The sequence below is a fragment of the Oncorhynchus mykiss genome, chromosome 8 (genome assembly GCF_057628025.1).
Source record: "Oncorhynchus mykiss isolate SJ-2025 chromosome 8, ASM5762802v1, whole genome shotgun sequence".
In the NCBI taxonomy this organism is placed as follows: Eukaryota; Metazoa; Chordata; class Actinopteri; order Salmoniformes; family Salmonidae; genus Oncorhynchus; species Oncorhynchus mykiss.
This window is the reverse complement of record NC_143029.1, coordinates 78,626,186-78,770,364: the sequence shown is the minus strand read 5'-3', so window position 1 is coordinate 78,770,364 and position 144,179 is coordinate 78,626,186. Positions and strand designations below refer to the sequence as shown.

General features: G+C 42.9%; 4 pseudogenes; 2 read left to right on the top strand and 2 right to left on the bottom strand.

The window, feature by feature from the left end:
- Positions 1-45,258: 45,258 nt before the first annotated feature.
- Positions 45,259-99,899, bottom strand: LOC149982140 (uncharacterized; annotated as a pseudogene).
- Positions 99,900-135,499: 35,600 nt separating this feature from the next.
- Positions 135,500-137,844, bottom strand: LOC149982139 (GTPase IMAP family member 9-like; annotated as a pseudogene).
- A 3,204-nt stretch (positions 137,845-141,048) lies between these two features.
- LOC149982138 (GTPase IMAP family member 3-like) lies at positions 141,049-142,320 on the top strand (annotated as a pseudogene).
- Positions 142,321-142,380: 60 nt separating this feature from the next.
- The window catches only part of LOC110530989 (uncharacterized), a 6,659-nt pseudogene continuing 4,860 nt past the window's right edge, over positions 142,381-144,179 (top strand).

The window sequence follows — 144,179 nt, the reverse complement described above, 5'->3', positions numbered from 1 at the left end:
ATTGATGTCACCTGTTAAATCTATCAATTCGTCACGAATTGAGGTTGTTCTGAGGGCAAAAGGGGTTTTGTACACTCTGTGTAGCTATCTGTTGCCTACTGGGTCAATTTCCCACCAAATAGTCAAATTAAATCAAATCAAATTTTATTTGTCACATACACATGGTTAGCAGATGTTAGTGCGTGTGTAGCGAAATGCTTGTGCTTCTAGTTCCGACAATGCAGTAATAACAAGTAATCTAACTAACAATTCCAAAACTACTGTCTTGTACACAGTGTAAGGGGATAAAGAATATGTACATAAGGATATATGAATGAGTGATGGTACAGAGCAGCATAGGCAAGATACAGTAGATGGTATCGAGCACAGTATGTACAAATGAGATGAGTATGTAAACAAAGTGGCATAGTATAGTATAAAGTGGCTAGTGATACATGTATTACATAAGGATACCGTCGATGATATAGAGTACAGTATATACGTATGCATATGAGATGAATAATGTAGGGTAAGTAACATTTATATAAGGTAGCATTGTTTAAAGTGGCTAGTGATATATTTACGTCATTTCCCATCAATTCCCATTATTAAAGTGGCTGGAGTTGAGTCAGTGTCAGTGTTAGTGGTGGCTGTTTAACAGTCTGATGGCCTTGAGATAGAAGCTGTTTTTCAGTCTCTCGGTCCCAGCTTTGATGCACCTGTACTGACCTCGCCTTCTGGATGATAGCGGGGTGAACAGGCAGTGGCTCGGGTGGTTGATGTCCTTGATGATCTTTATGGCCTTCCTGTGACATCGGGTGGTGTAGGTGTCCTGGAGGGCAGGTAGTTTGCCCCCGGTGATGCGTTGTGCAGACCTCACTACCCTCTGGAGAGCCTTACGGTTGAGGGCGGTGCAGTTGCCATACCAGGCGGTGATACAGCCCGCCAGGATGCTCTCGATTGTGCATCTGTAGAAGTTTGTGAGTGCTTTTGGTGACAAGCCGAATTTCTTCAGCCTCCTGAGGTTGAAGAGGCGCTGCTGCGCCTTCTTCACGATGCTGTCTGTGTGAGTGGACCAATTCAGTTTGTCTGTAATGTGTATGCCGAGGAACTTAAAACTTGCTACCCTCTCCACTACTGTTCCATCGATGTGGATAGGGGGGTGTTCCCTCTGCTGTTTCCTAGTCTGAAGCAACAGGACTTTTCTCGCAGGCTCTATTTCCCTATTTGGGAGCATTGTAAACTGTAGTTTGGGATTTTTGACCTGATTACATATACAGTGCCTTGCGAAAGTATTCGGCCCCCTTGAACTTTGCAACCTTTTGCCACATTTCAGGCTTCAAACATAAAGATATAAAACTGTATTTTTTTGTGAAGAATCAACAACAAGTGGGACACAATCATGAAGTGGAACGACATTTATTGGATATTTCAAACTTTTTTAACAAATCAAAAACTGAAAAATTGGGCGTGCAAAATTATTCAGCCCCCTTAAGTTAATACTTTGTAGCGCCACCTTTTGCTGCGATTACAGCTGTAAGTCGCTTGGGGTATGTCTCTATCAGTTTTGCACATCGAGAGACTGAATTTTTTTCCCATTCCTCCTTGCAAAACAGCTCGAGCTCAGTGAGGTTGGATGGAGAGCATTTGTGAACAGCAGTTTTCAGTTCTTTCAACAGATTCTCGATTGGATTCAGGTCTGGACTTTGACTTGGCCATTCTAACACCTGGATATTTTTATTTTTGAACCATTCCATTGTAGATTTTGCTTTATGTTTTGGATCATTGTCTTGTTGGAAGACAAATCTCCGTCCCAGTCTCAGGTCTTTTGCAGACTCCATCAGGTTCATCAGGTTCTTCCAGAATGGTCCTGTATTTGGCTCCATCCATCTTCCCATCAATTTTAACCATCTTCCCTGTCCCTGCTGAAGAAAAGCAGGCCCAAACCATGATGCTGCCACCACCATGTTTGACAGTGGGGATGGTGTGTTCAGCTGTGTTGCTTTTACGCCAAACATAACGTTTTGCATTGTTGCCAAAAAGTTCAATTTTGGTTTCATCTCACCAGAGCACCTTCTTCCACATGTTTGGTGTGTCTCCCAGGTGGCTTGTGGCAAACTTTAAACAACACTTTTTATGGATATCTTTAAGAAATAGCTTTCTTCTTGCCACTCTTCCATAAAGGCCAAATTTGTGCAATATACGACTGATTGTTGTCCTATGGACAGAGTTTCCCACCTCAGCTGTAGATCTCTGCAGTTCATCCAGAGTGATCATGGGCCTCTTGGCTGCATCTCTGATCAGTCTTCTCCTTGTATGAGCTGAAAGTCTTGGTAGATTTGCAGTGGTCTGATACTCCTTCCATTTCAATATTATCGCTTGCACAGTGCTCCTTGGGATGTTTAAAGCTTGGGAAATCTTTTTGTATCCAAATCCGTCTTTAAACTTCTTCACAACAGTATCTTGGACCTGCCTGGTGTGTTCCTTGTTCTTCATGATGCTCTCTGCGCTTTTAACAGACCTCTGAGACTATCACAGTGCAGGTGCATTCATACGGAGACTTGATTACACACAGGTGGATTGTATTTATCATCATTAGTCATTTAGGTCAACATTGGATCATTCAGAGATCCTCACTGAAATTCTGGAGAGAGTTTGCTGCACTGAAAGTAAAGGGGCTGAATAATTTTGCACGCCCAATTTTTCAGTTTTTGATTTGTTAAAAAAGTTTGAAATATCCAATAAATGTCGTTCCACTTCATGATTGTGTCCCACTTGTTGTTGATTCTTCACAAAAAAATACAGTTTTATATTTTTGGTTTGAAGCCTGAAATGTGGCAAAAGGTCGCAAAGTTCAAGGGGGCCAAATACTTTCGCAAGGCACTGTACATTGAACAACAGCAGCCTTTCGACATGTTTTGTTATTTCTGTTTAATAACAAAAAAAATGATAATGATGTTGGCTCTTTTACAATGGGGGGTAAATGAAAAGATAATCGTGTTTGAGGGAAATTCCTTCTTATGACATGAATACAGACTCAGGAGTACATGCCACCTTTCCATTCAAACAATGCAGTCAATTCACACTCGCTGAAATCAGTTGATGATACGACTTAGACAAGTTAAATGCAACAAGTACTGATATTGTATCATATAATAGCAATAATTACAGTTTTCCAAGAAAAAAAAAAAAAAACATTTATGGTCTGTTTACATATATATATGAGGCTATTTATTTAGAAAAAAAAAAAATATATATATATATATATATATATAAACGCAACATGTAAAGTCCCATTTTTCAAGAGCTGAAATAAAAGATCCCATAAATGTTCCATACGCACAAAAAGCTTATTTCTCTCATATGTTGTGCACAAATTTGGTTACATCCCTGTCAGTGAGTATTTCTCCTTTGCCAAGATATTCCATCCACCTGATAGGTGTAGCATATAAAGAAGCTGATTAAACAGCATAATCATTAAACAGGTGCACCTTGTGCTGGGGACAATAAAAAGGCACTCTAAGATGTGCAGTGCCACAGATGTCTCAACTTCTGAGGGAGTGTTCAATTGGCATGCTGACTGCAAGAATGTCCTCCAGAGCCGCCTCCAACGTCGTTTTAGTGAATTTGGCAAAATGTCCAACCAGCCTCACAACCGCAGACCACATGTAACCACGCCAGCCCAGGACCTCCACATCCAGCTTCTTCACCTGCAGGATCTTCTGAGATCAGCCACCCGGACAGCTGATGAAACTGTGGGTTTGCACAACCAAAGAATTTTTCCATAAACTGTAAAAAACTGTCTCAGGAAACCTGACGGCATTTCGGCATCATAACCGACTTCAGTTGGCAAACGCTCATCTTTGATAACCACTGGCACGCTGGAGAAGTGTGCTCTACACGGATGGGGACGTCGTGGGGACGAACGGATGGCGGCGTCGTGGGGACGAACGGTTTGCTCATGTCAACGTTGGGAACAGCGTGCCCCATGGTGGCGGTGGGGTTATGGTATGGGTAGGCATAAGCTAAGGACAATGAACACAATTGCATTTTATCGACGGCAATTTGAATGCACAGAGATACCGTGACAAGATCCTGAGGCCCATTATCGTGCCAATCATCCTCCACCATCACCTCATGTTTGCGGCCCCATGTCGCAAGGATCTGTACACAATTCCTGGATGCTGAACATTTCCCTGTTCTTCCATGGCCAGACATGTGGGACAACATTCCACATGCCACAATCAACAGCCTAATCAACTCTATGCAAAGGAGAAGTTTGGCGCTGCATGAGGCAAGTGGTGGACACACCAGATAGTGACTGGTCTTCTGATCCACGCCCCTACCTTTTTTAAAAGATATCTGTGACCAATAGATGCATATCTGTATTCCCAGTCATGTGAAATCCATAGATAAAGGCCTAATTAATTAATTTAAATTGGCTATCTTTATACGAACTGTAACTCAGTAAAATCTTAGAAATTGTTGCATGTTGAGTTTACATTTTTGTTCAGTGTATATTGATAATTAGAAATCAAATCAAATGGTATTAATCGCATGCGCCGAATACAACAGCTGTAGGCCTTACGGTGAAATGCTTATTTACAAGCCCCAAAACAACAATGCAGTTTTTAAAAATACGATAAGAATAAGAAATAAAGGTAACAAGTTATTAAAAAGCAGCAGTAAAATCACAATAGCGAGACTACATACAGGAGGGAACCGGAACAGAGTCAATGTGCAGGGGCACTGGTTAGTTGAGGTATTATGTACATGAAGGTAGAGTAATTTAAGTGACTATGCATAGATGATAACAACAGAGAGCAAAAGCGGTGTAAAAAGGGGGGAGGATGCAAATAGTCTGGGTAGCCATTTGATCAGGTGTTCAGGAGTTATGGCTTGGGGGTAGAAGCTGTTTAGAGTCTCTTGGACCTAGACTTGGCGCTTTGGTAACGCTTGCCGTGTGGTAGCAGAGAGAACAGTCTATGACTAGGGTGGCTGGAGTCCTTGACTATTTTTAGGGTCTTCCTCTGACACCGTCTGGTATATAGGTCCTGGATGGCAGGAAGCTTGGCACCAGTAATGTACTGGGCTGTTCACACTACCCTCTGTAGAGCCTTGTGGATGGAGCTGAGCAGTTGCCATACCAGGCAGTGATGCAACTAGTCAGGAAGCTCTCGATGGTGCAGCTGTAGAAACTTTTGAGGATCTGAGGACCCATGCCAAATCTTTTCAGTCTCCTGGGGGGGAATAGGTTTTGTCGTGCCCTCTTTACGACGGTCTTGGTGTGCTTGGACCATGTTAGTTTGTTTGTGATGTGGACACCAGGCTCTCAACCTGCTCCACTGCAGCCCCGTCGATGAGAGTGGGGGCATGCTCCGCCCTCTTTTTCCTGTTATCTTGATCACGTTGAGGGAGAGGTTGTTGTCCTTGCACCACACGGCCAGGTCTCTAACCTCCTCCCTATAGGCTGTCACGTCGTTGTCGGTGATCAGGCCTACCACTGTTGTGTCATCGGCACACTTAATGATGGTGTTGGAGTCGTGCCTGGCCGTGCATGAGGCCTGGCCGTGCATGAGTGAACATGGAGTACAGGAGGAGACTGAGCGCACCTGTGTTGAGGATCAGCGTGGCAGATGTGTTGTTACCTACCCTTACCACCTGGGGGTGGCTCGTCAGGAAGTCCAGGATCCAGTTGCAGAGGGAGGTGTTTAGTCCCAGGGTCCTTAGCTTATTTATGAGATTTGAGGGCACTATGGGGTTGAACGCTGAGCTGAATAGCATTCTCACATAATTGTTCCGTTTGTCCAGGGGGGAAAGGGCAGTGTGGAGCGCAATAGAGATTGCATCATGTGTGGATCTGTTGGGGCGGTAGGCAAATTGGAGTGGGTCTAAGGTTTCTGGGATAATGGTGTTTATGTGAGCCATGACCAGCCTTTCGAAGCACTTCATGGCTACAGATGTGAGTGCTACGAGTCGGTAGTTCTTTAGGCAGGTTTCCTTAGTATTATTGGGCACAGGCACTATGATTGTCTGCTTAAAACATGTTGGTACTACAGACTCAGACAGAGAGGTTGAAAATGTCAGTGAAGACACTTGCCAGTTGGTCAGGGCATGCTCGCAGTACACATCCTGGTACTCCTTGTGAATGTTGACCTGTTTAACCTGTCTAGGGTATGTGGGATGCTAGCGTCCCACCTGGCCAACATCCAGTGAGATTACAGACTACAGACAAACTGTACTGCGAGCAGACAAACTACTTGGGGTCCACACATGGGGTCCACACAAAACATAAAACACAATACAGAACATCATTAGACAAGAACAGCTCAAAGACAGAACTACGTACATATTTAAAAAGGTACACGTAGCCTACATATCAGTGCAAACACACAAACTATTTAGGTCAAATAAGGGAGAGACATTGTGCCGTGAGGTGTTGGTTTATCTGTTTTTTGAAACCAGGATTTCTGTCTATTTGAGCAATATGAGATGGAAGAAAGTTTCAATAATACTGTACGTTTTCTTGAATTTGTTCTGGATTTGGGGACTATGAAAAGACCCCTGGTGGCATGTCTGGTGGGATAAGTGTGTGTGTCAGAGCTGTGTGTAAGTTTACTGCGCAAACAATTTGGGATTTTTAACACATTAATGTTTCTTATAAAAATAAGTGATGCAGTCAGTCTCTCCTCAACCCTATAGCCAAGCAGAACCGGCATGCATAGTATTTACAGGGTTTCGCCTGCAATATCAGTTCTGTTATACTCAGAGACAATATTTATATCCAATACTACTAATAATATGCATATATTAGCAACTGAGAATGAGGAGCTGGCCATTTACAATGGGCACCTTTTCATCCAAGCTACTTACAGTGGGGCAAAAAAAGTATTTAGTCAGCCACCAATTGTGCAAGTTCTCCCACTTAAAAATATGAGAGAGGCCTGTAATTTTCATCATAGGTACACTTCAACGATGACAGACAAAATGAGAAAAAAAAATTCCAGAAAATCACGTTGTAGGATTTTTTATGAATTTATTTGCAAGTTATGGTGGAAAATAAGTATTTGGTCAATAACAAAAGTTTCTCAATACTTTGTTATATACCCTTTGTTGGCAATGACAGAGGTCAAACGTTTTCTGTAAGTCTTCACAAGGTTTTCACACACTGTTGCTGGTATTTTGGCCCATTCCTCCATGCAGATCTCCTCTAGAGCAGTGATGTTTTGGGGCTGTTGCTGGGCAACACGGACTTTCAACTCCCTCCAAAGATTTTCTATGGGGTTGAGATCTGGAGACTGGCTAGGCCACTCCAGGACCTTGAAATGCATCTTACGAAGCCACTCCTTCGTTGCCCGGGCGGTGTGTTTGGGATCATTGTCATGCTGAAAGACCCAGCAACGTTTAATCTTCAATGCCCTTGCTGATGGAAGGAGGTTTTCACTCAAAATCTCACGATACATGGCCCCATTCATTCTTTCCTTTACAGGATCAGTCGTCCTGGTCCCTTTGCAGAAAAACAGCCCCAAAGCATGATGTTTCCACCCCCATGCTTCACAGTAGGTATGGTGTTCTTTGGATGCAACTCAGCATTCTTTGTCCTCCAAACACGACGAGTTGAGTTTTTACCAAAAAGTTATATTTTGGTGTCCTCTGACCATATGACATTCTCCCAATCTTCTTCTGGATCATCCAAATGCTCTCTAGCAAACTTCAGATGGGCTTGGACATGTACTGGCTTAAGCAGGGGGACACGTCTGGCACTGCAGGATTTGAGTCCCTGGCGGCGTAGTATGTAACTGATGGTTGGCTTTGTTACTTTGGTCCCAGCTCTCTGCAGGTCATTCACTAGGTTCCCCCGTGTGGTTCTGGGATTTTTGCTCACCATTCTTGTGATCATTTTGACCCCACGGGGTGAGATCTTGCGTGGAGCCCCAGATCGAGGGAGATTATCAGTGTTCTTGTATGTCTTCCATTTCCTAATAATTGCTCCCACAGTTGATTTATTCAAACCAAGCTGCTTACCTATTGCAGATTCAGTCTTCCCAGCCTGGTGCAGGTCTACAATTTTGTTTCTGGTGTCCTTTGACAGCTCTTTGGTCTTGGCCATAGTGGAGTTTGGAGTGTGACTATTTGAGGTTGTGGACAGGTGTCTTTTATACTGATAACAAGTTCAAACAGGTGCCATGAATACAGGTAACGAGTGGAGGACAGAGGAGCCTCTTAAAGAAGAAGTTACAGGTCTGTGAGAGCCAGAAATCTTGCTTGTTTGTAGGTGACCAAATACTTATTTTCCACCATAATTTGCAAATAAATTCATTAAAAATCCTACAATGTGATTTTCTGGATTTTTTTTCCCTCATTTTGTCTGGTCATAGTTGAAGTGTACATATGATGACAATTACAGGCCTCTCTCATCTTTTTAAGTGGGAGAACTTGCACAATTGGTGGCTGACTAAATACTTTTTTGCCCCACTGTAATACTGCCCCTGCAGCCATATGAAGTTAAAGTCACAGTTAACTTAGTGTATGTAAACTTCTGACCCACTGGAGTTGTGATATATTGAATTGTAAGTGAAATAATCTGTCTGTAAACAATTTTTTGGAAATAGTACTGGTGTCATGCACAAAGTAGATGTCCTAACCAACTTGCCAAAAATATAGTTTGTTAACAATACATTTGTGGAATGGTTGAAAAATATGTTTTAATGACTGTTTATCAGCCCTCTGATTACAATTAAGAGCAAAATGTGCCGCTCTTTTCTGGGCCAGCCGCAGCTTAAAGAAAACCCTTTGATTTCTATTAGATAGATAGCTCTGAATCCACGATATGTCAGAGGTTGAAAAGCCATAGCGCTTATGTTTTTACAACAACAGGTAATGGTCAATAATGTCAAAGGCTGCACAGAAATCTAACAGTACAGCTCCCACAACCTTCTTATTATCACTTTCTTTCAACCAATCTTCAGTAATTTGTGTCAATGCAGGACATGTTGAGTGCCCTTCTCTATAAGCATGCTGAAAGTCTGTTGTTAGTTTGTTTACAGAGAAATAGCTTTGTATTTGGTCAAACATGTATTTTTCAGTTTGCTAAGAGCTGGCAGCAAGCTTGTAGGACTACTGTTAGAACCAGTAAAGGCCACTTTACCACTCTTGGGTAGCATAATTATTTTGGCTTCCCTCCTAGCCTGAGGACAAATACTTTCCTCTAGGGTCAGATTAAAAATATGACAGGAGTGGCTATTGAGTCAGCTACCATCTTCAGTAGCTTTCCATCTAAGTTGTCAATGCCGGGAGGTTTGTCATTATTGATCCACCTCTCCCACACTAAATTTACAAAATTCAAACTTGCACTGCTTTCCTTTAATTATTTGTTTTTTTACGCATGAATATAATTGCTCACTGTTTGTCGTGGGCATTTCCTGCCTAAGTTTGCCCACTTTGCCAACGAAATATTCATTAAAATAATTGCCAACATCAAATGGTTTTGTGATGAATGAGCCATCTGATTCAATGAAATATGGAGGTGAATGTGCCTTTCTGCCCATAATTTCATTTAACTTCTTGGTGACAAGTATTGAGTAGCTTGGATGAATAAGGTGCCCAGAGTAAACTGCCTGCTACTCTGTTCCACATGCTAATATATGCATACTATTAGTAGTATTGGATAGAAAACACTCTGAAGTTTCTAAAACTGTTTGAATGATGTCTATGAGTATAACAGAACTCATATGGCAGGCGAAAACCTGAGACAAATCCAACCAGGAAGTGGTTTGTAGTTTCATTTAAGTGATTGCCTATCCAGTATGCTGTGTCTATGGCCAGATTGCACTCCCAAGGATTCCAGCAGATGTCAACAGTCTTTAGAAAGTTGTTTGAGGCTTCTATTGTGGAAGGGTGTCGAATAAGAGCGGTTTCAACAAGTGGACTAGGCTGAGGCCAATCAGTTGTTTACTGCGCGGTCACGCGGGCGCGCCGTTCCCTCTTTTTCCTCTGTAATGAATACGCTATTGTCCGGTTGGAATATTATTGAAGATTTATCATAAAAAGACCCTAAGGATTGATTGTAAACATTGTTTGAAATGTTTCTACAAACTGTAATGGAACTTGACTTTTCATCTGGATTTTGTGCTCGCTCATTGTGCCTTTGGAATAGTGAACTAAACGCGCAAACAAAACGGAGGTATTTGGACTTAAATGTGGACGTAATCGAACAAAACAAACATTTCTTGTGGAAGTGGGAGTCCTGGGAGTGCATTCCGACGAAGATCGGCAAGGTAAGGGAAGATGTATAATGCTATTTATGACTTTCGTTGACTCCACAATTTGGCAGGTAACTGTATGGTTTGCTTTTGTGGCTGAAGGCTGTTCTCAGATGATTGAATATTGTGCTTTTGCCATAAAGCTTTTTTGAAATCTGACACCGCAGTTGCATTAAGAACAAGTTTAGCTTTAATTCTATGTAAAACATGTATTTTTCATCAAAGTTTATGATGAGTATTTCTGTTATTTGATGTGGCTCTCTGCAATTTCTCCGGATGTTTTGGAGGCATTTCTGAACATGGCGCCAATGGAAACTGAGGTTTTCGGATATAAATATGAACTTGATCGAACAAAACATACATGTATTGTGTAACATTGAGTCCTGGGAGTGTCATCAGATGAAGATCGTCAAAGGTTAGTGATTCATTTTATCTATATTTCTGCTTTTTGTGACACCTCTCTTTGGTTGGAAAATGGCTGAATGCTTTCTGTGACTAGTGTTCTATATGTTCTGCTTTCGCTGCAAAGCCTTTTTGAAATCGGACACTGTGGTTGGATTAACGAGAAGTGTATCTTTAAAATAGTGTAAAATACTTGTATGGTTGAGGAATTTTAATGATGAGATTTCTGTTGTTTTGAATTTGGTGCCCTGCAATTTCACTGGCCGTTGGCGAGGTGGGACGCTAGCGTCCCGAACGATCCCAGAGAGGTTAAGAAACTGACTGTTGGAACTGTTAAGGCTCCATGGATTGATCAGGAATTGAAAAACTGTACTGTTGAAAGAGATGGGGCAAAAGGAGTGGCTAATAAGTCTGGCTGCACATCTGGCTTACTTACTGCACATTAATTAAGAAATTATGTGACTAAACTCAACAAAAAGAAGAAGAAACTGTATTATGAAGCTAAAGTTTAAAAAAGTACTTTAATTAACTTGTTATGGCTGCAATCCAGATATCGGGATAATCAACAACTGCTGAATAGCATAGCGCTACATACAATAAATATTACTATAAATATTTATTCATGAAATCACAAGTGCAATATAGGAAAACACAGCTTAGCCTTTTGTTAATCCACCTGTCGTGTCAGATTTTGAAATTATGCTTTACAGCGAAAGCAATCCAAGCATTTGTGTAAGTTTATCGATCGCACGATAAAACATTAAGTACACTTAGCATCAGGTAGCTCAGTCACGAAAATCAGAAAAGCAATCAAATGAATTGTTTACCTTTGATGATCTTCGGATGTTTTCACTCACGAGACTCCCAGTTACACAACAAATGTTTATTTTGTTCCATAAAGATTATCTTTAGATCCAAAATACCTCCGTTTGTTTGTCGCGTTATGTTCAGAAATCCACAGGAAAGTGCAGTCATGACAACGCAGACAAATTCCAAATAGTTTCCATAATGTCCACAGAAACATGTCAAACCTTTTTTTATAATCAATCCTCAGGTTGTTTTTAAAATATATAATCGATAAAATATCAACCACAAATGTCTTTCACAGTAGGAGAAGGAAAAGCAATGCCTATCCAAACTCTGCTGCGCGAGCAAAACTCATGTGACCACTTGACGCGATGTTATCGTGCTGGCTCATTTTTCAAAATAAAAGCCTGAAACTATGTCCGAAGACTGTTGACACCTTGAGGAAGCGATAGGAAAAGGACTCTGGTTCATATCCCTTTAAATCCAGCAAAGGGAGGCTATGGAACATGGAGTTTTCAAAATAGAAGCCACTTCCTGTTTGGATTTTCCTCACCTGCAATATCAGTTCTGTTATACTCGCAGACAATATTTTGACAGTTTTGGAAACTTTAGAGTGTTTTCTATCCAATACTAATAATAATATGCATATATTAGCAACTGAGACTGATGAGCTGGCCGTTTACAATGGGCACCTTTTCTTCCAAGCTACTCAATTCTGCCCCTGCAGCCATAAAACGTTAAGGGATGGGTAGCATCAAGAAGTTAACAGGTGCATGTTTATCAATAATTAGAAGTGCAGCATCTGGATGCTCCTCATTAATCATATCAGACCAACAAATATTTTTTTACATCATCCACATAAGAGTCACAGCAAAATCTTTTGTATGATCTCTTATACACTATTTTAGGCCCCGTTGTTGTAACTTTGGCTTTCCTGAATATAGTCACTATATTGTGATCACTGCATCCAATGGGTATGGATATAGCTTTAGAACAAAGTTCTACAGCATTAGTAAAAATGTGATCGGTACATGTGGGTGATCTTGTTCCTGTAGTGTTTGTAACTTGCCGAGTTAAATATAGGTTACACTAAAAGCATACAATTTCTACACCCTCATTTTCTAATTCTAGTCTAATCAATACCCAAACGGTGATTCAGTGAATTATAAAAATCTCATTAATTTATCAAGACCAGTCCCCATGCTTGTCTCAGAGCAGCGCGAAATGGTGCTAAAATAGTTGTAGGCTATTGCTTCTATCTTCAATATGCTCTTTAACCTCGCTAGCGTCCCACCTGGCCAACATCCAGTGAGATTGCAGAGCGCCAAATTCAAATACAGAAATAATCATTATAAAAATTCAGAAAACCAAACATAATTGACATAGGTTTAAAGATGAACTTCTTGTGAATCTAACCACGGTGTCAGATTTTTAAAATGCTTTACGTCGAAAGCATACCTTACGATTATTTGAGAACATCGCCCATCAGACAAATCATTACAAACAGTAACCAGCCAGGTAGAAGAGTTACACAAGTCAGAAATAGAGATAAAATGAATGACTTACCTTTGATGATCTTCATATGGTTGCACTCAGAAGACATTCATTTATTCAATAAATGTTCATTTTCTTCAATAAAGTTTCTCTTTACATCCAAAAACCTCTGTTTTGATTGCATGTTTTCTTCAGTAATCCACAGGCTCAAACACAGTCAGAACAGTCAGACAAAAAAAATTCAAATTGTATCCGTAAAGTTCATAGAAACATGTCAAACAATGTTTATATTCAATCCCCAGGTTGTTTTTAGCCTACATAGTCGTTAATATTTCAACCGGACAATAACGTCGTCAACATAAAAGGTAAACAAGAAAGGCACTCTCTCGGTCACGCGCATGTAAAAGCTCTGTGACACGGCAGGGTCCATTCATTCAGACTGCTCTTACTCCTTAATTTTTCAGAATACAAGCCTGAAACAATTTCTAAAGACTGTTGACATCTAGTGGAAGGCATAGGAACTGCAATTTGTGTCCTAAGTCAATGGATACTGTAATGACATTGAATAGAAAACTACAAAACCCCCCCAAAAATTACTTTCTGAATGTATTTTTCTCAGGTTTTCGCCTGCCAAATCAGTTCTGTTACTCACAGACACTATTTTAATAGTTTTGGAACCTTTAGAGTGTTTTCTATCCAAATCTATCAGTCATATGCATATCATATCTTCTGGGCCCGAGTAGCAGGCAGTTTAATTTGGGCATGCTTTTCATCCAAAATTCCGAATGCTGCCCCCTACCCTAGAGAAGTTAAATAAATAAGACCTACACCACTTTTAACAGCACATTACTCAACACCAGTGAGACTCATGTCGCCTATGGTAGGTCAACAGTATATCGAAAAATATGACGTGACTCTCTGCCAAAATAGTTGTAGGCTATTGCTTTTAACTTCAATATGCTCTTTAAATCAATAAGACCTACACCACTTTTAACAGCACATTACTCAACACTAGTGAGACTCATGTCGGCTCCTGTAGGCCTACAGTATATCGAAAAACATAACATGACTCTTTGCCAATAAGTACATATGGAGGATATTTCTGTAATTCAGTGATATTTATCCCATAGTAATTTGTTATGGATCCATAACTAAATAAACATCAGCATTTTGAAAGAGTATTTTTATCATAATTTTATTATTGAAAACAGAAAGATGCCATTATTAGTTATATTGTTTTAGTTTGAACGTGCAGACTGACACAAAGAACAGAATAGCAGGAACGTTTCCCTAGTCAGCGCCATTATTAGTGCAATGCCCCTTAAATATTTTGTAGATTATTTTGTTTTCAAATAACGTAAAATGAGCGAGAAAAATGCCATTCTTGAACATTGGGTGAGACATTGTTATTAATTTGTAAATAAAGCCAGTTTGTTATTTAGAATTCTTTTTTTAATGTTTTTAGAGGGAGAAAAAACAAAAACCTTACATTCTCATTGTTCTCCCAGTCGAGGCCTGCACAGGTATTGAACCAGCATCTGTAGCAACACAGCTTGCACTGCTATGCAGTGTCTTAGACCGTTGCACCACTCAGGGGCTGTACAACATGACTGGTCAGGAGTGGCATACAGTACTACAGTAAGAGCATAATCCTAACAAAATAAAATAATAAAAACCTTAGTGTAACAACAGTTTTAGTAAATAATACTGAAGCCCTCCACAATTATCAGTTTCTATTTAGGTTTATGTTGCCCATTCATTGTCAGTTAGAGACACAGTAGGACCCAAAAGCATATTCAGTGCTCTAACTCCCCCTTGCGCTGGTCTGGAGCAATGAAGTAGTGACGCAGGGTACCATTGGTGGAGTGTTGCAGAGATGGTTGTTCTTCTGGAAGGTTCTCCCATCTCCACAGAGCAAATCTGGAGCTCTGTCAGAGTGACCATTGGGTTCTTGGTCACCTCCCTGACCAAGGCTCTTCTCCCCCGATTGCTCAATTTGGCCGGGCGGCCAGCTCTAGGAAGAGTCTTTGTGATTCCAAACTTCTTCCATTTAAGAATGATGGAGGCCACTGTGTTCTTGGGGACGTTCAACACTGCAGAAATGTTTTGGTACTCTTCCCCCAGATCTGTGCCGACACAATCCTGTCTCAGAGCTTTACAGACAATTCCTTCAACTTCATTGCTTGGTTTTTGCTCTGACATGTACTGTCAACTGTTTGACTTATATAGACAGTTTTGTGCCTTTCCAAATCATGTCCAATCAATTGGATTTACCTCAGGTGGACTCCAATCAAGTTGTAGAAACATCTCAATGATTATCAATGGAAACAGGTTGCACCTGAGCTCAATTTCGAATCTCATTGCAAAGGGTCTGAATACTTATGTAAATAAGGTGTTTCAGTTTTTTCGCTTTGTCATTATGGGGTATTTTGTGAAGATTGATGAGGAAAAAAAAGTTTTAAGAATGAGTCTGTAACGTAACAATATGTAGAAAATGTCAAAGGTTCTGAATACTTTCCAAATGCACTGTACATACAGGGCCTCATTGCCAAAATCCCAAAGTATCCCTTTAAATGAAAACCAAAATTCAGATTTTGGTTTTCATTCCTTTTTACAATATAGAAAATGTTGACTTTGCAGCTGGCCTATCTAAGGGGATATTGCTCAGTTCTGCCTCCAGGGCCATACAATAAAGGTCAACCTGCCTCCCTTCCTCCCTCTTTCCTCCAATCAGCGGTCTGAGTGTTTGTGTGTGTGTGTCTAGATTTATCACTGTGTGTATGAGCGAACCTCTTAGTCGGCTGTACTTTCGGGTAACTGATGCCTGCTCTTTATAGGGTTACGCGTGTGTCACATTAAAATCCTTCCCCAGGCTCGACAGGAAACACTATATTCACTTTGCTTATTGATTCATTTGCAGATCCATACACAGAGATTGTCTGCTACTGTTGTTTATGGCTGAATGTAATGAGTGTGCTGTTTCCTTTATGACTCTGTCAGACGCTAAGTGCTGCGGAGTGTGTGTGTGTGTGTGTGTGTGTGTGTTTGACTCCATCAGATGCGAGGTACTGCAGAGTCTATCATTCTCGGTTGTTGCACTTGCTCAGAACAACAACAACTTGTTTAAGATCCCTCACCATTTTCCTGCATCACATGTCAGTGTTACTACCACTGTAACTACTTCCTGTGAGGGTTTTTTAGAGGGTTTGTGTGTGTGTGTTCCACACTCCTGGCTCAGGTCTCTCCCCATCTCCCGGGAGATTACATTTTTAACATCTTGAAGAACTATCTGGCCTTAATGGCCATGTTCTCTAATAATCTCCCCCTGGCACAGCCAGAAGTAGAGTGGCCTTTCTAGGGAGTTTTTCATAAGCCCTGTTTCATAAGCACTTCTACATCTGCATTGCTTGCTGTTTGCGTTTTTAGGCTGGGTTTCTGTATAGCACTTTGTGACATCTGCAGATGTAAAAAGGGCTTTACAAATACATTTGATTTGATTTAGTGTGTCAGTGTAGTGTGTCAGTGTAGTGTGTATGTGTGTTCACTTAGATCATGTACATGTCTTGCTCTGCCAACACCTCCCAAGGTGCCTGTGAAGTTACAAAGGTCAGTGTGTGTGTGAGTGTTTGTTTGTGTGCTTGTTTTTGTGTGTGTTTTGTGTTTGCGTTTGCGTATGTGTGAGTGAGTGAGTGAGTGAGTGTGTGTGTGTGTGTGTCTGTGTGTGTGAGTGAGTGAATGCATGCTTATGCGGGAGAGAATGAGTGTGTGTGTGTGTGTGTGAGAATGAAAGACAGAGTATATGAGGGAAAGAAAGTGTGTGTGTCTGTGAGAATAAAAGACAGTATAGGTGAGGGAGAGAAAGTGTGTGTGTCTTGGAAGTGAGGGGTTGAAGGTGAATATGGCTCCACCCCTCATCTCCCGTTAGTCACTACAATCACTGTACTATAGTGGGTCTTCAAAAGAATGAGCACTTTGACCTTTTTCACATCTCAGAGATCAGGCATAGGAGGGGAGAGTATACTTTGCCAACACACGCACACACACACACACACACACACACACGAGGAAAAAGCAGCATGTCTAATGTGGAGGATATTAAAACTATTCATCTCCCAGAGGGAGACAGCAATAATAGTGTTGAGAGATAGTGTGATGAAATAATACACATTTACACACTTCTTTAGACTCACCTTATTCAGCATATGATGGCAAAGATATGAGACAGAGTCCCTCGCTCTACTTTATTTCCCTAGCTATTTCCTTTTGTTCTCTTGCCTCTTTTGCCTCCTTTTTCAATTTCTCGTTATATCCCTTTCTCCCTCTTTCTATCTCCCTCTTCTCCCCCTTTACTCCTCCCCTTCTTTCTACCTCTCTACCCATCTCTCTCTCTCTTCTCCCAGACCTTCCATATCCTCTCTGATCATAGAGAGGCAGGCTTTCATTCTGTAAGGATCCCAGAAACCATGGATAATTCATCATCTCCTCAGACAGAGTCAACTCCTTAATCACTTGTAATTGGATGTACATATGCCCCAGGATTATCATCTCATTATCATCTCATTATCGGTAATGGAGTATGTGCGCGTGTGTGCATGTGCCTGTGTGTGCGTGTGTGTGTGTGCGTGTGTGCGTGTGTGTGAGTGTCTCTCTCGGGTGAAGTACTGCCCTCTCAGCACTGTCCCGTCTCCCCCTGGGCCAGACCACATGCCTGCCTTCCTGCCTCCTGTCCAGCCCCAATCAATTACACACACCACACACACACAAACAAACACACGCACTTTAATTATTCAATCTCCTCAGCAGCCACGCTTCAGTGTGTGTGTGGGCCCTTCTTGGCATGTCTCTGGTCAGGTTGAAGTGTTTAGGAAGGTGAAGCAGTCAGGTTGAAGGGTTTAGGAAGGTGAAGCAGTCAGGTTGAAGTGTTTAGGAAGGTGAAGCAGTCAGGTTGAAGTGTTTAGGAAGGTGAAGCAGTCAGGTTGAAGGGTTTAGGAAGGTGAAGCAGTCAGGTTGAAGGGTTTAGGAAGGTGAAGCAGTCAGGTTGAAGGGTTTAGGAAGGTGAAGCAGTCAGGTTGAAGTGTTTAGGAAGGTGATGCAGTCAGGTTGAAGGGTTTAGGAAGGTGAAGCAGTCAGGTTGAAGTGTTTAGGAAGGTGAAGCAGATCGGAGATTGGCCCATCAATACCCATAACCATCAACCAGCAGCCTTGGTGTCTGCACTTTGCAGTGTATTTGTGAGCGAGTGGAAGGGAGTGTGTGTTGGGTGTTTCTTTGGCATGTGTCCTGTGTGTGTGTGTGTGTGTGTGTGTGTGTGTGTGTGTGTGTGCTGTGTGTGTGCTGTGTGAAGTGTGTGTGAGAGTTGGTTAGGATGTGTGTGTTGGAGGAGGAGTAACAGCTGTAGCATCTGGTGAATAACATCCTGGTTACCACACTGATTTCCTGCCTTGTCACGCAGTGATCTCGGTGCCCTCCCCTGTCCATCACACACTGCCAGCATGTGTGTGTTTGTGTGCTCGCGTGCATGTATACGTGTGTGTGTGTGTGTGTGTGTGTGTGTGTGTGTGTGTGTGTGTGTGTGTGTGTGTGTGTGTGTGTGTGTGTGTGTGTGTGTGTGGGGGGTCCATCATCTCAATCAGCCCAATCATGCTCTGTTTCAGAAAAATTGGCTAACCTACCAGCAGCTCATTGTCTCTGAGTGAAGTAGAGACTGATGAGAGAGATGGAAACCTCTCCGTCTCCTTCCATATTTTTCTCCAGGGGCGAGAGGGAGATTGAGAATGTAAGGGATCCATCCCACTGGTGGAAATTGGTGAGGGTGAATCTTAATGACGAAAGGAGGGTATTGGGTTGGAGTATTGATGACTGTGTATGATGCCAAACACAGTAAATATGCTGTTTAGCGGATGTGTGTATCTCTGTAAATGTGTGTATGTTTGTAGTAGGCAGGCACCTGGTGCTGAAAACCCCCGAGCATTCTCCTACTCTGTATCTCAATCTGGGATGCAGAACCCTGTTGGAGATGTGTAATCAGGGAGGAAGTGGCTTCTATAGGTCTTATATTAGACTTATTTTTAGTCACTCTGGTGTTGATTTGAGTATGCTTGATTCTGTGTTAGAGAGAGAGAGAGAGATGTGCTGCATCATTCTGATTGCAATTGGGCCATGCCAGTCTGGTCATGCATAAAACACATTTGACATCACAACTCTCTGTGTCATTAGCGCGTACCAGGGTGAGGTCATTAAAAAGTGAGAGTCAAACACAGGAAGCTCTCTGATTGGTTAATTAACCTTTAAAGGGTAATTGGCACTTTAAAAAATGAAAACAAAACTCTGAGGAAAGCGACACCCATTTTACTGGCTACAATTAACGAGAGACCAAGTTATTGGGAACGGCTCTTAAAATGAAAAGTGAAAAGAACTAGAAATAGTTAAATCATATAAAGATGTCCATGCTAAAAGGGATTGGGAGATTTATCCTGAAAGTTTATGATGATTTTACTGGCTGAAACACAAAATTCCTTCCTTTACAAAAACCATGAAAGTGTGACATTGACCAGCGACATTTTGAAATAAAAATTCCCCCCCGAACTATAACTATTGTCACATCAAAGAAAGCCGGGGTTAAACTTTGGCTCCCTCACCTCTGGTGGAATGGTATGAGACTGAAGAGCAGAGCGGATAGAGGGATGGTTCTGGTGTGGAAGGAGGAGGAGGAAAGAAAGGGAGAAGAGAAGGGAGCTGGAGAAAGAAGAAGAAAGTTGAAGAGAGGAGGATATGATAGAAGAATAATGAGAAAGTGGAGAGAGGAAGGACAGTAGAGATGGAGGGAGGAAGGGAAGGAGATATGGAGAGAGATAGGGAAGGAGAGGTGGAGAAAGGGAGGACAGGAGAGATAGAGAGGGAGGGAAGGAGAGGTGGAGAGAGGGAGGGAAGAAATGAGAGATGGAGAGAGATAGGGAAGGAGAATAGGAGAGAGGGAGGGAATGAGAGGTGGAGAGAGGGAGGACTGGAGAGAGGGAGGGAAGGAGATTTGGAGAGAGGGACGGAATGAGGTGGAGAGAAGGCGGGAAGGAGAGGTTTTGAGAGGGAGGGAAGGAGTAATTTTGAGAGGGAGGGAAAGAGAGATGGAGAGAGGGAGGGAATGAGAGGTGGAGAGAGGGAGGGCAGGAGAGGTGGAGAGAGGGAGGGCAGGAGAGATGGAGAGAGGGGGGGAAGGAGAGGTGGAGAGAGCGAGGGAAAGAGAGATGGGAGAGGGAGGACAGGAGAGGTGGAGAGAGGGAGGGAATGAGAGGTGGAGAGAGGGAGGGAAGGAGGGTTGGACAGAGGGAATGAGTGATGGAGAGAGGGAGGGCAGGAGAGGTGGAGAGAGGGAGGGAAGGAGTAGTGGAGAAAAGGAATGAGAGGTGGAGAGATGGAGAGAGGGGGTGAAGGATGGTGGAAAGAGGTTGGGAATGAGGTGGAGAGAGGTAGGGAATGAGGTGGAGAGAGGTAGGGAATGAGGTGGAGATCGGCAGGGAAGGAGAGGTGGAGAGAGGGAGGGAATGAGGTGGAGAGAGGTAAGAAAGCAGATGTGGAGAGAGGGATGGAAGGAGAGGTGGAGAGAGGGAGGGCAGGAGAGGTGGAGAGAGGGAATGAGAGGTGGAGAGAGGGAATGAGAGGTGGAGAGAGGGAATGAGAGGTGGAGAGAGGGAATGAGAGGTGGAGAGGGAATGAGAGGTGGAGAGAGGAAGGACAGGAGAGATAGAGAGAGGGAGGGAAGGAGGGTGGAAAGAGGGAGTGAATTAGGTGGAGAGAGAGAGTGAATGAGAGGTGAAGAGAGGGAGGGAAGGAGTAGTGGAGAAAATAAATGAGGTGGAGAGAGGGAATGAGAGGTGGAGAGAGGAAGGACAGGATAGATGGAGAGAAGGAGTGAAGGAGGGTGGAAAGAGGTAGGGAATGAGGTGGAGAGAGGGAATGGAGGTGGAGAGAGAGAGAGAGTGAATGAGAGGTGGAGAGAGGGAGGGAAGGAGAGGTGGAAAGAGGGAGGGAATGAGGTGGAGAGAGGGAAGGAAGGAGAGGTGGAGAAAGGGAGGACAGGAGAGGTGGAGAGAGGGAGAGAAGGAGGGTGGAAAGAGGGAGGGAATGAGGTGGAGAGAGGGAGGGAAGGAGAGGTGGAGAGAGGGAGGGAAGGAGAGGTGGAGAGAGAGAGAGTGAATGAGAGGTGGAGAGAGGGAGGGAATGAGATGGAGAGAGATAAGGAAGGAGAGGTGGATAGAGGGAAAGAAGGAGAGGTGGAGATAGGGAGGGAAGGAGAGGTGGATAGAGGGAGGGAATGAGGGGAGAGAGGGAAGGAAGGAGAGGTGGAGAGAGAGAGTGAATGAGAGGTGGAGAGAGGGAAGGAAGGAGAGGTGGAGAGAGGGAAGGAAGGAGAGGTGGAGATAGGGAGGGAAGGAGAGGTGGATAGAGGTAAGGAAGGATTGGTGGAGAGAGGGAGGGAAGGAGAGGTGGAGAGAGGGAGGGAAGGAGAGGTGGAGAGAGGGAGGGAAGGTTGATGGAGAGAGGGAGAACAGGAGAGGTGTGATTCTCCTGTCTTATCTGGTGTCCTATGTGAATGTAAGTGTGCTTCCTCTCATTCTCTCTCCCTAGGACTGTGCCCCAGGACTTCTCTCTCTCTCTGCCTCTGCCTCTGCCTCTGCCTCTGCCTCTGAATTATTGGCTTTGAAATCTGAAATTTACTTGTGATGTACTGACCTGTTGCACCCTCTTTTATTATTCAAACCTGCTGGTCAACTATGGACGTTTTAACATCTTGAAGAACATTCTGGCCTTAATGGCCATGTACTCTTATAATCTCCACCCAGCACAGCCAGAAGAGGACTGTCCACCTGTTAGAGCCTGGTTCCTCTCTCAGATTCTTCTTATGTTCCTGCCTTTCTAAGGAGTTTTTAGCCATTTCTAGCCATCACGCTTCTAAATCTGCATTGCTTTCTTTTGGGGGTTTTAAGCTGGGTTTCTGCTGATGTAAGGATTGTATAAGTACATTTGATAGATATAGGGATTACCAGAGATGTTGTCATCTGAGTTCGAGATGGATAACTAGAGGAGAGGTGTATAGGGGGAGATGGGGTGTGAGTCTAGTGTTTTGAAGTGTGATGGGTGAGAGGGTGAAACGAGAGTGAAGCGATAGAGAGGGATTGACAGGAGGGGTAAGAACTGTTTCCGGTAGAGGAGCAGTTTTGATCTCTATATCTCCACAGTACTCCATCTATATGAAGCCACTGCCCCATGTTCCCTAATTGTACCACAGGAGTGGCTCTCATAGCACACATCATCATCATCGGCCACCATGGTCATTTACCATCATTACTGAACATGGCTGCCTGTGGACATTAGACACACAACATTACACAAACTGCTGCTGGCACCAAATGGGCTAGAAAACTAGATACCATTCCTGCTCCATCACTCACACCAGGCTGGAGGAACCCCTGTAAGATAATGGAAAAACGGGAGAATCTAATTGAAAATGAAGAAATTCAGGGATTTTCTCATTTGCTTTGGGTCCTGGAGGGTGGGTTTAGGGTAACCTTGGGGTTGAGAGAGGTCTAGAAATCAGTATTAAATAAGAGTTGACACTAGGGCTGTTGTCATGACCGTATTACCTCCACATCGGCAGTCATGATTCATGACCTTTTTATCACTAAGCTTCCCCAAGATCTGTGGCTGCTGATGATCATTAGCAGCCTACCAAACGTGCTAACTGCCTGGTACTCATCACTCTATTGTCCCTCTAATCATTCTGACATCAATGCAAATATAATCATAATATACTCAAACTCTTCATTACAAGTTTTGATGGCCTTTATTAAAAATAGGAGGGCCCCATCAGCTTTCTATAGGCTAGGCCTACTATATTTATTTCTCAACTTTCCTAATATTAAGCACATTGCACATATTTGCTTCTCTTTACAACAGGACTATAGCCTTCCTGGATGGCAATAACCACTGGGAAAGTGTCATCCATTCGCTATTTAAGTGCATAGATGACATGTATTTCTTTCCCATGCCCATGTTCTGAGACAGGTGCATGATAACGGTCCATTTTAAATCAAAACTCATTTCAAACACATATTGTTTAGGTATATGTAAACAAAGGATTAAATCAAGAATAGTCTGATGTGTGACAATATTAGCCTATCACTTATGAATGATATATTATCACTTGTGAATGATGCCAAGATTGTGTGCAATAAGGCAAGAAACAGCACAGTCTTTTTTAGCAACTTTTCCAAATCATAGTCACACACCTCATGTAGCCTAACCCATCGGCCTACATATTTAGATAAGGTTTGTATCACAACTAAAGTGGCCAAATAACTGCTTAAAATTAAGTACATTTGTATTTGTATGTATTATGGATCCTCATTAGTTGCTGCCAAAGCAGCAGCTACTCTTCCTGGGGTCCAGCAAAATTCAGGCAGTTTATACCATTTAAAAAAATGACAAGACATTCACAGATTTCACAACACACTGTGTGCCCTCCACCACTACCACATACCTACAGTACTAAATCCATGTGTGTGTGTGTGTGTGTGTGTGTGTGTGTGTGTGTGTGTATATACAGTGCCTTGCGAAAGTATTCGACCCCCTTGAACTTTGCGACCTTTTGCCACATTTCAGGCTTCAAACAAAGATATAAAACTGTATTTTTTTGTGAAGAATCAACAACAAGTGGGACACAATCATGAAGTGGAACGACATTTATTGGATATTTCAAACTTTTTTAACAAGTCAAAATCTGAAAAATCGGGCGTGCAAAATTATTCAGCCCCCTTAAGTTAATACTTTGTAGCGCCACCTTTTGCTGTGATTACAGCTGAAAGTCGCTTGGGGTATGTCTCTATCAGTTTTGCACATCGAGAGACTGACATTTTTTCCCATTCCTCCTTGCAAAACAGCTCGAGCTCAGTGAGGTTGGATGGAGAGCATTTGTGAACAGCAGTTTTCAGTTCTTTCCACAGATTCTCGATTGGATTCAGGTCTGGACTTTGACTTGGCCATTCTAACACCTGGATATGTTTATTTTTGAACCATTCCATTGTAGATTTTGCTTTATGTTTTGGATCATTGTCTTGTTGGAAGACAAATCTCCGTCCCAGTCTCAGGTCTTTTGCAGACTCCATCAGGTTTTCTTCCAGAATGGTCCTGTATTTGGCTCCATCCATCTTCCCATCAATTTTAACCATCTTCCCTGTCCCTGCTGAAGAAAAGCAGGCCCAAACCATGATGCTGCCACCACCATGTTTGACAGTGGAGATGGTGTGTTCAGGGTGATGAGCTGTGTTGCTTTTACGCCAAACATAACGTTTTGCATTGTTGCCAAAAAGTTCAATTTTGGTTTCATCTGACCAGAGCACCTTCTTCCACATGTTTGGTGTGTCTCCCAGGTGGCTTGTGGCAAACTTTAAACGACACTTTTTATGGATATCTTTAAGAAATGGCTTTCTTCTTGCCACTCTTCCATAAAGGCCAGATTTGTGCAATGGACAGAGTCTCCCACCTCAGCTGTAGATCTCTGCAGTTCATCCAGAGTGATCATGGGCCTCTTGGCTGCATCTCTGATCAGTCTTCTCCTTGTATGAGCTGAAAGTTTAGCGGGACTGCCAGGTCTTGGTAGATTTGCAGTGGTCTGATACTCCTTCCATTTCAATATTATCGCTTGCACAGTGCTCCTTGGGATGTTTAAAGCTTGGGAAATCTTTTTGTATCCAAATCCGGCTTTAAACTTCTTCACAACAGTATCTCGGACCTGCCTGGTGTGTTCCTTGTTCTTCATGATGCTCTCTGCGCTTTTGACGGACCTCTGAGACTATCACAGTGCAGGTGCATTTATACGGAGACTTGATTACACACAGGTGGATTGTATTTATCATCATTAGTCATTTAGGTCAACATTGGATCATTCAGAGATCCTCACTGAACTTTTGGAGAGAGTTTGCTGCACTGAAAGTAAAGGGGCTGAATAATTTTGCACGCCCAATTTTTCAGTTTTTGATTTGTTAAAAAAGTTTGAAATATTCAATAAATGTCGTTCCACTTCATGATTGTGTCCCACTTGTTGTTGATTCTTCACAAAAAAATACAGTTTTATATCTTTATGTTTGAAGCCTGAAATGTGTCAAAAGGTCGCAAAGTTCAAGGGGGCCGAATACTTTCGCAAGGCACTGTATGTGTGTGTGTATATATGTGTGTGTGTGTTTTTTATTGTTCATACTATAAAACAATATAAAATAATGCCACAGAATTCTAAGCAAATCTTGTCTGCTAAATGAACTAGTGTAGCACACAGCCATACGACATAGCCAGATAAGGACCTAACATAAGGACAACTCAGAGGATGCTATTCTGTTCTTCTGAAATAGACTAAACATTTTTTACATCATGTTTCTTTAGACCTGATAATGGATTTATTGTGATGGTGTAGGCTATATTACATGGATTTATTAGACTTTTTAAAATGTAGATGTTACAAAGGTTTGCATCAGTGGATTGTATCTGTGGAAGCCAGGAGATGATACATGTGTTCATATTAATTAACTTTCAATTACTATGAGACTGGCAGTTATTTGCTTGACGATCACTGGCTGACAAAATGTTATGACCGACACAGCCCTACTTGACACCAACATTGTGTAGTTCGATAAACTCAGTTGATTGAAACATGGTGCTTGAAAATCCAGAGTTATGGGATTGATTCCCATAATGGAGCTTTCTCCATGAACAAGAAAGGGAGATATTTGGTATCACCTTCTTTGTAATACCTGTATATAATGCATTACACACAGGTAGCTCAAAGCAAGCTCATCTGTTAGAGACCTTGGTCTCAGCATGACTCCCTGTCAAAATAAAGGTTAAATAAAATAAAAAATGAAATGATACCGAAACATAACCCCAAACAACCTCCAAGCACTTGGCTGTTTATCTACCTCTGCCTTGCTGTGCTGCAATGTTGCTCAAATGCAGCATCTGTGAAACAGAGGAAATGGTGGAAAATCCCATTTGTGGCGTGACACACAGCGAGAGATCCAACATGAAGGCTATAATCTTCTCCCCTCCTGCGGTAAAACCACGCTACATCTGACAACATACTCTGGCTAAATTAATGTATTTATTTTTAAGTGTGCATCTGCCTTATACCTTTCCTCTCCACCCTGACGAACTCATTTCCATCCCATCCCTGTCCCATTCCGCCCCTTCCCTCTACTCTCCCTCTATGACTGACGGTGTGAGGAAAAATACTTTTTATCCTCCTTTTAAAAAAATCTGCAATTAATTTCACCTGAAACTTTTCCTGGACTACTGCATTGGGTGATAGTGTGCTAGCCGACAGCTGGAGAACAGTCGTAATCCACACAGATTAGAGAGAAAAAGGGGGCGAGAAAGAGAGATGAGGTGTGTGTTTGTTTGTTTGTTTGTTTGTTTGTTTGTTTGTGTTTTACTAATGATATTAATGATGATCTCACCAGTGGCGGCTGTTGACTTGAACAATTTAGGAGGATGGTAGACCCACGGTATTGGTGCGAAACGCACAGAGATGGCAAACTGTCTATTTTTTACTAAACTGACCTTTATAGTCAAATACTAAGGGGAATGGGAATGAGAGGGTTGCTCTACACAGACTCAGAGACAACAACTATGATTGGACAACAGAACTCACAGCGTTAGCCATTCTGGTAGGGAAAACAGCTAGCTACAGTACTTGCTACTGAAGATAGCAACACAAATTGAAATACATTGCACTCAACACAAGATAAACTTCTGAAACCAAAAAAAACAATATATAATCTTCCTTCTCCGTCTCCTTTAGTTTGAAGAAACTACATTATTTTGAAGTGAATAATATCCTAAAAATGCTCAACTATCCCTTTTCACTATCTCAATCTCAATCTTTCCATTTATGTCACCAACTCACCAAGCTTCTAAATTACACATGCGCAGTACTAGGTTCATTCTCTGATCCTTTGATTAGATGGATAACATGTCAGTTCAAACAAGCTTTGATTGGTTGGAGGACGTCCTCCGGATGTTGTCATAATTAACATGTAGTCTATGGAAGGAGGTCAGCAGCACAATCTTCCTACAGTAGGTTTATTATTGAAGTCAATGTAGCCAGAGGAGGACGGAAAATAGCTGTCTCTGGCTACTCCATGGTGCTACCCTGCAGAATGCTGTTGAGGTCACTGTAGACCTTCACTGCAAAAGAGTGTGTTTTAATCAGGTATTTGGTGACGTGGATATATTTAGTATAGTTTTATCTATAAACATTTTTTTGTTTGATTATTATGATTATTTTCAGAGTAGGATGGTCCTCCCCTTATTTCTCTGAGGAGCCTCCACTGGAAAATGATTTAGTAGTGCTTCACAAGCAGTTCATAAGGTAGGTCATCAAATAGAGTGATAAACACTGAAAGCCACAGCCACATCTAACTATTGCCTCCTCACCTGCAACATTTAACACCAGCTGAGTTAGTTGATTAAACACTTTGGATATATTCTCCCTTTGGTTTTGTTGTGTTTATTGGTCACTTCAAAATTCATCTAGTTTTGTTTTGCTGCTATTGTCTGGCCCCAAACAGGAGTCTCTCCAGGAGCATAAATTAGGGAGAATAATGAGCTTGTTGAGTGAGATCGTTAGCTTGATCAAGTGCGGCCATATGCTGCAGTAGAAAAGCAACACACCATGACAACGGCCCTGAATTAGAATTAAGAAACATTCATTTGGTATTTCGTCACAGTGGAATCGATCAGCTGCGCTCCCCTCTCTCCATATTTTTCTCTGTCCATGTATTTTTTCTCTCCCTCTCGCTTGTTCTGTCTCTTGCCTGAAATTCTTTGACTTTATTTCTCTCCTTACTTCACTCTGCATTCTCTCTACCTGTCTCGCTCTCCTGTGTTTCTTCTTCAACTTTCTTTTCTCTCTCTCTCTCTCTCTCTACTCTCGCTCTCTCTTTCTCCTTCTGTGTCCCTCTGTCTCCCTGCCCTTTTCCTCTTCCTCTTTCCTTGTCTTTCTCTCTGTCTCTTTCTCTCCTTCAATTTAATTTCAATTCAATTCAAGGGGCTTTATTGGCATGGGAAACATATGTGACCGACCGTCTTGATTCGGTCTTATGGAGCAAAATTTGAAATGACAAAAGTAGAGACTCAAAGCTAGAAAATTGTATATCATACACTACAGTTGAGGAACAATGGGAAAGTAATTCTGCTTGAAAGTTGAAAAACTTGTAACCTCACTTTTGAGAAAATGGCCTTTCAAAGTTTTGGTATACCTACTGGAGAGCCTTTTTTTGTCTACACCCATTCAGCATCGTTCACATCATCTTAAGCTTTAGACCCACCCATCTCTTTAAGAGTTGATCCGAGCGTTCTGTCCTAACAGCAATCAAGCACCCAAGCTAACTTGCTAAAGTTGGCTAGCTTGCAAGCTATTTCCAGACACAAATGAGAGAACAGCTCACTCTGACAATTTTACTCAACATAGCAGAGCTGGTTAGGCTGTTTAAATGTTATCCAGAGCGTTGGTAACTGCAACTGTGCTACTGGCAACAATTTACTCTTTTTATTAAAACGTTTACTGACACTGGCCATATTCAACAGGTGTTGAGCGTTCTTAAATTTCCAGGTTGTTCTGCACTCTGGCACACTCACACGAGAGTGTTCTGAAATCGGAGTAGATAGCCAGAGCGAATTTACCAGCTACATCTATCAACAGTTGCCGCAGTGACATCATTAACATTCTATTGAAATGGTTACTTGCATGGTGGAGTCTTTTGTTAAGACATGTAGCTAGCTAGCTAAACAATTAACCATAATCCCAACCCATGTTACTACTCTGCATGAATCTGCAGGTAGCTAACCAACCAGGTTCAATGTTAGCTAGCTAACATTAGGCTATAACTAGCAAAGCAAATGGCTCTGAGATACAAATAATATTACTACACATCATACATGTAACATTAGCTAGCGAGCCAGTCAGCTAGCTAACAGTACACTTTAACTTGAAATGAAAACAACTTTCTGACAAAAGTAGAGCGTGTAATATCTGAAAATGTAGCTAGCTAGACTATTTTACCCGTATACATGGATGGACACTTCTCCATCTCTGTTACAGATGCCATGGTTGCCCTTTGTTTGAAGACGTCATCCGGAGACAGGTGTTTTCTCCATCTCCTTAGCTTTAATGCTCTAAACTCGGTACGCCAGAAAGTAGAGAACAACACTTATGCCGTTCTACTATGCAATATATATTTTTTAAACCAATGTTAGACAGGATTATCTACACATACTGACCAGCTCAAATAGACAGAATCATGCTACATGGCAATCCGAACTCATCTCTCGGCATGTCCAGTCCACTCATTATCTCAGTCAATCATGGCTAGCGTGAAGGTTGCTAAACCAACTAGGCTCGTAATTTAACATTTTTATTGGTATTTACAGATGGCATAAACATTTGTAAATAAGTCACATGAACGTTCATATGTTCCAGAAGGAATTTCTGCCAAAAAACAATTTGTGCCAAAAAAACAAAAGTTTACGTTCAAAAGTCTCCTGTGAAGTAGTGACACGTGACATACACCTAGTTTCCTAAATCGAGTCACATATGTTTACAATGCCAAGGCTATGTATAAACAAAAGTGAAATAAACAATAAGTGAGAAATAAATGTTACACTCACAGAAGTTAAAAAATAGAGACATTTCAAATGTCATATTATGTCTAAATACAGTGTTGTAACGATGTGCAAATAGCTAAAGTACAAAAGGGAAAATACATAAATGTATACATGGGTTGTATTTACAATGGTGTTTGTTCTTCATTGGTTGCGCTTTTCTTGTTGCAATAGGTCACACATCTTGGTGCTGAGATTGCACACTGTGGTATTTCACCCATTTATTTATTTATCAGCCTCCAGTATTTATGCTGCAGTAGTTTATGTGTCGGGGGGCTAGGGTCAGTCTGTTATAGCTGGAATATTTCTCCAGTCTTTAAGTTCTCTCTCCCTCTCTCCCTCCCTCTCTCCCTCTCTCCCTCCCTCTCTCCCTCTCTCCCTCTCTCCCTCTCTCTCTCTCCCTCCCTCCCTCCCTCCCTCCCTCCCTCCCTAGGACCATGCCTCAGGACAACCTGGCCTGATGACTCCTTGCTGTCCCCAGTCCACCTGGCTGTGCTGCTGCTCCAGTTTCAACTGTTCTGCCTGCGGCTATGGAACCCTGACCTGTTCAACGGATGTGCTACCTGTCCCAGACCTGCTGTTTTCAACTCTCTAGAGACAGCAGGAGCGGTAGAGATACAATGAATGATCGGCTATGAAAAGCCAACTGACATTTACTCCTGAGATACTGACCTGTTGCACCCTCAACAACCACTGGTCATCTATGAACAAATGAACATCTTGCTCATGTTCTGTTATAATCTCCACCCGGCACAGCCAGAAGAGGACTTGCCACCCCTCATAGCTTGGTTCCTCTCTAGGTTTCTTCCTAGGTTCTGGCATTTCTAGGGAGTTTTTCCTAGCCACCGTGCTTCTACACCTGCATTGCTTGCTGTTTGGGATTTTAGGCTGGGTTTCTGTACCGCACTTTGAGATATCAGCTGATGTAAAAAGGGCTATATAAATACATTTGATTTGAATAGATATGGGAGTATGTCAAAATTGGATTTGTTTTCAAATACTTTGTGGGTCTGTGTAATCTGAGGGAAATATGTGTCTCGATATTGTCATATATTTTGCAGGAGGTAAGGAAGTGCAGCTCAGTTTCTACCTCATTTTGTGGGCACTGTGCACATAGCCTTTCTTCATTTGAGAGCCAGGTCTGCCTACGATGACCTTTCTCAATAGCATGGCTATGCACACTGAGTCTGAGCATAGTCAAAGCTTTCCTTAATTTTGGGTCAGTCACAGTGGTCACGTAATCTGCCAATGTGTATTCTATGTTTAGGGCCAAATAGCATTCTAGTTTGCTCCGATTTTTTGGTTAATTCTTTCCAATGTGTCAAGTAATTATCTTTTTGTTTTCTCATGATTTGGTTGGGTCTAATTGTGTTGCTGTCCTGGGGCTCTTGTATTTATGAACAGAGCCCCAGGACCAGTTGCTTAGGGGACTCTTCTCAAGGTTCATTTCTCTATAGGTGATGGCTTTGTTATGGAAGGTTTGGGACTCACTTCCTTTTAGGTGGTTGAACTATTTAAAACTTCTCTAGAATAGGGGGCAGCATTTGGAATTTTGGATGAAAAGCATGCCCAAATTCAACTGCCTGCTACTCATCCCCAGAAGATAAGATATGCATATTATTAGTAGGTGTGGATACAAAACACTCTGAAGTTTCTAAAACTGTTTGAATCATGTCTGTGAGTATAACAGAATTTATGTAACAGGCGAAACCCAGAGGACAAACCATTCAGATTTTTGTTTGTTTTTGATGTCACTGTTTGAGGTTATTCCTTTGTGTAATGAAGAAGTACGGCCATCTTGAACGAGGGTCACTTCATGTGTACTGTTTGATAGAGGCGCATGACCAGAAAGCTAGCGTCAGTTTGTTTTCTTCCTGTATTGAACACAGATCATCCCGTCTTCAATTTGATCAATTATTTACTTAAAAAAATACCTAAAGTTGTATTACAAAAGTAGTTTGAAATGTTTTGGCATAGTTTACAGGTAACTTTTGAGAGATTTTGTAGTCATGTTGAGCAAGTTGGAACCGGTGATTTTCTGGATCAAACGCGCCAAATAAATGGACATTTTGGATATCGAACAAAAGGACCATTTGTGATGTTTATGGGACATATTGGAGTGCCAACAGAAGAAGCTCGTCAAAGGTAAGGCATGATTTATATTTTTATGTCTGCGTTGTGTTGCGCCTGCAGGGTTGAAATATGTTTTCTCTCTTTTGTTTACGGAGGTGCTATCCTCAGATAATAGCATTGTTTGCTCTTCGCTGAAAAGCCTTTTTGAAATCTGACATGTTGGCTGGATTCACAACATGTTTAGTTTTAATTTGGTATCTTACCTGTGTGATTTCATGAAAGTTAGATTTTTATAGTAATTTATTTGAATTTGGCGCTCTGCATTTTCTCTGGCTTTTGGCCAAGTGGGACGCTATCGTCCCACATGCCTTGTCTCTTAAATCGTTCACAGCATTGTGGAAGTTACCTGTAGCGCTGATGTTTAGGCTGAGGTCTGTATTGTTTCTTGTGTGGTCTAGGGCATCGGTGTCTAGATGGAATTTGTATTTGTGGTCCTGGCAACTGGTAAACAATTTGGAACACCATTAGTTTTGTCTTACTGAGATCTACTGTCAGGGATCAGATCTGACATAATCAATGCAAAATATCTAGGTGCTGCTGTAGGCCCTCCTTGGTTGGGGACAGAAGCACCAGATCATCAGTGAACAGTAGACATTTGACTTCAGATTCTAGTAGGGTGAGGCCCGGTGCTGCAGACTGTTCTAGTGCCTTTGCCAAATCGCTGATATGATATTCTGTATTATGTGTTTCAGTATTATGTTTCATGTATTGTGTGAACCCCAGGAAGAGTAGCTACTGCTTTTGCAACAGGTATTGGGGATCCTAATAAAATTCCAAATACATATGTTGAAGTGGCCCTGTGGAAAGACATTTGTATTTTCTTTCTTTTACACTTTTTATTTGTGTTGATGTATTTTATAATATAGTATGTTTTTCCCCCAACACCATTCCATCATTTTGTATAGCAGGCCCTCATGCCAAATTGAGTCAAAACATTTTTTGAAGCCAGTAAAGCATGAGAAGACTTTGCCTTTGTATTGGTTTGTTTGTCAATTACGGTGTACATTTTTTTCATTTCATTTAATTTTTTTCATATCACTGCTTGAATAGGGTTCCATCAACACCACAGGCCTTTTTGGATTAAGGGGTTTGTAATTTTGTCCTGTAGTTCATTCAATGTAATTGTAGAATCCAGTGGGTTCTAGTAGTCTTTAATTACTGATTCTGAGATGTGTAATTGAGTAGAGCAAATTGGAGAGGTGGTTTATCTATACATCTCTGTTTTGGATAGATAATTCCCTTTGTTGTTGTTTGTTTGGTGTGTTCCAATTTTCCCAGAAGTGGTTAGATTATATGGATTCTTCAATTACATTGAGCTGATTTCTGACTTTCTGTTCCATTTGTTTCCTTAGTGTATTTCGGTTTTGTTTTAGTGATTCACCATAGTGAAGGTGTAGACTCAGGTTCTCGGTCTCTAAGCTCTTGGTTGGATAGGGTTCTCAATTTCTTTTAGTTTTTTTTTTATTCTTCATCAAACAATTTGTCATTGTTGTTAATTTTCTTATGTTGTCTGCTTGAAATTGTTTTATTTGATAGAGAAGCTGAAAGGTCAAATATACTGTTTCGGCTTTCTACTGCCAAGTTTACACCTTCACTATTACAGTGAAATGTTTTGTCCAGGAAGTTGTCTAAAAGGGATTTCATTTGTTGTTGCCTAATTATTTCTTGGTAGGTTTCTGCACGACTTTCCTTACATCTATAGCATTTCTTAAAATTGTGCAGTTCCTTTTGCATTGATGGCTCATGATTGAGTATTGCTCTGTTCAGGTCCAGTAGACTGTGATTTTGCTGTTATCTGATAGGGGTGTTAGTGGGCTGACTGAATGCTCTGAGAGACTTTGGGTTGAGGTCAGTGCCAAGGGATGAGCTGTAGGTGTACCTACCATAGGAGTCTCCTCGAAGCGTGCGATGTATAAACCCAGCATGCGACAGAGCTGCAGGAGTTATGAGACATTTTTGTTGGTTGTGTTTTCATAGTTGTGTCTAGGGGGGCATATTTGGGAGGGAATACTGTCACCTCCAGGTAGGTGTTTGTCCCCCTGTGTGCTGAGAGTGGCAGGTTATTGTACAGGTCTGGCATTTAGGTCGCCACAGACTAGTACATGTCCCTGTGCCTGGAAATGGTTGATCTCCCTTCTAGGATGGAGAAGCTGTCATCGTTAAAGTATGGGGATTCTATTGGGAGGATATAGGTAGCACACATGAGGACATTTTTCTCTGTTGAGATCATTTCCTTATTAATTTCTAGCCAGATGTAAAATGTCCCCGTTTTGACTAATTTAATGTAGTAGGTTAGGTCTGCTCTAGACCAAATTAGCATACCCCCTGAGTCTCTTCCCTGTTTCACACTTGGTAGTTTGGTGGATGGGACTACCAGCTCTCTGTAACCTAGAGGGAAGCCAGTTGGTCCATGTCCTTTAGACCATATTTCTTGTAGGATGACAATGTCTATATTTCCAATTTCTTTGATGAAGTCTGGGTTCCTGCTCTTTAGGCCAAAGGCAGATGACCTTGTAGCAGTATTTATTAGAGAGGGGTAAAGAAAGATTTTCTTCGGGCGCCAGGCAGGTATTAACCATGCCGAAAGGAAAAGAGTAGAATAGAGAGAGTACCACTACCAGACCCACACACATCAGCAGAAGAGACTGCCTAGAGGGTAGCCTGTTTCCCAGATAGCCAGTGGAGAGAAAAAAGAATACACACCATATAAAACCCACATCACAGCACAGGGGTAACCCAAACAAGAATACCTCATACAATAATACTAATACTAATAATGGCAGAGCAATTCAACAGCAACTTCATACAAGAACGAACCCAGTCATCAACATAGGATTTGCAATAATCTGTATTATTTTCTAGTGGATGAGTGCAGAGGTTATGAATGTGGGGGGGGTGTTCATCAACACAACAAAGGCCTTAAAAATGTCCACAGTCTTCTCGGCCACATGTCATTAGTACACCTCAATACAGTTCACATAACAATACACAACTTGCAAGCAACCTCCCTTTTAACTAAAATGTCCAAATACTTCTGGCAGGGCAATAATAGTCCAGCTCTAATGAACTTCAATGAGAAGTGCATTGGAAAAATAGAGAGTCTGTTGCAGGGTAAAGCACTGGAACGATAGAGGGAAGAGAAAAAGAGAAAGAGAACAAGAGAGATCTTAGCTGTGGTCTTCAGGCGTGCAGGTGTACTGTCTGACTGTCCGATGGTTTGTTGGTTTGTATGTTAAAGCTTCGCAACAATGTTGCTACTAATCCATGCGATCCATAACGGGCGTGGTCCCAAACGAAAACAACCACGACCTAGAGCAATTACACCGATGATTGAGTTAAACACTCTATAAACTACACACGCTGAAAACAAACAAAACTTCTGCAGCACAGCACACACAATCAAACTGTCGCGCCACCAAAGAGCTCCTCCCCAAAGAGCTGAATGAGCTCTCTTTATTTCCTCCTTCCTTACTGCTCATGCGCTCTTAAAGTGGCAGTGCACGGTGAAGGCTCCGTGCAGATTTTGCCACAACCTCTCTCGCTCTCTCTATCCCTATCTGTCCATCTGCCTCGCTCACGCTCACACTCCTCTCTCTCTCTCTTGCAGTGCATGCTGGGAGTTTTTTGGAGTTTGAGTGTTTGGTGTGGAGGGCTGTATTCTAACTAACTTTCTTGATTATTTTCTGGTGGAGGGTTAATGTAATATTTGTTTTAGCGGTATCCACAGTTTTTTCAAAGTTAGGGTGGAAGAGGACAGAGTGGTGTGGTGTGCGCGATGGCTTCTCAGCCTAGCGCGGAGGAGACGCTGTCTGTACGGCATGGATTCAGGTGTGTTCCTGAGAATGGAGTTAAGGTGGAGGAGGTTCTGCTCGCAGTCGGTGAACAGGTAGGAGCTGAATTTATACATTCTGCTTCTAGAATGAACAAAGCTGTGGTTTGGTTCATGAAAATGGCTAATTTGGTTGGTAGGCTAATTGCTAGCGGAATATTTGTAAGGGATGTGTTGGTGTCAATTTCACCTCTCTCTACCCCTTCGACAAGAGCGGTTGTTGCAAATTCGCCTTCTTTTATTACGGAGGACCAAATCAGGAAATAGTTGAGTCGTTTTGGTAAGTTTGCTAGCGGTTGGGGGGGGGGGGGGGGGGGTTCAAGCGGAAAAGGAAAAAGTATGTGGACAAAGGCACCATGGAAATTTTACCTGTTGCTGTGGATGATGCCCTGACCAGAGAGGAAGGGTAGGTGGTCAGGGTGGGAGATAGAGATGAGGAGGAAAGTGAGTCTGAGGAAGAGGATGAGGAGTTATTTTTTTCAGACTCCTCTTCAATGGGCCCGGAGATGACAGCCAGTCAAGCAGAGGGGTCTAAGTACACATTGAGAGAATTGACAAGGTTCCTGAATGAGACTAAGGGGGAAAAAGTTAATTAAAATGTATTTTTTTCTTCTTTTTTCTGATCCTATCAAGTTTGTAAGATCAGTACAACATGAAAAATGAGGGGCATGGTGTCCTCTCACCCAGGAAATGGTTTAGGTTGAGGAAGTGGGTCACAACAGTCACAACAGTGCGTAAAGGTTTACCTTCAGACACTGTTTAGATGTTTAATTTCTTACTGACACTGGGGCTTTTTGAGCTTTTCTATTGGTCTCTTTCTCTGCTGGCTTTTCTCCCACTTCTTATGGAGACTCGTCGGGTAGACTCGCTCAATATAAATGGCACCAGAGATGCAGGTAAGAGGAGTGTGTTGGGTGAATATGTAAAACATAAAAAGGTACAGGTGTTGTTTCTGCAGGAGACTCATAGTGATGTGGTGAATGAAGTTGATTGGGAGCTCTGGTGGAAAGGGGCAAGTGTGTTGATCCATGGGACAAATCTTAGTGTAGGGGAGACAGTCCTTTTTGCACTGGGGCTGTCTGTAAAACGTTTCTCCTCAAAGGAGGTGTTAAAGCCGAAATTAACAACATGGGTTTTGTCTTTATAAATGTGTATGCGCCTAATATAGGGAGAGAAAGAGGGGTTCTATTTGGGAGTCTTAGACAGGAACTCTCACAGGTAGCGCCTGAGGAGACGCTGGTGGTCGGATGGGACTGGAACTGTACAATGGATTTTACAAAAGACAGAAATGGGGAAGAGCCTCATTCAGTGTCAGTGGGAGTGGTAAGGGACATGAACTGATCTCAAAGGGATGGCTGGGTTGTGGAAGATAGGCTACTCCCACACCCATAGCCCAGGCTCCACACCCCCTTCTCGTATGGGCCTTAGCAGCTGCCAGGACCTCAGCATTGCAGAGTAAAAATCTGAGAGACCTGCTGTACTCAGCCTCTCCAGCTTCATGAGGAACAGCTGCCGGTCCAACCCTAATCCGCCAGCTCTCCTCAGCAGCGCACATGCTGGCTCCCTCCAGCCAACATCAGCATGGTACAGCAGTCCCTGCACCGCCTTTAGCCTGAAAGTAGCCATCCTGCTCTCCAGTTCCACCAGGCCCTGTCCTCCTTCATGAACGGTCATGTACAACACTGCTGCCTTCAGCCAGTGATGGCCCGACCAGAAGAAGTCCACCAGGCCCTGTCCTCCTTCGTGAACAGTCATGTACAACACTGCTGCCTTCAGCCAGTGATGGCCCGAGCAGAAGAAGTCCACCAGATTGTGTTGCAGGTCTGCGAGCAGACCGGCGGGGGGATTGAGGACAGCCAGTTTATGCCACAGGGAAGATGTCACCAGGTTGTTAATTATCAGCACCTTCCATCTATATGACACTTGGGACAGGAGCCACCTTCACCTGGCCAGTCTTGTCACCACTGCCTGTGACAGCCCCTCCCAGTTCTTCCTTACACACTTCTCCGAGCCCAGGTACACCCCCAACACTTTAATCCCTTCACAACCCCACTGCAAACGCCCTGGAAGCAGAGGAGAAGCCCTATCCCCCCATGCCCCACATAACAGAGCTTTGCTCTTGCCCCAGTTTACTTTAGCTGATGAAGCTCCCTCGTACACCTTCAGACTGGTCTCAGACTGGTCTCTAGTGCCTGCATATCCTAATAATCCCTGACCATCACATAAACATCATCTGTATATGCTGACACTGCTATGCCTGTCACCACATCCATTCCTGTCCAGCACACTCCCTGCAGTCTCCTGCGTAGCAGTCCTAAAAAAGGCTCAATGGCTAATGTGTGTAACTGCCCAGATAGAGGGCATCCTTGTCTAATGCCCCTTCTCACCCAGACTGACCTACTGAGCCCCCCTCCCACCTTGACCATACATGACGCCCCAGCATACAACAACTTCACACATGTCAAAAAACTCTTCCCAAACCCAAACACAGACATCACATTAAACAGATACGAGAAGGGGGTGTGGAGCCTGGGCTATGGGTGTGGGAGGAGCCTATCTTCCACAACCCAGCCATCCCTTTGAGATCGGTTCAGTCGGCCATCCTGCAGAGGTAACTGATGGCAGGGGGTTTACAAAGGCTGGTTGACCTGAGACTGCTGGGAGAGGAGGGGTGTCTTGGCACAACAAACAGGAATAATGTCTCTTAGGCTGCTGGAGAGATTCCTGGAGGAGGGCCAGGAGGCACTGTCTGAGCCGGTAAGAGGGATGTTTAAGCGGCCAAAGGGAAAGGGGCCCCCAATATTTCCACCACTGCAGGTGACGGCAGAGACTGGAGACTGGCAAGGGGGACTTGTTAGATTTTAACACTCCGAGGGGGGAGTTTGAGGATGTCAGAGGTAGAGCCCTCTACAACCTCTGCGTTAAGGTTAGGAACATTAGGAGCCTAACAGGAGTGAAGGCACATCAATGGCAGGGGTATGTGGGGAGGAGAGTATGGTGGGTTTTAGGTGGAGGGGGCTCTACAAACCCCCAGTACCAAAGAGGTCAGGGGACCTCCAGTGGAGGGTTCTTCATGGAGCCCTGGCCACTAACAGCTGGTTGGCACGGGTTGAACCGGGAATCGGGCAGGGGTGTCTTTTCTGTAAAATGAAAGAAACTGTGATTCATGTGTTTTCTGTGTGCACCATGTTAATGCCTTTAATGTCTCTGTTGGAATGTCTGTGTGAGAGGTTGGGCGTGGTTTTTACTGTTGGGATGTTCATAATGGGATTCAGGTATTCGAGTAAGGAGAAAGCCAAATGTGTTTTGTTGAATTTTCTGTTTTCTCAGGCAAAGTTAGCTATTTGGCTAACAAGGAGGAACAGGGTCAAAGGTGGGGGGATAACAGACTCTTTACTATTGTTTAATGGGATGGTCTCTGCGCACCTCAGGGTTGAGATTAAATTCTATAAAATGATAAAATGTGTAGAGATGTTTGAGGAGATCTGGTGTAGCTGGAGAAGATGTTTTGCATATACAGTTACAGGAGTGGGTATTGTGATGTTGGTTTGTATCATGTGGTAGATAGAAAGGTGAGTATGGTAAATGTATGCAGTACAGGACATATTTTTGTTTTTTATTTTTAAGGGTGGGTGAGGTGAGTTTAAAATGAAATTAGTTTGTGGAAGTAAAGAAAGACAAAGTCAGTCTCTCTCTCGATATATACAGTGGGGAGAAGAAGTATTTGATACACTGCCGATTTTGCAGGTTTTCCTACTTACAAAGCATGTAGAGGTCTGTAATTTTTTATCATAGGTACACTTCGACTGTGAGAGACGGAAATTCCAGAAAATCACATTGTATGATTTTTAAGTGATTAATCTGCATTTTATTGCATGACATAAGTATTTGATACATCAGAAAAGCAGAACTTAATATTTGGTACAGAAACCTTTGTTTGCAATTACAGAGATCCTACGTTTCCTGTAGTTCTTAACCAGGTTTGCACACACTGCAGCAAGGATTTTGGCCCACTCCTCCATACAGACCTTTTCCAGATCCTTCAGGTTTCGGGCTGTCGCTGGGCAATACGGACTTTCAACTCCCTCCAAAGATTTTCTATTGGGTTAAGGTCTGGAGACTGGCTAGGCCACTCCAGGACCTTGAGATGCTTCTTACGGAGCCACTCCTTAGTTGCCCTGGCTGTGTGTTTTCGGGTCGTTGTCATGCTGGAAGACCCAGCCACGACCCATCTTCAATGCTCTTACTGGCCAAGATCTCGCGATACATGGTCCCATCCATCCAGTCGTCCTGTCCCCTTTGCAGACAAGCATCCCCAAAGAATGATGTTTCCACCTCCATGCTTCACGGTTGGGATGGTGTTCTTGGGGTTGTACTCATCCTTCTTCTTCCTCCAAACACGGAGAGTGAAGTTTAGGCCAAAAAGCTCAAATTTTTGTCTCATCAGACCACATGACCTTCTCCCATTCCTCCTCTGGATCATCCTGGGCCTGGACATGTGCTGGCTTGAGCAGGGGGACCTTGCGTGCGCTGCAGGAATTTAATCCATGACGGCGTAGTGTGTTACTAATGGTTTTCTTTGAGACTGTGGTCCAGCTCTCTTCAGGTCATTGACCAGGTCCTGCCGTGTAGTTCTGGGCTGATCCCTCACCTTCCTCATGATCATTGATGCCCCACGAGGTGAGATCTTGCATGGAGCCCCAGACCGAGGGTGATTGACCGTCATCTTGAACTTCTTCCATTTTCTAGTAATTGCGCCAACAGTTGTTGCCTTCTCACCAAGCTGCTTGCCTATTGTCCTGTGGCCCATTCCAGCCTTGTGCAGGTCTACAATTTTATCCCTGATGTCCTTACATAGCTCTCTGGTCTCGGCCATTGTGGAGAGGTTGGAGTCTGTTTGATTGAGTGTGTGGACAGGTGTCTTTTATACAGGTAACGAGTGGAGAACAGGAGGGATTCTTAAAGAAAAACGAACAGGTCTGTGAGAGCCGGAATTCTTACTGGTTGGTAGGTGATCAAATTCTTATGTCTTGCAATAAAATGCAAATTAATTACTTAAAAATCATACAATGTGATTTTCTGGATATTTGTTTTAGATTCCGTCTCTCACAGTTGAAGTGTACCTATGATAAACATTACAGATCTCTACATGCTTTGTAAGTAGGAAAACCTACAAAATTGGCAGTGTATCAAATACTTGTTCTCCCCACTGTATCTCTCCGTCTCTCCCTTTCTCTCTCTTTCTCTCTCTCTCCCACTCTCTCTCTCTCTCTCTCGCTCTCTCTCTCGCTCGCTCCCTCTGTCTCTCTCTCTCTCTCTCTCTCTCTCTCTCACACGCCCTGAGCTGGAGAAATGAACCTTTCAGAGGAATAATACCATTACAAGCCTGGATAAACACCCCTCTGTGTTAGTGTGTCTGCGCGTCCTCTGAAATGAATAGCGCTCTGCCATTCCATGGGGAAAACAGCAATGCCACCTTTTGTTTTTCACCTTGTCAAAGCTTACCTTTTGTTTTATTAATGTAATGGTAATCACTGTTCCCCTCCTCTGTTGTTACCCTGCCCTGGAATGAATGAAGGCTCAGAAGACACCCACTGATGTGTGTGGCTCCAGGGACCCGTCCAGGGATCCGTGCGGCTCTGCCACTTTCCACCATGTAATTTGTAAATATAGTTGCAGGAAACTAGCCGCTATGGAGCCGGCGGAGACAATGTCTCAAAGAAAGGGCATGGAAACGGAGGAGAATCACTTTGGTAATGGCAGTGTGATTTGGGGTAATGGGCTGCAATCAATATTTTCAGAAAGTCAGACTGATGCACAGAACACCTTAGGCCTAACACAATGCAGAATTACAGTCTTACCAGCATTAGAAACTATAACTTAGATGTGTGTATGTGAGAGTAAGTGTGTGTATGTTCAAATCAAAATCAAATCAAATTTATTTATATAGCCCTTCGTACATTAGCTGATATCTCAAGGTGCTGTACAGAAACCAAATGTTGCATAGTTATGTATAAAGGTTGTGTAGAGGAGATGATTTCCTCACTTGCAGTACGGCTGTGTGTTAGGGAATGTCTTTCTTGTGTAGAGTGTTCCCCCACCTGCACAGGCTGTGTGTGTGTGTAAAGTCGTTCCTCTTTTGCTGTAGACCGCCAATAAAATATTAAGACGCAGCAGCAAGGATATGTGCACAGCCTACTGAACTGTGTGTGTGTGTGTGTGTGTGTGTGTGTGTGTGTGTGTGTGTGTGTGTGTGTGTGTGTGTGTGTGTGTGTGTGTGTGTGTGTGTGACAGGTCTATTAATGACAATCACTGTTTGCCACAAGTGAAGACCTTTCCCTTTTTTACTGTGACCCCTGCTGTCTTCTCTATCCTTCCTTCATCAGCTGTCCTCCCCTCTCCCCCTCTCCTCCTTTCCCCCCTCCTCCTCTTTTCTTCTCCTCCTCTCCCCTCTCCACCTCTCTTCTTCTCCTTGTGACACCTCTAATTCCTCGCCTCCCTCCTCCTCTCTCCTATCCTCCTCTCTCCTATCCTCCTCTCCACCTCTGCTCCTAGCTTCTCCTCTCCTACTTAACTCCTATCCTCCTCTCCTTCTCTCTCCCTCTCCTCCTCTACCCCTACCCCCGCTCCTACTCTCCTCTCCTCCCCTCCTCATCTCCCCCTCTCGTCCTCTCCTCCTTTCCCCACTCCCCCTCTCCTCCTCTCTTGGTGGCACCTCCCTGCCTCCCTCCCTCCCTCCCTCTTCCCTCTCTGTAGTAATCAGTGGTTATTGTGAAGCAGTGAAAGCAGAGATGACCTGTATGTTAATGTAAATGCAGAGGGACCAGGGGACACTGTTTAATGTGATGGTGTCAGATGCTGCACACAATGGAGACACATACACATGTACGCACCACACACACACTACACACACCCTTAGGGACAGGAGCAAACAGTATCTAATTAAGTATTTTCATGAGTTTGGTTGGACAGCTGAGAATTACATGTAACAGTGTTCTTGCCTGCTGTGTGTGTGTGTGTGTGTGTGTGTGTGTGTGTGTGTGTGTGTGTGTGTGTGTGTGTACCATTCTTGGAACACACGGGAAACTGTTGAGCGTGAAAAAACAATCAATGTTGCAGTTCTTGACACAATGTAATTTTACAGTGTAATTTTACAGTGAAAGAGGAAAGACAGAATGATGTCTTTCCATTGGATTTTTCAAATGACACCAGTGCAGTTTTTGCATGCTGACATTCTCATCTCTTCCTACATGCCTTCATAAATGTCTTCATATATTCCATCTTATGTAGCAACATTTGAAATTGTGTTTTTTACATTGAATAAAAGTAGAGACTTGAAAATTGTATATCATACACTACAGTTGAGGAACAATGGGAAAGTACATATGCTTTGAAAGTTGATAAACTTGTAACCTCACTTTTGAGAAAATGGCCTTGAATGTTCTGGTACACATACTGGAGAGCTCTTCTCTGTCTACACCCATTCAGCATCGTTCACACCCTCTAAAGCCTTAGCCCCACCCTTCTCTTTAAGGATTAACATGTGAGACCATGTACTAAACAACCAAAGATTTCAAAACTAAAGGCTGGTTTATACTACGGGTGTGTTCGTAAATTTAATCTGGAGTGCCAGAGTCTGCTCAGAGTGCTCTCTGGGCGTTCATAAACTCAGAGCATTGCCAGATTGTCCATTCGTCAATTCAGAGCACTCTGGCTGAGGAGTAGGGTTGATCCGAGGGTTTTGACCTAACAACAGCAGTCAAGCACCAAGCTAACTGGCTAACGTTGGCTAGCTTGCTATCTACTTCCAGACATCATCAACGGGTGTTTAGCGCGTGTAAATTTACTCTGCGCTCTGGCACACTGGCACACACACGAGAGTGCTCTGAAATCGGAGTAGATGGCCAGAGGGAATGTACCAGCTACATCTATTGACAGTTGTTGCAGTGACATCATGAACATTCTATTGAAATGGTTACTTGCATAGTGGAATTTAGGCCAGAATTTTCCACTGATATCAAAACTTGGTCCTCCAGAAACAGTTCTTCATGATATCTTTCAAAAAGCAGCATTAGAAAGGATTACATACACATACTGACCAGCTCATGTTATAGACAGAAGCGTTCTACATGGCAGACCAATCTAAACTCATCTCTTCGCATGTCCAGCCCATTCATTATCTAAGCCAATCAATGCTACTGGGAAGGTTGCTCACTTTTTCTGTGGCTAAACCAACTAGGCAATTGTATTTGTATTTACAGATGTCATACAGGTTTGCTATTAAGGCTTATGAAAGTTCACATGTTCCAGAAGGCATTTCTGCCAAAATATGCATTTTGTAAGAAGGCTTAGGAGAAGATACAGATGCAGACAGTTCGAAGTAACAAAAGTTCACTACAAAGACAGAGGGCAGGCAAACGACAGGACAAGGGCAGGCAGAGGTCAGTAATCCATAGCAGAGTCGGAAAGGTACAGAACGGCAGGCAGGCTCAGGGTCAGGGCAGGCAGAGGTCAGTAATCCAGGGTAGTGTCACAAGGTACAAAACGGCAGGCAGGCTCAGGGTAAGGGCAGGCAGAATGGTCAAACCGGGTAAACTAGAAAAAGGGGACTAGTAAAAAACAGGAGTATGGGAAAAACATTGGTAGGCTTGACGAGACAAGACGAACTGGCAACAGACAAACAGAGAACACAGGTAGAAATACACTGGGGATAATGGGGAAGATGGGAGACACCTGGATAGGGGGGTGGAGACAAGCACAAAGAGAGGTGAAACAGATCTGGGTGTGACAGTACCCCCCCCCCCCCCCCTTCTAGGGGCACCACCTGGTGTCCTACCTGGGCGCATGCCTGGTTGACCGGGTTGCCAGTGGTGGAACTCAGCGATGAGGCCTGGGTCCATAATGTCCCATAGCGGGGAACCAGCACCTCTCCTCCATGCCATAACCCTCCCAGTCAACCAGGTACTGGAATCTCCTGCCCCGCTGTCAAACTTGAGGAGCCTCACCGTGTACGCCGGTTGGCCGTCGATGAGACGGGGAAGAGGGGTGGCCCACACGAGTTGCTGGCTCCAGGTGGTGGGGTTGGCGGAGACAAGGCAGCAAAGAGTCATCTCCAGGTCTTGATTTGCTCGCTCCGAATGGCTGGTAGACTGAGGGTGGAACCCGGAGGACAGGCTGGCCAACGACCCAATGAGCGTGCAGAACGCCTTTCATAACTGGGACAAGAACTGAGGATCCCGGTCAGAGACCATGTCCACCCGGGAGTCCATGGATCCGGAAGACTTACTGCACCATGAGCTGGGCTTTCTCTTTGGCAGAGGGTAGCTTGGGGAGAGAAATTAAAAGGGCGGCTTTGGAAAACTACAAGGAACAAACATCAAGGTTATCTGGGCCCCCCTGAGGTTCGGCTGGGAACACTGCCCCTTCGCAGATCTGATTCCCTATTCCCCAGCTGAGTGCCGTTGCCAGGCACGAGGTGGGAAGGTTGGTCTTGGGGTCCGAGAGTGTAGCCGCAGCGTCATAGTGGCGTGACAGCAGTGCCCACCTAGCTTGCCTGGAATTGAGAAACTTGGCGGTGCTGAGATATTCCAGGTTATTGTGATCCGTCCACACATAATTAAAAGATTTTCCTCCCCCTCCAACCAGTTCCTCTACTCCTCCAACGCGATCTTCACCCCTAGAAGCTCACGATTCCCCGCATCGTAATTCCTCCCCATGGCGTTAAGACGATGGGAGGAGGCGGCGCAGGGATGTAACTTGAGGTCCAGGGCAGCCCCCACTCCGACATCCGAAGCGTTAGCCTCCAAAACAAACTGACGGTGCGGGTCAGGATGAACCAATACGGGAGCTGTGGTGAAGCAGTGCTTGAGGTCCCGGAACGCCCGGTCAGCATTTGGAGACCACGTGAATGGAACCTTGGGAGAGGTGGGTGCAGACAGGGGGGAAGCCAGGGTGCTGTAACCCCGGATAAAGCTGTGATAAAAGTTGGCAAATCCCAGGATACGTTGCAGCTGCAACAAGGAAAACAGATCAGGTTGTGACATTTTGATTTAAAAAAAGTTTACGTTCAAATGGCTCTCTTGCGAAGTAGTCACACGCGACATACACCTAGTTTCCTGAAACGAGTCACATATTTGTGATTAAACTGAGAACTGGCTAGCTCCGTACAAAATGTAACCTGTCCCATTAGTAAAACGATTTTAACGGGACCAATGGCATAGGCTCCTTAACACACACTCACACGTTCACACATATAAATGCCTTCACAAATACATCCAGGCATCACATGGGTGGGTGCTTACATTTGTCCTATTTCACACATGTACAAGTGTGCATTAATTAATACGAATGTGTGAAATCAACTGCGACCCTGAAGCAATTGGGGTTAAGTGCCTTGCTCAAGGCACATCAACAGATTTTTCATCTTGTCGGTTACTGGCCCAACGCTTTAACTGCTAGGCTAACATCCCACCTGCTTATGCATTCTCTGCCTTTATTTATAATGTACATGCATGTGCGTGTGTATCTGTGTGTGTGTACTGTTTGTGTGCATGTGTGTGTATGTGTGTGTACTTGTGTGTCTGTGTGTGGGTGTGTATGCATGTGTATGAGTGTGTGTGTGGGTAAATAGACAGATCCATAATGTTAGTCTGGAGCCCAGGATTCCCATGGTGCTCAGGGTCAAATCAGGGTGGCCAGCTTCCGGCGACAGCTTATGGAAAAATGTGTGTGTGTCTGTGTGTGTCACATCCCCCACATTATCTCATGATGAATGAATTCATGCAGGCATATAGATATCCCACTCATACATTGCCTACAGTAGGAAAGTCAGGGTGTGATCCTTTCATATGAAATAGAAATACCGTTGAACCTTTACGTTGCTTCTCTATTTCTCCAATAAGATTACACTTGACAAAACCCTCATGAGGAGTGTTTTTTCACTCAATTAATATTTCATTTTAATCAATGATTAACCTGCAGGCCACAGCTTCATCACTTAGATTTATCACCTGTGTGTACATGTCTGTGTGTATTTGTGTGGTGATGATTGTCCACATCGTCAGTCCTCCATGCATCACTCTGATATCAGACGAGCCAGGAGCCCAACAACACACTTACCTAAACCCCTGACTCAGTGAGAGTGAGAGAGAGACAGAGAGAGAGACACAGAGAGAGAGACACAGAGAGAGAGACACAGAGAGAGAGACAGAGAGAGAGAGACAGAGAGAGCTGAGCGAGAGACTGAGCGAGAGACTAAGCGAGAGACAGACAGAGAGAGAGAGACAGAGCGACTGAGAGAGAGACAGAGCAACAGAGAGAGACCGAGACACTGAGAGACCGAAACACTGAGAGTGAGACGAAGAGAGAGACTGAGAGGATGTTAGAGACTGAGAGAGAGAGAGATAGCGAGAAAGACAGAGAGACTGACTGAGAGACTGAGGGAGAAAGACAGAGACTGAGACTGCAGTGTTTTTAGTAATGGTGCCTATCTGTCCAAAAAGGGAAGCGGCGTCTCTTAAACACACTGTACCATGTTTATTAGCCTCATGATTTAGTCATAAAGCCCTCCAACACACCTTCCCCACACACACACGTTACATTCACGCTGTTCTCCATCCTCTCTAAAATTGGTTCTCTGATGGGTTTTGAAAAAGATTCGAGCCCTTAGCCCAGCATTTCCCAAACTTGGTCCTAGGGACCACAAGGGGTGCATGTTTCGGTTTTTGCCCTAGTACTACACAGCTGATAATCAAAGCTTGATGATTAGTTGATTATTTGAATCAACTGTGTAGTGCTAGGGCAAAAACCAAATGTTCACCCCTTGGGGTCCAGTGGACCATGTTTGGGAAATGCTGTCTTAGCCCAGTCCTTGGCAACTATCCAATGTGTGATAACTGTTTTTGTGTGTGTGAGTCTCTGACCACAGTGTTATTGTGAGGGTCTTTGCCTTTCAGTCAAGTTTAAGTGAGTTCCGGTCTGTTGATGTTACAGGTTTTTCCTCCCTCTCTTTATGTAGAGAGGAATGAAGGGAAGGTGAAAGAGAAAGAGTAACCCATCTTTTGTCACGCTCACCGGTTTCCTAGCACGGAAAACAGATTGAGAGCAGCTTGATTATTGAAATGGATTGCACCATCAAGGAAGCAGCGAGGACAGAACACACACGTGCACACACACGTTCACACACACATGTTCACACACATGTTCACACACACATGTTCACACACGCATACCACACACACATATACACATACCACACACATGTACACACACACGCACGCACACGCACACACACACGCGCACGCACACTGTTTATAGAAGGAAAGATAGGAAGAATCAATGTCAGGCAATTATCTTCCTTGCTCTAAGTGATTTGTTTATCTACTTATTCCTCTTTGTTTATTTGACTGTCAATTCAGATGGCTTTATATCGAATGTGTCTGCACCAAAAGGCACCGTAAAGGTTTGACTTGTATCTCTGCTTGATGAAGTGGGCTGTTTATCTGTTTATATTGTTAACACTTGTTGCATACTGATAAACAGCCCGATTAATCAACCCTGTCAGACTTGAGTTTAGAGTGAAACTGTCTGCTCCATAAGTTAACAATATAGTACAATGCCATATTATATCATACCCTCCTCTGTAACACCTCATACTCTATTTTATGTTCTGGAACTGCGTCTCTAACCTACCTTACTAGGTCACAGGTGTAGACCTTACCATGAAATGCTTACTGACAAGCCCATAACCAACAATGCAGTTTTAGGAAAATTAAGAAAATATTTACAAAATAAAATCAAAAATAAAATCAAAAGTAACACAAGAAAATAACAATACAGAGGCTTTATACAGGGGTACCAGTACCAAATCAATGTGCAGGGGTACAGGTTAGTCGAGGTCATTTGTACATGTAGGTAGGGGTCAATGTAAATAGTCTGGGGGGGCATTTGATTAATTGTTCAGCAATCTTATGGCTTGGGGTAGAAGCTGTTACGGAGCCTTTTTGACCTAGACTTGGCGTTCTGTTATAGCTTGTCGTGCGTTAGCAGAGAGAACAGTCCACAGTATGACCTCTGGGACTGGAGTCTTTGAAAAAAAATGTGGGCCTTCCTCTGACATCGCCTAGTGTATTGGTCCTGGCTACTAGGTTGAAGATGACAAAGGTTAAGACAAGAGGATTCTAATATCCCATAACTATTTGGATGAATGCGGAACAATTCTAAACAATGGGACAAGTGATGCTAGTTAGCAACCCCCATACTTACACCATCATATCACGTGTGCATGGAACAATAACTTACTACAGCTATGGGTAACGGAAATGATAACTTACTACTATAGTAAGCCCATGTGTATTGGTTGGGGAATGCAGTCAGGTCACCTGTGATACAAGTCAGTATTTGACATCCATCCATGTGTATTGGTTGGGGAATGCAGTCAGGTCACCTGTGATACAAGTCAGTATTTGACATCCATCCATGTGTATTGGTTGGGGAATGCAGTCGGGTCACCTGTGATACAAGTCAGTATTTGACATCCATCCATGCTATGAGGACAGCGGGAGGTGATGTGGAAACCGGCCACCAGTGGCAACAGTGAGCGCTGTTCAAGTAGGTTTTGGTTTTGCTAGGGCGTTGAGGACAGGGTTGGCGGATGGGTGTAAGGATCTGCTTCTGATTCCAAAGGTTGCAAGTTTGAATCCAGCAATAAATAGTTGTTTTTTCATGAGACTGCGAGAGCTAGTTGGGAGAATGATCGTTTTATACTATATTTTATACTATATTATATTATGTACTATATTATAGAGTGTTTGCAGAGTGTAAGTTATACAACTGATAACATTGTGTATGGGTTCTAGACTTGGAAAGAGAACTTACTGTATCATGGAAATATGGTATGATGTGGTATGACAAAATTATGTGTATCATCATCCTACTGTACTCCTGAGACTTTGTAAACGGGCCTTTACTCTGGTAAAGGTCTCTGACTCCAAGCCCCAAGCGTGGAGGAGGGTGTGTGTTCAAGTCCTGTGTGTCCTGATTGGGAGCCAGCCGCATTGGTAGTGCCATCTTCCCTGTCAGTCACAGGGGAACCAAGGGGAGTCAGGGCAGGCAGGAACTGCTCATTACAATATGTTTGTTACTCTGCCTGCCGACTGCTGAGCTCTTATTAAACACACAGACACACACACACAGAAACACAATGTTTGCCACGCAGCCTGTGAACTGCAGAGCTCTTATTAAAAATGTATCTGCAAGCTGTTTCGTGTTGCTGCTTCGCTGAGGAATTCATTACCTCTTCACCACATGCCACTGTGTCACACACACGCACACGCACACACACACACAAACACAAACACACACACACGCACACGCACACGCACACACACACAATCCTGCAAGCCAAGCCGACCTGTGGAATAAAACAACAGCTTTCCATTTAGAATGGTTCAGATCCAAACCAACTCGCAGTCTGTTTGTAGGGATGAGGAGGAGGAGAGGAAAGCGGAGTGAAGGAATGGTTGTCTCCCTCAGGTTTTCACTCTGTTTGGTCCCTACAAAAGCAGGGTGACTCTCTCTGTCACTCATCCACTGTATCTTTAACTTGTCCTTCTCTCTCTTTGTGGTTCATCCTTCTGGCTCTCACAGGCTCACATCAGAATTAGACGTTCATCCATCTGGCTCTCACAGGCTCACATCAGAATTAGACGTTCATCCATCTGGCTCTCACAGGCTCACATCAGAATTAGACGTTCATCCATCTGGCTCTCACAGGCTCACATCAGAATTAGACGTTCATCCATCTGGCTCTCACAGGGTCACATCAGAATTAGATGTTCATCCATCTGGCTCTCACAGGCTCACATCAGAATTAGACGTTCATCCATGTTTCTCAAACGTCAAATTCCGAAGTTGTTATAAAAGTCAACGCGTTGAAGCTTAAATTTAGGCATTAACAGATTGGAAAAATGGGGCCAGGGGATGGCTGCTGATTTACGGGCTCCCAACTAATTTTGCTATTGTGTTTTTTCACATTGTTTGTAACTTATTTTGTACATAGTGTTGATGCCACTGTCTCTAAAGACAGAAAAGAGCTTCTGGATATCAGAACAGCGATTACTCACTTCGAACTGGACAACATTTAATTTTTGAATGAGTCTGACACAAAGGATATAATGCTGCTCCCAGACAAGGCCCAAATCCCCGTCGATAGCATGAAGAAAAGAAGGAAATACAGGGTGCCATGTGAGAATTTGTCAGTGAGTGGGTAACCTGCCTCTATCATCCGTTCTATTTGCCAACGTGCAATCACTGGAGAATAAACTGGATGAGCTCTATTTGAGACTACTGTCATGACGTTGGCCTGTGGGTAAGGTTTATGACCCCCCATAAATACTTTTCTTCTACAGAAGGACTCTTGAAAAGCCTTTGTTAACTTCTTGCGACGAGCAAACCCGTATCCGGGAGCGTAATCATAGCTCAAATGCATTAGCATAACGCAACGGACATAAATACCCCTAGAAACTTTTCCTATTCATGAAAATCGCATATGAAATGAAATAAAATATTCAAACACAAGCTTAGCCTTTTGTTAACAACACTGTCATCTCAGCATTTCAAAATATGCGTTACAGCCAACACTAGACAAGCATTTGTGTAAGTTTATCATGCTGCTGGCAGCAGGCAATATTTTCACAAAAATAAGAAAAGCAACCAAATTAAATAATTTACCTTTGAAGAACATCAGATGCTTTCACTCAGGAGACTCCCAGTTAGATAGCAAATGTTCCTTTTTTCCAAAAATATTATTTTTGTAGGCGAAAAAGCTCCCGTTTCTTCACCATGCTTGGCTGAGAAATCGACCGAAAAGTTGATATGGTTTGGGAGGAATTTGACCGCAGAGTGAAGGAAAATCAGCCAACAAGTGCTCAGCATATGTGGGAACTCCTTGAAGACATTTGGAAAAGCACTGTCATCAAGGCAAAGGGTGGCTACTTTGAAGAATCTCAAATATAAAATGTATTTTGATTTGTTTAACACCTTTTTGGTTACTGCATGATTCCATGTGTTCTTTCATTGATTTGATGTCTTCACTATTATTCTACAATGTATAAAATAGTAGAAATAAAGAAAAACCCCTTGAATGAGTAGGTGTGTATGAGTATGTGTGTGTATATATATACATACACACATACTCATACACACCTACTCATCATACACCCTCACCTTTCCATTCTTTTAGATTTGTGTGTATTGTTACTGCACTGTTGAATCGAGGAACACCAGCATTTCGCTACACTAACAAAATATGTGTATGTGAGCAATACGATTTGATTTTAACTCCACAATAAAGTAATGTATTACCTCTGAATGGTTAAGGTAAGGGTTAAGGTTTGGGAGAGGCTGACAAAAAAATCTGAAAAATAAAACGTTATTGCTGGATTCAACCTTAGGAATCAAATGCTTACACCCATCCACTATCCTAGTCCAAAACACAGTAGCAAAACCAAAACCTACTTGAAAGTAACAGCATTCACTGTTGCCCTAGAGACCGGTCATCTCCTGGCGTCCTCAGACATGGCATGGACGTCAAATACTGGCTTGTATCATGGGTGACCTGCCTGGGTTCATCTGTGATGTTTATGATCAGGTAATGAAAAATGATAGGTCTTCAGCATCACTCAGCATTTACCCACCCCCCTCCACTCCCCATACACACACACCTACATACACATGCATACACACCTCATATGTCCATCAAACAGACTGGGTCCTCTTAAAAAATCCTATATAAAAAACACCACACCCACCCGCTTGCATAAAACACACACACATCAGCCAAGCAGAACCATTTGAATGAAACAATAAACAGCTCTGGTTTAAAGCTCATTACCCACTCCAGTGACCAGAGGCAATCCTCATTTTTTGTGTGTTTTTTTTGTTTTTACTGTATTTTTCTTCCCAATTTCGTGATATCCAATTGGTAGTTACAAACTTGTGCCATTGCTGCAACTCCCTTACGGACTCGAGAGAGGTGAAGGTCGAGAACCATGCTTCCTCCGAAATACGACCCGCCAAACCACACTGCTTCTTGACACACTGCTTGCTTAACCTGGAAGCCAGCCGCACCAATGTGTCGCAGTAAACACCAGTGCCCGGCTGCCACATGGAGTCGCTAGAGCGTAATTGGACAAGGACATCCCAGCAGGACAAACCCTTCTCTAACCAGGACGACGCTGGGCCAATTGTACGCCGCCTCATGGGTCTTCCGGTTCACGGCCAGCTGCAACAAAGCCCGGAATCGAACCCGGATCTGTAGTGACACCTCTAGCATTGAGAAGCAGTGCGCCACGCGGGAGGCCGAGGCTATTCTGACATTGAGCTGTGTGTGTGTCATATTACCTACACGTTTAGTATTCAGCTGCTTTTCTACTCCTCTGCTCCCATCTCACTTTTACAACAAGCTCTCACAGTTGCACGTCAGAATTAGATGTTCATCCATGTTCCTCAAACATCAAATTTCAAAGTTGTTCCAAATGTCAAATTTCAAAGTGTTTGATGTATCACTCTGTCCAGTACAGTGCTTTAACTCCTGCTCAAGTAAGGCAAGTCTAGTCAATAAGAAAAAAAATGATGGTGGCTGATAGAATATGCTTTATTTTGGCACTACTAGTCTCTTCCTATATGTTTTATACAGAAAGCTTTGTGTTGGTGTGTTTTCTCTCTCTCTGTGTGTGTATGTGAGTATGTGTTTACCGTACGTGTGTGTGTGAGGAAGACAGAGATTAGCAGGGGTAATGAGTGTGTGACAGTAAGACAGAGCGGCAGCATCTGTGGTTTGGGGACAGTGACTGATCGTCGATCTCTGTGTTGTAACTGTCTCCGTGGTGTGAAGGTCTCTGTGGTGTAGCGGTGTCTGTGGTGAACAGCCTCTGTGGTGTAACAGGACTGATGGCAGATAAATGACCAGGCTCATCCTGCAGTATATACATGTTGTTACACACACACACACACACACACACACACACACACACACACACACACACACACACACGTTTTTAGCCCAGTGAACTAACTTCTTGGTATTTACCAAGTGAGAAAACAAAGTTTGCAGGTCTTATAGGCCACACCAGTTTAATTCACCAAATCTCCCCAACATCTTGCAGAACAGCAGCTTGTTCTTGCTCAGTCGGGAACAACCTTCCTTACAGTACAACACCCTTTCACATCACGTGTCTGTTTTTAGCTCATTTAAGATTAGCGGCTCAATGAAAACTCGCTGGAATGGCTGTATTACTGTTTAGCATTGATCTTTGAATGGTACAGTGGTAGCAGCCTGTCTATGTGATTATCCACAAGCCAAAGGCTGTGGGAAAATATGCAAGGTTAGCGAGATCCTGCTCTGTTCTGTTTGGTGTTGAACTCTTGCGTAACATGAAAGGTAGATGTGCAACTGATTTACATATTCTGGCAGATTTGCATAGTCATAGGAAGCAGCATTTAAAATTGTACCGTATTTATTCAGACTTCTGTGTAATCATAATTCCTGCTCAGGGGCCAGGATGTTCTTTTTGCGGTTCAGCATCTACCAGGCCACTCTGGGATTCTGTACCATGCTCTTAACAATACAACACATTCCATGAAACTGACAAGATGGCTAAACCACAGATAAATACCCAGCAATTTGATAGTCAAGAGGTGCAGTACTTCAGGTCTCAGGAAGGTGACTTCACTGTGTGATGAGGACAGGCTGCCATCAGCAACATCTGGCCCTCTGTTCTGAAGCCTGTCTGTCCTGAGGCCTGTCTGTCCTGAAGCCTGTCTGTTCTGAAACCTGTCTGTCCTGAAGCCTGCCAGTCCTGAAGCCTGCCTGTCTGTCCCGAAGCCTGTCAGTCCCGAAGCCTGTCTGTTCTGAATCCTGTCTGTCCTGAAGACTGTTGTATGAGGCCCTGCGAGCCTCACACAGTATGAGTACAGCATGGCACACATGCTAATAACTGTTTGTGTGTGCGTACATATTTTTTTGTGGATATCTGTTCCCTCATGCGTGTGTGTGTGTGCGTGTTTGTGTGTCGCCAAGCCAAATTAGATTTGGTTATCCGAAACGAGGAGGGGAGGGGAAGAGACGCATGGAGGAATTTTTGCAGCGCAACTCATAAATAGTTTATCCACCCAGAGCAGATTCATCAAGTAGCGTAAGGGATAAATTATATTTCTCTCCTCGCTCCCCCCTTTTTCCTCTTCTCCAGAAGAGAGGGATTGAATAAAAGATGAGGGCATACTAATCCTCAGGCTTAGGAGGGGTTATACCTGCAACTCTGATGTAAGAGAGAGATGGGGCCTCTATTGAACATGCTGTCACTGATCCTATCACCTACAGAAGCTGGCAATGGAATGGACTCATATCTACACTAATGAAAAGGTATCTTCACCGTGAGGACCTAATGTTATTCACATCGTCACTTATCTGCTTACAATATCTGGGTGGCGGAAAGGTATGCATAAACATACACACACACACACACACACACACACACACACACACACACACACACACACACACACACACACACACACACACACACACACACACACACACACACACACACACACACACACACACACACACACACACACACACACACACACACACACACACACACACACACACACACACACACACACACACACACACACTTGTCAGCCTGCCCACTCAAACTCTGACTGTTGGCCCAATGGGAGATGATTATATGTGTCAGTTACTTTTGATCGTCCAATGAGGCGCCAGAGAATCCAAAATCCCCTCCACTCTCCATAATCCCATGATGGTGTCTCTTGAACACACAGAATGGCCCTTAGGCACTTTGGGCACCGGTTTGGTATTTTGTTGCTCGATTTCTGCACGGTGTTCAGTACAGTAGATATCTATCTATATATCATCTCTGTCACTGATGACGAACTGACCCAAAGCTCTATCACCATAGTGACGACTGTTTGGTCTGGGCCCCAATAGACAGACATTTAAGAGATTGCCTATTATGCTGTGCTTGAGAGAAAGGGAGAGAGCGTGTGGGTGTGCTCCCCTGTAAATTCTCATCAATCTCCACTTGTTGGCGTGTGTGTGTGTTCCTTGGGTGTAAACTCTCCCCATTCCATTTGTTTGCATAAATTATAGATCGGTGTTGCCATGGGATCAGAGAGGATAGCTTCTCAAGGGGTAAAAACCCTAATCGCACACCTGTGCCCATCCTCCTATCCTGTCTCCTCTCCTCTCATTTCTGTCCTCTCCCCTCCCCTCTCCTCTCTCCCTCAAGCCAACCCTGTAAAAAGTGCTATACCAACTGTTTGTTATCCATGGTTGGTGGTGTGCTTTTGGGCTGCTAACGGCATACAACCATATACTCTATCAATACAGTGGTTCCTCCTTTAAAAGTTGCGAGCTTGCACCGCGGGACTTAGAGGTACCCAGCGTCACGGCTTCATTGCTCCAGAGCACCGCAAGGGGGAGTTAGAACACCATTATGCATTTGGGTCCCGAGGTTTTTATATGACCAATCATATCGAGTGGTTCCAATGGCGAATTTGACACGAGTCACCTGTCCCTGGGTGAAGATCGCTGACAAAACATTACGGTGGAACCAAATGTAAGTATTTATAACGTCATAATGAGTCAATGTTGCAGGAATTAAATTCCTCTGTTTTAATACCCAATCAAAATTAAATACTCTGTCAATTCATAAGGATTTGTATGACCCTTATTTTATAAACATGGACAGAGCCCAGACTTAAAGTCAAACAGGAGATTTTATTCACAAGAGTACTGTTCCTTACACATTTTACCACAGGTTATAAACTGAAAATGACGTCAGCGTTTTCTAAATGTTCTGTCTCTTCTTGACACTGGTAGAAAGGCTCTATAGGTCTCAAGCCTTCCCACCTCGCCTAGAGCCAAGGTCAGCCGGTGTAGATAAGCATTCTAGCCAGTCTGGCGATATAGTTAATTCATTTCTACCAAGGAACAGACAGTCATTGTTCTAATTCTTGATTATATTTACACACATTATATTCAGTACTAGGGTTAAAAAGAAAATTCATACATATACAGTAACATAATAGTATTCTGATTAGTACATATACAGTAACATAATAGTATTCTGATTAGTATATATACAGTAACATAATAGTATTCTGATTAGTCAGTCCTGATTGAAATGTATACATAAGTCATTATTGATAAAAATTCCCTGTTAAGGATATGGCAGACATACGCCCCCTTTGGAGAGATTGGGTACCCCTAGTAAACTGGAAAAAAAATCTGTCAAAAATTGCTAATATATGCAAATAAAAATTATTATTGGATAGAAAACACTCTAAAGATTCTAAAACCGTTGGAATTATGTCTGTAAGTATAGCAGAACTCACAGGGCAGGCATTCTTCCAAACTAGTTTTTGTGGCCATGAAAGTTGGAGCAACTTTGACGCCATGGCCCCCACCCTTCCCAACGAGCTATGATTCTGGGGACACTTTCTATCTCTTCCGCTAGATGTCCTCTTTCATTAGAGCTTCACATCGTTCAAATCCCGCGAGAATTGACCCTATGGGAGTGAAATTAGTGCGTGCCACGAGAGAATAGGCTGTGCGTATGGGCACGAATTGGTCCCAGCCATTCCTTTGTTTCCAGCACTCAAGAGAAGGGCAGACGATGGCCGATTGAATTGAAGTTTGTTTTGCATGTCTAAAACATCATAAAGCTTGCTTCTGCACTTAGTTTGACCTGTTTAGTCGACATATAATGTGTAATTTTGAAGTTTTGATGCGCAACTTATCCGGACCAGAGGACGTTTTGGGTGCATTTCAGCTGATGTTATTAGCAGTAGCTAATACAAAGACGCAAGACTTGAAACCAAACGATGTATTGGGTAAGTATGAAGCCTTCCAGAACATTCTGAACGAAGACCATCGAAGGTAAGGGAATATTTATGCTTAAATCTGTGTTTCTGTTGACTCCAACATTACGTGGAAATGTAGCTTGGAACTGAGCGCTGTCTCAGCATATGGAATAGTGTGCGATTTCTGTAACGTTAAAAATAAATCTAACACAGCGGTTGCATAAAGAAGCAGTGTATCTTTCTAACTATATGTAGAACATGTATATTTAGTCAAAGTTTATGTCTATTTACGTTATCTTGCCGCGCTACATAGATTTCCTGCGGGCATTTTTGAGTAATTTCTGAAGGTGAACTCACTGTAAATGGACATTTATGGATATAAATGGCATATTATTGAAAAAAAAAAATATGTACTATGTAATGTCATATTACTGTCATCTGATGAAGATTTTCAAAAGGTTAGTGAGCGATTTATTTTTTAATCCTGCGTTTGTTGATTGCATGTTTTGGCTATTGAAATGAGCTGTGTCTGGTGGTGGTTTTACATATATATGTGCTATGTTTTCGCCGTAAAACATTTTAGAAATCTGACTTGCTGGCTAGATGAACAAGGTGTTTATCTTTCATTTGAGCTATTGGACTTGTTAATGTGTGGAGGTTAAATATTTTTAAGAATATTTTTGCATTCCATGCGCCACCGTTTCAGCTGAACGTGGGAGGGTTGATCCCCAATTGGGAACCAGTATCGTAGACAGGTTAACAGTCAAGCAAAAAATTTACAATTGAGAGGAATATGTTAGTTAATGTAGAGACAAACGTTTGTGCATACTTTTTTGTCATGATGTTAATTTATGAAAATCGCTTTTTAGCAAGTTCTGACTAGCTATCATTAGCCAGCTAGCTAGCGAGTGTTATGACAGGAGAATGAATTTGTAATTTGTGTTGTTTAATGAGAAAACCAGCAAACCAGACTGCCATCGTGTGAAACAGTGGATGTAAAGGTTCTAGCTAGCTAAAGCATTTACTGCAAATTGAATGTACAATTGTGTAAGCTTATCTTGCAAAGTAGCTGAAGTAACATAGCTAGCTAACTATATACTTGCTTATTGTGTAGTGGAGGATAAAAATAACTGTATGCCTATGGATGTGTAACTAGCTACAGTATGTAGCCGATCTGTGTATGGACCCTAAAACGTTTGTATGAATATTAGTTCAGAACCTATCTATGAACCTCAGCTATCACAGTTGTTATATTAACTACAAGTCTGAATGGCATTAATGAAGCCTATGGATAGAGTAGAATATAATAACTTTATTATGCCAAAGATGCAAGTCCTACATACACGTACTGTAGTTATTACCACGGATGATATTCCCACATTGTAGCCTCTACATTGAATATATTCACTGATCATGTACTCTTCCTTGGCAAATAAAGATGCGGTTCAGGTATGAATCTCAGAGACATTATTTTTCAGTCATCTCAAACTCCATTATTTGTCTGCATGTATGTATTACAATTATACACTTCAACAGTGTTTACCACTCCTGCTCCTGGGACATCCAATGATTAGACATTGTAACTCTGCAATAGACTAGAAACATGATTTGAGTAAAGGCTGATTTGTAATTCATTTACACAGAAAAAAATATATGCATTTCTAACTCCCTTCATCTGCATTAATCTGAGGACACAGGATAGCTGTAGTATTTCAATGAGAGACTTCATTTCAACCAGTGGAGAATTTGAAACCCTTTATTGAAAAAAGTTCATTATCCAGGTGTTATAAATACATAATACATGCATAATAATTATGATAATTGTAATATTATATTATAAACACAAGTTCCATCTGCTCTTCAATGCACATATGGTGTGCATTATAAAAGGAGGAAGAAAGACGAGGTGGGGAGAGAGGTGTAGAAGACAGAAAGGGAAAGATGTCAGACAGATGGATAGAGAGAGAACATGATTAAGCCTTGTTTTTTTATTCTAACACGGTCAGTCATCAAAATCATCAGGAGGTGAAATGCAAAACTGATCCTGGATCATTAACTCTGGGACAACTACATCTCCATCTGTATTTCAATGTAAAGCATCTCTTTAATAATACTTCCTATTGACCCAAGCTGGGCCCTCTGTGTCAGCCAGTTCAGATGCTGGAGGGGTTCACCAAAACAGCTGATATAACCTAGAGGATTTAGGGAGAAGGGGGAGAGGGATGAAGAAGAATAGATGCTGTTATTGTGTGTGTGTGGTCTCACCTGGTGTCCACACTAAGTGGCTACAGAGTACTTTATGCTGAAAAACAGACATGAGGACAAACAATAGAAGATAATGTCAATAGAAGATACTGTATGTGTCGCAGACACCTATCGTTGTGTCCCTGAAACATTTAAATATAGGGCTATGGGCTATGTGTCTCACCACTTAGTTATTGCAAGGCTAACCCCCAGGGAAATCATGACTTGTCAGTAACAGATAGCAACAGATAGTCCAGTGAAAATGGCTGTGTTTATGTGGTGTAAATCTGAAAATTAGCAGCTGACATCTTAAGGGTTTTTTAATCAATGCATGTGAGACAGGTTTCATGTACAACAAGACAGGCAGAGATGAAGAGAGAAAAAGCACACAGAACAGTTTATTTACCTCTGGACACTTTTGCCAGCAATAAAGCTTCCAAAGTTGGACGGAAGAACGCCCAGTGCTGCTTACCTGAGATGTCATCATCACACTTTGTGGGTGTCCGCTATGACTTCCTTTGTGTCGGAAAAAAGTTGCTTTCAGAACAATTACTTTTGATTGAAAATAAAAAAAACTTTTGTTCTCGACCAAAAATATACAAATTTACCTCCATAGCATATAGCAATTTTCCTGTGAATAACCACACCTTCATACAAACGTGCTACTGTATGCAAAATTCTTGACGCACAACCGAAGATGCTGCCATATCCTGCCAGCGAGCCCACAAGTGAGCCACTCAGGCGCAGAATAGTGATGCGTGGAAGAGGGAAAGGAACGAGATGGGAACAACAACAATTTGCTGCAAGTTGGGGAGGGTGGCGAATAGCTGAACAATAGACTACTAAAGAATTGTCACGTTTCTTCAAAATCGAACCCAGAAGCAGACCAGGACAAGGAGAGTAGGAAGAAGGTGAGTATTTATTTACAAGTGAATGGGTAGATATATCCAGGTGGCGTAGCGGGCAGCGGTGGTGAGTTGATGGGAGTAAATAGGTGGATCCAATGGGGAAGCGGAATCCTCCGACGACCAGGCGAGAATGGGGTAAATAATCCGGGTGAGTAACTGAAGACAGAACAAACGGAGGTAAGTTTAAGGCAAGCAATATGAAAAAAACAACAAAACAAATTCTATCCAACTTGAGGCTGATACTATGGCACAACATACTGTTCATGGCTAACGATCCGGCAGGGAATGGATGTCAGGTCCGGGCTTATGAAGAGGAGAGATGATGATCAGGACCAGGTGTGCAGATAGCTGATGGGATACAGGTGCGGGTAATCAGAAACCCCAACTGGCTACATTGCCCGGCAACCAGACAGGGTGCGTTCCAGGGTGCGTTCCAGGACGCCGGAAAAAACACTCCAGGACAGAACATAGAACAGACTCAGGAAACGGGATTCGTGACAGTACCCCCCCTCTGACGAACGCCACCGGGCGGACTACCCGGAGCGCCAGGGTGGAGGCGGTAAAAGTCACGAAGCAGGTCATCGTCAAGGATCTGACGCCGAGGAATCCAACTCCTCTCCTCAGGACCATATCCTTCCCAATCCACTAAATACTGGAACCCTCGACCCCGCCGTCTGGAGTCCATGATGCGGCGCACCGTGTAGACAGGACCACCTCCGATCATCCGAGGAGGAGGAGGATGAGGAGGAGGGGGTAACAGAGGACTGAGGTGAACCGGCTTGAGGCAGGAGACATGAAAGGTGGGGTGTACTCGAAGCGTTGCCGGCAATTTGAGTCGGACCACAACAGGGTTAATGATTCTCTCCACCACGAATGGACCAATGAACTTTGGTGACAGTTTCCTCGACTCAGTCCGTAGAGGAAGATCCCGTGTAGCCAACCACACCTTATCTCCGATGGTATAAGCGGGAGCAGGAATACGGCGACGATTCGCCTGGATCTGATACCGGTCAGAAACTCTAAGGAGGACCTTCCTGGCCCGATGCCAGGTCCGGTGGCAACAACGAATGTGGGCCTGGACAGAAGGGACCGAAAGATCCCTCTCCTGAGAAGGAAACAAGGGAGGTTGGTATCCGTACAGGCATTGGAAGGGGGACATCCCAGTGGCAGATGAAGGAAGGGTATTATGGGCATACTCGACCCAGGGTAATTGAGATGACCAAGAGGTGGGATCAGAGGAGACAAGACAACGCAGCGTGGACTCCATCTTCTGGTTGGCTCTCTCCGCCTGACCATTAGATTGGGGGTGAAATCCAGATGTGAGACTGACTGTAGCTCCAATGGCCAAACAGAAGGATTGCCAGACAGCAGAGGTAAACTGAGGACCACGGTCAGAAACAATGTCACAGGGCAACCCGTGGACCCTGAACACCTCCCTAACCAGGATCTCGGACGTCTCAGTGGCAGAAGGCAGCTTGGAGAGGGGAACAAAGTGGGCAAACTTGCTGAATCTATCCACAATGGTCAGAATAACCGTGTTACCAACAGAAGAGGGCAACCCGTGACAAAATCCAGGGCCAGATGCGACCAAGGTCGCCGGGGAATAGGTAGGGGGTGAAGAAGCCCAGAGCTGGCCCGATTGGTGCTCTTATTCTGCGCACAAACAGGACAAGCGGAAACAAACCTCCGGGTATCTTCTCCCATGGCAGGCCACCAAAATCGTCTGCGCAGTAACGCCATAGTCCGAGCAACACCAGGGTGACAAGCCATCTTGCTGGCGTGGGACCACTGAAGGACAGCAGAACGAACCGACTCAGGCACGATTATCGGGCCCGGGCTGTGTCCGAAGAGCCGCCATCACCTCCTCCTCAATCCTCCATGTAACGGCTCCCACGACAACGTTCTGGGGAAGAATCGTCTCAGTCTTGGCCCCACTCTCCTCCATCTTGGAGAACATCCGGGACAGGGCGTCCGCCTTCCCGTTCTTCGACCCAGGTCGGAACGTCAGGGAAAAATTGAAGCGTCCAAAAAACAAAGCCCACCGGGCCTGACGGGAGTTGAGACGTTTAGCCGATTGCACGTAAGCCAGATTCTTGTGGTCAGTCCAGACCACAAACGGTTGCTCCGCTCCCTCCAACCAGTGACGCCACTCCTCCAAGGCAAGCTTCACAGTGAGAAGCTCCCGGTTACCCACATCGTAGTTTCTTTCAGCTGGAGAAAGACGACAAGAGTAGAAGGCACAGGGATGGAGTTTACCGTCAGTGGAGCTACGCTGGGACAGGATGGCGCCCACCCCCACATCAGACGCATCCACCTCCACAACGAACTGACGGGAAGTGTCAGGTTGAGAGAGAATCGGGGCGTTGGTGAATCGGCTCTTCAAATCTAGAAATGCTCGGTCTGCCTCAGGAGACCAACAGAACTTTCTGGTGCAAGACGTCAGTACAGTTAAAGGGGCAGCCACCCGGCTGTAATCACGGATAAACCTCCGATAAAAATGTGCAAACCCCAGGAATCTCTGGAGCTGCAATCTCGTACCGGGCTGGACCCAATCCCGAACCGCCCGAACCTTCTCTTGGTCCATCTTGATCTCTCCCCTGGAGATGATGTACCCGAGGAAGGACGTCGTGTGGGCGTGAAAATCGCACTTCTCAGCCTTCACGAACAGACGGTTCTCCAATAACCGCTGCAGAACAGACTCAGGAAACAGGATTTGTGACAATAATAGTCTAATTGCAGAGCTAGGTTTGAAAAAAAAAACTATCACAGACCAGATTTTCCCTAACGACAAATGGGTAGCTTGCTACTCAATGTAATAAAGTAATGACTTTTCAAATAAGTTACCTTACACGTTATGTTTGCTGACAATTTGTTAGCTACGCTGTCCTTACGAACCACATAGCATATCATTACAGCAGTATGGACCGGTATGTTAACTAGCTACCCAACGTTAGTAGTTATACATTCAGCTTGCCAATATATTAACTATAGGCTATCTAACTACCCGACGTTTATTGACTTGATTATTCCTGTCATTCTTAGCTTAGCTAAATGGTATAGTCATTGTGCGTTCTCAATGGACATTCGGGTGCTTTCGTAAATTTGACCTGGCTATCTACACCGATTTCCGAGCACTTTCGTCTGAGTGTACCAGAGCTCATAATAATTCAATTACAAGCGCTCAACACCCGCTGAATATGGCCGGTGTCAGTAAAAGTCGGCAAAGAAGCGTCATTAAATTGTTTCCAGCAGCACAGTTACAGTCACCAACGCTCTGGTTAACACGAAAACTGCCCTACCAGCTCTGCTAGGGCAAGTAAAATGGTCAGAGTGGTCTCATTTGTGTCTGGAAGTAGCTAGCAAGCTAGTGAACATTATCTTGGGTGCTTGACTGCCGTTGTAAGGACATAATGCTCAAATCAACCTTACTCCTCGGCCCGAACGTCAAGTGTGAGCTCCAAGAGCAAAACGGTCTGATTTTATAAACTGACAATGCTCAGAATTTATGAGCATCACATGGTACAGTGCCATATTTTCTATTCCCTCCTAATGGTTTTTCAGTTTCATGGAATAAAAACACCATAATATTAAGAAAATTAATTGAGCAAGTACCAGTCAAAAGTTTGGACACACCTACTCATTCCGGAATTGTTCTTTATTTTTACTATTTTCAACATTGTAGAATAATAGTGATAACACCAGTCTCCTGCGTGCCCTGCATTCTGTAGTACAGGCATAGCCTGTACTCCCTGTACTCTATTTATATATTTATTATACCTGTTGATACAGGGCTCATATGTGAAACTATTCTAACTGAAAATGTTCTTTCACAGTGGCACTGACTCCGACTGGAAAGCCGTTCCTCTCACAGAAAGCCTTCAGAGAGCAGCTCATCAAGGAGCTTGCTGGCTACAGCACCACTGCACCAAGCCCCTTCTGCTCCTGCCACAAGTGTTCATCTGCCAAAATATATTTGTGCAGGCATGGATGTGCCTAAGGGCCAAAAGGGCACAGCATGGAGGCGTTGCTGTGTTGTTTGCAAGATGAAGTCTCCCATCACATGCTCAGTGACCCTCTTCTTTACATCAGAAAGAGACTGCTATAGCATCTGGCATCATCAGCAGAATATTGTCTAGAGTTTTGGCAAAGTTGGTGGGGTTATATGGCAAAGTGGGTGGGGGCCAGGGTCAGTATGTTATATCTGGAGTACTTTTCCTGTCTTATCCGGTGTCTTGTGTGAATTTAAGTCTGCTCTCTCTTTCTCTCCTTCTTTCTCTCGGAGGACCTGAGCCCTTGGACCATACTTCAGGACTACCTGGCATGATGACTCCTTGTTGTCCCCAGTCCACCCGGCCTTGCTGCTGTTCCAGTTTCAACTGTTCTGCCTGTGGCTATGGAACCCTAAACTGTTCATTTTTACTCTTGAGGTGCTGTCCTGTTGCATCCTCTACAACCACTGTGATCTCCACCCAGCACAGCCAGAAGAGGACTGGCCACCCCTCATAGCCTGGTTCCTCTCTAGGTTTCTTCCTAGGTTTTTGCCTTTCTATGGAGTTTTTCCTAGCCACCGTGCTTCTACACCTGCATTGCTTGCTGTTTGGGGTTTTAGGCTGGGGCTATATAGATAGATTTTATTTGATAGAGGACTGAGGGTCTTCCAAATATTGAAAGTGTGTAAATAGTTACCCATGTTATTTTGTAAATGTGTATATATATTTTTTTTTTCTACATATTTTTTTTATCAATAATGTTGTTGTTTTTTTCATTTATTATTAAAAAAAAAATGTCTACATTTATTTGTGGGGGTGTGTTAGAATACCATTTTGGTATTTTGTATATAGTTATTTGTTTCAAAAAGTATACCTTCACCAATTTGGCCACTTGGGTACATTTGGGCTACTTGTGTGGGACACCTGAGTGACTTCATGATAAATGTCATGTAGCACACTCATTTTGGAAGTTATCATTCTGAAACTTTGCACAAGTACTGTTGCCCTCTTATATTGTTCACTGAAATTGTCCCCATCATCCTATCTGAATGTTTGTTTTATCTTGTTCATTTGAAAGATGATGATACAAAAAGAAAAACATATGTTTTTTTTCATTGTTTTATATAAACCAGATCTATTGTGTTATATTCTCCTACATTCAATTCACATTTACACAAACTTCAGAGTAATTTCTTTCAAATGGTACCAATAATATGCATATCCTTGGTTCTGTGCCTGAGCTACAGGCTGTTAGATTTGGGTATGTCTTCAGGAGGAAATTGCACAAAGTAGGGGGGTAGCTCTAAGAGGTTTTAAATTGCAGATGTTGATTTAGTTATGGATCCTTAACGAATTACTATGGGAATAAATATCACTGATTTACAGAAATATTGGAACAAAGTTGTCTAATGAAGGCAAACAATTTAGAATCCTCCAATCCTGTAGCCTACTCACCTGGACTCACTCATCACTCACTCATCACCTGTTCATTTAATTGTTTTTGTCTTTAGTATCAGTTTACTGACGCTGTTCCTGTCTCGTTCTATGTACGTCTTTATTAAATGTTTTACTCCCAGGACTGCTTTGTTTCTCCAGCGTCATCTCACGTGACACTACTCCCAACAATCACATTGTACAGCGCTATATTTTCCTATCCATCCTAAAGGAAAAAATGGCTGACAATTTAATGACGTGCCACAGAATTCTGCGGCAGGACGCAGTGTGTGCTGCAGTATGATGCAAATTTTAAAGGAGGAACCACTGTATGTGGTGAGGCTCTGACATACGCCTGAAGTGGTGTGCTCTATCATAAACACCAGTGGTCCCATACATGCCTGCTAGCTGGGAATTGATAACAGAAAAATGAGTCTTGAAAGCGTATGCACTTTTAGAAAAAAGGGTTCCAAAAGGGGTTTTCGGCTGTCCCCATAGGATAACTGTTGATGGAATTTATAGGTTTAAATGAATGATTAGAATACTCCACCCTGAAACCATATAATTGTATGAAATTGATTAGAAACATAATTAATTAATGATGGGTGTAGTTTTAGTCAGTAAAACAATATATCTGTACAAATATGTCTCTACAGTATCTTAAAAACAGACTGTCTGAGCAAGATTATGTGCTGACCTTGGCTGGGGGCCACTGAGAGTCCTTCCCAGGGTCTCCCTATCTTGAGGGAGGACGGGGAGTGATTCTCACGGACTCCCCTAATCTTTGTCGGCTGGGTAGCAGGACAGTGTGTGCGTAGGATACCTAATGTTTGTGTGTGAAAGTATGTGCGTGTGTGCGTAGGATGCCTAATGTTTGTGTGTGAAAGTATGTGCGTGTGTGCGTAGGATACCTAATGTTTGTGTGTGAAAGTATGTGCGTAAGAGGCCAGTATAAAATGAATGGTTTTGTACAACAGACCAGCGCTCTCGTGAATAAACCTTTTTGACTATTTTAGCTGGGCCTCCGTCTGTTTCATTTCAATCAGTATCTTACAAATCCTGATTAGCAGACTGAGTAGTTTAATTGAATTGGTTTCTGAACATCGAGAACATAATTCTCATGACAATAACGCATTTTCAGTTCCAGGTAGTACCCTTTTTGGTTCCAACTGGAACCCTCTGAGTAAAATGTTCTACATGGAACTCAAAAGGTTTCTACCTGAAACCAAAAAGGGGTCTTCAAAGGGTACTCCTTGGGGACAGGAGGTGGAACCTTTTTAGGTTCTAGATAGCACCTTTTTTTCTAAGCTTGTAGACGCTCTGATCTCTGATCTCCGTTCACACCCCACAACTTCTCTCCTTTTCTCCCTCCAGGGATCCTTCTTCTCTTTAGTCTCTCAGGTGTTCACTTGTTCGTTCGCCGGTTCCTTTGTTTACTTCTTTCTCTTTGTAGATATCTCTCTCGGAGGAGGAGGGCAGGAGTGGGTTTTCATTACCCAGCAAGTCAATCTCCATCAGGGCGTCCTCTCTCTACACACACACACACACACACACACACACACACCCCTCAGTGGAAGCCTATGCTGAATCTTAATGCTAAGGGTTTGCAGTATAGGGAACAGATTGTCATGTACACCCACATCTCTGTGCCTGCAGCCAAGGCGATAGAAAGATGTGTGAATGCGAAAGGGTGAGGGAAAGGGTATGTATGTTTGTGTGGAAATGTCTTAGTGAACGAGTATTTGTATGTCCAATTTCCCTCTAGTGTTATGCTGCACTACCCTACCTAGTCATTATTAAATGGTCAAAGAAAATAGGACTTTCCACCAAGGAGAGTTTTCGTGAATTCATTCTGTCTATGAGCTAAGAAGGGCTGGAGTGAAGTGTTGTGCTCCCCCCCACACACACACATGCACACACACTCTCTCTGTAAGTGAAGTGTGTGTTTTTTTCGTATTGAATGCCTCTATACGGACAGGGCAATCTGCAGGCAGTCCCTAGTTTACCCCTGAGAGAGGCTTTGCTTTAGCATTTAGATTGGGCTGACCAGGGAGGAGTGGTTTGTGTGACTTTGTGTCGTGTGTGTGTGTGTGTGTGTGTGTGTGTGTGTGTGTGTGTGTGTGTGTTGATACATGTTTAATAGCTCTTGGTGGGGACTCTAGCCTTGGGCTTTGAGTTGTAGTTGAGACTTGGAAAAGGGCTGGGGTCACACATAGTGACACATGAATGCTTCAGAGAGAACCCCCCTCAGCTTTATACCTAAATACAGCCACAACCATGTTAGCTCACTACTCAAACCTCACGACACCACCATCTACCAATACACCTACTACAACACAGACAGAACATCTTAAATACTCCCCACAAGTTGTTCCCAGTAAAGCACTTCATATCAAGGTTGCTGGTTGAGTTTACCTTCTACTTGATGTGGATGAAAGCTATTTCTGACACAGAGCGCTTATTGTACCAAGGTCTCTCTCATCCTGCTGAGTGATTCATGCTGAGTGTCAGAGACACATAGTCAGTCACATTGTGTTAGAGTGGAGGATCTGAAAAGGTTAAATGTATGTGTACTCTAGGCCTGTCCCTATGACAACAGTGGAAAGGAAATGAAATAACTGATTCAACCCATTTTCATTCATTTGGTATTCATTTGATATTTACTTAAAGGAACACTTTTTTTGTCATCATCTTGTATCTTCACCTCTGAGTGCCATGTTCTATGTGGATTTTGCTGCTATGGATTTGTGTATTTACTTTGTAGTCTAATGTTTTATTCAGAAAGCCACACCGGTAGTAATGTTGCTCTATTTTATTCTATTCTATTATTTTCTACTGTATTCTATTCTATCGTGTGTTAGGGATGGTTGCTGTGTGATTGGTTAGTGTATGGGTGGGGTAACATTGGCTCTCCTCCCACCTCACTCTTACCCCAAGTTCAACTAGAGTTCACAATCTCTCTCTCTCTCTCTCTCTCTCTCTCTCTCTCTCTCTCTCTCTCTGTCTCTCTCTCTCTCTCTCTCTCTCTCTCTCTCTCTCTGTCTCTCTCTCTCTCTCTCTCTCTCTCTCTCTGTCTCTCTCTCTGTCTCTCTCTCTCTGTCTCTCTCTCTGTCTCTCTCTCTCTCTCTCTCTCTCTCTCTGTCTCTCTGTCTGTCTCTCTCTGTCTCTCTCTGTCTCTCTCTCTCTCTGTCTCTCTCTCTCTCTCTCTCTCTGTCTCTCTGTCTCTCTGTGTGCTTGTGTTCACCGGCTCCTGTCTCCCAAAGCTTGTCTGTGCTGTATGTCTGTATGTTTAATGTTACTTACGATTGTTTGTGTGTGTCTGTTCGCAGGGTGTGTGGTTGATGTCCAGCGGGTATATTCTTCTGGTGCCCATTCAGCCCCTGGTATAGAACCATTCCAGTCAACATGGTACAACTGCAACTGGAATATACACATTAACCTGGCACACTACATTGTATTGGATTGCATAGAATGTAAGCTGTATGTATGTGTCTGGTGTGGAGATGGAAATGCTATCTACCTGTCAGGCGTGTGCAGGCAGACATACAATATTAGAGGTGAGGCTAAAGCATTTAACACACTTTAATGTGTGTGTGTGTGTGTGTGTGTGTGTGTGTGTGTGTGTGTGTGTGTGTGTGTGTGTGTGTGTAAATAATTAAGTTTAGAGGTAAGGTGCTGGTCATGGCATCCCAGAGGACCGCAGGGCTAAGGCTGTCAGAGAGAGAGAGTCAGATATAGTGACACCCACGCGCACACGCACACACACTCACATAGAGAGAGAGTCTGTCTGGCTCGAGAAAGGCTGTTTGTCATTATTTATGTGATGCCACCATGCAGGCAACATCTCTAACTGTATTTGACAGTCTGTCCTAGCCCCGCCAACAAGCAGTAATACAACAAATGAGCTGCTGGATATCAATGTCTTCATCATCACAAACAAACATGCTGTCATTGATTTGGTCTCTTTTTTCTTGAGTGAGAGGCTGCCCTCTCTTCCCACGCTCTCTTTTTCTATATCTCTTTCTCTTTCTCCCTCTCTTTCTCTCTCCCTCTCTCCCCTTATTTATTTTCCTCTCTGTGTCTGTCACTGTCTTCTCCTACTCCTCCTCCCTCAACTCTACCTAATCCTCTTCTTTCCTCCCCCTCTTCTACCTCTTCTACCTCATCTCTCTCTCTCTCTCTCTCTCCGCTAGGAGGGCAACATCATGATGGTTGAACACAGCTGTCAAGACCTTGTCTCTGGGTGTCTCTCTAACCACCGTCACTGCTGGTGTGTGTGTGATTACTCTCCTGGTATAGCTCAAACCTTGTTTTAAGCCATCCCCAAACCATACCCCTAACCTTAATCACTCAGAAATAATACCTAAACTTAACCTTTTGAGTTGTTTCTGTTTAACGCTGTAACCATGAGGAATTAACCCAGTAACCACACAGAACTAGTGCGTCAATAATAGATGTTCATCCACACACACACACACACACACACACACACACACACACACACACACACACACACACACACACACACACACACACACACACACACACACACACACACACACACACACACACACACACACACACACACACACACACACACACACACACACACACAGAGATCTATATCAGGCTAAAGAAGACGCTGATGAAGAGGCAGAGACAAAAAAGTTCCACCCTGTACTCATTCATCCATTCATCCAGGCTGTGGAATCATGGGGGATGGAGAGGGGCATGGTGTGCACTGTGCAGCCAAGCAGGGTGGTTATTGTGATTCATCTTTCCTGCTGCTGGGACAAAGGGGATAAGACACACTGTCACATGAAACTGGACCTACAGGGTATGGACACCTACCATTTGTTAACCATTCTTTGAGAAATCACCTAGTCCAGTTAATAGTAGAGTAGAGTAGAGTAGAGTAGAGTAGAGTAGAGTAGAGTAGAGCAGAGCAGAGCAGAGCAGAGCAGAAGGTAGGCAGCTGCCTCTGTGCTGGTGATGGCCTTGAGATTGAGGCTGTTTTTCAATCTCTCTGTCCCAGCTTTGATGCGCCTGTACTGACCTCTCCTTCTGGATGGAAGCGGGGCGAGCAGGCAGTGGCTCGGGTGGTTATTGTACTTGATGATCTTTTTTGCCTTCCTGTGACATCAGGTGTTGTAGGTGTCCTGGAAGGCAGGCAGTTTGCCCCCGGTGATGCGTTGTGCAGACCTCACCACCCTCTGGAGAGCCTTGTGGTTGTGGGCGGTGAAATTGCATTACCAGGCGGTGATACAGCCGACAGGATGCTCTCAATTGTGCACCTGTAAAAGTTAGTGAGGGTTTTCGGTATCAAGCCAAATTTTTTCAGCCACCTGAGGTTGAGAGTCGCTGTTGCCCCTTCTTCACCACACTGTCGGAGTGAGTGGACCATTTCAGTTTGTCGGTGATATGTACACCGAGGAACTTAAAACTTTCCACCTTCTCCACTGCTGTCCCATCGATGTGGTTAGGGGAGTGCTCCCTTTGCTTCCTGATGTGAGAGGTTATTTTCCTGACACCACAATCCGGGGGCCCTCACCTCCTCCCTGTCTTGTCATTGTTTGTAATCAAGCCTACCACTGTTGTGTTGTCTGCAAACTTCATGATTGAGTTGGAGGCATGCATAGCCACGCAGTCATGGGTGAACAGGGAGTACAGGAGTGGGCTGAGAACGCACCCTTGTGGGGCCCCAGTGTTGAGGATCAGTGGAGTGGAGATGTTGTTTCCTACCTTCACCAACTGGGTCGGTCCGTCAGGAAGTCCAGGACCCAGTTGCACAGGGCTGGGTCAAGACTCAGGGTCTCAAGCTTAATGATGAGTTTGGAGGGTACTACAGTGTTAAATGCTGAGCTGTAGTCAATGAACAATATTCTTACATACAGTTGAAGTCACAAGCTAACATACACTTAGGTTGGAATCATTAAAACTCATTTTTTTAACCACTCCACAAATTTCTTGTTGACAAACTATAGTTTTGGCAAGTCAGTTAGGACATCTACTTTGTGCATGACACAAGTATTTTTTTCCAGCATTGTTTACAGACAGATTATTTCACATATAATTCACTATATCACAATTCCACTGGGTCAAAAGTTTACATACACTAAGTTGACTGTGCCTTTAAACAGCTTGGAAAATTCCAGAAAATGATGTCATGGCTTTAGAAGCTTCTGATTGACATAATTTGAGTCAATTGGAGGTGTACCTGTGGATGTATTTCAAGGCCTACCTTAAAACTCAGTGCTTCTTTGCTTGACATCATGGGAAAATCTAAATAATTTGGATTCATCCTTTCCAAAGTTCATCCTTTCCAAATGCCTGAAGGTACCACATTAATCTGTACCAACAATAGTACGCAAATATAAACACCATGGGACCACACAGCCACCATACCGCTCAGGAAAGAGACGCGTTTTGTCTCCTAGAGATGAACGTACTTTGGTGCGAAAAGTGCAAATTAATCCCAGAACAAGGACCTTGTGAAGATGCTGGAGAAAATAGGTACAAAAGTATCCATATCCACAGTAAAACGAGTCCTATATCGAAACCTGAAAGGCCGCTCAGCAGGAAGAAGCCACTGCTCCAAACCTGCCATAAAAAAGCCAGACTACGGTTTGCAACTGCACATGGGGACAAAGATCGTACTTTTTGGAGAAATGTCCTCTGGCCTGATGAAACAAAAATAGAACCGTTTGGCCATAATGACCACCATTATGTTTGGAGGAAAAAAGGGGAAACTTGCAAGCCGAAGAACACCATCCCAACCGTGAAGCACCGGGAGCATCATGTTGTGGAGGTGCTTTGCTACAGGAGGGATTGGTGCACTTCACAAAATAGATGGAATCATGAGGGAGGAAATTTATGTGGATATATTGAAGCAACATCTCAAGATGTCAGTCAGGAAGTTAAAGCGTGGTCGCAAATGGGTCTTCCAAATGGACAACGAACCCAAGCATACTTCCAAAGTTGTGGCAAAATGGTTTAACCTGTTGCGACGACCAAACCCGGATCCGGGATTCTATTTATAGACCTAAGCTCATTACCATAACGCAACGTTAACTATTCATGAAAATCGCAAATGAAATGAACTAAATATCTCTCAAGCTTAGCCTTTTGTTCACAACACTGTCATCTCAGATTTTCAAAATATGCTTTTCAACCATAGGAAAACAATCATTTGTGTAACAGTAGCTAGCTAGCGTAGCATTTAGCGTTAGCATTAGCGTTAGCATTTAGCAGGCAACTATCACATAAACAAGTAAAGCCTTCAAATAAAATAACTTACCTTTGAAGAACTTCTGATGTTTTCAATGAGGAGACTCTCAGTTAGATAGCAGATGCTCAGTTTTTCCAAAAATATTATTTGTGTATTAGAAATAGCTCCGTTTTGTACATCACATTTGGCTACCAAAAAACAAAACAAAAACAAAACAAAAAAAACGAAAATTCAGCCCTCAAAACGCGAACTTTTTTCCAAATTAACTCCATAATATCGACTGAAACATGGCAAACGTGGTTTAGAATCAATCCTCAAGGTGTTTTTCCACATATCTCTTCGATGATATATCCTTCGTGGAAGCCTGGTTTCTCCTTGCTCTCAAATGGAAAAATAATTGGCCCTGGCTTTGCACTCCAATTTCGACGCAGGGACACCAGGCGGACACTTGGAAAATGTAGTCTCTTATGGTCAATCTTCCAATGATATGCCTATAAATACGTCACAATGCTGCAAACACCTTGGGGAAACGACAGAAAGTGTAGGCTCATTCCTTGCGCAATCACAGCCATATAAGGAGACAATGGAAAACAGAGCTTCAGAGATTCTGCTCATTTCCTGGTTGACGTATCATCTTGGTTTCGCCTGTAGAATGAGTTCTGGGGCACTTACAGACAATATCTTTGCAGATTCTGAAACTTCAGAGTGTTTTCTTTCCAAAACGGTCAATAATATGCATAGTCGAGCATCTTTTCGTGACAAAATATTGCGCTTAAAACGGGAACGTTTTTTATCCAAAAATGAAATAGCGCCCCTAGAGATCCAAGAGGTTAAGGACAACAAAGTTAAGGACAACAAAGCTACACTTGTTGTGAATCCAGCCAACATGTCAGATTTCAAAAAAGGCTTTTCTGCGAAAGCAAACAATGCTTTTAACTGAGGATAGCACCTCTGTAAACAAAGAGCAGAAATAAAAATATAATTCATGCTTTACCTTTGACAAGATTCTTTTGTTGGCACTCCAATATGTCCCATAAACATCACAAAGGGTCCTTTTGTTCGATTAATTCCGTCGATATATATCCAAAATGTCCATTTATTTTGCGCATTTGATCCAGAAAAACACTGGTTCCAACCTGCGCAACGTGACTACAAAACATCTCAAAAGTTACCTGTAAACTTTGCCAAAACCTTTCAAACTACTTTTGTAATACAACTTTAGGTGTTTTTTAACGTAAATAATCAATAAAATTGAAGACGGGATGATCTATGTTCAATACAGGAGGAAAACAAACTGTAGCTATCTTTCTGGTCACACGCCTCTATCTAAAAGTACACTTCAAGTGACCCTCGTTCAAGATGGCCATACTTCTTCATTACACAAAGGAAAAACCTCAACCAATTTCTAAAGACTGTTGACATCCAGTGGAAGCGATAGAAACTGCAAGAAGGTACCTTAGAAATCTGGATTCCCAATGAAATTCCATTGAAAGAGAGTTACCTCAAAAACAAATTCTGAATTGTTTGTCCTCTGGGTTTTGCCTGCTAAATAAGTTATGTTATACTCACAGACATGATTCAAACAGTTTTAGAAACTTCTGATTGTTTTCTATTCATATCTACTAATAATATGCATATCTTATCTTCTGGGGATGAGTAGCAGACAGTTGAATTTGGGCTTGCATTTCATCCGGAAGTGAAAATACTGCCCCCTGTCACCAAGAAGTTAAGGTATTGGAGTGGCTATCACAAAGCCCTGACCTCAATCATATAGAACATTTGTGGGCGGTCCTGAAAAAGCGTGTGCAAGCAGGGAGGCCTACAAACCTGACTCAGTTACACCAGCTCTGTCAGGAGGAATGGGCCAAAATTCACCCAACTTATTCTGGGAATCTTGTGGAAGGCTACCCGAAACATTTGACCCAAGTTAAACAATTTAAAAGCAATGCTACCAAATACTAATTGAGTGTATGTAAACTTCTGACCCACTGGGAATGTGATGAAAGAAATAGAAGCTGAAATAAATCATTCTCTCTACTGTTATTCTGACGTTTCACATTCTTAAAATGAAGTGGTGATCCTAACTGACCTAAGGTAGGGATTTTTTAAATAGGATTAAATGTCAGGAATTGTGAAAAACTGAGTTTAAATGTATTTGGCTGAGGTGTATGTAAACGTCCAACTTCAACTGTAGGTATTCCTCTTGTCCAGATGGGTTAGGGCAGTGTGCGGTGTGATGGTGATTGCGTCGTCTGTGGACCTATTGGAGCGGTAAGCAAATTGAAGTGGGTCTAGGGTGACAGGTAGGGTGGAGGTGATATGGTCCATGACTAGTCTCTCAAAGCACTTCATGATGACCGAAGTGAGTGCGATAGTCATTTATTTCAGTTACCTTCACTTTCTTGGGAACAAGAACAATGGTGGCCCTCTTGGAGCATGTGGGGACAGCAGACTGGGATAGGGATTGATTGAATATGTCAGTACAAACACTAGCCAGCTGGTCTGTACATGCTCTGAGGACGCGGCTAGGGATGCCGTTTGGGCCGGCAGCCTTGCGAGGGTTAGCACGTTTAAATGTTTTACTCACGTCGGCCATGGAGAAGGAGAGCCAACAGTCTTTGGTAGCGGGTCGCGTCTGTGGCACTGTATTGCCTTCAAAGCGAGCAAAGAAGTTGTTTAATTTGTCTGGAAACAAGACGTCGATGTCCGTGACTGGGCTGGTTTTCTTTTTACAATCCGTGTTTGTCTGTAGACCCTTCAACATACATCTCGTGTTTGAGCCGTTGGATTGCGACTCCACTTTGTCTCTATATTGACACTTTGCTTGTTTGATTGCCTTACGGAGGGAATAACTACACTGTTTGTATTATGACATATTTCCAGTCACGATGGTACGTGCTTTAATTTTTGACCGAATGCTGCCATCAATCCACAGTTTCTGGTTAGGGAAGGGTTTAATAGTCACAATGGGTACAACATCTCCTATACTCTTCCTTATAAACTCGCTCACAGTGTTAGCGTATACATCAATGTCATTATCTGAGGCTGCCCATGTGCTTGTGCGTGTGCGTGCACTATATGTGTAATGAGAACCCCTGCCGGCATATCGCTGAAATATGAAACTGCTCTCAGCAGCACAATATTACAGCGATATTACAGCATTCAGATGTTAATTGAATCAGGGATACGAGTCTCTGTGTGCTCACTGAACTGTGTGTGTGTGTGTGAGAGAGAGAGAGAGAGAGAGGGGAGAGGGGGACGGGAGAAAGAGAAAGAATGAAGTGGGGGCGGTGTATTGTGTAGAAGGGTTGTGTGAATAGCTGGTTGAAGGTTGCTGTAACTTGGGCCAATGTACCACAGTAGCAATTACATTTGATGAGTGACAGAGGGTGGTAACCCCTTCTATAGTAATATCTGTAACCTGACAGAAACACTACAAAAAACAACCTGCAAGCTCCCAAGTATGGCTGTCTAAATGCTAATGATACCTAATAGTGCTGGTACTTTGTTAAAACACTGGAGAAAATACTGTTTGTTACAGGCGTTTCTCTCTCCATGTGTTTGTGTGTCTGCGTGTGTGTGTGTCTGAATCATTCTCCACGTGTGTGTGTGTGTGTGTGTGTGTGTGTGTGTGTGTGTGTGTGTGTACCATTCTTGGAACACACGGGAAACTGTTGAGCGTGAAAAACCCATCAATGTTGCAGTTCTTGACACAATGTACCAGGCACATACTACCAGGGCCTAAAATAAACTCCCGCCGCCTGCCAAATGAGGGTCGGTTTTGGCGTTGCCGGATAAGATGTCTATTTCACTAGCAGGTGGTTAGTGCTCCACAGTGCGAGCATTTCACTGGCATTTGTGAATAAAAATAGTCAAGTGTGATTATATTTATAGTGAAAGAAATGCCTCAATAAATGCCTCTGTGTGCATGTAAAGAGTGGAGCAAAATATTAATTTTAAGAAGCACTTGCTCACAGGCATAAAAGTTGGTATAATTTACTTGAAACTAAAGTCTACTGAAATTAGACTTTGTCCTTGTGTTTCCTGGCTATTTCCATTGTTTTGTTCACAAGCGAGGTTGTTTTCTATGTTTGAGTTTCTACTGCTAGGGAGAAAAGACAATGCTTCTACTAACTAGTCAGACTCAATCTCACAGCAGCAAACTTGACTGGAGTCACGTTACCACGGTAACTCCCTGCCTTTAAAGGGGCAGGTGAAATCTTTTGTCTCATCTGTGATATTTTGGTCACAAAATAAAAATAAAAAAATTAATTGAAATCAAAAGAGCCAGAGACAACTTGCTCTGTAGTTTAGTGAACAACTGCTTTATAGCAGGGCTGAGCATTATGCAAAGAAACAATGTCTTTAAATATGAATGTCACTCTATATACCCACACACAAAAGACCGGTTTCAATGTAGAGAAGTATTACATTTTATTTCATAAAACCTACTATTTGTCTGATTACAGTGCAATTCTGCAATTATTAATTCTGTAAGCTTTATGTACGGCAGGGTTACATTCAGCAGCTTACACAGTAGACTTTAAAACAACGTTATTTCATCATCTAATTAGTGTTCTTCTGTAATTATTAATTGTTTAAAGTCCTACTCCAGTCTAATTTTCACCTCATTTATCACCTGCTTAACAAAAGACACATCTTAATATGTCCAGGTATCCTCATGACATGACACAAGTAGGGGCTGGGGTGCGGATTTCCTATTTTGTTCTCTGTAGAGTGGTGAGTAGGAGTCGTTTACCATGTCTGGAAGCAAATTCACCAGTCATCGTTTTAAGCTTTGTTTTACTATTGACAGTTGTAGCTAATTTTGGGAAATGTATATTGCTCTCCTTAAATATGTAATCTATTTTATTAGTTTCAATCTCTGAATTGTTTCATCAAACTTTTCGCCGCCAGCTCCTGATATCAGGGCATCATTTTTTTTAATCTGTCTCCTGAATTAGCCTGGTGCGCATGTGCACTAGGCCTGAGATAGTGTCCCCTGGCTAAACTAGCTGGCTAGCTGAACTATGCTAGTTTTCGCCCTCTTTACAAACTTCATAAATACTGTACCCTCCTTCTCTAGTTATACAATAATGTAACTAAGACAGGAAGGAAATGTGAAAATAATGTATTGTTTTATTGAACAGTCATGTCTGTTGTAAGATGACATTGGTGAAGAATATTTATTGCTACTTAATGCGGATCTAAGATCAGTTTTGAGATCCACTAGCGTCATTGACGTAGGGTTAGATGGACATTTCTGACTGATCTTGGAACTGTGACAACGGGCAGTCTCTTCTTGCTTGGCTTGAAGGGATATGTACACAGATATGTATATGTACACAGATATGTACACAGTCTACGCTTAACCAACTGACTATCGAATTTGTTGATTAAATCAGACTTTATTAATATAATGAGCAATCCAGGAATGTCACAAGTTAATTGACACAGGAAACCTCAAGAAAACAGGAACAGATCGCAATGACGACAATGAATGGCTAAACTACTTATGGAAACTAAGAGTCTGCGGAGCTCCTCCTTACCACTCTATTGCTCCTGAATTTTTAGGGTTTTAAGCACAAACATTTGGGAATAATCACCAGCAGTAGAAATAAAATGATATGCCAACATTACTGGACTAACAAACTGGCTGACTAACCGTTTCAAGAACTTCAATTACCCTTGGCCTTGGGTGGCAGCAGCAGATAATTTCATTGTCTTTATCGTGTGCCAAACACAATTATTCAGTGAGTCTAAAATATTAACGTTAGCTGCTGGCTGAATGATTACATTAACCTAGCTAGCTAATGTTAGCTAGCTAGCTATATAGCTAGGCTACTAAAGATAATGTTTGTAGTTTTGTTAGCTGACGTTATAGATTAGATCATTATAGCTAGTTTTAGAGGATGACTAAACTGCTTTCATGAACTGCTTTTATTAAAACATACCTTGTTTTACATTAAAATGTGTGTTCACTCTCTCATGAGGCAGGCCACCAGGCAGGCAGGAGAGGGACATGAGCGAAAACAGAAGCCAAGTGCAGAGTCAAACAAGATGTGCTGGTGCAACCAAACTTAGTTGTTGACGGGAGTGGTTTATGAGGTTCTGTAGGCAATAGTTAGGAGACCACTGTGTCTGACAAGTGAATCCACCTGTCAAGCATGGGGGTTGCTGAGTGAAATCCCAGGGACAGGGTTGTATTCACTAGACAAAACAGAGGCAAACCAGATGAAATTGAGGGAAGAACTATGTCAACTTCTCCAATAAGAAATGCCTGCTTTCTTTTCCGTTGCAAAATGTTTTTATATGTTTTTCTAAGACGTGAGCTAATGACTATATCTGGTAAACCTGTTCAGTGCTGCTACTTTGAAAGATTGAAAAGTACTGGCGCAAATGGTGTCTCGCCACACGTTTTCCGGCGTCACTGAAAAACACACCCACTCACCCCTTCTCTACCTGACACTCTAATTGGCATGTACACAGCCTCACAGACTGGATTTAGTGTCACGCTGTCCCTAATTTAATTGAAATCCTGAAGGAAGGTGGGAGCAAATGAGGTGTGAGGGAGGAAGGGAGAAAAGACAGAGAAGAGGAAATAAAAATGAAACCAATCTTTCTTCAGTGTGCAGTAAAATGGCCCGGTGCAGTTGAATAATGCATGTAGGAGATGGATAGGTCTGCATGGTAAACCCTTAGTTAAGATGAGTTTGTATGCTGATGTACTGTTCTGCTGTGGAGAACACTAAAATACTTTATTTTCTCCCTCTGCCTTGCTGGTTTGGCCTCAACCTCTCTTTCATATTTCTCTCCCTCTCTCACTTGCCTCTTGACTCTCTCTTTCATATATACCCCTCTCTCTTTCTATATCTACCCCTCTCTCTCTTTCTACAGTATAGATACCCATCTCTCACTTTCTATATCTACCCCTCTCTCTCTTTCTACAGTATATATACCCCTCTCTCTCTCTTTCTACTTCTTTCTACCCTCCCTCTATCTTTCTCTATCCACCCTTCTCTCTCTACTTTTTTACATTATACATTTAGAAAATTAATAATAATTATATCACATTTACATACAGTACCAGTCAAAGGTTTGGACACACCTACTCACCTACTCAAGGGTTTTTCTTTATTTGTACTATTTTTACACTGTAGAATAATGGTGAAGCTATCAGAACTATGAAATAACACACATGGAATCATGTAGTAACCAAAAAAGTGTTAAACAAATTAAAACATGTCTTATATTTTAGATTCTGCAAAGAAGCCACCCTTTCCCTTCATGACAGCTTTGTACAGTCTTGGCATTCTCTCAACCAGCTTCACCTGGAAAGCTTTTCCAACGGTCTTGAAGGAGTTCCCACACATGTTGAGCACTTGTTGGCTGCTTTTCCTTCACTCTGCAGTCCAACTGATCCCAAACCATCTCAATTGGGTTGAGGTCAGGTGATTGTAGAGGACAGGTCATCTGATGCAACCCTCCGTCACTCTCTTTCTTGATCAAATAGCCCTTATACAGCTTGGAGGTGTGTTGGGTCAATGCCCTGTTAAAAGAATAGTCCCACTAAGCGTAAACCAGATGGGATGGTAACTATGCTGGTTAAGTGCGCCTTGAATTCTAAATGCATCACTGACAGTGATACCAGCAATGCACCCTCACACAATTACACCTCCTCCTCCATGTTTCACAGCGGGAACCACACATGCAGAGATCAAAGACACAGCGGTTGGAACCAAAAATATCAAATTTGGACTCATCAGCCTAAAGGACAGATTTCCAATGGTCTAATGTCAATTGCTCATGTTTCTTGGCCCAATCAAGTCTCTTCTTATTATTGGTGTTCTTTAGTGGTGGTTTCTTTGCAGCAATTCGAACATAAAGGCCTGATTCAAACAGTCTCCTCTAAACAGTTGATGTTGAGATTTGTTTATTTCTTGAACTCTGTGTAGCATTTATTTTGGGCTGCAAACTGAGTTGTAGTTAACTCTAATGAATTTATCCTCTGCAGCAGAGGTAACTCTGGGTCTTTCTTTCCTGTGGTGGTCCTCATGAGAGCCAGTTTCATCATAGTGCTTGATGGGTTTTGCAACTGCACTTGAATAAACTTTCAAAGTTATTGAAATGTTCCAGATTGACTGACAATCATGTCTTAAAGTAATGATGGACTGTCGTTTCGCATTAACCTCTAGGGTAGGGGCAGCATTCGTAATTTTCGATGAAAAGCATGCCCAAATTAAACGGCCTCCTACTCGGGCCCAGAAGATATGATCTGCATAAAACTGGTAGATTTGGATAGAAAACACTCTAAAGTTTCCACAACTGTTCAAATAGTGTCTGTGAGTATAACAACTGATTTAGCAGAGAAAAATCCATTCAGGAAGTAGGTTTTTTTGGGGGTTTTGTAGTTTTCTATTCAATGCCATTACAGTATCCATTGACTTAGGACTCCATTTGCAGTTCCTATGCCTTACATGTCACCAGTCTTTGTAAATAGTTTCAGGCTTGTATTCTTATAAATGAGGGAGTAAGACCAGTCTGAACGAGTGGACCCTAACGTGTCGCAGAGATTTTTCATGCGCAAGTGCATTTCTTGTTTACCTTTTATATTGACAACGTTATTGTCCGGTTGAAATATTATAGATCATTTAGGCTAAAAACCAACCTGAGGGTTGAATACATCGTTTGACATGTTTCTATGAACTTTACGGATACAATTTGGATTTTTTTGTCTGATTGTTTTGACTGCATTTGAGCCTGTGGATAACTGACGAAAACGCGCTAACAAAACTGAGGTTTTTGGATATAAAGAGACTTCATCGAACAAAAGGAACATTTATTGAGTAAATGAATGTCTTCTGATTGCCACCATATGAAGATCATCAAAGGTAAGGGATTCATTTGATCTCTATTTCTGAGTTTTGTAACGCTTCTGCTTGGCTGGTTACTGTTTGTAATAATTTGTCAACTGGGCTGTGTTCTGGGCTAGGTATGCTTTCGCCGAAAAGCATTTTATAAATATGACACAGTGGTTGGTTTAACAAGAAGTGAATCTTTAAACCTATATACAAATTCAGAAAAAAAAAACATATTTTACAATGAGCATTTCTGTATTTGAATTTGGCGCTCTGCAATCTCACTGGATGTTGGCCAGATGGGACGCTAAGCGTCCCACGTACCCTGGAGAAGTTAAGGAAAGAAATTCCACAAATTAACTTTTAACAAGGCACATGTAACGATTCTCCTCGCCTTCTGACAAGGAGTAGTCAAGATCGGACCAATGCGCAGCGTGGTATGTGTCCATGTTAATATTGAATAAATCAACTGAACACTGAATAACAAAACAACAAAGTGAAAGAACGAAACGACAACGAAACAGTCCTGTCTGGTGAAGACACAAAACAGAAAATAATCACCCACAAAACACAGGTGGGAAAAGGCTACCTAAGTATGATTCTCAATCAGAGACAACGAACGACACCTGCCTCTGATTGAGAACCATACTAGGCCAAACACATAGAAAAAAGAACATAGACTACCCACCCCAACTCAAGCCCTGACCAACTTAAAACAAAGACATAACAAAGGAACTAAGGTCAGAACGTGACAGCACATCTGTTAGTTGAAATGCATTCCAGGTGACCTCATGAAGCTGGTTGTGAGAATGCCTAGAGTGTGCAAAGCTGTCATCAAGACAAAAGCTGGCTACTTTGAAGAATCTCACATATATTTAGATTTGTTTAACATGTTTTGGTTACTACATGATTCCATATGTGTTATTTCATAGTTTTGACGTCTTCACTATTATTCTACAATGTAGAAAATAGTAAAAATAATGAAAAACCCTGGAATTAGTAGGTGTGTACAAACTTTGGACTGGTACTGCAAGTATTCAGACCTTTTACTCAATACTTTGTTGAAGCACCTTTGAGAGCGATACCAGTTTCAAGTCTTCTTGGGTATGACTCTACAAGCTTGGCACACCTGTATTTGGGGACTTTCTCCCATTCCTCTCTGCAGATCCTCTCAATCTCTGTCAGGTTGGATGTCGCTGCACAGCTATTTTCAGGTCTCTCCAGAGATGTTCGATATGGTTCAAGTCCGGGCTCTGGCTGGGCCACACAAGGACATTCAGAGTCTTGTCCCGAAGACACTCCTGCATTCTCTTGGCTGTGTGCTAGGGTCGTTGTCCTGTTGTCTATATATACCCCTCTCTCTCTTTCTATATCTATCCTTCTCTCTTTCTTTTTATATCGAACCCTCCTCTACCGTTCTATATCGAACCCCCCTCTATATTTGTACTGTAAATCAACCTCTCTCTTTCTATCTACCCCTCTCACTCTTTCTATATCTATCCCACTCTCTTTCTTTCTATATCTACCCCCTATCATTCTATATCTACTCTTCTCTCTCTATCTATATCTACCTCTCTATATATTTCTATATCTATCCCCCTCTATCTTTCTATATCTCTCCCCATCTCTCTCCATCTATATCTACCCTCCTCTATCTTTCTACGTCTAACCCTCTCGCTCTTTCAATATCTACCCCTCTCTCTTTCTATCTATATATATCAAATCAAATCAAATTTATTTATATAGCCCTTCGTACATCAGCTGATATCTCAAAGTGCTGTACAGAAACCCAGCCTAAAACCCCAAACAGCAAGCAATGCAAGTGTAGAAGCGCGGTGGCTAGGAAAAACTCCCTAGAAAGGCCAAAACCTAGGAAGAAACCTAGAGAGGTACCAGGCTATGTGGGGTGGCCAATCCTCTTCTGGCTCTGCCAATTTGTACAAATGTAGTTTTTCCCTTTTCTGAATTAATTGTTGCAATGTTGCAAAAGAGTGTACTAGAGCAAAAAACTGCAGGAAAAAAAAAACATTAACATCGGTTCTGTTTTTATCTATATATACCCCTCTCTCTCTTTTTCTATCCACCCCTCTCATTTTCTATCTATATCTACTTCTCTATCTTTTATCTATCCCCCTGACTCTCTCTTCCTATATCTATCTCCCTCTTTCTCTATCTATATTTACCCATCTATCTTTATTTCTATATCCTCTTTGGCTAGAAGTGCCGCTAGCGGCACACTTCGACAACTTCCGGTGTATTTGCAGAGCGCCAAATTCAAAATACAAAAATTGTAATATTAAACATTCATGAAAATACAAGTGTCTTACATCGTTTAAAAGCTTGACTTCCTGTTTATCCAGCCACTTTGTCAGATTTCAAAAAGGCCTTACTGCGCATACCATGTAATTATCTGAGGACAGTGCCCCGCACACAAAACATTAAGAACAGTTTCCAACCCAGCAGAAAGTCAGAAATAGCGATAAAATAATAACAAATGGTCATTTTGTTTGATAAAGTCCTTCTTTATATCCCCAAAAAGTCAGGTTAGTTGGCGCGTTTGATTCAGTAATCCACCTGTTCCCCTCGTTCAAATGCATATAAAGGGATCCTAAAAGTTACCAATAAACTTCATCCAAACAAGTCAAACAACATTTCTAATCAATCCTCAGGTACCCTAATATGTAACTAAATGATAAAATGTAAGACGGAGAATAGTATGTGCATTATCGGAGATAAATATCAAAGTGTTCCTTATTTAAACCTCTGGTTCCCCCATGGTTTTGTGCATGTTTGTTCGTTATAAGTTGGTCTGTATTTGTGAGCTTGATTGTTTTCCTTCTTGGAATATTTGTTATTTTGAGTAAAGTCCCATGAATTACTCATCCCTGACTCCGTCTTACCTGCTACACCTTACAGAAACACGCAACAAGCAGGGGAATGCTTGTTTCACCTAAGATAGGGGATGAGGAGCGCACAGGACTTTGCTTTGGACTTCCAAACCCTGGCCGCCAGCGCGGGATGGAATGACAGGGCCCTGATCGACCACTACTGGTGCAGTCTGCGCGAGGACGTCTGTCAGGAGCTGGCCTGCAGGGACACCACCCTTACATTCGACCAACTGGTAGACCTGTGCATCCGGTTGGATAACCTGCTGGCCACCCGCGGATGTCCAGATTGGGGTCTGTCAGCTCCATCCCCCAGCACCTCCGTTCTGACACCCATGGAGCTAGGAGGTGCTGCTCTTAGGGTGACCGGAGGGGGGCCATTCCCTGCACCATTTGTGTCAGCAGATGGCACACTACTAGTCGGTGCTGGGGGGCTTCCTCAGGGAGTCGAGGCAGCAGGCACTGTCATGTCACCCCAGGTGAGTAGGCACCAGACTCAATCAGAGCCCCCTGTTGCTCACATTTTATAGAATTTCCAGAGTTTCCCTGCATTCACAGCATAAGGCGCTGGCAGATTCAGGCGCAGCTGGGAACTTTATTGACCGTTCATTTGCCCATAGTTTAGGGATCCCCAATGTTCCTGTTGATATGCTCTTCCTGTTGATATGCCCTTCACTGCCTTAGATAGTCGACCATTAGAGTCAGGGCTGATTAGGGAGGCCATGAGGAGAGAGTCAGTCTCTTCTGTATTGATTCTCCTGCATTTACCATGGTGCTGGGCCTAACCTGGTTGGCCTATCATGACCCACAATTTCTTGGCAACAGAGGGCTCTCAAGGGATGGTCACAAAAGTGCTTGGGGGGGTGTGTAGGTGTTTCCATCGGTACGACTACGGTGGAGAGTCCAGACCAGGTCTCCAGCATGCACATCCCCTAAGAATATGCCGATTTGGCTGAACTACCACCCCATCGACGGGGGATTGTGCGATAAATCAACCTGGTAGTCGCAGCACTTCCCAGGAGTCACGTGTATCCTCTGTAATAGGAAGAGACGGCAGCTATGGCAACATATGTCTCCAAATCTCTGGGGCAGGGATACATTCAGTCCTCCACTTCACCTGCCTCCTCAAGATTATTTTGTGAAGAGGGATGGAGGTCTGCGCCCATGTATTGACTATCGAGGTATCAATCAGATCACTGTGAGGTACAGCTACCCGCTGCCTCTCATAGCCAGTGCGATCGAGTCAATGCACAGGGCGCGCTTCTTCACAAAATTGGATCTCATACTATACTCTGCTACACGCGCCGAGCATGTGTCCCTGGTACGCAAGGTGCTTGGTTGACTGTTGGAGAATGACATGTATGTCAAGGCTGAGAAATGTCTGTTCTTCCAACAGTCCGTCTCCTTCCTAGGGTACCACATTTCCAGGAGTGGTAGTGGAAAGTGACCGCATTTCATCCGTGCGTAATTGGCCGACTTCAACCACGGTAAAGGAGGTGCAGTGGTTCTTAGGGTTTGCCAACTACTACTGGAGGTTTATCCGGGGCTTTGGTCAGGTAGTGGCTCCCATTACTTCACTGCTGAAGGGGGGACCGGTGCGACTGCAGTTGTCAGCTGAGGCGGACAAGGCTTTTGATCACCTGAGGGCTCTGTTTACCTCGGCTCCCATGCTGGCTCATCCGGATCCCTCCTTGGCATTCATAGTGGAGGTGGACGCGGCCGAGGCTGGGATAGGAGCTGTGCTGTCTCAGCGCTCGAGTACGCCACCAATGCTCCGCCCCTGTGCCTTCTTTTCATATAAGCTCAGCTCGCTGGAGCGAAACTATGATGTGGGGGACCGGGAGCTGTTGGCTGTCGTAAAGGCTCTGAAGGCACGGAGGCATTTGCTTTAGGACGCTAAACACCCTTTTCTCATCTGGACTGACCACCGCAATCTGGAGTACATCCGGGAGGCGAGGACACTGAACCCTCTTCAGACAAGGTGGGCCATGTTTTTCTCACGTTTTGTTTTCACCCTATCCTACAGACCAGGTTCCCAAAACGCTAAGGCAGACGCACGGTCCCAGATGAATGACACAGTGGAGCGGCCCATGGATCCCACTCCCATACTTCCGGCTCTTGCCGGGTGGCACCTGTGGTGTGGGAGCTGGACGCGGACATCGAGCGGGCATTACGTACAGAGCCCACTCCCACCCAGTGTCCAGCTGGGCGTCTGTACATTCCGGCAGCTGTCCGCGACCGTTTGATCTATTGGTCCCACACGTCACCCTCCTCTGGTCATCCTGGCATCAGTCGTACAGTGTGCTGTCTTAGTGGGAGGTACTGGTGGTCCACCTTGGCTAAGGATGTGAGGATTTGTTTCCTCCTGCTCCGTGTGCACCCAGTGCAAGGCACCTAGACACCTGCCCAGAGGGAAATTACAACCCCTACCTGTTGCACAACGGCCGTGGTCACACCTGTCGGTGAATTTCTTGGCGGATCTTCCTCCGTCACAGGGAAACACCACGATCCTGGTCGTTGTGGATCGGTTTTCTAGGTTCTGCTGTCTCCTTCCTTTGCCCGGTCTCCCTACGCCCCTACAGACTGCGTAGGCCCTATTCACCCTCGTCTTCCGTCACTACGGTCTGCCTGAGGACATCCCCAGTAAAAGTCCAGCGCCTGAGAGGGTATTCATGGAACGTCAGGGGGTCTCAGTCAGCCTCACCTCAGGTTTTCACCCCGAGAGTAACGGGCAGTTGGAAAAAGTTAACCAGGATGTGGGTAGGTATCTGCGGTCTTATTGCCAGGACTGGCCAGGGGAGTGGGCAGCTTTCATCCCCTGGGCAGAGATGGCCCAAAACTCTTCCACTCCTCCACTAACCTATCTCCCTTCCAGTGCATACTAGGTTATCAGCCAGTTCTGCCAGTTCTTCTCTCACGACTTCTGCCGAATTTGGTCCCTCTCCTTGTTTGTGCGGTGTTTGGCGTTTGGCGTTCGACGTCACCGGTTTTCTAGCCGCCACCGATCTACTTTTCATTTTCCATTTGTTTTGTCTTTATTGCACACACCTGGGTTCCATTCCCATAATTATTTGTTCCTCATTTTTTAACCTCTGGCTCCTCCATGGTTTTGTGCGTGTTTGTTCATTGTAAGTTGGTCTGTATTTGTGAGCTTGATTATTTTTCTTCTTGGAATATTTGTTGTTACGTGAATTACTCATCTCTGCGTCCTGCGCCTGACTCCACCTTACCTGCTACACCTAGACATCTTACAATATATTTATATTGTAGATCTACCTCTCTCTCCTTTCTATATCTATCTACCCCTCTCTCTTTCTTTCTATATCTACCCCCTCTCTCTTTCTATATCTACACTTCTCTTTCTTTCTATATCTATCCCCCTCTACCTTTCTATATCGAACCCCCTCTCTCTCTTTCTATATCTATCCGCCCTCTATATTTCTACTGTAGATCTACCTCTCTCTCTCATTCCATGTCTACCCCTCTCTCTCTCTTTCCATGTCTACCCCTCTCTCTTTCTATATCTACCCCTCTCTCTTTCTACAGTGCCTTGCGAAAGTATTCGGCCCCCTTGAACTTTGCGACCTTTTGCCACATTTCAGGCTTCAAACATAAAGATATAAAACTGTATTTTTTTGTGAAGAATCAACAACAAGTGGGACACAATCATGAAGTGGAACGACATTTATTGGATATTTCAAACTTTTTTAACAAATCAAAAACTGAAAAATTGGGCGTGCTAAATTATTCAGCCCCCTTAAGTTAATACTTTGTAGCGCCACCTTTTGCTGCGATTACAGCGGTAAGTCGCTTGGGGTATGTCTCTCTCAGTTTTGCACATCGAGAGTCTGAAATTTTTTCCCATTCCTCCTTGCAAAACAGCTCGAGCTCAGTGAGGTTGGATGGAGAGCATTTGTGAACAGCAGTTTTCAGTTCTTTCCACAGATTCTCGATTGGATTCAGGTCTGGACTTTGACTTGGCCATTCTAACACCTGGATATGTTTATTTTTGAACCATTCCATTGTAGATTTTGCTTTATGTTTTGGATCATTGTCTTGTTGGAAGACAAATCTCCGTCCCAGTCTCAGGTCTTTTGCAGACTCCGTCAGGTTTTCTTCCAGAATGGTCCTGTATTTGGATCCATCCATCTTCCCATCCATTTTAACCATCTTCCCTGTCCCTGCTGAAGAAAAGCAGGCCCAAACCATGATGCTGCCACCACCATGTTTGACAGTGGGGATGGTGTGTTCAGCTGTGTTGCTTTTACGCCAAACATAACGTTTTGCATTGTTGCCAAAAAGTTCAATTTTGGTTTCATCTGACCAGAGCACCTTCTTCCACATGTTTGGTGTGTCTCCCAGGTGGCTTGTGGCAAACTTTAAACAACACTTTTTATGGATATCTTTAAGAAATGGCTTTCTTCTTGCCACTCTTGCATAAAGGCCAGATTTGTGCAATATACGACTGATTGTTGTCCTATGGACAGAGTTTCCCACCTCAGCTGTAGATCTCTGCAGTTCATCCAGAGTGATCATGGGCCTCTTGGCTGCATCTCTGATCAGTCTTCTCCTTGTATGAGCTGAAAGTTTAGAGGGATGGCCAGGTCTTGGTAGATTTGCAGTGGTCTGATACTCCTTCCATTTCAATATTATCGCTTGCACAGTGCTCCTTGGGATGTTTAAAGCTTGGGAAATATTTTTGTATCCAAATCCGGCTTTAAACTTCTTCACAACAGTATCTCGGACCTGCCTGGTGTGTTCCTTGTTCTTCATGATGCTCTCTGCGCTTTTAACGGACCTCTGAGACTATCACAGTGCAGGTGCATTTATACGGAGACTTGATTACACACAGGTGGATTGTATTTATCATCATTAGTCATTTAGGTCAACATTGGATCATTCAGAGATCCTCACTGAACTTCTGGAGAGAGTTTGCTGCACTGAAAGTAAAGGGGCTGAATAATTTTGCACGCCCAATTTTTCAGTTTTTGATTTGTTAAGAAAGTTTGAAATATCCAATAAATGTCGTTCCACTTCATGATTGTGTCCCAATTGTTGTTGATTCTTCACAAAAAAATACAGTTTTATATCTTTATGTTTGAAATGTGGCAAAAGGTCGCAAAGTTCAAGGGGGCCGAACACTTTCGCAAGGCACTGTATGTCTACCCCCTATCATGCTATATATATCCCCCTCTCTATCTATATCTAACCCTCTCTTTCTTTCTATATCTACCCCTCTCTGTTTTTCTATATCTACCCTCCCCCTCTCTTTCTATACCTACCCCTGCCCTCTCTTTCTATATCTACCTCTCTCTCTTACTTTCGTTCTATATCAACCCCCTCTCTCTGTTTCTTTGTATACCTACCTCTCTCTCTCTATGTATATATATATATGTATATATTTATATATATATATATATATATATATATATATATATATATATACATATTCCTCTCTCTCTCCCTCTTTCTTTATTTGTCTATTCCTCTCTCTATATCCATCTACCCCTCTCTCTCTCTTTCTATATCTACCTCTCTCTCTCTACTATATCTATCCCACTCTCTCTATCTAGATCTAACCCTCTCTCGCTCTCTTTCTATATCTATCCACATCTCTCTCTTTCTTTCTATATCTACCCCTCTCTCTTTCTTTATCTATCCTCCTCTCTCTCTATCTTCTTCTACCTCTCTCTTTCTTTTTACATCTACCCCTCTCTATGGATTGGATCTCTATCTTTCTTCATCTTCCCCTCTCTCTCTATTGGGCTCTCACTCTTTCAGCTATATGTCTCTCTCTCTCCCCTGAAACCCCCTATGCCAATTAATATGTGGGTGATGTCATAACTTTCTGTGCCGTGTCATCAGATGTTGTGTTGATGCTCATGTCTCTAGTGTTGAGGTTGTGTACTATACCGCTATAGTGCCCTGTGTTTGAGAGAAATAGGGAAAAAGAGGGTTGGAAGAGAGATGGAGAGAGAGAGGTGTGATAGAGAGAGGTGGGAGAGAGAGTGGGGGAGAGAGATGGGTTGGAGAGAGAGAGAGTGAGGGATAGAGAGAAAGAGGTTGGAGAGGGAAAAAGACGTAGGCAACAGAGATCGGTGGGATATAAATGGAGAGAGCTAGAGAGAGAGAGAGATCGGAGGGAGAGAGTGAGGGATAGAGAGAGAGGTGGGAGAGAGAGAGTGAGGGATAGAGAGAAAGAGGTGGGAGAGAGAGATGGAGAGAAAGAGGTTGGAGAGACAAAAAGTGTAAAGGAGTGCGTAACTGGCTGCAGGAAAGTCAGGCGCAGGAGAGCAGAAATTGATAGCAAATGGAGCCCTTTATAGAGGCGAACAAAACACGGCACTCAGAAAACTAAACACACACGGGTTACAATAACCCGGCGTAAACCAGCCTGGAGTACACATACATTTACATAATACAATTACACACACAGACATGGGGGGAAACAGAGTGATGAGGGAATGCAAACCAGGTGTGTGGGAAAACAAGACAAAACAAATGGAAAATTAAAGGTGGATCGGCGATGGCTAGAAGACCGGTGACGTCGACCGCCGAACGCCGCCCAAACGAGAGGGACCGACCTCGGCGGAAGTCGTGACAGAAAGAGGTGGGAGAGAGGTATGAGAGAGATGTGGGAGAGAGATGGATGGGGGTGAAAGAAGTGGGAGAGAAATAAAGGTGGGAAAGAGAAAAACAGAGATGAGAGTTACATTTTCATAATCATACCACTCCATGTATAGTTCATGTGCTTCACGGTGAGGTGATGTCAGAACTAAATAGAGAAGGAGAGGAGGACAGGAGTGGAGGATAAGAGTGGAGAGGAGAGGAGAAGAGCAGATAGAGGAGAAGAGATGAGAATGGGGGATGAGAGAGGATGAAAGATTACGAGAGAGGACGAGAGAGGACAAAAGAGGACAAGAGAAGATGAGAGAGGAGAAAGAAGAGATGTGCACAGCAGTGTGTATCTCTGTTTTTTTAAGCCAAAGCCTACGAGGCAGGTGGCTAAGCTGTCCTGTCCTCAATAACCAGAAAGAGCAATTCAAGGCAAGCCTTCACCTGCCTCAGACCGCAGTGGTCTCCACAGCCACAGAGACCAGTCACCACTGCTTCTCTACACTGTCCTGTATTTCCCCAGTCCCTGCCTCCACCCACATGCCCCTCTCTCTCCCTAGATATCTAACCCTCTCTTTCTTTCTATATCTACCCCTCTCTGTTTTTCTATATCTACCCTCCCCCTCTCTTTCTATACCTACCCCTGCCCTCTCTTTCTATATCTACCTCTCTCTCTTACTTTCGTTCTATATCAACCCCCTCTCTCTGTTTCTTTGTATACCTACCTCTCTCTCTCTATGTATATATATATATGTATATATTTATATATATATATATATATATATATATATATATATATATATATATATACATATTCCTCTCTCTCTCCCTCTTTCTTTATTTGTCTATTCCTCTCTCTATATCCATCTACCCCTCTCTCTCTCTTTCTATATCTACCTCTCTCTCTCTCTACTATATCTATCCCACTCTCTCTATCTAGATCTAACCCTCTCTCGCTCTCTTTCTATATCTATCCACATCTCTCTCTTTCTTTCTATATCTACCCCTCTCTCTTTCTTTATCTATCCTCCTCTCTCTCTATCTTCTTCTACCTCTCTCTTTCTTTTTACATCTACCCCTCTCTATGGATTGGATCTCTATCTTTCTTCATCTTCCCCTCTCTCTCTATTGGGCTCTCACTCTTTCAGCTATATGTCTCTCTCTCTCCCCTGAAACCCCCTATGCCAATTAATATGTGGGTGATGTCATAACTTTCTGTGCCGTGTCATCAGATGTTGTGTTGATGCTCATGTCTCTAGTGTTGAGGTTGTGTACTATACCGCTATAGTGCCCTGTGTTTGAGAGAAATAGGGAAAAAGAGGGTTGGAAGAGAGATGGAGAGAGAGAGGTGTGATAGAGAGAGGTGGGAGAGAGAGTGGGGGAGAGAGATGGGTTGGAGAGAGAGAGAGTGAGGGATAGAGAGAAAGAGGTTGGAGAGGGAAAAAGACGTAGGCAACAGAGATCGGTGGGATATAAATGGAGAGAGCTAGAGAGAGAGAGAGATCGGAGGGAGAGAGTGAGGGATAGAGAGAGAGGTGGGAGAGAGAGAGTGAGGGATAGAGAGAAAGAGGTGGGAGAGAGAGATGGAGAGAAAGAGGTTGGAGAGACAAAAAGTGTAAAGGAGTGCGTAACTGGCTGCAGGAAAGTCAGGCGCAGGAGAGCAGAAATTGATAGCAAATGGAGCCCTTTATAGAGGCGAACAAAACACGGCACTCAGAAAACTAAACACACACGGGTTACAATAACCCGGCGTAAACCAGCCTGGAGTACACATACATTTACATAATACAATTACACACACAGACATGGGGGGAAACAGAGTGATGAGGGAATGCAAACCAGGTGTGTGGGAAAACAAGACAAAACAAATGGAAAATTAAAGGTGGATCGGCGATGGCTAGAAGACCGGTGACGTCGACCGCCGAACGCCGCCCAAACGAGAGGGACCGACCTCGGCGGAAGTCGTGACAGAAAGAGGTGGGAGAGAGGTATGAGAGAGATGTGGGAGAGAGATGGATGGGGGTGAAAGAAGTGGGAGAGAAATAAAGGTGGGAAAGAGAAAAACAGAGATGAGAGTTACATTTTCATAATCATACCACTCCATGTATAGTTCATGTGCTTCACGGTGAGGTGATGTCAGAACTAAATAGAGAAGGAGAGGAGGACAGGAGTGGAGGATAAGAGTGGAGAGGAGAGGAGAAGAGCAGATAGAGGAGAAGAGATGAGAATGGGGGATGAGAGAGGATGAAAGATTACGAGAGAGGACGAGAGAGGACAAAAGAGGACAAGAGAAGATGAGAGAGGAGAAAGAAGAGATGTGCACAGCAGTGTGTATCTCTGTTTTTTTAAGCCAAAGCCTACGAGGCAGGTGGCTAAGCTGTCCTGTCCTCAATAACCAGAAAGAGCAATTCAAGGCAAGCCTTCACCTGCCTCAGACCGCAGTGGTCTCCACAGCCACAGAGACCAGTCACCACTGCTTCTCTACACTGTCCTGTATTTCCCCAGTCCCTGCCTCCACCCACATGCCCCTCTCTCTCCCTAGATATCTAACCATATCTACCACCATTACTGTTCCCTAGCTCTGACCCTATGCCTTACCACACCTGCCCCTATTTCCTCAGACCTCACTAATTTCCTTCTGCCTCCCTCACTCTTAACTGTAATTTTACCACACCTGCTCTTCTCTCTCCCTACTCCTCATATCTTCTTCCCAAAGGCCCATAGAATCCTCCTGTCGACATCCCTCCTTACTAAACCAGGGATTATTTACTGTACATCACAGTAGAGAGGATTCCTAACGGACTGTGTGTTAGACGATCTGTAGCGTGGTGTTTTACAAGCAGGAGTGCAGTGGAAGAGATAATTACTCTCCAACAGAGCGTGAGACAGAGAGAGAAGAGGGGGGGGGGGTACAGAGAGGGATACAGAGACAGCGAACGCTTCCAGCTTGATTTTATTGTGTTCATTGACTGAAGTGTGATTATGCTTTATGGCAACCATTTAAACATGAACACAGGAAGTCAATTGGCAGGAATAGTGTCTCATTGTTTTGATTCTCTACTCTGTAGAGATTGTTGAGTTTTATTTATTTCATTAAAATGTACTTATAGAGCTTAAAGGCTACACACACATTCAGTAAACACGAACTTGTTCTTAACTGGCTTGCCTGATTAAATAAAATAAAATAAAAATGTAAAAAAGCAACAGCGAGGGAGATGTACAGAGAGAGAGATAGTGTGAGATAATATGGGTAAATGTAATACCTAAAGACAGAATACATCATTCTCTCCTTCACCTGGACTGATATGAAAACACCGGATAGGTGAAAACAATGTGAAGGATGTCTACAGAGAGTTGTCCATTCACCGCTCTCGTTCTATCACCTCAGTACAGATGAAGGGGAGGAGATGAGGAAAGGAGGTGGAGCGGAAGCTACTCTCTTTGAGAAATGGCTGCCATATTGTTTGCTTTTTTACACGGGCAGTATCAGTAGAATTAGGGCCTTGATTGTCATGCCTCATTTAGGGAGATTCTGAGGACACACAGACACACACTCTTGATAGATGCTGTGTACTTGGTGCTCTCAATCGCCAGACATGAATTAGAGGGAAGAGTGTAATTATTGTCATTAAGGGAGAAATAACAGAGGCTTGTTTAGAGTGATGGGACAGAGACAAACAACAACACATCTCTACTCTAGGCTCTCATTCATATGTACACACACACACATACTGTACATGTACACACACACGTACAAATACACTCACATACATACAGTGCCTTCAGAAAGTATTCATACCCCTTGACTAATTCCACATTTTGTTGTTACAGCCTGATTTCAAAATGGATTCAATATATTTTTGTTTCTCACCCATCTACACACAATATCCCATAGTTACAAAGTGAAAGAATGTTTTTAGAAATTGTTGCAAATTCATTGAAATATAAATTCAGAAATATCTCATTTGCATCAGTATTCACACCCCTGAGTCAATACTTTGTCAAAACATATTTGGTGGCGATGACAGCTTTGAGTCATCTTGGGTATGTCTGTATCAACTTTGAGTCATCTTGGGTATGTCTGTATCAGCTTTGAGTCATCTTGGGTATGTTTGTATCAGCTTTGAGTCATCTTGGGTATGTTTGGGGATTTTCTCCCATTCTTCCTTACAGATTTTGTCAAGCTCTGTTAAGTTACATTGGGAGTGGCGGTAAACAGCAATCTTCAAGTCTTTACACAGATTTCCAATGGGATTCAAGTCTGGGCTTTAGCTGGGCCATTCAAGGACTTTCACATTCTTGTTCTGAAGCCATTCCAGCACTGATTTGGCTGTGTCCTTGGGGTCATTGGTCTAAGGTCGTTTTCACTCTGATCCAGGTTCTCATCAATGATTTGCCTGTATTTGGCTCCATTCCTTGTTCCCTCTATCCTTACCAGTCTCCCTGTCCTTGCCACTGAAAAGCATTCCCATAGATTGATGCTGCCACCACCATGCTTCACAATGGGGATGGTGTTAGATGGGTGATGAACTGTGCATTGTTTTCTCCAGATAGAGCGCTTTCCATTCAGGCCAAAGAGCTACATTTATGTCTTATCAGACCACAAAATCTTTTGCCTTATGCTTTGAGTCTTTCATGTGCATTTTTATAAACTCTAGGCGAGCTGTCATGTGCCTTCTTCTCAGGTGTAGGTTCCATCTTGCCACTCTCCCATATAGCCCAGATTGGTAAAGTGCTGTAGTGACTGTTTTCCTTCTGGCAGGTTATCCCATCTCAGTCAAGGAACTCTGTAGTTCTGTCAGAGCGGTCATTGTGTTCTTGGTCACGTCCCTGACCAAGGTCCTTCTTGCCCGATTGCTGAGTTTGATTGGACGGCCAGCTCTAGGCAGAATCTGGGTAGTTCCATGTTTTTTCATTTCCCAATGATGGAGACCACTGTTCTCTTGTAAACTTTCAACAATCTAAGAAATTGTTTTATACCCTTCCCCAGATATATGCCTCATCACAATTCTATCTCGGAGATCTACGGACAGTTCCTTGGACTTCATGGAATAGTTTCTGCTCTGACAGGCACTGTCAAGTGTGGGACCTTATATAGACGTGTGATTATTTCTAAATCATGTCCAAACCATTTAAATGGCCACAGCTGGACTCCAGTCAAGTTTTAGTGACATCTCAAGGATGATCAAAGGAAATTAGATGCACCTGAGCTCAATTTGGAGTGTCATAGCAAAGGGGTGTGAATACTTACGGTGTGTAAATTAGATATTTCTGTATTTCATTTTCAATAAATTTGCTAAAAATTCAAAAAACATGTTTTCACTTTGTCTTGTGGGGTATGTGTGTAGATGCTTAAGAAAATATATATATTTCATCCATTTTGAATTCAGGCTATAACACACCAAAATGTGTAATAAGTCAATGGTTAAGTCAGGTTTTCCAATGCTTTGCAAAGAAGGGCACCTATTGGTAGATAGGTAAAAATAAAAAATCTGTCATTGAATATCCAAATTAGCATTGTGACGTTATTAATTATACTCTGGATGGTGTACCAATAAACCCCGTCACTACAAAAATACAGTATAAACATCTCAGGGATTGCACCATGAGGTCAATAGTAACTTTTTAAAACAGTAACATTGTTTAATGGCTGAAATAGGAGAAAACTGAGGATGGATCTACAACATTGTAGTTACTCTACAATAATAACCTAAATGACAGAGTGAAAAGAAGGAACCTTGTACAGAATAAATGAGAAACATGCATCCTGTTTGCAATAAGGCACTAAAGTAAATCTGCAAAACAAATGAACTTCATGTCCTGAAGCCAGTGGTGGAAAAAGTACTAAAGAGTCGTACTTGAGTAGAAGTAAAGATTCCTTAATAGAAAATGACTCAAGTAAAAGTGAAAGTCACCCAGTAAAATACTACCCGAGTAAAAGTCTAAAAGTATTTAGTTTAAAATATACTTAAGTATCAAAACTAAATGGAACTGCTGAAATGTATCAAAAGTACAAGTATAAATAATTTCAAACTCCTTATATTAAGCAAAACAGACTGCACAATTTTCTCGTTATTTTTACTGACGGGTAGCCAGGAGCACACTTCAACACTCAGACATAATTTATAAACTAAGCATTTGTGTTTAGTGCGTCTGCCAGATCAAAGGCAGTAGGGATGACCAGGGATGATATCTTGATGTGTGTTTGAATTGGACCATTTTCCTGTTAAGTACTTTTGGGTGTCAGGGAGTAAAAAGTGGAGTAAAATAATTTTCTTTAGGAATGTAGTGAAATAAAAGTAAAAGTTGGCAAAAATATAAATAGTAAAGTGAAGTACAGATATCCCCCCCCCCCCAAAAAAAATACTTAAGTAGTACTTTAATGATAAATAATTCACATTTCCTGTTGCTGCCAGATTATTTTCCTGCTGTAGCAAACTTGGTCAAATACAGATCCTACATCTGTGTGTGCATGTGTGTGTGTGTGTGTGTGTGTGTGTGAGAGTGTGCAGAGGAGGAGCACATACTTTCTGCTGTAAAATGCCACAGCATTATGACAAAACCACATAATGTGGTGTATTTCTACTCTCATGCACAGAGAGGATATCAGCCTAGCAGCAACTTACTACATACACCAGAACATAAGTAACAACACTGTGTGTGTGTGTGTGTGTGTGTGTGTGTGTGTGTGTGTGTGTGTGTGTGTGTGTGTGTGTGTGTGTGTGTGTGTGTGTGTGTGTGTGTGTGTGTGTGTGTTCCATTCTGACTGGAGCTCAATGGGGGGATGATGGAGACGGGAAGCGCAGCTGCGTCGCCACGAGCAACAAGCCCTTCAGTAACCCAGGGTTACCATCCAGCCACAGATTCACTCCAGGCTGAAGAATCGACGGAACCTTGAGGAGCCAATCAGCAGAGCTCTTACTGAGAGAAGACACATCAGGGGCATCTTGGGCTCCTGGTTTTCGCCAGGGCCAAGGACAAACTAGAAGACACTCTGATGCTTTGAAACACACAAACACACACAGACACACACACACACACACAGTCAGGAACAGAAATACACACAGGTACACACACACAGATACACAATGTGCTTTTTCAGGCAAAAAATAATGAGTTTCCCTTTTGTTTGATTGTTTGATTGACTCCTGCCAGCAGAGACTGCATCAGCATGTGTCCCTTTCCTCTCGTTAGTCTAAGAATCTGCTCAAACAAACTGTGTTTGTGTATGTACAGTGCCTTCAGAAAGTATTCATACCCCTTGACTTACTCCACATTTTGTTATGTCACAGCCTGATTTCAAAATGGATTCAATGTATTTATTTTTCTCACTCATCTACACACAATACACCATAATGACAAAGTGAAAACATGTTTTTAGAATGATTTGCAATTGTATTGAAAATAAAATACAGAAATATCTCATTTACATAGTCAATACATGTTAGATTCACCTTTGGCAGTGATTACAAGTGTCAGTTTTTCTAGGTAAGTCTCTAAGAGCTTTGCACACCTGGATTGTACAATATTTGCACATTATTCATTTTTAAAAATCAAGTTAGTTGCTGATCACTGCTACACAGCCGTTTTCAGGTCTTTCCATAGATTTTCATGCCGATTTAAGTCAAAACTTTAACCAGGCCACTCAGGAACATTCAATGTCGTCTTGTTAAGCAACTCCAGTGTATGTTCGGCCTTGTGTTTTAGGTTGTTCTCCTGCTGAAAGATGAACTTATCTACTGGTGTCTGTTGGAAAGCAGAAGGAGCTAGTTTTTCCTTTTTGCTGTGCTTTGTTCTATTTTGTTTATTTTTATCCTAAAAAAGCTCTCTAGTCCTTGCCGATGACAAGCATACCCATCATATGATGTAGCCACCACCATGCTTGAAAATGTGTTTTCAGGCAGTGGTGTAAAGTACTTAAGAAAATATACTTTACCCCCCCCCCCCCCCCCCCAACATTCCGCTGAAAAGGCAGCACGGGATAGAAAAAATATATATATATTTTTTTGAAAAATTCCAATACCGCAAATGAAAGATAAACATCTTGTTAATCTACCCATCCTGTCCGATTTTTTAAATGTTCTACAACGAAAACACAACATTTATTTATGTTAGATCACCACCAAATCCAAAAAAACACACAGCGATTTTTCCCAGCCAAAGATAGTCACAAAAGCAGAATTTGAGATAAAATGAATCACTAACCTTTGATAATCTTCATCCGATGATACTCATATGACATCATGTTACACAATACATTTATGTTTTGTTGGATAATATGCATATTTATATCCACACATCTCGGTTTACATTGACGCCATGTTCAGAAATACCTCCAAAATATCCTGAGTATATACAGAGAGCTACGCCAGATAACAGAAATACTCATCATAAACTTTGACGAAAGATACATGTTTTACATATAATTAAAGATACACTGGTTCTTAATGCAACCTCTGTGTCGGATTTCTAAAAAACGTTACGAAAAAAAGCATACCATGCAATAATCTAAAACGGCGCTAAGACGTAACAATATTTCTCCGCCATGTTGGAGTCAACAGAAATACGAAATTACATCATAAATATTCCCTTACCTTTGATGATCTTTCATCAGAATGCAGTGCAAGGAGTCCTAGTTCCACAATAAATTGTTGTTATGTTCCATAATGTCCATTACTAGTGTCCAATTAGCTGCTTTTGCTAGCATGGTTAGTTCACATGTCCAAAAGCTGGCGCTGGTCCAGGCGAACTCGGGCGAAAAATTCAAAAAGTTATATTCCAGGTCGAATAAACTGGTCAAATTAAGTAGAGAATCAATCTTCAGGATGTTATTCTCATATATATCCAATAACGTTCCAACCCAGAGCATTCGTTTTTGTCTACAGAGTCATGGAACGCAGGCGATATCAACAGAAATGTGCGCAACCAGGAACTGGCATTCTGACAGACCAGTGACTCATTCCCCTCCTATCCGGTCATACATCACACTAGAGGCTTCATTCCACGTTCTACTGACTGTTGACATCTAGTGGAAGGCGTAGGAAGTGCAAACATATTGTTTGGATGTGAATAGGCTATGACTTGAAATTCGACCAGCCCCAAAATTTCCACTTCCTGTTTGGAAATTTGCCTGCCCTATGAGTTCTGTTATACTCACAGACATAATTCAAACAGTTTTAGAAACGTCAGAGTGTTTTCTATCCAATAGTAATAATAATATGCATATATTAGCATCTAGGACAGAGTAGGATGCAGGTCATGTGTCTAAAGTAAGCAAAGAGAATCCTTAACCTATGTTTGAACCGACCCGGCTATAACTCTGTGGAGATAAAATAAGACAGCGAGAGCCCCTCCAAGTTTTCCGTATCTGGGGGGGACTGGAACTGTCAGCTGAGTGGTAATAAACTGTGGTGAGACTTCAGGAGATAATCCAGATATATTGTGTGTCATGTATGTGCGCTAGTGAGGTAGAATGAACTTTTGAAGCTGCTTTGTCCTGGTCGGAGAGGAGGGACATTTTAAAACCTATGATGTCATATGTAACATATAAACTGATGTACATGGTACTATGATCAGCGCTCTCAAGAATAAATGCTATTGGCTAATTTTGGTAGACTGGTCTCTGTATATTTTATGCAAATAAGGATCTTGATTTGAGTGATTTGAGTGATTTTAATTGAATTGGTTAATGAACACATAAAGGAATTGTTAAAATTCCTTTAACACCCGTCCATGCAGCCAGCTGGGGTCTCAGTACTTTGTGCAAACAGGAATTACATTTTTGCATCTGAGCTCCTAGAGTGTGCGGCTCTCTTTAATTTTCAAGTTTTTTACTCCGCTAGCCAGCACCTCGCCTAAGTAGGTGGGCGTTCTTTTTCTTCTAGATTGTTCTGCAGGTCAGAGCCCTGGAGACTATGGGTCTTGTGCCGTCTATTCCCAGAGTTTACGGGGCCACTGAGGCTTTCCTACATGAACTGAAGGAGGCGATCTACATCCACGAGAAACTCATAGAAATCCGACACACCCTGGTGAATGACAACAAATACAGGGAAGCTGTGGTGGTTGATGTGATTACTTTCTGGCTCAATAAACACCAAGAGACCGAGTGACAATACATATTTGTTATTTAGAAGTAAAGCAATGGGTAACTATATGCATACGATGTTAGAGAGAATAAATAAATACAAATATTTTGAGAGAACTTACAAATGTGATGCATCAAATTATTGAAAAAAAGTTAACAATGTATCGTTCTACACAACACACAATACATGGGCTAATGTAGAGAGTGTGCTAAAAATGGAGCAAATTGACATTTGGGCCAGAGTCTACAATGGACACACCTGGTATCCCATCTTGTGGATTATTCTGAAGAACTAGAAACAACTTTGTCAAAGATTTTACTTTATTTGTTTTGAAACACTGTTTAATTGTAACATGTATTATATTTGTTGTTGATATACTTATATAGCGGATGTGTGTGTTTTAAAAATCCAGTGACACAAGCCTGTAAATCTAAATCAAATATACAGGGTGTTGCATGCTTGGATCATTGAGAAAACGGGGACAAGTATCCTGCAACGAATCCTGAATTGTCTGTATACGTAATACTTGATGTTTGCAAAAATAACAATTTAAAAATGAAAATTAAATGTTGTCATTATTTGAAAGTGGCTCATTAACATTATTGTACCTCAGAGAGGCAAGAAGGATGGCGGAGCAGATGTTGAAAAACATTTATTATAACCCCTGGGTCTTATGGGGATAAGGAGCTTTACAGAGAGCTATAGCCGAAGAAACAGGTAGCCGGTTAAGCGCTGCTAAAGTGAATGAGTGGTTAGCCGAGCAGGATGCTCATACTCTACATAAACCTCTACGGAAACAATTTCCAAGAAATATATTTTTTTCTACTCATCCCTTGTCCCAGTTTCAGGCGGATCTATGTGACATGCAGGGCCTTGCAGATAAAAATGATGGAAACATTTTCTCTAAAATAGCATTTGTAAGTGTCTTTAAAAATAAGAGGTAGAGGTGACCTTTGGCCTTTGGCTCTATCTTGAAGGATGGAGGAGCCCCCAAGAAAGTGCAGACTGATGGCGGAAAATAATTTTTTAATAATACTTTTCAGAAACTCATAAAGAAAGAGTTTTTGAACACTTGCAGAACTCCGAAGGAGCGGATGTGGCGATATTTTACAGCTCACAACACGCATAGATATATCGATATAGTTCAATATTTAGTAAAGGGGTACAACAACAGCTACAATAAGAGTATATGGATGAAGCCCTCCAAGGTCTCTTCTGAAAACTCTTTTCAAGTCTTTAAAAATCTGTATGGTTTGTTCCCCCTTCGCCATAAAAAAAATAATATTTTAAATTCATAGTGGGGGACTTGGTACTTATATCCAAGTTGAGGGGTGTTTTCGACAAAAAATATGAGCAAGGTTAAAGCGATGAGGTGTTCACCGTTGCCGAATGTCTACTGTGCATACCCCCGGTCTACAAGTTAAACGATTATGACGGGGAGCTTATAGAGGGATCTTTATATGAGAAGGAATTACAGAAGGTACCGTTGGGTAAAGACAAAGTCTTTCACGTGGAGGAGATTCTAGATCAAAAGAGAGAAAAGGGTAAAAAATGGGTGCTGGTCCGTTGGAAAAACTGTCCCCCACAATTCTTCAGTTGGGTATTAGAGCACGATGTGGTGGAGGCATCGGGGGTTAACTTAAACCCTCATGCATGATAAATACAACATCATTCGCATGTACACAGGAGTGCATCATTGAACACAGCAGCCTCTACCTGACCCTCCCCAGTAATGCGTCTGCACATATATATCGTAATAATCAGAGTTTGAATTATACAACCAATTTTCCAAAGCCTATAGAGTTATCAGAGGCCTGGGAAGTAGGTCTCAGCGAGATTACATACCCCCATAGTTGGTATAATATCAAGGATAAGGACCGTGATTTTTATTGCAAAAGGATATCGGAACCTGCAAAACTTATTAAGCTTAAAAAAGGGTTCTATAGAACAGTCGAGAGGATCATCTCAGAGTTGAATGAACTCCTAACCCTGAACAATATGGAAATACTCCTGATCTACAATCCTATACATAAATGTGTACAAATCTCAGGGGATGCTGATGGGGGTATAAAGACCAGCGGTAATTTAGCCTACATGTTGGGGATGGGTCCCAATAAATGGACGTATGTGAAAGATAAATTATTTCCATTCCCTGCAGATATACATGCAGGGTTTTACAACATATTTGTGTATACCGACATCATATCCTATCAAAGGGTAGGAGACAGTTGTGTGCCCCTCCTGAGAACAGTTCATATAGATGGAAAGGATGGCGATATAGTCACTGTTAACTACGACAAGCCACACTATGTACCTGTAAGCAAGAAATATATTGAAAACATTCTGGTTGAGCTTAAAACAGATCAGAACGAAAACATTGAATTTACTTATGGTAAAACGATTGTAAAACTCCACTTTAGACCCACCAAAACCTCTCTATATATAATATATTATTAGTATTATATATTTTTATTTTTTGATAAACATAATACAAATACATTAAAGGGTTATGGACCACAACCAACATCTCGACCTTACCCTGTGTCTCATACTATGTTGCTCAAGTGTGTAATGGGTTACCCGGCTATTATGGATCCCCGACCATGTACGGTTCGGGGATAGGTGGTATATTTCGTAACCTCTTTAGGATGGTTTTACCGTTTAGGAAGAGAAGCCTCAGCATAGCCAAACCACATTTAAAATCAGCGGCTAAAAATGTTGTAAGTGAGGTTGTAGCCAATGCTATGACCAGAAGGGCGTCACCAGATGCCGACCATCCCACATATGCTCTCTCTAATTCTCTCTTTCTTTCTCTCTCTCGGAGGACCTGAGCCCTAGGACCATGCCCCAGGAATACCTGACATGATGACTCCTTGCTGTCCCCAGTCCACCTGACCGTGCTGCTGCTCCAGTTTAAACTGACCTGAGCCCTAGGACCATGCCCCAGGAATACCTGACATGATGACTACTTGCTGACCCCAGTCCACCTGACCGTGCTGCTGCTCCAGTTTCAACTGTTCTGCCTTATTATTATTGGACCATGCTGGTAATTTATGAACATTTGAACATCTTGGCCATGTTCTGTTATAATCTCCACCCGGCACAGCCAGAAGAGGACTGGCCACCCCACATAGCCTGGTTCCTCTCTAGGTTTCTTCCTAGGTTTTGGCCTTTCTAGGGAGTTTTTCCTAGCCACCGTGCTTCTACACCTGCATTGCTTGCTGTTTGGGGTTTTAGGCTGGGTTTCTGTACAGTACTTTGAGATATCAGCTGATGTACGAAATTTGATTTGATTTGATTTGAAGAAGGCTCGGAGCTTATGATGTTGTCTCGAAGACCAAAAAAGAGACCTCGGAGGTTAACCGTTAAAAGAAACTCAGTAAGTCAAAGATAAAGTGATGAGTGATGAGGTCTGGACCAAAAACGACAAAAATAATACTCTGAAGTATTTTCTAAAAGAACAAGCAACATGGCTCTTTTACACCACATGTCCTCTGAAGCTATAAAGACAGAGCTCGGTCTTTTCACGGCCCCCTTAACCCAACATTCAATAGAGAGGTCCAGTTATGTGGAGATTGCCTGTAATGGCCGTATGCCATTACAGACAACGGTCCTATAGAATTTTTCATTCCAGGCCACGGTGACAACTATCTGGACCTCAACAACACCTTGGTCCATTTACGTCTAAAAGTGACCAAAGAGATGGTGCTAATATTGCAGGCGATGCCTAAGTAAGTCTCATTAATTACCCCTTGGCCACCATCTTCTCCCAAGTGGATGTGACTTTGGGTGAATGTCTAATCAGTCAAAGCAGTGCCACATACCCTTATAGGGCCATCATGGAGTGCTTACTCAACAACTCTGAAGACACTATCAAGACACATTTCAGCGCCGGGTTGTTTAGCAAGGATACTGCAGGAGAATATATGCATATTATTATTAGTGTTGGATAGAAAACACTCTGCGGTTTCTAAAACTGTTTAAATGATGTCTGTGAGTATAACAGAACTCATATGGCAGGCAAAAACCTGAGAAAAATTCCTAACAGGAAGTGGGAAATCTGAGGTTTGTAGTTTTTGAACTCAGCCCCTATCGAATTCATAGTGGGATATGGGTTATTTTGAACTTCCTAAGGCTTCCACTAGATGTCAACCGTCTTTAGAAGGTTGTTTCAGGCTGCTCCTGTGAAGGGGGGCCGGATGAGAGCTGTTTGACTAAGGGGTCTGGCAGCAGCCTCGTTCTCAGTCACGCTTTCACGTGAGAGGTATCTCTCATTCCATTGCTTTTCTACAGACAATGGAATTCTCAGGTTGGAACATTATTGAACCCTTCCAAGATTGAATCAGAGCAGGCATAAACAATCATGCTTACTGTACAGGCTTAAGGTGTACGGAAATGCATTTCCAGCCTGAGGTTACCTTGGGACACCACCGACAGATTTCCTGAGGTGTCATCATCAGGTGATAAATTGAAAGCATACAATGTGTAACCCCCTGCAAAATAATTTCTGTCAATAGGTAAAGAGAGATCTTTTAGATGCCTCACTGTAGCCAGGAATAGATTGTAAAATTCTTGCACAGATATGTTGTTAATACAGTGCCTTGCGAAAGTATTCGGCCCCCTTGAACTTTGCGACCTTTTGCCACATTTCAGGCTTCAAACATAAAGATATAAAACTGTATTTTTTTGTGAAGAATCAACAACAAGTGGGACACAATCAAGAAGTGGAACGACATTTATTGGATATTTCAAACTTTTTTAACAAATCAAAAACTGAATTTTTGGCCCTAAACAGAGAGTACACAGCGGAAGAATACCTGACCACTGTGACTGACCCAAAATTAAGGAAAGCTTTGACTATGTACAGACTCAATGAGCATAGCCTTGCTATTGAGAAAGGCCGCCGTAGGCAGACATGGCTCTCAAGAGAAGACAGGCTATGTGCTCACTGCCCACAAAATGAGGTGGAAACTGAGCTGCACTTCCTAACCTCCTGCCCATTGTATGACCATATTAGAGAGACATATTTCCCTCAGATTACACAGATCCACAAAGAACCAGTGAAGAACAAACACCATTGTAAATACAACCCATATTTATGCTTATTTATTTTATTTTGTGTCCTTTAACCATTTGTACATTGTTAAAACACTGTATATACAGTGCCTTGCGAAAGTATTCGGCCCTGTTGAACTTTGCGACCTTTTGACACATTTCAGGCTTCAAACATAAAGATATAAAACTGTATTTTTTTGTGAAGAATCAACAACAAGTGGGACACAGTCATGAAGTGGAACGACATTTATTGGATATTTCAAACTTTTTTAACAAATCAAAAACTCAAAAATTGGGCGTGCAAAATTATTCAGCCCCTTTACTTTCAGTGCAGCAAACTCTCTCCAGAAGTTCAGTGAGGATCTCTGAATGATCCAATGTTGACCTAAATGACTAATCTAATAATGACTAGTCTCCGTATAAATGCACCTGCACTGTGATAGTCTCAGAGGTCCGTTAAAAGCGCAGAGAGCATCATGAAGAACAAGGAACACACCAGGCAGGTCCGAGATACTGTTGTGAAGAAGTTTAAAGCCGGATTTGGATACAAAAAGATTTCCCAAGCTTTAAACATCCCAAGGAGCACTGTGCAAGCGATAATATTGAAATGGAAGGAGTATCAGACCACTGCAAATCTACCAAGACCTGGCCGTCCCTCTAAACTTTCAGCTCATACAAGGAGAAGACTGATCAGAGATGCAGCCAAGAGGCCCATGATCACTCTGGATGAACTGCAGAGATCTACAGCTGAGGTGGGAGACTCTGTCCATAGGACAACAATCAGTCGTATATTGCACAAATCTGGCCTTTATGGAAGAGTGGCAAGAAGAAAGCCATTTCTTAAAGATATCCATAAAAAGTGTTGTTTAAAGTCATCATAGAACACATATTTCTCTGAATGTTCATCTTCTGCCAAGGGCTGAATATAACACTCGTGTGGCACTTCTTGAACCACTTCAGCGTCTCTGCTTTTCAAAGGCCCTCATACATTGCCCTACAGATTGGGCAATGTATGATTCCACACACATGAGGTTTAGGGCTGTCTATTTTAAGGTTGTAATTGCAATGGCATTTTGGACATTTCTTGTTAATGTCACAACTGCTTACAGATTTACAGGCCTTGGGGAGCCATGTTTCAATTTTGTGTTTTTCGTAACAGTAGGCTGAACGACATGTGCGGTGACAATCCGCACAGGGTGTCAGGTTTAAGGGCTGCATCGGACAATTTTCATCAAGACATAATGAACAGTCATTACTGCACGAGTGCCTCCCCCTTTTGTGTGTAGCCGGTATGACATGCCGGACACACATATGGTGCTCCTAAAAACGCTGTGATGTTGGTAACAGCATAATAATGGTTGTTTTGCACATAAAAGTACAGAATCTGAGGATGAGGTTGTGGGTTGTTTTGGAATTTCAAGAGAGCTGCATTAGCTCTACTGTGGTACAAAACCACAATCTTGATTTTCAGAAAGTTTTAAAATGTGACTATGTCGGAGAATGCCACCGCATCCTGTATACCTACCTAGACCCACAGCAATTTGGAGCACTCTAGCCTTTTGTAATGCCGCTAGATCCATACATCCAGGATTGAGTAAATGTGCTAGGCCTTAGGCCTATTGCAAAGCATAGCTTATTACCAGGATTGTGAACATTTATGAGGTATGCCCTTTTATTGCTTATGATTTCTGATTGCATTAGGCTATCTAGTTTCCTTCTCTGCCCCCCACCACCCAGGGGTTGCCGTATTATTTGCACTACAAGCTCGAGGGTTCTATCAGCTATGACGGATAAATTTGACTGAACAAGTCGTTCCAGCAGGGCTATAAATTGTTCAAGATCTGCTTCGCCATTGGGTAAAATAAGAGATATTTAGTTATAGTAGGTTTGCATGCTATCTCCACAAATTTCCAACTGTAAGACATCACGAGGTTCGCCATAATCTCTTGCCCTGTCTAACAGTTCGTTCAGAGTATCCAATATCATTACATAAAACACTACATAGTCAAGATTCTGATTCAGCCATGTGAAATTGAAAAACTGTCAAATCTCTATTGTTGAATTTATTTCGTGACACAACCTGGAAACTTCTATTGATACCATCTCCCTCCTGATTTCTTAGACAATTTTCCAGTTCCTCAAAAACATCGTATTGCGTTTCAGACTGGCGGGGTCTGTGTGGGATCCTGTGTAGAAGATCTTATGCTCTCATTCATATGGTTAATTAACGATATGAGGGCTTCAGGAATCTGGGATAACAGGTTTTCATCGGTCGTCCCTGACTCATTCATATGATTAATTCATTCTATGAGTTCGGCGGGAATCAGTGATAATAGAGTTTCCTCTATCGTAATTATGTTTGATGTTACCCCTGCATCATTCATGTGGTTAATTAAAGCTTGGAGTTTGGGCGGTATCTGGGATAACAAGGTTTCAACTGTCTCAATTATGTCTGTTGGCTCATCCATTTGGGCAATTAATGATGTGTGTTCTTGTGGTATTCTGGAAGGATACATGTTACAAATAGGTTCTTAGCGCCTGTATTTGCGTTTTTTAATCGGATTGCTCTTTAACTTCCCTAGGGTAGGGGACAGCATTCGGAATTTTGGATGAAAAGCATGCCCAAATGTAACTGTCTGCTACTCAGTCCCAGAATATAGGATAGGCATATACTTAGTAGATGTGGATAGAAAACACTATAAAGTTTCCAAAACTGTTAAAATAATGTCTGTGAGTATAACAGAACTGATATGGCAGGCGAAAACCTGAGGAAAATCCAACCAGGATGTACTATTGTTTTGAAAGGCTGTTTTTCTATTGAAAGCCTATCCACCATACAAAGACTTAGGACCCAGTTCACGAGCTCTGTGCCTTCCTCTACATGTGATATATTTTAAACATCGTTTGGCATGTTTCTACTAACTTTTATTGTACTTTTTAAAAACTTTTTGTCCCGGAATTAGTGCACACGCCTGCTGCATTCGGATTACTGGACAAAATGCGCCAACAAAAGGGAGGTTTTTGCTCATTAAGAGGAACATTATCGAACAAAACTAACATGTATTGTCTAACATGGAGACCTGGGAGTGCCACCAGATGAAGATCATCAAAGGTATGTGATTCATTTTAATGCTATTTCTGACTTTGTGACACTCCTTGGCTGGAAAATGGCTGTATGCGTTTCTGTGGCTAGCTAACATAATCGCAAAGTGTGCTTTCGCTGTAAAGCGTTTTTGAAATCTGACACAGCGGTTGCATTAAAATGTATCTATTTTTCCATGAAAATACTCATATAGTTTATCAATGTTTATGATGAGTATTTCTGTCATTTTATGTGGCTCTCTGCACTTGGATATAAATATGAACTTTACCGAACAAAACTTACATGTATTGTGTGACATGAAGTCCTATGAGTGTCATCTGATGAAGATCATCAAAGGTTAGTGATTAATTTGATCTATATTTCTGCTTTTTGTGAATCCTCTCTTTGGCTTGAAAAATGGCTGTGTTATTCTGTGAATAGGCACTCACCTAGCATAATCGTTTGGTTTGCTTTCGAAATCGGACACTGTGGCTGGATTTACAAGTGTATCTATAAAATGGTGTAAAATACATGTATATTTGAGGAATTTTAATTATGGGATTTCTGTTGTTTTGAATTTGGCGCCCTGCAGTTTCACTGGCTGTTGACGAGATGGGACGCTACCGTCCCCTGTACCCTAGAGAGGTTAACAAGCGTGGCATTGTTAGAAGGATAGATCCTGACTGTATTGCCGCTCGAGTAAAGCCACGGTTCGTTTGTGTAGCAAAACCTTTCGGGATTTTAGAGCCCTGGAAAAGGCTGTGAGAAACCTAGCTTGTTCTATTTCAGGTTTGTGTGTTTCTACAAAAGAATTGGAGAAATCAAGAAGGTTGGCCGCTTCACATAATATCAAGTCGTCTACCTCAGAAATGTAATTTAAAACGGTGAAATCATCCGGTTTGTTTTTGTTATTGTGAATGTCCAGTGCGCCGAAATCCTCTGCATTGTCTCATTGTGTAGGGTCTTCTGTACGTTATACGCCGGGGAGGAGTCTGAAAGAAAATAATACGTACAAAATACGTTAACCTGTTGCGACTCTAGGGGCAGTATTTTCATTTTTGGATAAAAAACGTTCCCGTTTTAAACAAGATATTTTGTCACGAAAAGATGCTTGACTATACATATAATTGACAGCTTTGGATAGAAAACACTGACGTTTCCAAAACTGCAAAGATATTGTCTGTGCGTGCAACAGAACTGATGTTACAGGCGAAACCCAGATAAAAATCCAATCAGGAAGTGCCGCATTTTTTGAAACCGCCTCATGCCAATGACTCCTTATATGGCTGTGAATGAGCTACGAATGAGCTTACGTTTTCTACGTATTCCCCAAGCCGTAAGGGACCACATTTAGCAAGTGGTCACATGATGGCTCCCGCAGAAAATCTTGCGTAAAGTACACAAGTAGCCATTTTTCCAATCGCTTCTTATGAGAAACCAATTGTCCCGACGGATATATTATAGAAATATATATGTGAAAAACACCTTGAGGATTGATTCTAAACAACGTTTTCCATGTTTCTGTCGATATTATGGAGCTAATTTGGAAAAAAGTTTGGCTTTGTAGTGACTGCATTTTCCGGTCGATTTCTCAGCCAAACGTGAAGAACAAACGGAGCTATTTCACCTACAAAAATAATATTTGGGGAAAATAGGAACATTTGCTGGCTAACTGGGAGTCTCCTGAGTGAAAGCATCTGAAGTTCTTCAAAGGTAAATTATTTAATTTGATTGCTTTTCTTATTTTCGTGAAAATGTTGCCTGCTGGTCGCAGAGCCTAGCCATAGCATTATGCCATGATAAACGTACACAAATGCTTGTCTAGCGTTGGCTGTGAAGCATATTTTGAAAATCTGAGATGACAGTGCAATTAACAAAAGGCTAAACTGTGTCTCAATATATTTAATTTGTGATTTTCATGAATAGGAACATTTTCTAGGAAAATGTATGTCCGCTGCGTTATGCTAATTAGTTTGAGGCTATGGTTACGCTCCCGCATGCGGGTTTGAGAGTCATGAGAAGTTAACCTCTCTAGGGTATGTGGGACGCTGGTGTCGCACCTGGCCAACATCCAGTGAGATTGCAGAGCGCCAAATTCAAATACAGAAATACTCATTTTAAAAATTCAGAAAAGATACAACTATTTTACACAGGTTTAAAGACTAACTTCTTGTGAATCCAACCACGGTGTCAAATTTAAAAAATGCTTTACGGCAAAAGCAAACCTACCTTACAATTATTTGAGAACATTGCCCAGCAGACAAATCATTACAAACAGTAACCAGCCAAGTAGAAGAGTTAGAAATAGGGATAAAATGAATTACTTACCTTTGATGATCTTCATATGGTTGCACTCAGAAGACATTCATTTTCTGTTGTAGGAAAGACTGTGTTCGTATAAAATAAGACATGTTTTTTTTTAAGACATTGCATTTCTCCTTGACAGACCGGGGTTAGAGAGAAAACGAGAGAGTCCTGTTCGTTAAGAGGTGAGATATATCATTAATACCATTTAATTCTAGATCTTAAGTACAGACCTTTTAAAACATGCTATAATTATTTAAACATTTTTACTATTCCTTTATTACAGATGAAGGGCCCGGCTATATGTTTATACAGCCATCCGTCTCAAACTCACCATCATCAAGACAGACTCGCAGGATATCCAACACAATGTTTTAAAGGAGTTTTGGATACGAGTGATGGACATATGGCTTACATATTCCAACCTGAGGATTCAACTGTGAAGACACATCCCCCCCAGTCAAGGCTCCGTAAGTTTTCACTCCATGGATAGATCAAACGTCTGGCATGTAGACCCTGGGTATGTCTTAAGGATAGAAGCGGCCAGCGACGTAATTGTTCACGATTTTGGAAAAGACTGTCCAGCTTATTCATCAGGGTTATGAATATGGGGTAATCAATCCATTTAAAGCTAAACACTGACATAAAAAAGTTTACAATCTTGCAGGCTTTGGAAAATACATATGAACTGACAGGCTTCGTCCCATTTGTACTATCAAATTGTTCACATGCTAAAATTGTCATTTTGGAGTCGGGGCAATACGCCATTGAAGAGATCCTTATGGCTTTCAAATCACAGGAGAAAAACTCCCGGGTTTTTCATAACTCCACATGTCTGTCATGTATTGTCATGTTGTGTCTTGTTTCTGTCCTTTCTCTTCACCCTGTCTCCCTCTGCTGGTCGTTTTAGGTTACCTTTTCTCCCCCTCTTTCCCCCAGCTGTTCCTTGTCTCCTCCTAACTACCTCGTCACCCCTTTTCCCACCTGTTCCCTTTTTCCCTCTGATTAGTCCTCTATATCTCTCTCTGTTTTTGTTTCTGTCTTTGTCGGATTCTTGTTTGTGTTATTCATGCCTGAACCAGACTATCGTCATGTTTGCTGCAACCTTGTCCTGTCCTGTCGGAATCTGCCGGTCCATCTGAGCCTACCTATGTTTTGTCATTAAAGAAGCTCTGTTTACGTTAATTCGCTTTTGGGTCCTCATTCACGCACCGTAACAGAAGAATCCGACCAAGAATGGACCCAGCGACTTCGGATCCTCTCCACTCAGCCGTCGAGATCCAGGGAGCGATGCTAGGCAGACACGAGCAGGAATTGTCTGCTGCTCGACATGCCGTTGAGACCCTGGCCACCCAAGTCTCCAACCTCACAGAACAGGTTCACCATCTCCGCCTCGATCCACCGGCCACTTCCAGGGCTTTCGAATCTCCGGAGCCCAGAATCAATAACCCGCCGTGTTACTCTGGGGAGCCCACTGAATGCCGCTCGTTCCTCACCCAGTGTGATATTGTGTTTTCTCTCCAGCCCAACACTTACTCCAGGAGCACTGCTCGTGTCGCCTACGTCATATCTCTCCTTACTGGACGGGCTCGTGAGTGGGGCACGGCAATCTGGGAGGCAAGGGCTGAGTGTACTAACCAGTATCAGGACTTTAAGGAGGAGATGATACGGGTTTTTGATCGATCTGTTTTTGGGGAGGAGGCTTCCAGGGCCCTGTCTTCCCTATGTCAAGGTAATCGATCCATAACAGACTACTCTATTGAGTTTCGCACTCTTGCTGCCTCCAGTGGCTGGAACGAGCCGGCTTTGCTCGCTCGTTTTCTGGAGGGTCTCCGCGCAGAGGTAAAGGATGAGATTCTCTCCCGGGAGGTTCCTTCCAGCGTGGATTCCTTGATTGAACTCGCTATTCGCATTGAGCGACGGGTTGATCTTCGTCACCGAGCTCGTGGAAAGGAGCTCGCGTTCTCCGTTGCCCCCCTCTCCGCATCACTACCATCTTCCTCTGCCGGCTCGGGTGCTGAGCCTATGCAGCTGGGAGGTATCCGCATCTCGACTAAGGAGAGGGAACGGAGAATCACCAACCGCCTCTGTCTCTATTGCGGTTCTGCTGGTCATTTTGTCACTTCATGTCCAGTAAAAGCCAGAGCTCATCAGTAAGCGGAGGGCTACTGGTGAGCGCTACTACTCCTGTCTCTCCTTCAAGATCCTGCACTACCTTGTCGGTCCATCTACGCTGGACCGGTTCGTCAGCTTCCTGCAGTGCCTTAATAGACTCTGGGGCGGAGGGCTGTTTTATGGACGAGACCTGGGCTCGGGAACATGACATTCCTCTCAGACAGTTAAGGGAGTCCACGGCCTTGTTCGCCCTGGATGGTAGTCCTCTCCCCAGGATTCAGCGTGAGACGCTACCTTTAACCCTCACTGTTTCTGGTAATCATAGCGAAACCATTTCTTTTTTAATTTTTCGTTCACCTTTTACACCTGTTGTTTTGGGCCATCCCTGGCTAGTTTGTCATAATCCTTCTATTAATTGGTCTAGTAATTCTATCCTCTCCTGGAACGTCTCTTGTCATGTGAAATGTTTAATGTCTGCTATCCCTCCTGTTTCCTCTGTCTCTTCTTCACAGGAGGAGCCTGGTGATTTGACAGGGGTGCCGGAGGAATATCACGATCTGCGCACGGTGTTCAGTCGGTCCAGGGCCACCTCTCTTCCTCCACACCGGTCGTATGATTGTAGTATTGATCTCCTTCCGGGAACCACTCCCCCCCGGGGTAGACTATACTCTCTGTCGGCTCCCGAACGTAAGGCTCTCGAAGATTATTTGTCTGTAGCTCTTGCCGCCGGTACCGTAGTCCCCTCCTCCTCTCCCGCCGGAGCGGGGTTTTTTTTTGTTAAGAAGAAGGACGGGTCCCTACGCCCCTGCATAGATTATCGAGGGCTGAATGACATAACAGTGAAGAATCGTTATCCGCTTCCTCTTATGTCTTCAGCCTTCGAGATCCTGCAGGGAGCCAGGTTTTTCACTAAGTTGGACCTTCGTAACGCTTACCATCTCGTGCGCATCAGGGAGGGGGACGAGTGGAAGACGGCGTTTAACACTCCGTTAGGGCACTTTGAATACCGGGTTCTTCCTTTCGGCCTCGCTAACGCTCCAGCTGTCTTTCAGGCATTAGTCAATGATGTCCTGAGAGACATGCTGAACATCTTTGTTTTCGTTTACCTTGACGATATCCTGATTTTTTCACCGTCACTCCAGATTCATGTTCAGCACGTTCGACGTGTCCTCCAGCGCCTTTTAGAGAATTGTCTTTTTGTGAAGGCTGAGAAGTGCTCTTTTCATGCCTCCTCCGTCACATTTCTCGGTTCTGTTATTTCCGCTGAAGGCATTAAGATGGATCCCGCTAAGGTCCAAGCTGTCATTGATTGGCCCGTCCCTAAGTCACGCGTCGAGCTGCAGCGCTTTCTCGGCTTTGCGAACTTCTATCGTCGTTTCATCCGTAATTTCGGTCAGGTGGCAGCTCCTCTCACAGCCCTTACTTCTGTCAAGACGTGCTTTAAGTGGTCCGTTTCCGCCCAGGGAGCTTTTGATCTCCTCAAGAATCGTTTTACATCCGCACCTATCCTTGTTACACCTGACGTCACTAGACAGTTCGTTGTCGAGGTTGACGCGTCAGAGGTGGGCGTGGGAGCCATTCTTTCTCAGCGCTCCCTCTCTGACGACAAGGTCCACCCTTGCGCGTATTTTTCTCATCGCCTGTCGCCGTCGGAACGTAACTATGATGTGGGAAACCGCGAACTGCTCGCCATCCGCTTAGCCCTAGGCGAATGGCGACAGTGGTTGGAGGGGGCGACCGTTCCTTTTGTCGTTTGGACTGACCATAGGAACCTTGAGTACATCCGTTCTGCCAAACGACTTAATGCGCGTCAGGCGCGCTGGGCGCTGTTTTTCGCTCGTTTCGAGTTCGTGATTTCTTATCGTCCGGGCTCTAAGAACACCAAGCCTGATGCTTTATCTCGTCTCTTCAGTTCTTCAGTAGCCTCCACTGACCCCGAGGGGATTCTCCCTGAGGGGCGTGTTGTCGGGTTGACTGTCTGGGGAATTGAGAGGCAGGTAAAGCAAGCACTCACTCAAACTCCGTCGCCGCGCGCTTGTCCTAGGAACCTTCTTTTCGTTCCCGTTCCTACTCGTCTGGCCGTTCTTCAGTGGGCTCACTCTGCCAAGTTAGCCGGCCACCCTGGCGTTCGGGGTACGCTTGCTTCCATTCGCCAGCGTTTTTGGTGGCCCACCCGGGAGCATGACACGCGTCGCTTCGTGGCTGCTTGTTCGGTCTGCGCGCAGACTAAGTCCGGTAACTCCCCTCCTGCCGGCCGTCTCAGGCCGCTTCCCATTCCCTCTCGACCGTGGTCTCACATCGCCTTAGATTTTGTCACCGGACTGCCTTCGTCAGCGGGGAAGACTGTTATTCTTACGGTTGTCGACAGGTTCTCTAAGGCGGCTCATTTTATTCCCCTTGCTAAGCTTCCTTCTGCTAAAGAGACGGCACAAATCATCATCGAGAATGTTTTCAGAATTCATGGCCTTCCGTCAGACGTCGTTTCGGACAGAGGTCCGCAATTCACGTCTCAATTTTGGAGGGAGTTTTGCCGTTTGATTGGGGCTTCCGTCAGTCTCTCTTCCGGCTTTCACCCCCAGTCTAACGGTCAAGCAGAACGGGCCAATCAGACTATTGGTCGCATCTTACGCAGTCTTTCTTTTCGCAACCCTGCGTCTTGGTCAGAACAGCTCCCCTGGGCAGAATACGCCCACAACTCGCTTCCTTCGTCTGCGACCGGGCTATCTCCTTTTCAGAGTAGCCTCGGGTACCAGCCTCCGCTGTTCTCATCTCAGTTCGCCGAGTCCAGCGTCCCCTCCGCTCAGGCTTTTGTCCAACGTTGCGAGCGCACCTGGAAGAGGGTCAGGTCTGCACTTTGCCGTTATAGGGCGCAGACTGTGAGAGCTGCTAATAAGCGTAGAACTAAGAGTCCTAGATATTGTCGCGGTCAGAGAGTTTGGCTCTCCACTCAGAACCTTCCCCTTAAGACCGCTTCTCGCAAGTTGACCCCGCGGTTCATTGGTCCGTTCCGTATTTCTCAGATCATTAATCCTGTCGCAGTGCGACTTCTTCTTCCGCGATATCTTCGTCGCGTCCACCCGGTCTTCCATGTCTCCTGTGTCAAGCCCGTTCTTCGCGCCCCCGCTCGTCTTCCCCCCCCCCCCCCCCATCCTTGTCGAGGGCGCACCCATCTACAGGGTCCGTAGGATTTTGGACATGCGTCCTCGGGGCCGTGGTCATCAGTACCTAGTAGATTGGGAGGGGTACGGTCCTGAGGAGAGGAGTTGGGTTCCCTCTCGGGACGTGCTGGACCGTGCGCTGATCGATGATTTCCTCCGTTGCCGCCAGGTTTCCTCCTCGAGTGCGCCAGGAGGCGCTCGGTGAGTGGGGGGGTACTGTCATGTATTGTCATGTTGTGTCTTGTTTCTGTCCTTTCTCTTCACCCTGTCTCCCTCTGCTGGTCGTTTTAGGTTACCTTTTCTCCCCCTCTTTCCCCCAGCTGTTCCTTGTCTCCTCCTAACTACCTCGTCACCCCTTTTCCCACCTGTTCCCTTTTTCCCTCTGATTAGTCCTCTATATCTCTCTCTGTTTTTGTTTCTGTCTTTGTCGGATTCTTGTTTGTGTTATTCATGCCTGAACCAGACTATCGTCATGTTTGCTGCAACCTTGTCCTGTCCTGTCGGAATCTGCCGGTCCATCTGAGCCTACCTATGTTTTGTCATTAAAGAAGCTCTGTTTACGTTAATTCGCTTTTGGGTCCTCATTCACGCACCGTAACAATGTCCATCACTCGTATCCAAAACTCCTTTAAAACATTCAGGGGCATCATACTAAATGTCCTCAATGCTTTTATCATTGGGTTCGTGACAAGAGACGCATAGCACCCTGAGAATTGGCCTAGGAGACATAATTTTCTGTTTAATGTTCTGGGTTTTATTTTTAAAATCTTATTTAGTGTTCTGGGGCCGCATGTGTGGTTCTGGGCCTTATTTATAATGCGTCTGCCGCCAACACAATCCCCCCTGGACATTCCTGCTTCATAGACAACAACCCTAAGGGCAATAAAATAGGGTGGGTGTGGGGCCATCCTCTTTGAAATGTTCAAACACATCCCCCCCAGTTCAACGAGGTCCCTACACATCAATCATCATGACAACTTCAAAGGAATAGATGCAATATAGCCATAAAATAACACATACAATCTAACACGAGACAACAGGAACAGGATGCACTTATATTGGCATAACCACGTGACACCTTCCCGCCAGGATGTCCTGACCGGATGCCCATATTTGGGAATGTACGCGTCACCCGGACATAGGGTCATAAATCAGAAGTTTGACGTGCGACGTCTACTTTATTCTCTCTGCTATTGTTCACGCTCTGCACTTACCCTTTAGCTAGGCTAGCTACCTAGCGGATTTCTTCCCTGTTAGCTAGTGACAGCTAGTGATAGTGATGCACAAGGCCTTTTTGAAACATTGCCATCTCCTGGCAGCATTTACCTGCCAGATTCAGAAGCTTGAAAGCCCATTATAAAAAAGTTTAGGAGAAAAAACTCAAATTGAACAAAATATATGATGTTTTTTATTTTATTCTACACTGAACAAAAATATAAACACAACATGCAACAATTTCAAAGATTTTACTGAGTTACAGTTTATAATAAACAGTTCATTTAAAACAGTTTATATAAGAAAATCTGTCAATTTATTTTTTATCCTAATCTATGGATTTCACCTGACTGGGAATACAGGTATGCATCTGTTGGTCACAGATACCTTAACAAAAGGTCAAAAAACTGGGTGCGGCGGATGAATGGCACGACAATGGCCCTCAGGATCTCGTCACAGTTTCTCGGAGCATTCAAATTGCCGGCGATAAAATGCAATTGTGTTTGTTGTCCCTAGCTTACGCCTGCCCATACCATAACCCCACCGCCACCATGGGGTACTCTGTTCACAAGGTTGACATCAGCAAACCGCTTACCCACTTACCCACCGGCACAGTCGAAACTGGGATTCATTGTGAAGAACAGCACACTTCTTCAGAATGCAAGTGGCCATCAAAGGTGAGCATTTGCCCATTGAAATCGGTTACGACACCGAACTACAGTCAAGTCAAGGCCCTGGTGAGTACGCAGATTAGCTTCCCTGAGAAGATTTCTGACAGTTTGTGTAGAAATTCTTCCATTGTGCAAGCCCACAGTTTCATCAGCTGTCCGGGTGGTTGGTCTCAGACAATCCCACAGATTTAAAAGCTGGATGTTGAGGTCCTGGGCTGGCATGGTTACACGTGGTCTGCAGTTGTGATGCCGGTTGGATGTACTGCCATATTCTCTAAATTACATTGGAGGCAGCTTATGGTAGATGGCTCTGGTGGACATTCCTGCAGTCAGCATGCCAATTACAGTCAGCATGCTCAAAACTTAAGACATCTGTGGAATTGTGTGATCGAACTGCTCATTTTAGAGTGGCCTTTTATTGTCCCCAACAAAAAGTACACCTGTGTAATGATCATGTTCTTTAATCAGCTTTTTGATATGCCACACCTGTCAGGTGAATGGATTATCTTGGCAAATGAGAAATGCTCACTAACAGAGATGTAAACAAATTTGTGCAAAACATTTGAGAGATATAAGCTTTTTGTTCGTATGGAACATTTCTGGGATCTTCTATTTCAGCTCATGAAATATAACATTTCAAATGTTGTGTTCATATTTTGGTTCAGTGTAGTTCATTTTCAAGTCAAAGATAATAGTTTCAGTATAGTTTTAGTTTTTTAAACATAATTCTTATTTATTTTATTTTCAGTTTACAAAATAGTTGTTTCATGATTTCATGATAGTTTTGTTTTGCTTTAATTTTTGTTTTCTTATAATAACCATGGTGTGTGTGTGTGAGAATGTGTGTAGGATATTCCCAAGTGCTGTCTAATCGCTCTGTGAGCTCTGAAAGTGTGTGTTCAGTTTAGGCAGAAGCAATTGATCTGAAGAATAATGGTTGGAACAGGCCCTAAGGTCCCCTCTGTTAGCTTCAGGGTAGAGCCACTGGGAGGGGGGGTTGCTAGAGGAGGACGAGTCAGCAGTGTGTGTCTGTGTTTGTGTCTGTGTTGCCAGCAGGAGGTCAGACTACAGCAGATGCCAATTTAAAGCCCCCCAGACCAGAGCTGTGCTGACACAGTTTGTTTTGCCTCAGGCACATACATACACCCCCTGTACCCCCAGAAACATAAACCCCCTGTACCACCAGGCACATACATACACCCCCTGTACCCTCTCTGTCTGTGTTTGACAGAACCCAACCAGCAGGAGAGGTTTGATTGAGAGCAGAGGCCAGAAGCACTCACACACACACACACAGTGTTGTACACATGACAATACTACAAATCACTGTGTGAACGATATTCTCATTTAACACACCTACATTCAAGAAGCATCAGCAAAACCTTAAGCAGCAGAGCGAGTTGTTTTGTCACGATGTTCAGGTATTACCTACTTGTAAAGTAGAGATTACTCCACTATGAGAGAGAGAGAGAGAGAGAGAGAGAGAGAGAGAGAGAGAGAGAGAGAGAGAGAATAGAGAGGGAGGGAATAGAGAGAGGGAGGGAATAGAGAGAGGGAGTGAATAGAGAGAGAGGTGTAGAGAGAGGGAGGGAATAGAGAGAGAGAGAGAGAGGTGTAGAGAGAGGGAGGGAATAGAGAGAGGGAGGGAATGGAGAGAGGGAGGGAATAGAGAGAGGGGGGAATAGAGAGAGAGAGGTGTAGAGAGAGGGAGGGAATAGAGAGAGAGAGAGAGAGAGGTGTAGAGAGAGGGAGGGAATAGAGAGAGAGAGAGAGAGAGAGGTGGAGGGAGGGAGGGAATATATAGAGAGAGAGAGGTGGAGGGAGGGAGGGAATATATAGAGAGAGAGGTGTAGAGGGAGGGAGGGAATAGAGAGAGAGACAGATAGAGGTGTAGAGAGAGGGAGGGAATAGAGAGAGAGGTGTAGAGGGAGGGAGGGAATAGAGAGAGAGAGAGAGAGAGAGAGAGGTGTAGAGAGAAGGAGGGAATAGAGAGAGAGAGGTGTGGAGGGAGGGAATAGAGAGAGAGAGGTGTAGAGAGAGGGAGGGAATAGAGAGAGAGAGAGAGGTTTAGAGAGAGGGAGGGAATAGAGAGAGAGAGAGGTGTAGAGAGAGGGAGGGAATAGAGAGAGAGAGAGGTGTAGAGAGAGGGAGGGAAGAGAGAGAGAGAGAGAGAGAGAGAGAGAGAGAGGGAAGGAATAGAGAGAGAGAGAGGGAGAGGGAGAAAATAAATGTTATTTCATATCTGAAAGCATGGTGTATACACTGCTCAAAAAAATTAAGACAACACTAAAATAACACATCCTAGATCTGAATGAATGAAATATTCTTATTAAATACTTGTTTCTTTACGCAGTTGAATGTGCTGACAACAAAATCACACAAAAATGATCAATGGAAATCAAATGTATCAACCCATGGAGGTCTGGATTTGGAGTCACACTCAAAATGAAAGTGGAAAACCACACTACAGGCTGATCCAACTTTGATGTAATGTCCTTAAAACAAGTCAAAATTAGGCTCAGTAGTGTGTGGCCTCCACGTGCCTGTATGACCTCCCTATAATGCCTGGGCATGCTCCTGATGAGGTGGCGGATGGTCTCCTGAGGGATCTCCTCCCAGACCTGGACTGAAGCATCCGCCAACTCCTGGACAGTCTGTGTTGCAACGTGGCTTTGGTGGATGGAGCGAGACATGATGTCCCAGATGTGCTCAATTTGATTCAGGTCTGGGGAACGGGCGGGCCAGTCCATAGCATCAATGCCTTCCTCTTGCAGGAACTGCTGACACACTCCAGCCACATGAGGTCTAGCATTGTCTTGCATTAGGAGGAACCCAGGGCCAACCGCTCTAGCATATGGTCTCACAAGGGGTCTGAGGATCTCATCTCGGTACCTAATGGCAGTCAGGCTACCTCTGGCGAGCACATGGAGGGCTGTGCGGCTCCCCAAATAAATGCCACCCCACACCATGACTGACCCACCGCCAAACCGGTCATGCTGGAGGATGTTGCAGGCAGCAGAACGTTCTCCACGGCGTCTCCAGGTCACGTCTGTCACATGTGCTCAGTGTGAACCTGCTTTCATCTGTGAAGAGCACAGTGCGCCAGTGGCGAATTTGCCAATCTTGGTGTTCTCTGGCAAATGCCAAACGTCCTGCACGGTGTTGGGCTGTAGGCACAACCCCCACCTGTGGACGTCGGGCCCTCATACCACCCTCATGGAGTCTGTTTCTGATCGTTTGAGCAGACACATGCACATTTGTGGCCTGCTGGAGGTCATTTTGCAGGGCTCTGGCAGTGCTCCTCCTGCTCCTCCTTGCACAAAGGCGGAGGTAGCGGTCCTGCTGCTGGGTTGTTGCCCTCCCACAGCCTCCACTACATCTCCTGATGTACTGGCCTGTCTCCTGGTAGCGCCTCCATGCTCTGGACACTACGCTGACAGACACAGCAAACCTTTTTGCCACAGCTCGCATTGATGTGCTATTCTGGATGAGCTGCACAACCTGAGCCACAACCTGTGGGTTGTAGACTCCGTCTCATGCTACCACTAGAGTGAAAGCACCGCCAGCATTTAAAAGTGACCAAAACATCAGCCAGAAGTTGTCTTTGGTTATCACCTGCAGAACTACTCCTTTATTGGGGGTGTCATGCTAATTGCCTATAATTTCCAACTGTTGTCTATCATTTGCACAAAAGCATGTGAAATGTATTGTCAATCAGTGTTGCTTCCTAAGTGGACAGTTTGATTTCACAGAAGTGTGATTGACTTGGAGTTACATTATGTTGTTTAAGTGTTCCCTTTATTTTTTCAGTGTATATTGCTGTGAAAATATTGGTTAAGGTGAAAATCACAGCAGACAGAAGATTACTGTCAAAGAAAGGGAGCAGGGAGAAATACTGAGAATTCATGTAATTTATTAAATGTACTGAAACCTTTCTACTCTTCCTACTACTACTGGCTTTGAGTTTCATGAGTTGTTACCTTATTCCTACCGCATTTACTCTTTCTAGTTGTCTATTGAATTGAATTCCTTCCTACTTCACCACCACTCTATTTCTCCCGTCCTACTGTGTGTGTGTGTGTGTGTGTGTGTGTGTGTGTGTGTGTGTGTGGTTGTTTCTGAGGATTACTTTGTCCTTGTGCGATCAACAAAACCCAGTGATGCGTGTCCCTGGCTTGATAACATTAATAAAGTAATAATCTATGAAGATAGTACTGGGTCTTAGGTAGATGCTAGCAGGTTTGTACATACTGTACATACACACTGGTTCTTGTAATTGCTCTTCTCATTGCATTTAGGCAGCATGAGGGGGCATATAAAACACATTATTCATGATGATAATGCATTTCTGCCTTTCCGTTCTAACTTATGACAGCTGAAATTGAGCTCTGTCAGAAAACGTGATGAGTGCTAAATTCCCGGAGGTGGTGAGGTGTGTGTCGGAACGTTGACCTTCCTACCGACAGACTGGGATAATGAGATTTGGGAACGACCTTCCTGAATGAGCAAAGTTTCATTTTTTTCCTGTCTGTTTGCCAGTTCATGCCAGTGCCTGCATTAATGAGGCACACTGAGTCGATGTCGCAAGCGTAAATTGGCGAATTGCAGGCTGGCAGTTTGCCCAAATCTAAAATGTGTCTGATGTTTTCAGAAATGGTCTGATGCCAAAATGAGCCCATGTCCCACACAATGTTGTGTCAATCCAGCAACATGCCTGAATCCCAAATGACTGGAACAGTTTGGCAACATCCAGTCTCATCATTTTAAATGGTGGCCTATTATACGCAGAGGCATGAGATGGCAGCTCGATTCTGATACCATCAACCGTCTGACTACTGGTCTGCGTGCTAACTTAGGCTCCCAAGGCACAATCTTTTCCATGCTTCCTACCAACCCTTATCTTCTAGGTCTCCTTCAAGGTCTCTTACCCCCTCATCTTCAGAGAGGTGGTGTAAATGATACACAGTATGTGTGCGCATGTGTATGAGATATATTGACAGAGAGAGAGAGAGAGAGAGAGAGAGAGAGAGAGAGAGAGAGAGAGAGAGAGAGAGAGAGAGAGAGAGAGAGAGAGAGAGAGAGAGAGAAATAACGTGTGGTGGTTATGCGAATAGTTCCACCTGTCTCTCTTTCTGGGTAACTGAGTGTGACCTCACACAAATATTAATCACCAAACACCCCAGGCCTTCTGCAAATTAAAACACCCGCTCTGATTTATAAAATGAAAAGGTTGGAACGAGAGGGGAGGGCTGTTTCATTAGAGCAGGGAAACCGTGTCTATTCCATTTAAAAAAGTACATTTTATTCCAAGAATTGCAGTGTGGCAAGTCTATTAAATGATCCCTGTGTTTGTGTGTGTGTGTGTTTTTAGTCAAAGTTAGAGTGCAGTGGAACTTTAAACCTCTTAAATGGAAAGTCCCTCGACAGCCATTGTTGTGTACACAGCGCTCTGTGAATGGTGCAACATCAATTGCTTTACATTCCGTGAAAACTCTGGTTTTCCCACTTCACATGCCGCTACTCTCAGCTGAGATGAAATATGTGAAATCTTACACCTCATTTTCATAGGGAGCCACATGACACATTTTCTGGCCTATCCAGACAAAGGATCGATTTCCTCTGGCTGTGAACCTCGCAGCTCCGCTTGAAACGGGAGAAGCTAGTGATTGCAGCAAAATAAATGTCATCTTGTTGTGAAGTTTTCAGATGGATTTAGAGCTCTCAACATGAAATAATACAAAATAATGTTGTACTCTTGAAACAAGACCACTTTCTCTTAGTCAGAGAGGGATAAAATCACCTCATTCTTAAAGCTGAAGTTGTAACTCGTCAGCTTCATATTCATGAATGGCACCACCGTGTTGCACAGAGAACGCTGAGAAGAAAATTATCTGTCACCAGTTATACAGTTGAAGTCGAAAGATTACATACACTTAGGTTGGAGATATTAAAACTCATTTTTCAATCGCTCCACAAATTTCTTCTTAACAAACTATGGTTTGGCCTCCCGGGTGGCGCAGTGGTTAAGGGCGCTGTACTGCAGCGCCAGCTGTACCATCAGAGTCCCTGGGTTCGCGCCCAGGGACTCTGGGAGGTCCGTGGGGAGGTCCGTGGGGCGACGCACAATTGGCCTAGCGTCGTCCGGGTTAGGGAGGGCTTGGTCGGTAGGGATGCCCTTGTATCATCGCGCACCAGCGACTACTGTGGCGGGCCGGGCGCAGTGTGCGCTAACCAAGGTTGCCAGGTGCACGGTGTAGCCTCCGACACATTGGTGCGTCTGGCTTCCGGGTTGGATGCGCGCTGTGTTAAGAAGCAGTGCGGCTGGTTGGGTTGTGTATCGGAGGATGCATGACATTCAACCTTCGTCTCTCCCGAGCCCGTACGGGAGTTGTAGCGATGAGACAAGATAGTAGCTACTACAACAATTGGATACCACGAAATTGGGGAGAAAAAGGGGTAAAAATTCAAAAAATGTAAAATTAATAATTAAAAAAAAACTATGCTTTAGGCAAGTCGGTTAAGACATCTACTTTGTGCATGACAAAAGTCATTTTTCCAAAAATTGTTTACAGATAGTTTATTTCACTCATAATTCACGGTTTCACAATTCCAATGGGTCAGAAGTTTACATACACTAAGTTGACTGTGCTTGGAAAATTCCAGAAAATTGTGTCATGGCTTTAGAAGCTTCTGATAGGCTAATTGACATAATTTGAGTAAATTGCAGGTGTACCTGTGGATGTATTTCAAGGCCTACCTTCAAACTCAGTGCCTCTTTGCTTGACATCATGGGAAAATCAAAAGAAATCAGCCAAGACCCCAGAAAAACAATTGTAGATCTCCACAAGTCTGGTTCATCCTTGGGAGAAATTTCTGAACGCCTGAAGGTACCACATTCATCTGTACAAACAATAGTACGCAAGCATAAACACCATGGGTGTCACGACTTCCGCCGAAGTTGGTCCCTCTCCTTGTTTGGGCGGTGTTCGTGGTCGACAACACTGGCTTTTTAGTCACCACTTATCCATGTTTAATTTTCGTTTTGTTTTGTCTTCATTGTACACACCTGGTGTCCAATCCATAATCAGTGTTCCTTATTTAACTTCTCTAGGGTAGGGTGCAATATTTGGAATTTTGGATGAAAAGCATGCCCAAATGAACTTCTCTAGGATAGGGGTCAGCATTTGGAATTTTGGATGAAAAGCATGCCCAATTTCAACTGCCTGCTACTCATCCCCAGAAGATAAGATATGCATATTATTAGTAGATTTGGATAGAAAACACTCTGAAGTTTCTAAAACTGTTTGAATCATGTCTGTGAGTATAACATAACTTATGCAGCAGGCAAAACCCAGAGGACAAACCATTCAGATTTTGTTTTTTTGAGGTCACCCTCTTTTCAATGAGATTTCATTGGAATTCCAGATTTCTAAGGGACTTGCTTGCAGTTCCTACCGCTTCCACCAGTCTTTAGAAATTGGTTGAGGTTATTCCTTTGTGTAATGAAGAAGTACGGCCATCTTGAACAAGTGTCGCGTCATGTGTACTGTTTGATAGAGGCGCAAGACCAGAAAGCATGGGTTTGTTGTCTTTCTGTATTGAACACAGATCATCCCGTCTTCAATTTTATCGGTTATTTACTTTAAAAAATACCTAAAGTTGTATTACAAAAGTAGTTTGAAATGTTTTGGCAAAGTTTACAGGTAACTTTTGAGATATTTTGTTGTCACGTTGCCCAAGTTGGAACCGGTGTTTTTATGGATCAAACGCGCCAAATAAATGGACATTTTGGATATACAGTGGGGCAAAAAAGTATTTAGTCAGCCACCAATTGTGCAAGTTGGCGGCCAGTCCTGGCCGGGGGAGTGGGCGGTTTTCATCCCCTGGGCAGAGATGGCCCAAAATTCCCTCCGCCAGTCTTCCACTAACCTATCACCTTTTCAGTGTGTGCTAGGTTATCAGCCGGTCCTGGCACCATGGCATCAGAGCCAGATCGAGGCTTCTGCAGTGGATGAATGGTTTCGGCACTCGGAGGAAACATGGGATGCTGCCCATGTGCGTCTACAACGGGCCATCAGGTGGCAGAAGGAGAGTGCCGACCGCCACCTCAGTGAGGCCCCGGTGTCTGCACCGGGGGACTGGGTCTGGCTCTCGACCCAAAACCTACCCCTTCGCCTGCCCTGCCGGGAAGCTGGGTCCGTGGCGTCACCGGCTTTCACCACCGATTCATGTTTCATTTTAGTTTAGTTTTGTCTTCATTGTATACACCTGGTTTCCATTCCATAATCAGTGTTCCTTATTTAACCCTCTGGCTTCCCCTGTTGATTTGTGCGTGATTGTCATTGTCAAGTGGTTTCATTTATGTGCTCTGGATATTTACGCTTACTTATTGAGGGAAGCTTGTGGAAGGCTACCCGAAACGTTTGACACAAGTTAAACAATTTAAAGGCAACGCTACCAATGCTAAATACTAATTGAGTGTATGTAAACTTCTGAACCACTGGAAATGTGATGAAAGAAATTAAAGCTCAAATAAATCATTCTCGCTACTATTATTCTGACTGAATTTTTACTAGGATTAAATGTCAGGAATTGTGGAAAACTGAGTTTAAATGTATTTTGCTAAAGTGTATGTAAACCTCTGACTGTATGAAAGTATGTCGTTCACCAAGTATGATCATATTTATTTGAGAGTTATAAGAAAGGTGAAATCGCATACTAAGTTGCTTATAATTTGATTGTTACTATTTTTAGAAAGCATTTCAGTCATTTCAGGCCGTATTCCACCACTTCGTTGAACAGGAAAAAACATACAGAGTATATGATTTTTTCATATTTTTCTCATTTTAGTGCTGTGTATTTATTAAGCTTACCAGAACGGTGAGATGTTCCTCTTTATGGAAGTCAAAGCATTACTAGATATTGTTTATGGCACTCTCAATATACATCATTTCTTTGGGTATATATATTTAGTTGGAAATCCAAATTTGACATTTAATTTAACATGATCAAGACTGGATAATAACCTGTACTGGGCTGTGTTCAGGCTTTTAGACATCAGTATGCTAGTATAGGGAGGTGATTTGCATGTTTTACAGTTGCAGCACATAAAATGCACCACCACCCATATTTTCCCTCTGCTCATTCTTATGAAGTTGTAACTCGTCAGCAGCCATTTGAATGGCATCACTGTGTTGCTCAGAGGACGCTGAGAAGAAAATTCTCTGTCATCAGTTATATAAAATTATGAATAAACAGTAGCTTTTCAAGCATATAATAATGCATTGAAATCTCTGGGGGTTTAGTAGGGTTTAGTGGATGACATTTGGTAAATATTTTTTATAGATTACATTATTTAACATTTTTGTCGTGTCATATATTAAGTGACATGAGGGTTATGGTCTAGGGTTTGATTTGGAAATGGGCTGACAGAACAGTTGCTACCCATGTTTACTTCCTGTTCTCCTCCTCTGACATCATCACAATTAGATTTCTCTTTATATCATCAGAACTAGCCACCTCTGTGATAATTTTCCCCCACTGCTAAAGCCTGTCAGATCTTGACTGTAGGCGTCTGTCAGGGTTGTGTGTGTTTGAGGGCCATTAGGTTGTGTTTGTCATTACAGATCACTGAAGAGAAGGGGTTTGCTGACGTTGTTTCAACCTGCCTCTCCAAACCAGGACCTCTCCAGCCCAGATCATTGTATGTGGTGTGTATGCCCTGAGGAATCATATAATGTCATTTCTATATAACCAGGTCTCCCTTGGTGAAGGAAAATGACACACACACACACACACACACACGCACACGCACACGCACACGCACACGCACACACACACACACACACACACACACACACACACACAAACTGAACATTCTGACTGTTTATCAAAATGTCTGGGGTGGCAGGTAGCCTAGCGGTTAAACGTATTGGGCCAGTAACTGAAAGGTTGCTCGTTTGAATCCCTGAGCAAACTAGGTGAAAAATCTGTCTTTGAGCAAGGAACTTAACCTCTCTTTGGTAGGGGGCAGCATTCGGAATTGTGGATGAAAAGCATGCCCAAATTAAATGGCCTGCTACTCGGGCCCAGAAGATATGATATGCATATAACTGGTAGATTTGGATAGAAAACACTCTAAAGTTTCAAAACTGTTAAAATAGTGTCTGTGAGTATAACAGAACTTTTTTAGCAGGCGAAAACCTGAGAAAAATCCATTCAGCAAGTAGTTTCTTTTTTGGTTTTGTTGTTTTCTCTTCAATGCCATTACAGTATCCATTGACTTAGGACTCCATATGCAGTTCCTATGCCTTCCACTAGATGTCAACAGTCTTTAGAAATTGTTTCAGGCTTGTATTCTTATAAATGAGGGAGTAAGACCAGTCTGAACGAGTGGACCCTAACATGTTGCAGAGCTTTTTCAGGCGCATTTGGATTTCTTGTTTACCTTTTATATTGACGACGTTATTGTCCGGTTGAAATATTATAGATCATGTAGGCTAAAGAAACTACCTGAGGATTGAATATAAACTTCGTTTGACATGTTTCTATGCTCTTTACGTATACAATATGGATTTTTTTGTCTGATTGTTTGGACTGAGTTTGAGCCTGTGGATTACTGAACAAAACGCGCTAACAAAACGGTAGTTTTTGGATATAAAGAGACTTCATCGAACAAAAGGAACATTTATTGAGTAAATGAATGTCTTCTGATTGCCACCATATGAAGATCATCAAAGGTAAGGGATTAATTTTATCTCTATTTCTGAGTTTTGTAACGCTACTGCTTGGCTGGTTACTGTTTGTAATAATTTGTCAACTGGGCTATGTTCTGGGCTAGGTTTGTTCTGGGCTAGGTATGCTTTCGCCGAAAAGCATTTTATAAATATGACACTGTGGTTGGTTTAACAAGAAGTTAATCTTTAAACCTGTGTAAAATATGTTTTGTTTTCTGAATTTTTATAATGAGCATTTCTGTAATTGAATTTGGCGCTCTGCAACCTCACTGGATGTTGGCCTGATGGGACGCTAGCATCCCTCGTACCCTAGAGAGGTTAACCCTAATTGCTAAGTTGTTTTGGATAAGAGTGTCTGCTAAATGACTCAAATGTAAAAACAATGACTGATCTTCTTCTCTTTCCCACAGCCTCTTCACAAGAACAGGCCCTCATCGAGTCTCCCACGGTCTTCATGCGCCGCGCATTTGAGTGTTTATTATGGAGATAGAGGCAAAGAAAAACATGACTGAGTGTGCTTTCTCATTTTCTCTTTCTCTCCCACAGAAAATGGAAGGACAGAGTAATAAAATAGTAGATGGGAGACGGACAATGACAGAGACTGAGATAGAAAGAGAGAGAGAGCCAGAGACAAAGACTGAGAGAGATAGAAAGAGAGAAATACAGAGAGATATCCTGTCAAAATGTAAAGAAAATATAAAACAATTAGAGATTGTCATTCCCCCAAATTTGAAACCCTCATTCTCGGTTTCTCTGATGAGAATAGACTACACGTCCTGTTGGGGGAGGACGCAGAGAGCTGTGGGTTGGCAGCGCACTAAATTGCTGCCTGCCATAAGATGAGGGACAGTGACAGACCAATCAACCTGCACATGTTATTGTTATTACTGTTGTTCCGTTGACAATTTTGATTCTTATTATTTTAATATTGTAAATATCCAAAGTAAGCTTTACTTCATGCCAATAAAGCATGAGCGAGAGAGAGAGAGAGAGAGAGAGAGAGAGAGAGAGAGACAGAGAGAGAGAGAGAGAGAGAGAACCTGTCCAACCGAAAACATAGAGACCCGGAAAACCTGAGTCTATGCCTTCACTATGGTGAATCACTAAAACAATACAGAAATACACTACGGAAAAAGAAGGAACAGCATGTCAGAAATCAGCTCAATGCAATTGAAGAATCCATAGACTCTAACCACTTCTGGGAAAATTGGAAAACACTAAACAAACAACAACACGAAGAATTATCTATCCAAAATGGAGATGTATGGGTAAACCACTTCTCCATTCTTTTTGGCTCTATAACAAAGAATAAAGAGCAAAAACATATACATGATCAAATACAGATCTTAGAATAAACTATTAAAGACTACCAGAACCCACTGGATTCTCCAATTACATTGAATGAGTTACAGGACAAAATAAAAACCCTCCAACCCAAAAAGGCCTGTGGTGTTGATGGTATCCTCAATGAAATGATCAAATATACAGACAACAAATTCCAATTGGCTATACTAAAACTCTTTAACATCATCCTTTGCTCTGGCATCTTCCCCAATATTTGGAACCAAGGACTGATCACCCCAATCCACAAAAGTGGAGACAAATTTGACCCCAATAACTACCGTGGAATATGTGTCAACAGTAACCTTGGGAAAATCCTCTGCATTACCATTAACAGCAGACTCGCACATTTCCTCCATGAAAACAATGTACTGAGCAAATGTCAAATTGGCTTTTTACCAAATTACCGTACAACAGACCATGTATTCACCCTGCACACCCTAATTGACAACCAAACAAACCAAAACAAAGGCAAAGTCTTCTCATGCTTTGTTGATTTCAAAAAAGCCTTCGACTCAATTTGGCATGAGGGTCTGCTATACAAACTGATGGAAAGTGGTGTTCGGGGTAAAACATACAACATTATAAAATCCATGTACACAAACAACAAGTGTGCGGTTAAAATGGGCAAAAAACACACACATTTCTTCACACAGGGTCGTGGGGTGAGACAGGGATGCAGCCTAAGCCCCACCCTCTTCAACATATATATCAACGAATTGGCGCGGGCACTAGACAAGTCTGCAGCACCCGGCCTCCCCCTGCTAGAATCCGAAGTCAAATGTCTGCTGTTTGCTGATGATCTGGTGCTTCTGTCACCAACCAAGGAGGGCCTAAAGCAGCACCTAGATCTTATGCACAGATTCTGTCAGACCTGGGCCCTGACAGTAAATCTCAGTAAGACCAAAATAATGGTGTTCCAAAAAAGGTCCAGTCACCAGGACCACAAATACAAATTCCATCTAGACACTGTTGCCCTAGAGCACACAAAAAACTATACATACCTTGGCCTAAACATCAGCGCCACAGGTAACTTCCACAAAGCTGTGAACGATCTGAGAGACAAGGCAAGAAGGGCATTCTATGCCATCAAAAGGAACATACATTTCAACATACCAATTATGATTTGGCTAAAAATACTTGAATCAGTCATAGAGCCCATTGCCCTTTATGGTTGTGAGGTCTGGGGTCCGCTCACCAACCAAGACTTCACAAAATGGGACAAACACCAAATTGAGACTCTGCACGCAGAATTCTGCAAAAATATCCTCCGTGTACAACGTAGAACACAAAATAATGCATGCAGAGCAGAATTAGGCCGATATCCACTAATTATCAAAATCCAGAAAAGAGCCGTTAAATTCTACAACCACCTAAAAGGAAGCAATTCCCAAACCTTTCATAACAAAGCCATCACCTACAGAGAGATGAACCTGGAGAAGAGTCCCCTAAGCAAGCTGGTCCTGGGGCTCTGTTCAGAAACACAAACACACCCTACAGAGCCCCAGGACAACAGCACAATTAGACCCAACCAAATCATAAGAAAACAAAAAGATAATTACTTGACACATTGGAAAGAATTAACAAAAAAACAGAGCAAACTAGAATGCTATTTGGCCCTAAACAGAGAGTACACAGCGGAAGAATACCTGACCACTGTGACTGACCCAAAATTAAGGAAAGCTTTGACTATGTACAGACTCAATGAGCATAGCCTTGCTATTGAGAAAGGCCGCCGTAGGCAGACATGGCTCTCAAGAGAAGACAGGCTATGTGCTCACTGCCCACAAAATGAGGTGGAAACTGAGCTGCACTTCCTAACCTCCTGCCCATTGTATGACCATATTAGAGAGACATATTTCCCTCAGATTACACAGATCCACAAAGAACCAGTGAAGAACAAACACCATTGTAAATACAACCCATATTTATGCTTATTTATTTTATCTTGTGTCCTTTAACCATTTGTACATTGTTAAAACACTGTATATACAGTGCCTTGCGAAAGTATTCGGCCCCGTTGAACTTTGCGACCTTTTGCCACATTTCAGGCTTCAAACATAAAGATATAAAACTGTATTTTTTTGTGAAGAATCAACAACAAGTGGGACACAGTCATGAAGTGGAACGACATTTATTGGATATTTCAAACTTTTTTAACAAATCAAAAACTCAAAAATTGGGCGTGCAAAATTATTCAGCCCCTTTAATTTCAGTTCAGCAAACTCTCTCCAGAAGTTCAGTGAGGATCTCTGAAAATCCAATGTTGACCTAAATGACTAATGATGATAAATACAATCCACCTGTGTGTAATCAAGTCTCCGTATAAATGCACCTGCACTGTGATAGTCTCAGAGGTCCGTTAAAAGCGCAGAGAGCATCATGAAGAACAAGGAACACACCAGGCAGGTTCGAGATACTGTTGTGAAGAAGTTTAAAGCCGGATTTGGATACAAAAAGATTTCCCAAGCTTTAAACATCCCAAGGAGCACTGTGCAAGCGATAATATTGAAATGGAAGGAGTATCAGACCACTGCAAATCTACCAAGACCTGGCCGTCCCTCTAAACTTTCAGCTCATACAAGGAGAAGACTGATCAGAGATGCAGCCAAGAGGCCCATGATCACTCTGGATGAACTGCAGAGATCTACAGCTGAGGTGGGAGACTCTGTCCATAGGACAACAATCAGTCGTATATTGCACAAATCTGGCCTTTATGGAAGAGTGGCAAGAAGAAAGCCATTTCTTAAAGATATCCATAAAAAGTGTTGTTTAAAGTTTGCCACAAGCCACCTGGGAGACACACCAAACATATGGAAGAAGGTGCTCTGGTCAGATGAAACCAAAATTGAACTTTTTGGCTACAATGCAAAACGTTATGTTTGGCGTAAAAGCAACACAGCTGAACACACCATCCCCACTGTCAAACATGGTGGTGGCAGCATCATGGTTTGGGCCTGCTTTTCTTCAGCAGGGACAGGGAAGATGGTTAAAATTGATGGGAAGATGGATGGAGCCAAATACAGGACCATTCTGGAAGAAAACCTGATGGAGTCTGCAAAAGACCTGAGACTGGGACGGAGATTTGTCTTCCAACAAGACTATGATCCAAAACATAAAGCAAAATCTACAATGGAATGGTTAAAAAATAAACATATCCAGGTGTTAGAATGGCCAAGTCAAAGTCCAGACCTGAATCCAATCGAGAATCTGTGGAAAGAACTGAAAACTGCTGTTCACAAATGCTCTCCATCCAACCTCACTGAGCTCGAGCTGTTTTGCAAGGAGGAATGGGAAAAAAATTCAGTCTCTCGATGCGCAAAAAGAAAACATATTTTGCATCTTCAAAGTGGTAGGCATGTGGTGTAAATCAAATTATACAATCCCCCAAAAATCTATTTTAATTCCATGTTGTAAGGCAACAAAATACGAAAAATCCCAAGGGGGGTGAATACTTTCGCAAGCCACTGTACAACTAAATACTGCATGGGCTCCTAAAACTTGATCCAATCAGGAAAAGAGGCACCGTCAAAACAAGGAAAAACAAACCTCCCCTGAGGAGATTTTTCTTGAAACATGATTTTTCTTCTTAGAACCAACCACATGCTAGCATTAACAGCCCACCCAGAGAGCAGGCCCAATAATCAAATGAACAGGACAGGAAAATGGTCCAATTCACACTTATCATCCCTACTGCCTCTGATCTGACAGACTCACTGAACACAAATGTTTTGTTTGTAAATTAAGTCTGAGTGTTGGAGTATATCCTCTGTAAATTCTAAAAAACAAGAAAATCATGCCCTCTGGTTTGGATAATAATATATGGAATGTGAAATAATTTATACTTTTACTTTGACTATTGATACTTCAGTATTTTTTTAGCAATTACATGCACTTTTGATACTTAAGTATATTTACAACCCAATACTTTTTATACTTTTACTCAATTAGTATTTTATTGGGTGACTTTCACTTTTACTTGCGTACATTTCTATTAAGGAATCTTTACTTTTACTCAAGTAAGTCAAGTTGCTACTTTTTCCACCACTGCATAACATTTACAATATGAGGCTCAAGTGATCAGTCATTAATACACTTGGACGAACCTTTGAGGGATTTCGTTGTCTTTCTTTGCTTCTGAGCTCTAAGAAATCTTTATTGAGCTCTCTCTTTCACTTCCCTTCTCTCCTTCTCTACTTTCTGCAGTTGCGAGGTCTCAATTTCAAAATGGCTGCCACTGTTTCCTGCCACCATCACCTCTGTCTTGTGCAGTAGCCCTGTGACCTGTGTGCCATCACCCCTGTCCTCATTGCTGAGAACATGATATTTTCTCCCACATTTCTCTATAAGCCATTGGAGGACCTCTCCTTCACCCTTAATTAATTGCTAAATTTTTCTGTCCCCCAGACAGTCCTTCCATGTGAACAGTAAGATGGTGTAACTCCAGACTCTCTCGCCAAAGAGCTGGACATGACCCTCCACTGACCTTCTGAATGTATCATTGAATGACAAGTCCACCTCAACCACAAGGATGAAAGCATGGGGTCCAGGGGGGCATAGAGACACACTGTGCTGCTTATCAGGTTTAGCAGTATCACACAACTGAAACTCCCTCCCCCAGCCAGGACTGTCCACCAGCGTGATCTTCCTCCTGCAGACATCTCCCTGTCCCTTCTTACACATGGCAGTGCTTCTGGCAGCATTGAAGGCTTCTGTTCCCAGAATTAGGTTTCCAACTGAACTCTTACCAGACCGGTTTGAACCCAGCAACACAACCCTTAGCTCTGAACGAGAGAGAGAGAGTGAGAGAGAGAGAGAGTGAGAGAGACAGAGCGAGAGAAAGAGAGAGAAAGAAATTTGCTAGTCCCTTACCAAAAAATAATGTAACGTTTCAAGTTTTACTAGTTGTATGTACGGAATAAACATGGTATACACCATCCAATGAAATGTTTACTTGTAGGCAATGTTGCCTCTAAGCTGTGCACACACACAATAGCCCGAGGCTGCCTTGCAGCTCCCTGGGACTGCTGTGCAGAAATATTAGCCCACAGAGAGAAGCACAATATTTAATTTCACTCAACTTTCTAGAGCAGTGGTCACCAACCAGTCAATCACGATCGACTGGTCGATCTCCAAGGTATTCCTAGTCAATCTTCCTAGTCGATCGGCAAACATTTCTGTAAAAAACCCAACGATAAAGCTTTGTGTTTCAATTTTCTGTTGGTAAGTACACTCGATTTAACTGCCAGGTAGGTGAACTGTTGGCATTTTTAACTATTTCATGTGTCTGAAGGTACAAACTCTCCCTTCCCGGCGGGCCCAGAGAGCAAATCAAGTGCACTACTGGCCTATCACTGGCCAATCGGATGATGGTTCAGATGACCGTGTCTGCAGTAACGCATCAGTCAAAACGTTTAAAACCATGACTAGAGAAAGACTGTCAACGAATTCAGCAAAGAGCTGCTGTGTTTATGACTGAGTTCATGTTTAAGTTCTTACTCAGCACTGTCAACACTTTGTATTCAACACTTTTATAAGCCATGAAATGCACATTCTTCAAATTTCCACGCAGCATTACAACAAGCAGTGCAGCAGTAACGAATGAGTAGGAAAGTGTATTTATAGGCGTGCATATTATTAGCGAATAGTTTTTTTTTAATATTGAGGAATATTTCACCATTTCAGTTCATAGGAGTAGAAACATGAATGTGTGTATGTGGCAGAAATAATGCGATGAGACTCGAGTTTCGCCATCATCTGGAAGACGTGTCCCTTTTTGGTAAGGAAGAGTGGAGGGATGTCAACGAGGGATGTCAGTCTGCTGCTCTTTCCCTCGACTGAGACTGACCATCAGATGCAGGCACCATCAGCCCAATAAAATAAAAACAAAAAGCAAATTATTTAAATCTATGCTCACTCAGCTGTGCTTCACAAGTAATACAACAACAGATCTATTACCAGTGTGATCATATAGCCTACCTTAAATTTTGAAATGGACCGAAATCCAGGGCAATTCAAGCAAAGCCTATATGTGGTGATGATGTATTGGGCCTATAGCTTACTGCACAAACCTCATTGCTACAGTACTGTTTTTAATTGGTTGTTGCAGGCTTACATTTTTTTAAAGTCATGATAAAAACAAATCTGAGTGGTAGATCGAAGCTTGAATTTTGACTCAAAGTGATCTGGACTCAGAAAAGGTTGGTGAACACTGTTCTAGAGTTTACCCTGTTAACACTATCAACGTTTCCCTTTACTGTGGCAATTGTGATCGAATCAACACAATATTAACAACTTTCAATGCAAATACAGAAATAAAACAAACTATGCAATATATTTTTTTGTAGGCAGAACGCATCAGAGTAGGATTCTATTGCATTGACACGCACTACTCAGCCCGTACTCGACACAGACTGGTGTGGCATAATCAATCAGGCTGCAGTAGGCCTATATGCAAATAGACCATTGCCATCTGTGCCATTTACATTGAACTGGACATTGTTTACAGCATGAGAGTTCGTGAGAGATGCAGTTGTTATGCGATCAAAGTGAGAGCTGCATGTAGCCACGTGTGCACATTTTCTTCATATCCTTTGCTATTTAGTGAGTTATTAGCCCAGTTATAGATCATTTGTAGGGGAGTCATTAATAGGGGAGTGATTGCTTCTTGTAAGGGCATTAAATGTATACATTTCTAGACATCTTTGAAAAGCGAGTGAGGTAAAGAGCTTTTGTTTGTCTTAAAGTGTGATATATTTTCAGACAGGCTTGAATAAGCTAAATAGCCAATAGGTAGAGGGTAATAATTTCTCTAATTCTCTGTAATAGTGATATGGGAATAATAATGCATTTGATTTAAAGTGGTTTCTTACATCAAACAACACAACAACATGTTCCTTGCCTGAAGGACAATCGGATAAACAGTTTAATGTCAAGCCCTGCATGCTTTTTATTCAAAAGGCTGAACGATAGAACAGCTATTTTCATGTTAAAATGTTATGGGATGCATTTTCTCCATTGTTTTATTATGGTAGGCCACTCTGGTAAGACTACATTATGATAAAATTGCCACAATAGCCTACTTGACCACTGTTAAAACTAACTGAAAGTGTGTACAGCCTCAGTGTTCACAGTACATTTGCACTGGAAGATGCACATAATTTTCACAATGTTCAAGTTTGTGCTCAACAGACCTGAAATTTGCCTAAAAATAACTGAAGGAACATTGCTAGCAGGTCCCTTTCTGACAATTCTTCAAAAATAAGAAGTAATAAAATATAAGAATATGAACATAAAGTAAATGGCTGATCACTTTTCTGTTGAGGCCAAATCTCATATTGTGTGTGCGCACATGTGTACGGAAATATGTTTAGCGGTTCTGAAACATGACCCCTTAACCCTTATGTTGTCTTAAGGGTAAAAAATGATCTGCCACTATGTTTAACTTCTTATGGCTTGGGGGCAGTATTTATGGCTTGGGGGCAGTAAGTAAACGATCTGTTACTCAGGCCCAGAAGCTAGGATATGCATATTATTGGTAGATTTGGATAGAAAACACTATAAAGTTTGCAAAACTGTAAGAATAATGTCTGTGAGTATAACAGAACTGATATGTCAGGCGAAAACCTGAGGAAAATCCATCCAGGAACTGGGATTTATTTTATGTTGGTATTTTCAATTGAATGCCTGTACAGTATCTAATGGGTTAGGACCCAGATTGCAGTTCCTATGGCTTCTACTAGATGTGAACAGTCTTTAGACATTGTTTCAGGCTTGTTTTCTGAAAAATAAAGAAGAATGAGACCATTTTGTCAGTTGACTGAGGAAGAATGCAGAGCTGGTTTGCGCGCGTGACCGATTGCTCGCCCTTTGTTGTTTTTCCATTCTATTTCTACGCTATTGTCCCGTTGAAATACTATCGATTATTTAGACAATTGACAGCCTGAGGATTAATTATAGACATCATAGTACTTCAAATCAATTCCAAATATTACAGAATGACATACAGTTGAAGTCGGAAATTTACATACACTTAGGTTGGAGTCATTAAAACTAGTTTTTCAACCAAACCACACATTTCTTGTTAACAAACTATAGTTTTGGCGGTTCGGACATCTACTTTGTGCATGACACAAGTCATTTTTCCAACAATTGTTTACAGACAGATTATTTCACGTATAATTCACTGTATCCAATTCCAGTGGGTCAGAAGTTTACATACACTAAGTTGACTGTGACTTTAAACAGCTTGGAAAATTCCAGAAAATTATATAATGACTTCTGATAGGCTAATTGACATAATTTGAGTCAATTGGAGGTGTACCTGGTGATGTATTTCAAGGCGTACCTTCAAACTCAGTGCCTCTTTGCTTGACATCATGGGAAAATCAAAAGTAATCAGCCAAGACCTTGGCTTGCTATTTCCAAACACCTGAAGGTACCACGTTCATCTGTACAAACAATAGTATGCAAGTATAAACACCATTGGACCACGCAGCCGTCATACTGCTCAGGAAGGAGACTCCTAGAGATGAACGCACTTTGGTGCGAAAAGTGCAAATCAATCCCAGAACAACAGCAAAGGACCTTGTGAAGATGCTAGAGGAAACATGTTCAAAAGTATCTATATCCACAGTAAAAACAAGCCCTATACTGACATAACTTGAAAGGCCGCTCAGCAAGGAAGAAGCCACTGCTCCAAAACCGCCATCAAAAAGCCAGACTACGCATGGGGACAAAGATCGTACTTTTTGGAGAAATGTCCAATGGTCTGATGAAACAAAAATAGAACGGTTTGACCATAATGACCATCGTTATCTTTGGAGGAAAAAGGGGGGAGGGTTACAGGCCGAAGAACACCATCCCAACCCTGAAGCATGGGGGTGGCAGCATCATATTGTGGGGTTGCTTTGCTGCGGGAGGGACTGGTGCACTTCACAAAACAGGTGGCATCATGAGGAAGGAAATATAACATCTCAAGACATCAGTAGACCTTTACTTGGAAGTTAAAGCTTGTCACAAATGGGTCTTCCAAATGGACAATGACCACAAGCATACTTCCAAAGTTGTGACAAAATGGCTTAAGGACAACAAAGTCAAGGTATTGGAGTGGCCATCACAAAGCCCTGACCTCAACCCTATAGAAAATTTGTGGGCAGTACTGAAAAACTGTGTGCGAGCAAGGAGGCCTACAAACCTGACTCAGTTACACCAGCACTGTCAGGATGAATGTGCCAAAATTCACCCAACTTATTGTGGGAAGGTTGTTCAACTGTACCTGAAAGTTTGACCCAAGTTAAACAATTTAAAGGCAATGCTACCAAATACTAATTGAGTGTATGTAAACTTCTGACCCACTGGGAATGTGATGAAAGAAATAAAAGCTGAAATAAATCATTCTCTCTACTATTATTCTGACATTTCCCATTCTTAAAATGAAGTGGTGATCCTAAATGACCTAAGACAGGACATTTTTACTTAGATTGAATGTCAGGATTTGTGAAAAACTGAGTTTAAATGTAATTTGCGAAGGTGTATGTAAACTTCCGACTTCAACTCTAATACATTTTATTATAGTAAATATGCTTTTTTCACTAATATAAAGAACCCTTTTACTGTTTCTTCAGGAAATGCACACATTCAGAGAGAAATCCAAATTATTTTGTTGGGCTGGAAAAAGCCATGCAGGAAACACTATATTGAACAATGAAGCATTTGAAGCTGCAGGACAAACAAAAAAGGTGTGAGCAATAATGGTGAAGTGGCTGGGAGGAAGGTCACAGTTGTAGACACTCCTGGTTGGTGGAAATACTTCCCAGCTCAGCTAAATCCAGACCTGGTCAAAGACGAGATCCTGAATGAGGCGTCTCTGTGTTCTCCAGCACCGCCATACTCCTGGTGGTCCCACTTGACACCTCTTTCATGGAAGAACAAAAGCAGAATATACAAGCGAATATGGGGCAGTTTGGAGAGAATGTCTGGAGGCACATTTTTGTGCTATTCACATGTGAGAACTGGCTTGGTGATGTGCCCAAAGAGCAGCACATTGAGAGTGAAGGGAAGGCCCTCCAGTGGCTTGTTGAGGGAAATGTGGGAACAGGTATCATGTTCTTGACAATAAGAACAGGAGTGAAAACAATCAGGTCACAGACTTGCTGGAGAAGATCTAAGAAATGGTGACAGGTAACAGTTTCTATTTACACACCACAGATACTTAAAGCAACATGGCGACAGCTGATTACACCAAGACAAACCAAGAGCTCTATTGCACCAAGGTTGGGTTGGAGGAGTTGATGTGACTTGTGAATCAGGAATGGGACACCAAGAACATAGAAATAAGGAAAACAGCACACAGGGTATGGATGGACATCCAGACTGCTAAAGCCAAGGAGAGAGGAGATATAAGCATGGACTATCCTATTGAGTGTAAGAAATCCTGTGTTTGTACTTAACCATGTTAGAAATGCATTGTAAAATACTTTTTCATTCCATTTAAAATCTGGAGTCAGGTTCTGAATTGAGGCTCGTCAGTCGGAATGAAAAGCAATGCCAAGAAGAAAATGACAAGTCAATGGAGATGTAAGGAGGGGAAATCAATGGTCTCAAGAAAGATGTCTCATTGCCCTTACAACGTCTGTCCAACCATGAGTAATAAAGGTGGGGTGCACAGATGTAACTTGAAAGCTGTAGCTAAAGGTACAACATTTTAATTCAGACCAAAATTTTCAAGAACCAAGTTAGAGGTAGATTATTAAATGCCATGTTTCCTGATTCTTTCTTGACCAGGAAATTCAGAGTTGATTCAGAATTTAATAGACGTTATCTCCTAACATTGTTTTTCAGCAAGCACTCGTACCCTCACAGTACCAGGAGCCGAGGTTGGAAATCCAGTGGGTGGTTGACTCACAGACAAGTGGAAGGACACGCTAGAGAAGGAATGGTGCAGACGAGAAGTTGCCATAATGTACGATTTCCAGATGATGCTTCAGAACCTAAAATTAGGTAACTTAAAGTTATTGTACATTTACAGTGTTTAAACTGAGATGCTTATAAGATGAAACGATGTAGACTAAGATGCACTGTAAAGTAAGCAAATAGACAGGCTTTGATGTGATGCTGTTTTTTTCATAGGTTTGTCCGAGCCTGGTGATGATGAGATTGAGAGATCAAGGCGCATAGTGAATGCATGGATAACATGGACGGATCCCACAAGTTCTGGAATTGGCTCAAACAGCAGTGAAACAGAAGATCAGTGACAGAAAGGAAATATCATTAATGAGAAATACAGTAGAGCAAGACCCAATGAAGGAGGGACAGTGCCCTGAAAAGTATAATATGATATAGACCACAGTGGAGGCTGCTGAGGGGAGGACAGACAATATTCTGAGCCGTCCTCACTTCAATCCATTGTCTCTTCCCTTTGTAATGACATTTCATTCATTTTTACTCCATGTTTCCAATTACCTGTACGATTTAGATTTTTGTTAAACATGATAATACTTTATTTTAGCAAAACTGTGAAAACGATTGTTTCATTCAATGTGCAAAAAGAATCACAACAGTTGTTACTATATCTTAATATTTTTAGTTGTTTACACTTTATATGAGACTAATTCATTGAAGATATTAGAGCTAAGGATAAGAACCAGGCGCAGACAGCTAGAATCACAGATGTTTATTGACCCAAACAAGGGGCAGGCAAAAGACAGGTCAAGGGCAGGCAGAGGTCCGTAATCCATGGCAGAGTCAATAAGGTACAGAACAGCAGGCAGACTTGGGGTCAGGGCAGGCAGAGGTTGGTAATCGGGTCAGGGTCAGGCAGGTACAGAATGGCAGGCAGGCTCGGGGTCAGGGCAGGCAGAATGGTCAGAACCGGGGAAACTAGGAAACAGAAACTGGAAAAGCACGCTGGTAAGACCTGACAAGACGAACTGGCAACAGACAAACAGAGAACACAGGTATAAATACACAGGGGATATTTGGGAAGATAGGCAACACTTGGAGGGGGGGTGGAGACAAGCACAAAGACAGGTGAAACCCATCAGGGTGTGACAGAAGATTGGTACCTACAGTTCAATTGTATTACAGTACATTGAATTGCATAGTATTGCATTGTAGTATTAACATGTTTTAATATTGTGCTATTTATCAATATTTTATATATAACAAAAGTACAGATCTCTGTAAAAATTATAATATTTTGAACTATTAAAGTCTCTGTCCAAATTGGGTTGTTGTTAGTTTGTTATTATAACCATTACAATAAGGTAGTTACTGTACCTGACGTGATCCACCTAAAAGAGTACAACATTGGACCACGTTCTGTTCAGAAACTTAAAGACCCGAGTCAATTATCCCTGAGAGCAACAGAGAAAGAGCAGGCCTGGGGTGTTAATGGTTTATTTATATGCTCTTTAACTCATTTAACCTTTCACCTCTCAGCAATTAGGACATTTTACCAGATCGATGATATTGATTACGGCTGTCTTCATATTCATATTAATTTGTCTTGTCAAATGACAACCACAAGCCATCAGTAGGTCTCCCTGCTGAAGAGGTTATCAGGATAGAATCAGGACTGAATCCTAATGAGTGCTCTGGGTATAAGAGATGATTCGGTACTGTGTGTGTGTGTGTGTGTGTGTGTGTGTGTGTGTGTGTGTGTGTGTGTGTGTGTGTGTGTGTGTGTGTGTGTATGTGTGTGTGTGTGTGTGTGTGTGTGTGTGTGTGTGTGTGTGTGTATGTGTGTGTGTGTATGTGT